The 141,127-nt window shown below is 42.8% G+C and overlaps 14 protein-coding genes across 25 annotated transcripts in view; 6 read left to right on the top strand and 8 right to left on the bottom strand.

The window, feature by feature from the left end:
* Positions 1-9,919, top strand: part of arhgef15b (Rho guanine nucleotide exchange factor 15b) — a 13,550-nt gene extending 3,631 nt beyond the window's left edge. Inside the window, exons 2-16 of the mRNA XM_083676183.1 lie at positions 532-1,081; positions 2,957-3,949; positions 4,027-4,081; positions 4,284-4,345; positions 4,754-5,010; positions 5,133-5,293; positions 5,504-5,656; positions 5,815-5,944; positions 6,213-6,287; positions 6,712-6,804; positions 6,940-7,094; positions 7,260-7,427; positions 7,560-7,645; positions 7,765-7,869; positions 8,194-9,919. Coding sequence (XP_083532309.1) covers positions 634-1,081; positions 2,957-3,949; positions 4,027-4,081; positions 4,284-4,345; positions 4,754-5,010; positions 5,133-5,293; positions 5,504-5,656; positions 5,815-5,944; positions 6,213-6,287; positions 6,712-6,804; positions 6,940-7,094; positions 7,260-7,427; positions 7,560-7,645; positions 7,765-7,869; positions 8,194-8,363 — 3,111 coding nt within the window. The 5' untranslated portion in view covers positions 532-633 and the 3' untranslated portion in view covers positions 8,364-9,919. The remainder of the gene's footprint in view (positions 1-531; positions 1,082-2,956; positions 3,950-4,026; positions 4,082-4,283; positions 4,346-4,753; positions 5,011-5,132; positions 5,294-5,503; positions 5,657-5,814; positions 5,945-6,212; positions 6,288-6,711; positions 6,805-6,939; positions 7,095-7,259; positions 7,428-7,559; positions 7,646-7,764; positions 7,870-8,193) is intronic.
* A 29,216-nt stretch (positions 9,920-39,135) lies between these two features.
* LOC310813830 (low density lipoprotein receptor adapter protein 1) lies at positions 39,136-44,367 on the bottom strand. Its single transcript, XM_083682964.1, has 3 exons — positions 43,948-44,367; positions 41,554-42,291; positions 39,136-41,246 (listed from the first exon to the last, which is right to left on the bottom strand). Exons 2-3 carry the CDS (start codon positions 42,149-42,151, stop codon positions 41,161-41,163), a joined length of 684 nt encoding a protein of 227 aa, XP_083539090.1. The 5' UTR covers positions 42,152-42,291; positions 43,948-44,367; the 3' UTR covers positions 39,136-41,160.
* A 5,705-nt stretch (positions 44,368-50,072) lies between these two features.
* Positions 50,073-53,507, top strand: sat2a.1 (spermidine/spermine N1-acetyltransferase family member 2a, tandem duplicate 1). The gene is made up of 6 exons (XM_083673053.1): positions 50,073-50,203; positions 50,571-50,622; positions 50,755-50,838; positions 51,414-51,515; positions 51,748-51,788; positions 52,067-53,507. The coding sequence occupies exons 1-6, from the start codon at positions 50,141-50,143 to the stop codon at positions 52,232-52,234; spliced, it is 510 nt and encodes a 169-aa protein (XP_083529179.1). The 5' UTR covers positions 50,073-50,140; the 3' UTR covers positions 52,235-53,507.
* A 589-nt stretch (positions 53,508-54,096) lies between these two features.
* Positions 54,097-59,339, top strand: tnfsf12 (TNF superfamily member 12). The gene is made up of 6 exons (XM_083682553.1): positions 54,097-54,653; positions 55,914-55,995; positions 57,384-57,440; positions 57,569-57,592; positions 57,755-57,882; positions 58,160-59,339. Exons 1-6 carry the CDS (start codon positions 54,468-54,470, stop codon positions 58,418-58,420), a joined length of 738 nt encoding a protein of 245 aa, XP_083538679.1. The 5' UTR covers positions 54,097-54,467; the 3' UTR covers positions 58,421-59,339.
* A 3,242-nt stretch (positions 59,340-62,581) lies between these two features.
* Positions 62,582-88,910, bottom strand: chd3 (chromodomain helicase DNA binding protein 3). Of its 12 annotated transcripts, none has more exons than XM_083682413.1 (40): positions 88,536-88,910; positions 86,329-86,456; positions 86,000-86,170; positions 85,787-85,911; positions 85,353-85,618; positions 85,032-85,165; positions 84,694-84,823; positions 84,137-84,312; positions 83,682-83,951; positions 83,337-83,540; positions 82,849-83,066; positions 82,508-82,639; positions 82,220-82,316; positions 81,691-81,882; positions 81,128-81,328; positions 80,814-80,951; positions 80,465-80,586; positions 80,090-80,263; positions 79,672-79,813; positions 78,780-78,911; positions 77,785-77,902; positions 77,533-77,657; positions 77,110-77,341; positions 76,717-76,886; positions 76,236-76,413; positions 75,795-75,881; positions 75,505-75,590; positions 75,215-75,348; positions 74,915-75,059; positions 74,467-74,629; positions 74,125-74,273; positions 73,610-73,823; positions 73,316-73,426; positions 72,932-73,063; positions 72,545-72,653; positions 72,047-72,179; positions 70,976-71,171; positions 69,987-70,150; positions 69,561-69,687; positions 62,582-62,822 (listed from the first exon to the last, which is right to left on the bottom strand). In XM_083682413.1, the coding sequence occupies exons 1-40, from the start codon at positions 88,696-88,698 to the stop codon at positions 62,719-62,721; spliced, it is 6,192 nt and encodes a 2,063-aa protein (XP_083538539.1). In that variant the 5' UTR covers positions 88,699-88,910; the 3' UTR covers positions 62,582-62,718. The 12 variants fall into 12 exon arrangements, with proteins under 12 accessions (XP_083538539.1, XP_083538547.1, XP_083538537.1 ...); XM_083682421.1 differs by having other exon boundaries at positions 84,694-84,826; positions 85,017-85,165; positions 85,787-85,914; positions 88,536-88,908; XM_083682411.1 differs by having other exon boundaries at positions 85,787-85,914; positions 88,536-88,908.
* Positions 88,911-90,144: 1,234 nt separating this feature from the next.
* On the bottom strand, positions 90,145-92,241 carry cyb5d1 (cytochrome b5 domain containing 1; the record flags this gene model as incomplete). The annotated part of the gene is made up of 4 exons (XM_083677130.1): positions 90,145-90,375; positions 91,633-91,851; positions 91,959-92,035; positions 92,121-92,241. 4 exons carry the CDS (start codon positions 92,239-92,241, stop codon positions 90,145-90,147), a joined length of 648 nt encoding a protein of 215 aa, XP_083533256.1.
* A 597-nt stretch (positions 92,242-92,838) lies between these two features.
* naa38 (N-alpha-acetyltransferase 38, NatC auxiliary subunit) lies at positions 92,839-94,167 on the top strand. Its single transcript, XM_083697374.1, has 3 exons — positions 92,839-92,920; positions 93,377-93,551; positions 93,708-94,167. The coding sequence occupies exons 1-3, from the start codon at positions 92,882-92,884 to the stop codon at positions 93,830-93,832; spliced, it is 339 nt and encodes a 112-aa protein (XP_083553500.1). The 5' UTR covers positions 92,839-92,881; the 3' UTR covers positions 93,833-94,167.
* Positions 94,168-95,038: 871 nt separating this feature from the next.
* On the bottom strand, positions 95,039-100,251 carry dnajc3b (DnaJ (Hsp40) homolog, subfamily C, member 3b). The gene is made up of 12 exons (XM_083681359.1): positions 99,752-100,251; positions 99,287-99,397; positions 98,914-99,038; positions 98,554-98,628; positions 98,187-98,330; positions 97,874-98,055; positions 97,573-97,692; positions 97,266-97,371; positions 96,932-97,052; positions 96,680-96,812; positions 96,429-96,577; positions 95,039-96,284 (listed from the first exon to the last, which is right to left on the bottom strand). Exons 1-12 carry the CDS (start codon positions 99,834-99,836, stop codon positions 96,133-96,135), a joined length of 1,503 nt encoding a protein of 500 aa, XP_083537485.1. The 5' UTR covers positions 99,837-100,251; the 3' UTR covers positions 95,039-96,132.
* Positions 100,252-101,433: 1,182 nt separating this feature from the next.
* cldn15a (claudin 15a) lies at positions 101,434-103,760 on the bottom strand (the record flags this gene model as incomplete). The annotated part of the gene is made up of 5 exons (XM_083673019.1): positions 101,434-101,918; positions 102,026-102,133; positions 102,490-102,571; positions 102,678-102,842; positions 103,544-103,760. The coding sequence occupies 5 exons, from the start codon at positions 103,758-103,760 to the stop codon at positions 101,822-101,824; spliced, it is 669 nt and encodes a 222-aa protein (XP_083529145.1). The 3' UTR covers positions 101,434-101,821.
* Positions 103,761-107,980: 4,220 nt separating this feature from the next.
* On the bottom strand, positions 107,981-110,450 carry fis1 (fission, mitochondrial 1). The gene is made up of 5 exons (XM_083673031.1): positions 110,400-110,450; positions 109,665-109,797; positions 109,346-109,422; positions 109,044-109,149; positions 107,981-108,561 (listed from the first exon to the last, which is right to left on the bottom strand). The coding sequence occupies exons 1-5, from the start codon at positions 110,442-110,444 to the stop codon at positions 108,461-108,463; spliced, it is 462 nt and encodes a 153-aa protein (XP_083529157.1). The 5' UTR covers positions 110,445-110,450; the 3' UTR covers positions 107,981-108,460.
* Positions 110,451-121,911: 11,461 nt separating this feature from the next.
* Positions 121,912-125,413, bottom strand: LOC310803786 (transmembrane protein 272-like). The gene is made up of 5 exons (XM_083668671.1): positions 125,232-125,413; positions 123,284-123,373; positions 122,997-123,047; positions 122,517-122,726; positions 121,912-122,335 (listed from the first exon to the last, which is right to left on the bottom strand). Exons 2-5 carry the CDS (start codon positions 123,345-123,347, stop codon positions 122,124-122,126), a joined length of 537 nt encoding a protein of 178 aa, XP_083524797.1. The 5' UTR covers positions 123,348-123,373; positions 125,232-125,413; the 3' UTR covers positions 121,912-122,123.
* Positions 125,414-125,868: 455 nt separating this feature from the next.
* Positions 125,869-132,942, bottom strand: LOC310824964 (calpain-5; the record flags this gene model as incomplete). Its single annotated transcript, XM_083697337.1, has 12 exons — positions 125,869-126,045; positions 126,184-126,320; positions 126,485-126,603; positions 126,829-127,025; positions 127,411-127,533; positions 128,869-129,328; positions 129,606-129,683; positions 129,904-130,094; positions 130,428-130,620; positions 130,813-131,024; positions 131,200-131,331; positions 132,778-132,942. 12 exons carry the CDS (start codon positions 132,940-132,942, stop codon positions 125,869-125,871), a joined length of 2,184 nt encoding a protein of 727 aa, XP_083553463.1.
* A 3,403-nt stretch (positions 132,943-136,345) lies between these two features.
* On the top strand, positions 136,346-138,652 carry cnpy4 (canopy FGF signaling regulator 4). The gene is made up of 6 exons (XM_083697301.1): positions 136,346-136,534; positions 136,893-137,019; positions 137,126-137,222; positions 137,396-137,518; positions 137,605-137,722; positions 137,858-138,652. The coding sequence occupies exons 1-6, from the start codon at positions 136,450-136,452 to the stop codon at positions 137,965-137,967; spliced, it is 660 nt and encodes a 219-aa protein (XP_083553427.1). The 5' UTR covers positions 136,346-136,449; the 3' UTR covers positions 137,968-138,652.
* Positions 138,653-139,056: 404 nt separating this feature from the next.
* The window catches only part of LOC310809813 (zona pellucida sperm-binding protein 3-like), a gene marked incomplete at both ends in the record, with an annotated part of 2,580 nt that continues 509 nt past the window's right edge, over positions 139,057-141,127 (top strand). The window contains 6 exons of the mRNA XM_083677306.1: positions 139,057-139,173; positions 139,722-139,837; positions 140,145-140,248; positions 140,363-140,540; positions 140,778-140,895; positions 141,056-141,127. The exon at positions 141,056-141,127 is cut by the window's right edge and continues 11 nt beyond it. Of these exons, the coding sequence (XP_083533432.1) occupies positions 139,057-139,173; positions 139,722-139,837; positions 140,145-140,248; positions 140,363-140,540; positions 140,778-140,895; positions 141,056-141,127 (705 nt within the window). The remainder of the gene's footprint in view (positions 139,174-139,721; positions 139,838-140,144; positions 140,249-140,362; positions 140,541-140,777; positions 140,896-141,055) is intronic.

Genomic DNA, 141,127 nt, shown 5'->3' with positions numbered 1-141,127 from the left:
CATTCACTCAGAGTAATGTGGATGATGGTCTATCCTGTTGTGTTGTGTGATATTGATGTCACTATTACCTGATCGCAAGGCATCTGTGGTTTGTCAGCTGGTTTCTCAGAATAGCTGTTAATGCTGTTATAACCAAGGGTTTCATCTTCAGGAATGTTTACAGTGTTTTCAGAAGGCGCCTCACTTCCCAGTCCAAAGTTCCAATTCCTTCTCTCCAGAACAAAGTTCCTGTTCCTTGGATCCTTTTCACTTAGGGATTTCTACTGCAGCAACAGTGGGAGGATCAGAACAGAATTTGATTAAGGAATGATGCTTCAGGTTTTATGATGTGTGTGTGTGTGTGTGTGTGTGTGTGTGTATGTGTGTGTATGAAAAGTGGGGAATGCTCATACTATCCTTGCCATGTTGAGTTATGTCAATGCTGAGAACGTTATTATACAATATAATTACACCAGTGATGCACTCTCCTCTTTTATAATGTCAAACTCTTCATATCCTAACTCTCTCTCTCTCTCTCCCTGTCCTCTGCAGGTGAAAATGACAATTCGTCATTGACCCTTTTTCTTAAAGCCTGACCTCTATTGGGTCAGAGCCTGGATTGTAACACCCACTAGAAAAATATCACCCTTGAACATGTCCCTCCTGGAGCCTCCCAAACAACCCACATCCCCCGTAACCCCCAAACCGGAGGCCAAAACCCGGCCCCCCATCCCAAGGAAACCATCCCCCCAAAGTGACTCCCCCCCACTGGGAGAGAGGTGCAGCACAGCCCGGACTTCTGTGGGGAAGGTGAAGAGGATTGTGGACAGGTTTAGCCAGCCAGAGGCTACCTTGTCTGGAGTGGAGCAAACTGCTAATGGTATAGCCAAACCTTCCCCAACCCAAAAGTCCAAAAGGGCCCCCACCGTCAAGCCCAAACCAGCCCGGGCCCCCCAGACACAGCCAGGGGGAGAGCAGGCCCCACCACTGCCCCTGAAGAAAAGCCGCATTCTGCGGCAGCAGAGCAATCAGGCGAAAAGGGAAACCCTTGGAGGAGGGGAGGGGAGTGGTATCCCAGTCACTGTGGAGGGAGGACGATCAGGTAGGCCACAATCAGTCAATTAATCACGATCAATTGCATAATGCCTCTCACAAAACAACCTATGAAAGGGACTGGTCATTTGCTAGCAAAGTGACTACATATCAATGAGACATACATTGATTTTGCAGGTGACCTGCAAAACAGATCAGCACATGGAACAGATAGTCAGACAGACTAGACAGTGTCATCCACAATAAGTGATCTCAACACATAACGTATTAGTTTCAAAGCCTTTACAAGCCTCAACAATGAGCCCCACCCTATAAGCAAGCCTTGGGTAACAGCCAAGTTAGGTAAAATTGTTGTACACCTGTACACTTTTGTTTGTCAGTTGTAATGGCCACTTCTGTGAATTTCACATATACTGATATGAGAGCTGACTCTGAGGTCTAGACACATATAGAGCTCACTGAAGAATACACAGGTGTGGAGCCATTTCACGTCAGCCATAAAACAGGTTCTGTCAGCGTGTGTGTGTGTGTGTGTGTGTGTGTGTGTGTGTGTGTGTGTGTGTGTGTGTGTGTGTGTGTGTGTGTGTGTGTGTGTGAGAGAGAGAGTGAAAGGGAGGAGGCAGAATGAGGGAGTGGTGTCAATAGCTGAGGAACTGAGATTGAAGACAAGGTGGTTTATTTAAATCTATTAATTGTTCATTCTTATAATCATCAGTCTATATAAGCACACATTTTCTCAAGGCAGTTTTGTCAACCTTTTGCCCTTTGAATACCCACTAAATGAATAGATACCCTGCTCTAAATGAGTGACATGGTTTTGCAACATCTTTTGTGAGAATTCATTCTTAACAGTAAATTAAATGCACAATGAAACCTTACCAGTTGTAACCACAATGGTCTACTGTAAATAAGCATCTTAAAGTTCTCTTTTCCAAATGACTTCCACTATAAATTGTTCCTATTCTCACAATTTCTTTGTCTCGTACACTTTATTCTCGAAATGTGGTCAAGCTGCTTTGCAAGAGATTTATTTTTGTTTATCTGTTTTGATATTTATTTGTTCCTTCCTCCAGTTGGAAATAATTCCAGTTTCTTGTTTTTCTTGTTTTCCAGCAACAGTAGAATAGTTAGAAACTCTGTAAGCCTTGAGCCTAAGCTGTACAGCTTTGGACAAGAAGCCTCTGGCTCTCTCCCAGGCTTCTCTCATTCCAATGGCTACTTTTTCTCTCTTTTGTACACACTCACACAATTCTAATTTCTTGTTGTCTTTTAACCCCTCTCTCACGTGAGTGCATGCAAGCCCACACACACACACACACACACACACACACACACACTCTCATGCACACACTCTCTCCCTCACAATACCTTGTGACATGATTCAAGTACATTTGCATCGAATCATCTCAACTCCTCATTATTGTGTTTAGGCATGCTCGTTAGACATGGTTCTACTCCTTGAAGAGTCCTTAGAGCTCTATTTGCAATTGAACTGACTGGACTGTCCAGTTTGCGTGATGCATTCAGGCTGTAAGGCCTACTGATATTTACCATACCATAAAATAACTGAGGAGATGGAAAGGGCTCTCAGTGAAAGTGAGATGCCCTATCACAGGATACATATGTAGCCAAACAGACTTAGTAGGAAACCCATTCACACTGATCAGATAACTGCAAGATTTTTAAGTGTGGGCATTCTATCTAAAATGAGTGATCTAATGTGATTTCATTTTGTACATGGACCAAATCTTTATATACTTTATTTTTCTTTAAAAACATCAATTTTCCATTCTCTTTTCAAAAGAGCTTGCATTGAAACATTATCCTAATTTCATCCTGTTACATCTTATTATTATTACTGTATTATATATTATTACAGTATATAACTCTGGCCTCTAACTCTGTGTATCTCCCTCTCACCCAGAACCAGATGGCAAGGAGGTGGAGCTTCAGCTGATTGGAGGGGTGGAGGCAGAAGCTGAGCAGGGTTCAGACACCCCACCAAGCCCACGCTGTGAGAGGGACTGCAGCTGTGTGTGCCACGTCCAGCGACCTGGCATGATACTGGTGTGGGTGCCTGTGAATGAGGAAGAGGAGAAGGAAGATGAAGAAGAGGAGGAGGGAGAGGCAGAGGAGCATGGATTTGGTGTGGAAGTGGAGGAGGAGCAAGGAGGGGAGGGGGAAAGTGAGGTCGGAGATGAAGAGGGGAGTGAATCTTCAGAGGGAGATGAGAGTGAAGAAAGGAGGGTGAAACCCACCAAGGCAAAGTTCCACCAGTTTCTGGATGTGATGATTGCAGAGGGTAACAGGAGACGGTCAGACCCAGGTCCTCTGGTGGTGTTGACCTCCTTCTCCACAAAACGTCCCCAGTCTCCCCCCATCCCCCCCAAACGAACACAATCCCCACCCACCCATGTCAGAGCCCCCTTAGATGAAGAGGAGGACTCTATATATGAAGCCACTCTACTAGTGGTCGAGCCTACACCCAGAAAGACCTGTCAGGAATTGAATATCAAGGTCCGGAAACCTGCCCGTCGCTTTAAACTGTCCTCCAGCCACTCGGACCCTTCTTCAGAGTTCCAGCCTGATCCAGATCCAGCTCAGAGTATGGAGGACAGCCCTCCTGCCATCCCACCTCGGATTCCCCTTGCCCAGGAGAAGCCCAAAAACACCCGCAACCTCACCCCTGTGCATCGAGGGGGCATACCCCTCCCCCAGCCCACCGCAGAGGAGTGGCGGTCCCTGCGCCCCTCCTCCCCCAACCCCTCCACCAGTCCGCTGGGCCCCCACAGAGCCGCCCCTCCACCCCCTTCCAGCCCCCTCCTGCGCCATAGAGCCCCCCATCAGCCTCCCAAGACAGGTCAAGATGCCAGGAGACTCAGCAACATCTCACTCCAGTCTCTCGCACAAGCAAAGGGTTAGTCAAGAAGTCAGTGCCAAGCATTGTTTTCAGTAGAAGGGAGGTGTTGCTTATGCTTTTGTTTCTCCCTTTAGAACAAGAGGAGGACAGGGGCCCTGAAGGAGAGAAGGAGGACACAGAGGAAGAGCAGTAAGCCACAATCGTATTCTTCGCTCATCTCTCTTTCACCTGGCAGATGCCATCTCCCTCTTCCCTCACTCTCACTTGTTGTTATAATCTTGCCTCATATTACCTCAATCTCTCCACATCATACCTCTAATCCTGTTCTCACCCACTCTCCCGAGTCAGCTAGTTCTGCCCAATAACCCTCTGTCCCTCCTTCCTCTCCTAGACCCCCAGCAGCCCCACCCAGGAGGACATCTTCCACAGACTGGGAGTCCAGGCTGCAGGATGGTAAGATTACACGCAAACCAAAACCGTAATAGCCACTGTTAAATCAGGTTACAGATATAGAACCCACTGTAACATTAGACCACAGGAACTAAGTCATGATACATCATCATTGTTTGAATGTTATTCATAGTAGGAATGTCCTCAAATTGCTGGTGCCCTCTATACCTGGAAAAGCCCATTTGTTGTCTTTCATATTGTAGGCTGTGCTAACACACTGTAAAGGTCTGAGACAAAATGTATATATAAAGAAAATTAAAGAGTTCATTTTACTTATACAGTGTCAATTTCTCTGATCAGATATCTCCATAAAGAGCTTTTATTTACTTTACTGATATCTGACTTTACAATATGAGACATTGAGATGTAAAGACAAACTGTTTGACCTTTTAACTTTCACCGCTCTCCCAGAGCCTCTTTACCAAACCTATCGGGCCACCGTCATTACTAAGGAGATCCGCCGCCAGACAGTGTGCCGCAACATCAGCAAGGCCAGCGCTGACTATCAGATGGATTGCGGTGGCACGGGGACAAGCACTGGGAACAGGGCACCCAGGGGCAGCCCTGTGCACATCCCTGGTCAGAGTACCCTGTGGCAGGACCTGCCGGCTGTAAGAGACAGTGGGTTGCTGGAAGATCTCAGCCCTGAACAGTGCAAGTATCAGGAGGTGAGGAGTTTTCCACCACTACATCCCCTGATCAACATGAAAACTTTATACACCACTTTTGCTAAGTCGAACGAATGGCTCAGAAGTTGACCAGCCCCGAATCTCTCTCTCTCTCCATTCAGAGTATGTTTGAGGTGTTGACATCGGAAGCGTCGTACCTGCGTTCCCTGCGCGTTCTCACCGAACACTTCCTGGATTCCCGGGACCTGGAGGAGTCCCTGATTATCAGGGACAGGAAGACCCTCTTCTCCAACATTCTGCGAGTGCGGGAGGTCAGTGAGAGGTAAGAGACGGGGAGACAGAGAAATGGATATGCCAGGGAGTACATGGCTGAAAAAGCATGTTGTTAGAGGAAGGAAACTAGGGATAGTTTATGACTTGCATGGTACGGCAAGGTTAGGGTTAGATCAGGAATGCCCAATCCTGGTCCTTAAAGGCAACAGTGTGTGAATGCTTTTATTCTGAACCTCTAACAAAGCCTTTCACCCCGCAGGTTTCTGAAGGACCTGGAGGATCGTATGGACCAGAGTCTGTTATTTTCCGACATCTGTGACATCATCCACTACCACGGCCAACACAACTTCCCAGCCTACATCGACTATGTCCGCAACCAGATCTACCAGGACAAGACCTACACTTCCCTCATGTACGCATGGGTCAATTGCATTCTCTTCACCTGACAACTATAACGATAGTTGCAATGTGATATTTCTCCTCTTATTGTGTGTGTGTGTGTGTGTGTGTGTGTGTGTGTGTGTGTGTGTGTGTGTGTGTGTGTGTGTGCACGCGCGCACACCCCCACAGGAAAAACAATGTGCAGTTTGCTACAGTCATCTCCCGTCTGCAGGAGTCTCCTCAGTGCCACCGTCTCCCGTTCATGTCCTTCCTGCTTCTTCCCTTCCAGCGAATCACACGCATTAAGATGCTCATAGAGGTAAGGCATGATGGGAACTGTAGTTAATGGGAACAGTGATGTTGCTGTTTAACTCTTTCTTTAGCACTTTTATCAAAAAAATATCATCAGGCTTGTTTGTCAATGTCAGCATTTTTTGCTGAATCCATCCGTACAAACCACTTTAACCAGTAACAACCTTATGATTCATTCAAGCAAACACTTTGACCATATTACCTTATTTGATGTGGTTGTTGCAAACTGATGAATCCAGCTCCTGAGGAGTTGACCTCTTGTTGTTGTTTATCAGAACATCCTCAGAAGAACAAAGGAGGGTACAAAAGAGGAGCAGACAGCCTCCAAAGCCTTGGACTCTGTTTCTAAGGTAACCCAATGATCTACAGTATATACCCAATGGTCTATAGATCAGTGGTAACACCCTTCCTCTCTCAACATTCTTGACCGCTTTCCATTCTGGTCTGGAACAGTGATGTCAGCTGCCTGCTCCATTGTTTGGCTCTAACTGAAGGATATCCTATTGATAGAGCAGAGGGACTCACTGTCATTGTAGACTTACTGGTTTAAGTGAGGGATCTTATGACATTTGGGAGAAGTCCTAAGGAAAGGAAGGAACTTTATACAGTCAAAGGGGGTTTTCATGAAATATGAGCATTAAAGTATGTGGATAGTTTCTTGTCTGAGTGAGAAGAAAAGTCAGAAAAGCCTGCCAAGCTGTGTCATGATCTTATGTTTTTCATTTTCTTTCTCACACACTTTCTCTCTCTCTCACTCACTCATGCACTTACCAGATCATAGAGGAGTGCAACACCCAGGTGGGGAAGATGAAGCAGGTGGAGGAACTTATCCACCTGTCCAAAACACTGGAGTTTGACAAACTCAAGGTGAGTACTCACACACTCAAATACATTTGAGGCCAACATTCATCTCTCCATGGTGTTTATATACCTCATACTCTCTATCCCCTCTTGCACTTCTTTTCCTCTCGTCCTCCCCCCTTCCTCTCCTTCTCTCTTCAGGCCATCCCAATTATTTCCCAAACCCGTTTCCTGGAGAAACGTGGTGAGTTGCAGGAGATGGCCAAAGGGGGTACTATCTTCAACCTGCGCTCCAAATTCACCCCTGTCTACCTCTTCCTCTTCAACGACCTGCTCATCATTGCCACAAAGAAGGGGTGAGTGTGTCCTCAACCCTGGAGTATTGGGCCCTTATTTGAATACTTCAAAATTGCATCCTCATCAGTAATCACTGATCCAAGAATAAAGCTATAATTCAATTGATTATTAAATGAATCCATAAATGAATCAACAAATGAATTAATCACATTTATCCTGTGTAGTTCGGAGCGTTATGTGGTGATGGACCATGCCCACCGGTCCCTGGTGCAGGTCCAGTCTGTAAGGGAGGACTCTGGTCCCAACCCCAACTTGGAACACTGCTTCTGTCTCACACTACTGGAGAACCACCAGGGACGCATGATGGAGAGGCTGCTCAAGGCCCCCTCACAGTGAGTGTCCTGTGCACGTGTGTGCGTGTGCGTGTGCGTGTGTGTGTGTGTGTGTGTGTGTGTGTGTTACACGTTATGGGCCCTATTGTCAGGTTCACAAGCCCTCTCTCTCTCTCTCTGTTTCCTTCACAGGTCTGACTTGCACAGATGGATGGCAGCGTTCCCTAACCCCAGTAATCCAGACGGAGATGAGGAGGAGATCATATATGAGGACTGGGGTAAGTACAACTGAATCAGGAGCCAAGTTCCTCACAAGTTCCTCATTCCTCACACACTCATTCCTCACATACTATTTGCCTTTTTCACTTGATATTTACTGTGTTTGTGTGTGTGTCAGACTGCCCTCAGGTGCAGTGTGTCGAACCGTACATTGCTCAGCAGGCTGATGAGCTCACCTTGGAGCCCACTGAGATCATCAACGTGGTGCGCAAGACCAATGAGGGTGAGGGAGAGGAGACTCACATACTGTCCATCAGTAGCATGTTAGAAAAATACATTAAGTGTTCCTAGGTTCAATTCTGGCTAAGATCCACAGTGACAAAATATTTCTGGATTGAAATGGTGGAAAGAAAATTGTGCCAGTTTTAAACATCTCTTACGCCCAACTCTGCCTCTGTATGTTTTTATCCCTTCAATCCTCTCAACCTTAGCAGTTTATTGAGATGTGATGATTAGTTTGCATGATTTATATAAAAACATCTCCCCTTTAATTTACCCTCCCCCTCCCCATTCTTTTCCTCCTCTCCAATTCCCCTCCTCTCTCCAGGCTTGTATGAGGGCATCCGTCTGTCCGATGGGCAGAAGGGCTGGTTCCCTGTAGGGAATGTTCTAGAGATCACTAATGAGCATGTGCGGCGGCGGAACCTTCGAGAGCGATACCGAGTCATCCAGGCTGCCAGCATTGTTACCAACAACAAGGTGCGGACAATGCCTTAGCAACACGAGAGCGTCACAGTGGAGCGTTAACAGAACTTTGATGTATCAGTTGGGGAAAGCTTGAGAATATTAAACTGGACAGGAGAAAGTGAATGAGTGGCCGCATACCATCAAGAACTCTATGGAAATGAAGAGACTTCTGAGGAGATCTCATATCTTCTGATATGATCTTTTTTTTTTTTTAAACAATTGACTTGTGGAGGTTATGGGAGAATATGTTGTTAGGAAACTTTTAAGGACCAGGAAATGAAACATTAATCTACTGGGAGGAGAATGATGTTGATATGACACTATAATACCACAGAGAGGCCTGGATTTCTGCTGGACTTCCTGTCTGTGTTAAAAGATGGAAGTGTGTGTGTACACTGGATTTCAAACCCTTGCTCTTGATTTTATGGGTCATTTAGGTCAGTTCAGCAAGTGAACTCCTGTCCTCTACCAAAATATGTGTGTGTGACCCTTGAAGTTAAGCCTACTCCATAATGTCATTGTTAGGAAATCTCCAGTTCAATGGCCCATTGTACCACAATGTCAGTGAGTCTGTCAGTCTCATATATACTGTAAGTACTACTACTACTGCCAAGTGAGAGGCTATTTTCACGTCCATGATGTAACACAGGCTCCCATTTTGTTGCCATAGGAATGCATTGACAACCCATAATGATCACAGTCACACACATGCCAGTTAAGCCTATCATTCCTGCCATACCATGCCGACAAGGTGAACCGGAATATCCTTAAAAATCACAACCACACCCACAAGCCGTAGGGAGAAACCAAACTTTAGAATCAAGATAAGGAGACTGTTGAATGAATCATAAAGGACTTTCGTCTGTCAGATAAACAAATCAATCTTGGAAGTGCCTTTCAATTAATTTCACTAGAAGCACACATCTCACTACTGTCACACTCATCTAAGGTTGATAGTGCCATTTTGGACAGAACTCTTCAAAACTAATTCCAGATAGTTCTTCTGGTTAAGAATATACTTTATAGCAAACACTTCACTTGTTTGTGCTCTAATCATAAACTGAAATGTTCATAGCCTGACCACAAAACCTGTATATATGTACATGTATAGAAGGTGTCTTGGTAAAATAGAGCTTAATCGTGTAGTTGAGGCTTCTCTTACTGTACCAACCCTGATAGACATGACTGTACTAGCTCTGATGACCAATTCCAGACCAACCTCCAGCCCCTACACCTAGACACTTCTAATATATCTGAAAAGGATTGGATTGGTATAAGCAACATGCTAATCCAATCCAATTTGCCTTCAGATTTTTTATATGATGCTTGCATCCATCCAATCATGTCAGATCCACACCAAGTGCCAAGAAGTACAGTAGAGGCCAGGGGTTGTTTTGGAATTTGTCATAATGTCTGTCTGTCCATTTCCTGGCATTATAGCACCCCCTGTGGCTGAGTATTAATTTTGGGATTCTGTTGCAGATGCACTGTAGTGTACAGTATGCTGTATATAGTGTGTGTTTGAGTGGGGTTTCTTGTTCAAAACAATAGTGTTCTTAATAAAACTTGTGTTGTTTCCTACAGGAGAGGTGGGCTTGTTTCTACTCAAGTCTAAAAATAAAGACCACAGGCTAAAATGAGAAAACATTTATTAAATATTGTCAGATAACAAAATTAAAAACGTACATAATGCAATACTCAAGAAACCGGTAGTGGTTGAATATAGTACCAACTTGTAAACATGTTGTTAAATTTGTTTGGTTTTCTCAAACTGAACCTGAGAAAGATAAAGGAATGTGTGACAATCACATTATGTATGATATGTACACTTTGAGGTAGATTTAACTGAATAAAGACTGGAAAACTGAAATGGCACACCAATCAAACATGCTCTTAGTATGAGCAAGCACAAACAAGGGCATACTAACCAACAGACAGATGAGAAAGGCATTAAGAACCTAAATTGAACAGGGCCTGAGAACTACTACAGGCTACTGCCACATCACCATGTACCCATCTCTGGTATAGCAGTTCCTTCTCTGAGGCTCACTACTTCACACAATCTGCTCTGCCCCTTCCCCTGTGGGACCAACATTGATAAGGATGATGATGGAGATGAGAGATCTAGCAGAGGAGGCTCTCACAAACCTGCCCACCTGGGCATCCACTATCTCAGAATCCACCAGGGGCCATCCCATTTCTCCCCACAAAGTTAGCATCACAGATATGCTTCAGGCCTTCCTGTCTCCAGTTCCACTGGTCAATGGCAAAGGCCTGCGGACTGGACAGGTTTCACTATTTTTGAATGGCAGTGAACTAGACTCCTAGTGAGCACTACTGGAGATTCTCAGGGCTTCTGTTTTGCAGACTGCCCCGGCTCTGGCTCCGTGATCCCTCCTCATCTATCAGTGTCCCACTAATCATCCAGAGTGAGTAAGGCGTTTGCTGCCTCCAGCTCTGCACTTGACCTCTGGCCTCTATGATATGGCCCTATCTGCTCAATTGGAGAGGGAACGGACTGAACCACTTGCGGCTGGTTGAGGGGTATGTGGTGGTCTGTGGCCATGTGATCCACAGGTGATGCCCCTCCTTCAGAAAGGTCCTTCTGGGTAAGGGTGACAGGGTCTTGGTAGTGGAGCTTCAGTAGGCTGGTAATAGCCTGATCCTCCTCCAGGGTCAGCTGGATCACTGCCCGACTATGCCCCCTCTTTCTGGGCTTGGGTCTAGGAGCAATGGGCTGGTAGAGGGGGTCCGTTCTCCAGGTCGAACAACCCAGGTCTCTGGTGGGGTGTGGTCCTACCGTGAAGGGGTCTGGTCTGATCGGGGGAGCAAGGCCAGCAGACATGATGGGGGGAGGGGTGTTGAGGTGGAGGCACTCAAAAACCTATAGGCAAAAGGGATAAAGGAAGATGGAGATAAGAAAGAGAAGCAAGTGTTGTGTCAAAAGATACTGGTGAGGATGTTTGCAGAATAAAACATGTTTATCTTTGACTTCTGCTGCTTGAACACAGCATGGCTGTATTCAGTGAGTGCAGGTTAATGGCTTTATTTTAGTGTAAAATTATAAGACAAAGTTGCTGATTCTATGTGTAAGATAGATACACACTGAAAGCTGTCAGTTGTATTGTAAACAAAGTACAGCTGTAAACTGAGTTTCATTTGGGAAATCATCTAATCACAGCTAGCACTGTCACTACAATCAGCCCAAATGATGTACAAGTGCAAAAAACAGAGGGTCTTGAAACACACAACCAATACCCCGATTCATACTGTAGCCCCCCACTTACTATATAGACACAAACAGTGATTTCTCAGTGCCCCTGCGGTCACAATTTCCTCCCTCCCTTCTTAGTTTTAGCTCAGTCTGAATAGAAGGGGCAATCTTATTAAACTCCCCAGTCTGTCTGATCCCCCTTAATCTCTGACCAATCCCCCAAGTGGGTTGTTGTCCCTCCCAAACCCAAGGCCATAGGGACAATGGCCCACCTCCCCCAATCCACTTAATTAAAATATTCTAATCTGTAGTAAAATAGATAACCTCTTCAAAATGGCATTAAATATGACATGCTTCATAATTTAAATCAATACTCAGGGGAAATACTCTCTCTCTTTCGTTGTTAACCCACCTGCTTGTTAGCTTCTCAGGATTTCATTGCACAGGGTTCAAAAGCCTCAGTAAATGGTTAGGGGTAAGCTGTTGTCTGGGTTATACAACCCTCTCCCCTCCATAACCCGCAATTAATCAGATACAACATGACAAAGGACACAAAATAATATAACAATACGAGGATGACAGGTCTGACACATTGATGAGTGTGTGTGTGTGTGTGTCTGACCAAAGTTCTCACCTGCATATCGCTCACAATATTGGCCATTCTTCTCCCCGGGTGCATGGTAGGATCAGAGTAGAAGAACTCAGTTGGGGTCATTACTGGAACTGAAGAGGAAACAAAATAATTAAGTACAAGGTATTTGGTCCAGCTGCTGCTTCACTGTATTGCACAATTATGAAATCGCTCTGTTCTGACCTAGACAAAATACTTAATGTCAAAGGTCATTGCAAAACAGGCAGTGCACACTGGCTGACCTTGCTGGTAATGAAGACCCCATGGGTAATGTACTGACCCCACTGCCATGTACAGGGGTAGGAAGGAGGGATGGTGAAGGGTGCGATTGGAGGAAGGAGGAAGACAACCATATTTGGCCTCTGTTTCTGGAGAGACTGCACAGGAATTGAAGACCACGCTGAGTGTATCATGTAGGCTATCAGCATAAACCAAACATGTCACACTATATCACCATTGAGAATGTATTGTTTATCCTCATCTATACATGTCATAACGTTGAGACGACTTGACATTCAACATTGTTGTACTACAATTGCAGATGTACGCCAGTCATGCCCATACAGTAAATTTGAGACGATGTAGAAACTCACAAACAAACTCACCATCGTCGTTCATGTCGTTGCAGTTTTAACTTTTATAACAGACACATCTGAATGGGCTATTAACTATACTTGCCGTGAAATAATACATAGACAACAGGTGAAGCAATAGTTTTACACATGTTTACAGTGCTATTATGTATGCGGCATCTGAACACGTTATTACATGTTCTCGTGCACTGAAGACTTTAGCGGAAGATGCGCATTGGCAAAGAAACATACCGCCCTCTATTGTCCAGTTTACAACAACGCCAGATTTGTAAACTACTATCTTATAACGTATTCATGTTGTTTCCAATTAGATAAACGTATCCAGGTGCTTCGTCGACCAGTGAAACTGCGCAGCATTAAATCATTGCCTAGGTGATTGTTGTCATTGTTACAGCTGTTTGCAATTACCTTATAGGAATGAAGAGGATAAAAACAACCAAAGTTTCCTTGCTGGAAATCTCCGGATTCTCCAAAATGGGCAGATTATTGGAAAACAAGCAGTTATGTGCATGCTGGTGAATTTGCATTTGCATATTTCTCGCTGCTAGAATTGCACTCTGTATTAAAAGGTCTGCAGCTTGATGAAAGGAATGGCCATTAGATTTTACTTAAGGTAATTGGCAGATTGGGAATTCTATAAAATGTTATGTTGTAGGCTAGTGCAGTAGTGGTGTTGTCTTTCCTCTATTGGCCAGGGAAAATTGAACATGGTTTACTCAAGTTCTGCTCTCACCCCTTCAAAGTTACCTTGCTGTTTGCAGTATACACAAGTGTTTGTTCTGTGGAGCCCCCAATAGGTAAGGATTCTCCTTGCTCATATGTAGAGAATGCAGTCTTTAGACCATAATAGTCCAATGTTAGCAATTAATATGCACCATTTCTCCTTCAGCAGCTGTTAAGGTTGAGTGGCAGGATGGATACCTCTTGGTGTCTGCAGACTTGGCATTTACTGGTTTTTCACCTTGTTTTGAAACTGTTGATGGTATATTTACCTATGTGACAATGTTCAGATTTAACCATAATTATGCATTTAAAACCTCATTTTTTTTGCATGTGGAATGGTTTGCTTTCTAGATAGTGGTGAAACTTGGTTACACTCATTAGAAGTTGTTGTTGTGGATAGATGCTACAGGTGTTCACCCCATCACTAAACAGTACTGGTCTGAGTGTGGCTACACCTTCAACATCATCCCTCTGCCTCCCCAGACTGAACTCGGAGCCTCCTACTTCTCTTGCCACACTGACAAGGTACATCTATGGACAACTTCTGCTCTATTCGCACTCACTTCTTCGCTAGTGACGGATATGTTTTTCCTAAAATGATGAGGTGTTCTCCTTCAACTTCAACCTCATCACAAATTACCACAATGGAGAGGAGACCACCTACAGCATCTCTGAAACCTGCTCTCCCTCTGCCATGGTCCCCTAGAGCAGCGTTTCCCAACCGCTGTGCCGCGGCACACTAGTGTGCCGTGAGAGATCGTTGGGTGTGCCGTGAGAAATTATCCAATTTCACTTTTTTTTTTTAAATTAACATTTATTAATTATTATCTGCAAATAAAATGCCATTGTCGAGTGTCTGTGCTGTAATATAGTGACTGGCAGAGTAATATAATATTCGTCCGGGTGGCTGCAGGTAGCTAATTGCCTCGTTCCTTCTTAGAGACAAGAGAATTAGTGACGCATGCGACAGGTCGTGGTGACAGTGATGGAGAAGTTTTTAAAAAGGAAAAATGTAAACTCCGAACTGGGCCCTGGACAAGATTCTGACCCAGGTGAAGGCCCTAGTATGAGTGGTGGTAAAAAGAAAGCAAAGACGGTGAGCTCGAGGCAATACAGCGAAAGCTATCTTCCAACAGCGCCATGGTGCCAAGCAAGCTTAAACGCCATCTCCAAACGAAACACCCGTCGCTTCAAAACAAGCCGATGGACTATTTTGTTCGCCTGCGTGAAAACACAGAGAAACAGGCAACTTTTATGAGAAAAACCACAAAGGTAAATGAGAAAGCCCTCAATGCTAGTTACCTAGTTGCTGAACTCGTAGCTAAATCAAAAAAGTCCCACTCTGTGGCAGAGACATTAATACTACCTGCCTGCAAAGCCATTGTCAACGAGATGCTCGGCCCTGACGCGGTTAAAGACATAGCTAAAGTCCCGCTCTCAGATAACACAATTGCCAGGCGTATTGATGACATGTCTACAGACATCGAAAGTCATGTTTTGGGAAAGATACGCATCAGTAGGAAATTTGCGTTGCAACTTGATGAGTCTACGGATATTAGTGGACATTCTCAGCTCTTGGCCAATGTGCGTTTTGTGGATGGAGATGCCATTAGAGAAAACTTCCTATTTTGCAAGGCACTGCCAGAAAAAACAACAGGAGAGGAAATTTATATAATATTGTAATTTTATATATACTGTATCAGGCTACAGAGTGTCATTTTGTAACATTTTTGGTTGGTGGTGTGCCGCAAGATTCTTCCAATGTAAAAAATGTGCCGTGGCTCAGAAAAGGTTGAAAAACACTGCCCTAGAGAACTCACCTGAGAGGAGAACTACATGGAGGTATGGTGGTCTTCTGTGGATGGGGCAGTTGTCTTGTACTGTATATGACCATAGTGATTGTACTCAGAATGACAATGTTTTTCTCTCTAGGTGTGAGGGGTGCAGGGTCCTGTCCAGCCACTGGTGGAGCAAACAAATGACTGGAATGTTGCCCTTGCTGTAAGCAATGTTCTTGTGGCTTATAGATAAGGCATCTACTGCTGCTTCCTTGATATGGCTCTACAGGGACAACTTGTGTATGCTGAGGCTATCCTGCCTTAAGCTCAGAACCTAGTTTCTATTGGAAGCTCTGTTTGAAGTCAATTGCTGTGAAGTGCTGTCAATCTCCAGTGGGAGGGCCTAACACTATCCTGCAAGGTATTTAACTCCTGCTCACCTTGGACCAGGACTAATACATTTGGGATTGAGTGAGTGGTGAAACGTGTCTGGTTGTTAACTGATTGTCAGATGGCAGGGGCTGCTACCCAGCTAGTCAGAAATCACAGAATCTGCATTTATATAGTAACTATTGCAGAGTGACAGACTCCTTCATCTTTGTCTCAGGAGGCCATCTGTGGAGTCCATTGAGGAAGGCCAAACTACTAAGTATTTTTATTCTACTACTTTGTTTTTTCACTACTGAGTGCTACCTACATCTTGTATTTCCCACAAACCCTCTCTCTATACCTGCAAATCACAATGTGCTTCCTCCCATTCCTGTTATTTCATCCATCAGGAGGACACATTGATGCTACACCCCCTCTCTTAACCCTTCCAATCTAATCTACCCACCATGCTCAACTGACCACGACCTCACTGTCGCAGGAGGACTTTGGAACTGCCAGTCAGCAGTCCAGAAAGCAGAGGCTATCTCAGCCTATGCCTGCTTCATGTCTCTCCATTTCCTTGCTCTCAGAGAGACATGGATGACACTGGATAACACAGCTACTCCGGCAGCCCTCTCTGATGCCTACTCCTTTTCTCATTCCCAGGACTCCTCATCTTGCCTAAGTGGTCACATAATGTCCTTCCCCTGTCACACCTGTCCATATCCACCTTCGAATTCCATGCTGTTTCTGTCACCTCCCCTGTCAAACTTCACATTATCTATTGTCCACCAGGTCAGCTTGGCCACTTCTTGGATGAGATGGATGCCCTTCTCGGCTTCTTCCCTGAGGATGGCACACCGCTCACACTACTAGGTGACTTCAACATCCAGTCGGAGAAGCTTCACTTGTCTGGAGCACTTGACCTTCTCTCCTCCTTCAGCCTTACCCTGTCCCACTCTCCTCCGACTCAAGGCTCGAACTTGTCTTCACCAGATCCTCCAACCTTACTGTTACCCCTCTTCCGGTTTCTGATCATTTTGTATCCTTCTCCCTTCCTCTCACATCCTCCCCCTCCAAGTCAGTCTCTACCCGCACTGTATCCTCTCGTTGCAACTTGCGCACCCTCACTCACCACTCTCTTCCTGTCTTATCCGCCCTACCCTCTGTTGAATCCTTCTCTCTTCTATCCACGGATGCAGCTTCCTCCACCCTCCTGTCCTCTCTTTCCTCATCCTTCGACTCTCTCTGTCCACAGATCTCAAGGCCGGCACGATCCATTCTACACGCTCTCTGGCTGTCTGAAACCCTGCAAGCTTGTAGAATAGGTCTCCGGGCAGCTGAGAGGAAATGGAGAAGGCGTCCATGATGACCTAGACCATTTTCTCCCTCTTCCTCAATTACACCTCATTGGCACCAGCTGCTAAAGCTTCTTACTACCATTCCAAAATTCAATCCTCTGACCCAAGGAAACTGTTCTCCACATTTCTCACTCAACCCACCTCCTCCCCCCTCCTCTCTGTCTGCGGATTACTTTGTCACCTACTTTGAAAAGAAGGTTGGTGACATTAGCAGCTCTTTCTCTCTACCTCTCTCCAACACTGCTACTCCTTTCCTCCCGAACCCACTGTGCTACACCTGGTCTCTGGTTTATCAGATTTTCTTTTCCCCCCTCTCCCCTGACGTTCTAAAACTGGTCACATCTAAGCGGGCAACCACCTGCCCCCTCGGTCCTAATCCATCTCCAAAGACCTCAAGTTCCTTACTACCTTAATCAATTCCTCTCTATCCACAGGATCTGTCCCAGCTGCCTTCAAGACAGCCAGAGTCAAGCCTCTTCTCAAGAAACCAACTCTTGACCCGTCTGCTGTCCATAACTACAGACCAGTATCCCTTCTCTCCTTATCTAAAACCCTTGAACGTGCTGTCTAACCAATTATCGAACAACCTCCTTGACCCTCACCAATCTGGCTTTAAGGCTGGGCACTCTACTGTGACTGCTGTCACAGAGGCCCTCCACTCTGCTCGCGCTTCCTCCCTCTCCTCTGTTCTCATTCTTCTGTACCTGTCCGCTGCATTCAACACAGTAAATCCTTCTTTCCACTCTCTCAGAATTGGGCATCTCTGGCTCTGCACTCTCCTGGTTTGCGTCCTACCTGGCTGATTGCTCCTACCAGGTGATGTGGGGAGGATTGCTGTCCTCTCCATGAGCCCTCACCACTAGGGTCCCCCAGGGCTCTGTCCTAGGGCCCTTACTGTTCTCTCTCTATACCAAATCTCTTGGCTTGGTAATTCTCACATGGTTTCTCCTACCACAGCTATGCAGATGACACTCAACTCTTTCTCTCTTTCCCCCCCCCCCTTCTGACTCACAGGGTTAGGGTTAGCAACATGTGTCTTGGCATGTCTTGCAGACATTTCTGCTTGGATGTCAGCCCACCACCTCAAGCTCAACCTTGACAAGACTGGGCTGCTCTTCCTCCCAGGGAAAGTCTGCCCTCTCCCAGACTTCCCCCATACAGCCAAGAACCTTGGTGATCCACTTATCCTGTGTGGCGAACATCACAGCAACAGCGCAGTCCTGTAGAGTCTTCCTCTACAACATCAGAAGGATACGTCCATTCCTCAGAAGCAGCACAACTTTTGGTCCGAACACTTGTGATCTCCCACCTTGACTACTGCAACACACTCTTGGCCGGGCTCCCCGCCTCCACCATCAGGCCTCTGCAGCTCATCCAGAATGCTGCTGCCTGTCTGGTGTTCATCTCCCCAAATTCTCCCATGTCACTCCCCTCCTGGAACCGCTGCCTCTACGTGGATGCAGCAGCTGCACTACTCGGTCACGGCTTTTCACTGTCCTGGCGCCCACTGCTGTCATGACTGTAGAGTCACTACCAATCTTCTGCTGTAGATTGAAAACCCATCTCTTCAGGCTACATTGTAACAATCCCTCCTAAAGACCTTCACCCCCCCCTATCCTACTCTCCTGTTAAAAAAATGCCATAAATGTAAATGCTGAGAAGCATACATGCAATAAATGATCTAAAGTTCATTTGGTGTGTTATCCATTTTTAATTCTGATATCCTGAGGATTCTGCACCTGACCACTAGTTCTGTATGTTTTTGGAGTGAGTAAATTTCTACAATTTATATATTGAGATTGGTAATCACTTAAACCCTCAACACTTTCTAGACCCCAACACTTGATAGACTTCCTATCTTATCAAATGCCCAGAGTTATTCTTGTGTCCTGTGCCCTCAGGCCCATGGTTCCACCACGTCTGACTGGCAGGTGGTGTTCCAGATGGAGGGGCAGCAGTTGACTCCCATGTTCCTCTCTGAGGCTCGGGGGCAGGGCTACGTGTTTGACATCACTGCAGGGAGGCTGGTGTTCTGCTCGCCCTACGGACAGCCACACTCTGCTGTCAACTTGGTGAGGATTTTGGATACATTTTGTCATCTGAATGATGTGAAAGTGTCTTAAATCTTGTATAAAGGGCCTTCAGTCCGAGGGCTTGGAAGTTCCATACAAATTGGTAGTGTTTCTTGTTGGTGACGATTGGACATTTTATGGCAGGGTGCTCACACGTTTCTCATGTTTGTCAGGTCCATGGTGTGTCTGTAGAGATGATTCACCAAATCATGTTGATCAGGAAGGGGTTGATGCTCCACATGGCTGACATGGTTGCTGCATGCACCCTGTGTAAGTGACTTAAGGTATTCTACATCATCCCTAACTTCACAATCTATTTCAGCATGTTTTTGGTCAAGTGACAGTTATTGTAATCTCTCCAGATGAGGGGTGGTATGATGGTGCCCAGCTGGTCTGGGAGACCCCTACTCTGCTGTCCCCTCTGGTATCTGACCTCTCTGGGTTTGAGAGTAGGCACATCAGCATGGGGGTGAACGGCCAGCTCCTGGATGAGCCAATCACAGTGGAGAGGGGCTACACCATGGGCATCACTAACACCACTGTCTGGATCAGCATCCCCTTCAACACAGAGGGAGGCCTGTCAATACAGGAATGTCAATGCAGATACTTTCCCTGTTAACATGCGCACATTGTATTTTCCTTGTAGACTAATGGCAGCAAGATGCAAATAATAGATGCATCATAATTGAGTGGCAGTTGTCTCTTCCCCTCTCCCAGAGCTTTGTGAAGGACAACATGTATCCTGAGTTCTCAGGTCCGTCTGTGCTATGAACACCTATTCATGGGTGATGGTGTTGAGACCAGACTCAGGCCCAGATTAAACTATCCATTCAGAAATGGCTCTCCTACTCTATGGAAAAATGCTTTTACTAACTGCCCTCCCCCCAGAAACAGTCCTTGAGGAGCATGTTTACTGTGTACCGGGGAACTATGATGTGGCCCTGGTTGCTGTGAAGCTTAATGGACAGGACTTTACCATACCAGAGGCTATTCTAAATGGCTACCATATGACAAGGATTACCCACAACAATGGAACAGATGCATGTCATTTGAAGACTTGCTTGTTCCCAGAACGGTATGTTAGAATACTAACCTCATAAAGTTTTGAAGGGAGGTTGGTTTTGCCTTCTAATGTGATTTCATGACTCTTCCTTAGTACTTCACTGAAGGGATCCTTCAATATTAGTTGGACATCAACTACATGTTGACCATCTTGTCTCAGGAAGAGACCTAGCATCTGTTGTGGCTCAGTTCAAAGATGTCGTCTAAGTTACCTTGATCAACTAAGACATTCTCAATCTGGAATGATTGCCGTGACAATTGTCCCAATCCTCTCCCAACAGTCCCTCCGGCCTTCAATCGCGTCTGCACAGAGGGTCCATCTTGAAGCTGATGCCCCCATCAGCCATTTGACTACCTGTGGGAGGTTGGCATCAGCCTGTACCCTCTGACCCCAGAGCTGGCAATCCAGCGGGGCTACAACACTGTCGGATACACCTACAAGGTAGGACCTTTGCATACTATTTCCCATTGATGGAATTTTATGTTACTATGCAAGTGTTCGTCACTCACTGCCATTTTTCTTACAGGATATTACCATAAGGCAGTTTTTTGGTATCTTAGAAATCTTATCCAGGGGTGGTAAGACACTGGAGATGCAGCACTCCTCAGCTGAGCGTTGCCTCTTTTAAAACTATAGAACTCATAGGTAAGGTTAAGTGGACTTGAGCATTAGCAGTGTTTAGGTTGTGTTCATCTAATTTCTGCCTCCTAATGTCTTCCACTGAAGGGAAGATGATGGTGGTGACATTAGGATTAGCTCCAGGGATGACCACTAGAACCTCACTCCTGGACAGAACCTGCAGCCCTGAAGAACCAGGGTTCTGTTTAACTTTGCGATGAACACTTGTGGAACCAGAGTTGAGGTAGGATTTCAGTCCACTTAGTCACAAGTTTGATGGATATTAATGTGGTAAAATGCCTTCAATCCTTTTTAACTGTTGAGTACATTTGATATTTGGATATCCTTGATGTTTTTAATTCTGATTCTTCTCTTCCAGGTTGATCAATTTGTGACCTATGAAAATGAGATTCAGTTCCACAGGCAGTTCTCATCCAGTAAGGGGCCAGTCATCACCAGGGACTCTGGATACAGGTACTATTCATCAATTCTACATTACTCATTTGTTGTTTCATTACTTTGAAAGCAGCTTTAATTCAACGTGTCAAGGGCTAAAATTACAACATGATCTATTTAATTTCTGCAATATTGTGACACTGCTAGTCTTTCTGTCCTTTTCTGTCAATCATCCTGCTTTCTCCATTTTACAGTTGGAAAGTAAAATGCATCTACTTAGTCCATGCTACCCATTGGCTTGTTGTGGATGGGATGATCCAATCTGAGACTCCTGGGTTTGGCTCTGTGACCCAGACCAAGAATCCCATCAAAAGCAAGTTGCTCCAGCAATATTCTGTGAATTTCCTATCAGCACCCCCAATGATATCTGAATACTGTCATGATTTTCTGTTTGATCCTTTTTAGATTTGCCCGAAGCGATAAAACCAGTGGTGCAGGTTGGGAAGCTCCAGATGCCAACAGAAACACTAACTCTTACCAGAAAGGCTCCTTTACGGAAGGCACAATTGGTTCACAAGCCTGCTAAATACATACGGGTCACCTACCAGTCCCCTACTAAATCTGTGAACTGCAGTAGCACTTTTGTATTTGAAATGTATCTTAGTTTTTGGTCTGTGCTCCTTACTTTTGTCCCATGAGGGAAGTTTGAGCTTGCCAACAGTGCCCTCCATAAGTATTGGAAAAGGGAAGCATTTTGTAGTCTTTTAGCACTACACTCCAACAGTGTGAATTTGAAATAAAACAATTACTATGGGGTCAGAGTACAGAGTCTAAGCTTTAATTCAATGTGTTTTTCTTTCAGATTGCTTTCACCTTTAAAAATGTACTCCCATTTCAGGTCTCCAAAGGTATTGGGAAAAAAATCATAATGTCCAAATTAAGCAGTCATGTTTAGTATTTAGTCAACAATCCTCTGCATGCAATGACTGCCTGAAATCTGTGACCCATTGACACCCCCCACCACCACCAGATAGATGCTAGGTATATTTTATAGTGATGCTCTGCCAGGCCTGTACTGCAGTCACCTTCAATTGTTTTGAGGTCCTGTTTGTCTTAAATTCCCTCTTCAGCAAATTAAATGCATGTTCGATTGGATTTAAATCTGACTTTGCCACTATAACGTTCCAATTTCTGGCCCTGAAAAACTCCCTAGTTGCTATGGCAGTATGTTGGGGGGGGGGGTCATTGTCTTGCAGTATGATGAAGCACTGTCCAGTGAGATTGGAAGCATTTGCTCATACTTCTTTCTGTACACTTCAGAATTCATTCTGCTACTGTCAGCAGTGGCATCAACAAAGGTAAGTGAACCAGTTTCAGTGGCAGCCATACACTCACCAAACACTTTATGAGGAACACTATATTAACACTGGGGTAGGGCCTCCCTTTACTCCCAAAACAGCCTCAGTTCTTCATGGCATTGATTCCACAAGATGTTGGAAACATTCCTTTGAGATTTTGGTCCATGATGACATAATTGCAGCACGCAATTCCTGCAGATTTTTCAGGTGCACTTTCAAGCTGTGAATCTCCTGTTCTACCACATCCCAAAGGTGTTCTCTCCAGTGACTGGGAAGGCCATTGAAGAACACTGAACTCATTGTCATGTTCATGAAACCGGTTTGAGACGACTTTTGCTTTGTGACATGGCTGGAAGTAGCCATTGGAAGATGGTTAAATTGCAGCCATGAAGGGATGCACATGGTCAGCAACAATACTCAAATAGGCTGTGGCATTCAAGCGATGATTGATTGGTATTAACGGGCCCAAAGTGTGCCAAGAAAACATTCCCCACACCATTACACCACCTCCACCATGAGAAGGTGTACAGGTGTTCCTAATAAAGTGTTTGGTGAGTGTACACATCCAAGCCATAACACCCCCTTCACCATATTTCACAGAAGAGGTGGCATGCTGGGGATTTTGGGCAGTTCCTTTCTTTTTTTTCACACTTTACACCACTCGAGTACATGTTCATATTTCTCATCTGTCCACAATATAAAAAAAAAATCCAGAACTCTGCAGGCTCTTTTATAAAAGGCTACTATAATACTAACTATGTATTGATAAGACACCTTTACTTCAAACACAAATTTCACCAATAGGCTAAGACAAAATATTTGCACAGCCAATATTTCTATCAGCCATGTGTCTTACAGCTTTGTGTTGATTTAAAAATATTATTCCCAAATTTGTTAGATAAGACCAAATATTTGCAGGCAAATATTTGGGTATAAATGCCCCAATGCGGCTATAAACCGAGGTTACACAACTATTTTTTTTTTATTGTACATTGACATTATTGCACTAGTACTATTGTCACTTTTTACTTATTGTTTGCTGTCCGCTGTTGTTGAGCGTGGAGCAAGATCCTGCATTTTGTGTAAAAAGAGAAATGACTAACTTTTGCTGGAAATGTTAGCATTGTGCTCATGCATGTTATTCTTGTGGGCATGTGAACTTCAGTTTCATACAAATGGTGAAAGCAATGGAGAACTAAACAAGACTACTGTAAAATGTTACCACAACAAATATCCAATTTCTCAATTAAGTTTGTGAACATTTCAGTAGAATAGGCTTTACACTTTTACTATATACTAGATATGCAAGAAACCTAATTTCTTACAACATTCACTTTCCTCAATTTTTCTCATTTTGAGGAGGACATGAGGGGAGTGAAAAAAGAGATGACCTTGAGTGAAGTATGACCAATCCTAGCATCCCTCCCCATTAAGACAAGGTACAGGTCATTAAGAAAACAATTATTTATTAATCTTCAACATTAAAAAAAGTCTGCAGTATTCACTCCATTAGGCTCAGTTTCCATTAGTTTCTGTGGGTAGAAAGAACACATCAGATCTCCTGATGGTGGAATTAGGAGGTAGAATGTACCATTTACTGCACCATACCATTTACTGAAGTGCCACCTCCGCCATTCTGCTGTGTTGGTTCTTAAAGACCCGGATGTATTTAGCAGAGGGATGAACAGCACGTATTCTAGTGGTGGTAGAAGTAGTAGTTCGTGGGGTAGTCATTCTCAGGGTAGTCGTTCTAACGGTGGGCTGAATTATGTGGGATGTACCTACAAAGGCAGCAAGCTATCATTTCTCAGGGAATGCCCATTTTACATGGAAGTATAGGTACTTTAGTAAGCAATGTTACACCAACAACTATGGCAATACTTGCCTTTTACTGGGACCTTGGTCTTTAATATGGTGCCCAGACCTGGAGCCTCAGCCTCGAACCTCCTCTCTGCAAACAGCTTGTGTAGTCCAGTCAGAGGGTATACACACTGCACAGTCAGCCTGCAGGACAGAAAACTGGAATCACATGATTGAGCCAATAATTGATGGGAGCATAATGAACTCTAATCACTAACAAGCAAATCTAGCTGGTAGATTAATACAAGGGTACATACTTGAAGGCATAATCTCTGGTGATGAGTGGCCTCTTCACAGAGGTGAACCCCTGCTCAAAGAATATCTCATTCTCATAGGTCACATACTGTTGGTCAACCTAGGAGAGTACAAGACAGTGTTCAGACAGCTTAACTACAGTTATTATGTCACTAGATACCATCTCATTCTGATCCATTTTCTCAAAACAAATGGATGAGGACAGGATATACACATACAGCTTCCATTATATTACCTTCACTCAAACACTTTGAGATCAGTGTTTGTGAATACCTTGACTCTGGTTCCACAGGTGTTCATCGCAAAGTTAAACAGAACCCTGGTGTCATCAGTCTCTTTGGGGCTGCAGGTTTTGTCCAGGAGTGAGGTTCTAGAAGGGATGGCTCCAGGGATGGCCAATGTCACATCAGTCACCACTGTCATATCCCCGTCAGTGGAACACACTAGAGTAAAGAACAAGGTATCAGACAAGTACCCAGGTCTAGCTGTCACACACCTACTGCACCTCTGGCTACAGTTACCTATGAGCTCAGTAGTTTGGAAGAGGCAACGCTTGACTGAGGAAGTTTTGATTTCCAAGGTCCTAGCAAGTCTGAAGAGGATCTCAAACGTGCCAAAAAACTGCTTCAACATAATGTCCTGGAAAACAAAGATGACCAATGTAGATCAATAGATTCTTACAAAGCTGAATTTTCCAATGACTAATTGGCCATCCCACCTCATAGGTGTATCCGATGGTGAAGAGAGGCACGTCCACGATCAGACTCTGGTTGTTGTTCTGGATGTTGTAGCCTCTCTGGGCTGCCAGCTCTGGGGTCAGAGGGTACATGCCGATGCCAACCTCCCACAGGTAGTCAAATGGCTGATGGTCCATCTTGAAGCTGATGCCCCCCTTTGTGCAGATGCCATTGAAGGCTGGAGGGACTGTTGGGAGGATTGGGACAATTGTCGTCAATCATTCCAGATTGAGAATGTCTTAAAGCTGATCAAGGCAACTTACAGACATCTTTGAACTGAGTCACAACTGATGCCAGGTGGTAGTAGGGCTCCACCTGAGGCAGGATGGTCAATGTGTAGTTGATGTCCAACAAGTACTGAAGGATCCCTTCAGTGGAGTACTACAGAAACAAACCAGAACATACTTTTGTCCTAACACAGTTTAAAGTAAAAAAGCCAGTACAGCATTGAACTGAGTGGGCAAAAGTCATACCAGCTTGGGAACAATTGGGTCTTCAAATGGCACTCTGAGGATATATGCATGAGTGTCATTGGGCAGAGAGACTTTCGCTATGGGATAACTACTATTAGCTTGAGGCACAGGGAACTCCTGTCCATTTAGCTTCACAGCAACCAGGTCCACATCATTGGGAACGTTTCCCAGGTACACAGTAAACACACGCTCCTCAAGGACTGTTTCTGTGGGTGGAAAAGAGGTATATTTCAGAGACCTGTAGACATCACCAGAGAGCCATCTTTGATTGGCGAGATTATACTGTCCAGAGCTCCTTACGGTCAGTGGTGAAGGGGAGCTGGGGCAGCAGGGGGGTGGCCATGGGCCTGAGTAGGCGGAGTCTGGTCTCAACACCACCCTCATCTTGGAACAATTGCTCACAGCACAGAAAGACCATGTAGAACTCATGGTACATGTTGTCCATAACAAAGCTCTGGGGAGGGAACAATGGACACACAATAGAACAAGAGCTGTTCCAAGATATGAGCTCAAGCAAAGTACTGTGTAGTCCCCCTCTAATTTAGACAATCGGCCCTCACCTGCCTGTATCCACCCTCAGCATTGAAGGGGATGCTGATCTGGACAGTGGTGTTAGTGATATCCACAGTGTAGCCCCTCTGCTCTGGGATTGGCTCATCCAGGAGCTGACTATTCACCCCCATGCTGACATCAACCCCAGAAAGGCTAGATACCAGAGTGGATGGCAGAGTAGGGGTCTCCCAGACCAGACGTGCACCGTCATACAACCCCTCATCTGTAACGAGGACACCCCCAGTTTCCACTGGCATTTACTCAATAGAACTTTAATAAATTGCCATAAGGCCAAGAGTAGGAGAGGAAGTAGGGACTTCTACATTATTTTGACTTACTCATGGTACAGGCAGCAACCAGATCCACCATCATGACCACCCATCTCTGTTTGGAGAACAGTGTTGGATGGACCACCTCCACAGACACCCCATTGACCTCAAAAGAGAATGGATTACTTTGACATCACAGGATGAAAATAGCCTGGTTCCCTCTTCATAGAAAAAGCTAATTTAGGTGAGGGCACTGAGAATTCTAATGTCCATATCAATGGACAAACACTGGGGTGGGGGGGGTCATTTTAGATTTCAGATGCATTCATGTTCATGTACCAACAATTCATTTTTAATCCTTACTGTAGTGACAGCAGAGTGTGGCTGTCCATAGGGCGAGCGGAACACCAGCCTCCCTGCAGTGATGTCAAACACGTAGCCCTGCCCCCGAGCCTCAGAGAGGGACATGGGAGTCAGCTGCTGCCCCTCCTTCTGGAACATCACCTGCCAGTCAGATGTGGATGAACCATGGGCCTGAGGGCACAGAACACATCTCCGGGCAATTAGGAGTTACCAACTGCTATTCTTGTTATATTGTCCATCTACAGTATGACAAGACAACAGCATCAAGTAAACCAATTCATTGCTATAGGAGACAGGTGAAGCGGGCCATCTTAATAGACGATCACTCAGGACAGCAATGTTCCGAATGAACGTGTAGCTTACTGCTGCAAGGGCTTCATTCCAGTCATTCTCTGTGGTCCCAGATGGACAGGACACATCACTCCTAACAGACACCTATAGAGAAATACAACTGTTATTTTCCTATAGTACCAGAGGCCACTCTTATCCCCATATAAAGAGACCACCATACCTCCATGTAGTTCTTCTCACAGGTGACTTCTCTAGGGGACCAGGGCAGAGGGAGAGAGCAAGTTTTGTTCACAACGTAGATGACCTCATCTCCACTGCCATTGGTTGTGATCAAGTTAAAATTGAAGGAGAATACCTCCTCATTCTAAAAACAGACAGACAAGTTAGTCATCCTGAAAAGCCTGGGTAACAGTGACTCGAGTCCAGATGTACCTTGTTGTCAGTGTGACAGGAGAAGTAGGAGGCTCTGAGTTCAGCCTGGCGAGGCAGAGGGACAATACTAAAGGTGTAGCCACACTCAGACCCATACTGTTTAGTGATGGGGTAAACACCTGTAGCATCTAGAAAAATAAATTGTCAACATAACAGCTTCTAATGTATAACCAAGTTTCACCATAACAAATCCAAAAGCCATCTTACCAACAGCTTCAAAGCGAGGTTCACTCCCAGCAAAGGAGAGGTTTATTAACACTACAAGGGATCTATCCTGGCACTCCACCTCAATGGCCCCTTATGGATCATGCAAATAATAATGAGAATATGCAGACAATGGATATACAGTGATGAATACACTAATCTCAAATCAATATTCAAACCCAACATAAACTATAGCAAATCCAGTTAGAGGGTTTCTTACCGCTTGCAATCTCAGCACATCTTGCACTTGGCCACACAGAAAGGAGCAGAAAAACTCTAAGGAAAAGGAGTAGACTTAATCCAGATATGGGTTAGCAAAGATCAGAGAAAATCTAAAAATACCCACTTAACTTACCTCAACCAAAAGCCAAAAGTCATTGCCACTGACGGTTGCAGTGTCTAAAGCTAGCCAGCTACTGCTAGTAAACTACACCTGCTAACTTACACAAGACAAGCTCAACAACTTGCTTGCACTATCCTGGCCAGAACACCTGTGGATGAGCGGCACCCACTCCGTCTGTGAATTTGAGCTGGTCCTGCTTTGATTGCCCAATCAGAAGCTTTCTGTTATAATAATGCACAGCCTTTGCTTGTTATGAATTAGACAATTACCTTGTAATAAGTATTCTGGTTTCAATTAATGAATTACCTAATTCGTCACAGGTTACACAACTGATCAGACCCAAGGGGCCGGTTCTAACAGTTTTGAAGTGCATCCTCCTTTCCTTGAGGTAATCACTGATTTGTGCTGTACTTGATAACTGAAAGCTTGGTCCGATAGCTTTCACCACCAATCCAACTTATAAGATAATGTATACTTTTGCAAGTAATCAATGAGGCTGAACAAATTAACTACCGGTCAGTTTTCAGCCCACCAGGTGTTTAAATGTGTTATTGTTCTGCATCAAGTAATTTATATATTTTGTATGCTGTGTTGTGTCTTTTGTGTCTGTGTAACTTTGTGTATGCTGCCTTCTTGGCCAAGGCTCACTTGTAAAATAGATGAGAGTCTCAATGTGATTTCTATGGTTAAATAATGGATACATTTAACATTTTGAAAAATGCTTATAGAAATGGAAAGTCAACTGATGATTCAGTAGCAGAGTGAACCATAACATCAGAAAACAAGAATAAAAAGGACATTCCTTATTTTGAGTTTATTGGTGAATTCATGTGTGTTTGTGCCAGTGGTGGTAAGCAGCCATCCACAGACAGGAGAACATCAGTACCCCCAGCACAGTGGCCACTGTCATCATCATCCATGCATGGAGTGCACCCACATCTGCTGAGGTAGGAAGATGAAATGTACAAGCAATTTACAGACTGTACAAAAAGTCAGTATCAGAGTAAACAAGAACATCTCTAACTCTACAACCTGCATACACAACATCCAGTAGCACAATTACAATAAGACTGCAGTAAGTAGCCTACCTGGGTCAGGTCTTATTCGTTCATCCAGAATGACTTTCTGTTTCCCATGATCTTATGATGGGTTATATATAAAATACATTTTTACGAACATCACTTGTAAATGTAAAAATGTAATATATAAAAGATGATGATGTCACTGAAATGTACTACTGTACTGTATATCAGTGGTCTGTGTTTAGGATCTAAACTGAAAATCATTCAGCCCCCCACCTGTGATGGAGGCCTCTCTGCGAGTGCGCTTGAGGGTCAGGGGTGAAAGGGCAAGAATTGAGTTCACAGGGTGTTCGAAAGAAAGGGTACCAGTCTCATTGGCAGGGTAGCGACACTGAATAGTCAGCCTAAAACAGACGCAAATAGGATAAAACTTGAGGTTGTTAATAAAATGAAAGTGTGCAGCAATACAACAGTACAGTATGCGCATGTGTGCGTGTGTGCGTGCACATGTCTTACCTATAGGGGGAGTCTCTGTGGATGACAGGGTCATCAGTAGGAAGGAGCTCTTGGGGGTACATCACCTGATTCTCATACACCAGGAAGTCCCCCTGTATCTGAAGAATAACCCATGCAGAGTATTACAATAATTTCGTAAAGCATTGAGAGAGGTACCTTCATTTTCTTTGTATAATGCATGAGGTATACGCGGAGTGCAGCATGTATTTCTGTATATTATGGTAAACGCCAAGCAAAGGTCTAACAACAGTATCTTAGTAGCCAAATGAACAAAGCTTGTGATTTCACTCCACAACAGCAGCTTGATGTGTGATAAAACACATTCTCACACTAGCAAGGGTACCACAAGAGTCCAGAGAGAAGCTGAAAAGGCTCCTGGTGCTGTCTGTCTCCATAGGGACACAGCTGGTGTCCAATAAGGTGGTGCGGTTTGGTTGGGTGGGCGGGATTGTGCGCGACGTGTCAACTGCTACCACCATTCTTCCCTCTGGTAAGCACACTGCAAGTCAAGACACAGGTCTGGAATCAAATCAAGCAGTGTGCATAGGAAACATAGGTAGTATGAGAGGGGTATAGATAAAATGAATGATATGAGCATTGTTTCTTTAGACAAGTAGCATACTATAGTAGTCATAGTAGTTTACCCAGAAGCTCTCTGACAGGGAAGGTGCAGCGGTGGATGAGGTGGTCCTCCACCCTTAGGGTGTCTATGTCCACCACACTCACCTCCACTCTGGCAACCAGACCCTGCAAATTCAGTTCCTACATGAGGGAGAAGGGGAGAAAGTTTTTTTTTTTTTTATCACCAAGGCATACATTGCATGGACATACTGTATTTTCTCAAACCTCTCTACTGTATGTGCAGTCTCTCAAAATACTGCAAATATTCCCATTGAAGACAGCCAGAGCCAAACTTCTGTGGTGAACATTTTAATCACAAGTATACAAAGAGTGCTCCTCTGTTGAAATATACACACAGGTGGCTCCTGTATCAGATCACTGGGGTTTAAAGGGGCAATCTGGGATTGATACAAATTGATACAAAAAAATAATTTAAAATGAATTATATATAGCCATTGATTATTCAAGTAACTTCATCTTAGTTAAACTGTTTTACCCCATTAGAACCCACAATATAAGCTTGTTTTACTCTGTTGTTTGTAAACAATCGCTCTACAGCTTCAAAACATGATTAAAACTATTTTTTTGATCTCATGGATGGTCAGTCCTTGCATCCATAGTGCCCTCAACGAATTTGAGAGTGGTTACTTTTCTTCAGCCCCCTCCCTCAGCTGCTTACCCGACAAAATGGTGGGGAGACCGCTTTGTTGTTGTTTGAATCCCAGATTGCCCCTTTAATGAGATTGAGATAAGGAATTACAGGTCTGAAGACCCAGAGAGCTGGTTATATCAACCAGTCTCCCAAGCTGACACATTATATACAATCCCAATAAAATGGGATTGAGGACCCTTTCATTGTGAGGTGAGGTTAAATGAGGTTAATGCAACTGTTAGATGCATAAGACATGGGGATGATATAGTTAGAAAAATAAACAGGGGTTGATGTTGAAGGATAGAACACAGAAATCTAAAATGCCCTTACGTATTAATTATATAGTTGAAGACCATCAGAAATCAGTCCTCACCTCGTAGGTCATGCCTGGGCTGTATAGGGGTATTTCCACGCTAAGGTAGTCTTCCTTGTTCTTCACACCAAAGCCCCCCATCTCCACCAGGTCCCAGTCTAGTCGGCGAGTCCCCAGGTAGAGCCCCAACTGCAGCTCCAGGGCCCCAAAGTGCAGCAGCACCAGGAAACCCCTCTCTGTGCACTTGCCCTCTAGCCTGGGAGGGTCTGGGGCTGAAGGGGGTGATGAGAGGAGCGAGGTGAGAGAAGGAATGAGGAATAAAAAAAACAGGAAGTTTTGACAAGGAGTTTTTAAGCTAGATTTAGTTTATATGTGCTTCTATTCTACAGTGTAAAGTCAGAAGAGTACTCATCCCAGTTATGAGGCCTGATGTGAAATGAAACTACATAAAATTCTGTACACCATTCGAAGATATAATCACCTGTCTGTTCTTCTACATCACTCACAATGGTGGCATGATGGTCAAAGACCTCTCCATGGGGTGAGAGGGTCAGGGCAAAAGTGAGAGGGAGAGTATACCTCCTATAGCCCCCACCTATATACTGACATACAAGAGAGTTAAGTGGAGGTAATTATGGTCACTTGTTTACATACATGAATAGGTCAATCATGTCAAATTTAAGGCATTTTATAAATGCTATTACTGTCACAGTATTCTACTACTTCTAATTCTATCTTCCTCTCGTGCTTGGTCTCACCTCCTGGAGGACGAGGGGGTGTGAGAAGGGGGCATGCAGCTGGTAGTAGTGTGTCCCGTTGGGGAGAGGGACGCGTGATACCCTCAGCCCCCCCTGCCTCTGACCCTCGGCCCAGGACACGGTCTCAGTCCCCACAGTGATGTTGCGGAGGGACACGTCAGGAGGGAACACACCCAGGGACACAGAGAAGACCTGCTGCGACACTACCGTGTCTGTGGAGAAAGGAGAGAGACCTCTTCAATACAAAGCAAGCTGAGGTTAATAGTTTCTGTTCACTGCAAGTTTAGGTTGGACACTGATGGATACTCACTGTTGGTGATGGTGGGGGCTCTGGGGACATAGGGTGTCTTGAGGAATCTGAAGGAGCGCTGCTGAGTGAGAGGCCAGTGTTCGTCCTCCCATTGGTGCATGTAGTATAGGTCTACAGACAGAGACTGGGAGTACTGCCCATCAACAACACTGCTCTGGGACGGGAGGAGGAAGCATGACAATATTGTACCACTACTCAGCACTCTTAATAAAGAGAGCTGGTGAAAAGAGTTCAGTGAATTTTAGGATTGTGTGTGTGCGTGTGTGTGTGTGTGTGTGTGTGTGTGTGTGTGTGTGTGTTGATGATGATGTGTGTTTATGTTTTTATGTGCGTGTACCTTGAGGTATCCCCCTTCTGCTCCAAATGGAATCCTGACCTCCACCATTCCGTCCCTCAGGCCTATCTTGTAGCCTCTCTCCTTGATCAGAGACTCACTGAGGGTGAGTGTCTCCACCCCTATCCTCATTCCCCTGTCCCTGAACCTCCCCTGCACCAGGGGGGGGGGGGCATGGGGGAAAGACCAGAGCAGGTGAGACCCATCCACAGAGGCCTCATCTAGGGGAGCAGAACAGGAGCAAGGGAAAAGAGAATGACTGATGAAGATGACGCACTTGACTCAATGTCTATATACTTATTGTACATCTTACTTATTTACTAGACATCTGTCAAAAAAGGTGTTCTCACATGATGGTGATGGATATACTAGAATAATATACTGTTTTTAAAAGGAAACATGGACTCACTCATCTTGCAGGCCACTGTGGCATCGATGGCAAGGACAGTCCCCTGGAGCAGGTATAGGATGTTGGCATTGACAACTTCTAAATCCACCCCTTTCACCTACATTTACATTTTTGACATTTAGCAGACGCCTTTATCCAAAGCGACTTACAACAAGAGATAACAGGTGGAGAAAACAATTTACATAATAATTTACATTAGCACAGAACATTTCATTCTGATTACCTATTCTATCCCTACACAGACAGGAAGTTCAGTAGATTCTGACCTTGACGGTATATGACAGGGGTGAGGAATAGGGGCAGCGGAGGAGGATGCGGGAGCCAGACTCAGAGATATGGTAGCCCAGGGTCCTGGCCTCTGTCATGGGCCTGGGCCTAGCCTCCTCTGGGGCTTGTCCTGGTCTGTGGAACATCACACCCCATCCTGCCACCTCCTCCTTCTGCTCAGAGCCCTGGAGAACAGGGAACAACATAGAATAACTCCAAACCACATATGAGGAAGTTGTTGGGATGGGGAGGGCAGGTTTGCTCATGAAAGATATAAAGGTTCTTTAGATCTAAGGGACTGTTACTCCCTCTTGGGGTCCAGTCAATGTCATGTAGTGAATAACACTTCATGTTGAAAAGATACTACCCACTAACCACAGGAGATAAGGGCTCCTTCGCTTGACTCACTTTTGAAGAGGTAACCAGGAGTGGCTTCTTCAGGGAAACCTTGAAAAATCATGTAAGGGATGCATTAACAAGAGCACAGCATCATCATCAGTCAATGACATTACATTATTTTCATTTGAATGTGACAGTAGAATAGCTGTAACCTCCATGTAGTTCTCCTCGCAGACGATCTCTCGCATGCCCCATGGCCACTGGAGGGAGCAGTGGAGCAGGAAGGGGTACGCTGCCTCCTTCCCACCCACCTGGATGTTCACCAACCACAACCTTAGGCGGAACTCAGAATCCCTCTGCAGCCACACAGGGAGAGGGGACTTGTTTATTGAAGTCAATTAGAAAAAACATAATAAAACAAAAGTTGCTGATTAATGCCAAGTAAAGTGCTTTGAGCTTTTGGAAAAGCACTCTATGCCTATTCATCTAATTCATTATCATATAACTTATAACTGAAATGGTTAGTAATATAGATGGATGTAGTGTTTCCTCTCCATGTCAGTCAAACTTACCTGGTTATCTACGTGGCAGGCCAGGAAAGAGGCTCGGAAGACCAGGTTGCCATGATGATTCAACAGCATAGTGTAGCCACAATCAGTGGCCTCCTGACTGGACAGGAAGTGGACTCCCCGGTGGTCTGTTGACATCAGCAGTTTACAGGAAGTAAACATCAATATTTATAGCACAGTTGTCTATGATTTCTTTCTCACATTCCATAGACCTTTTTCTCTGAAAATCACACGATTCTGGACACAAGTTATAGTTTTTGGAGATAAATACACAAGAGGATGCTGAATAGGAGGATGTCAGAATCCATCAGTAGTTCAACCAATCTCAGGCTTTCACCTTCAAAGTCGAATCGAATCATGGGGCCAAGGAAGCTGGACTTGACAAACAGCTGGAAGTGACGTTCATGACACTCAGTGTGAAATGTTCCTCAACACAAAACAGATGGAATCATTAACATAAACTCACTGACACAGCACATGTTTTCTATGACTCATGGATGGTCGGAGGCAGATGGCAATGTCATGTCATGAAACCCATTATGTTTTTGTGCATCCATCTGTCAATCACACAACAACAAAATGTGTGATAAGAAGAGATAAGGCTTCTGTAGGCCTATAGTTGCCTTGTTGCAGGGATGCTCTTATAACATGTTAGATTAGAACAAAGCCTGCCTGATGTCTGTAGATACCCAACTGCCATAGTTGGCCACCAGAGAGCGACACCCGTCAATGCGAGACATATAGTCGTATACATAGGCAGACAAATTAACTGGTCCATGCATGTGAACACCGGTGACTCAAACTTACCAACAGGTACAGGTGTGAGGATACACATGGGTATTACACAGAGCAACAGTATGCTGGAGGGAAGAATACATGAAAGTATGAAAATGTACTGACTGAATTATTCCATTAAAACAGTGGGTGAATTTTTATATCACAGATAATACCCTTTTTTTAAACTCACCCCAGCATGTTTTTGAGAAACTTGACATTCATTTTAAAGTGATTTGTGGTGTGAGTAAAGTATAACAACTTCTGTTTCCTTTTCTTTCGCTATTTGTTTGTTTTGCAATTCGTCAAACTCGTCAATTTGTGTTTACCTCCTTAATTGGCGTCATTTTGACTATCAATGACATTCACACCTGTTAGGAAGCTAATTGGTAGACAGCTAATTGCAATTTACATACTCAGCAAGACCAATACCGGACAATGCATAGGCGATTAATTAAACATTATTCATGAATATAACATGAATATAACATAGGTAAAAAAAATATAATAATTGTCTTAGGTATAGCCAAATCAATAAGTAATCCCCTTTTGCGCTTCTCTAGACAGCGGAACCATGCAGATGCTCCCTAACATTTTTGCGATAAGACAACACCCGTGAGCTCTAGGAACAAGGAACCTTGAGAGATCTGTATCAGCGCATCTAGTGCAATTAAACATCTATATGAAGAGGATGTAGGACAGATTGATTTTGTGGCACGAAAACGCATATGACATAACGAATGAATGGTATGAAAATGTGAAATGATGTGGTCATCAAGCTTTTGCAATTGCATTGACTGTGACAACGCAATAAGACACAGCAATGTGGTAAATACATTATCAATGGTAACACGGTTCTACAAAGATGAGCACCAGCAGTGTAAGTAACCTGCATTTTATCTAATATAAATGAAAAACATATATATTAGATACATATATATACAACATATATATATGTTTTTCATTTATATTAGAACCTCACACACATATATATATATATATATATATATATATATATATATATATATGTGTGTGTGTGTGTGTGTGTGTGTGTGTGTGTGTGTTTGTATTGCATGTATGTATACAATGTATTACAATCAAATGTTTGTTGTACCAGTCACATCATTGGAAATGTAATCGAAGAGTGAATTTTTAAAATATATCAGGCTAGAGCGTCACTTTCTTTAATTCATTAATCATTTGCAATTCATTTGTGATTAGCAAGTTGGAGTTATTGTGCAACCCTATATCACGCTCAGGTGCTGGGCGGTCGGCGTTGCTAGGAGACTGATCATATTTTATCAAGCAACCATGAGGTCCTTGTGGCCAGTTATTCTTTGTACATTTTTTTTATTATGTCACTCAAAACATGAATGAAATGCCAGATGTTTTGACAAGAAACATTGGTGTGTGTGTGTGTGTGTGTGTGTGTGTGTGTGTGTGTGTGTGTGTGTGTGTGTGTGTGTGTGTGTGTGTGTGTGTGTTGGGTTCAGAAGCGAGAGAGGGAGCAGAAGAGGAAACTGCAGCACTTTCTGACTGACCTGGCCTTGCTGGGATCCTTGCAGGTTAGTTCTAGAACCAGACAAATGGTGTGACAGGCCATAGAACATCACCAGAGCACATGATTTGTTACACCCACAGAAATGAATATTGAACCCCTATGGTTACACAGCCTCTCTCTTTGTCCCTCTGGTTAGGGTTTCCGGTATTTTCAGCCTTGGCTCAGGGGGAGAGAGGAGCTGCTGTTGACAGTAGTCAATGAAGACCTGGTAGGTGTCTAATTCTGCACTTCTTGTCCAACATCCTGGAATTGTAGATGAGACATTCCTCTAAGTGTTGGTTCCTCTGTTTGTCTTCCCTCAGGGTTGGCGCTCCCCTGGGTTTGCTGTGTCGGCAGCCTCCTCCTTCAGCAGCAGTGCCTCGTCCTACAGTAGCACCTACAGTCTGGCCAGTGATGCCAGCTCTCCCCTGCCTGGAGATTCCGGGTCACAGAGACGCCACACACAGGGGCCCCAGGCACAGGCCAACAGGTGAGGAGTCATGTATGTGTGTGAGCGTGTATGTTTATGTGTGAAAATGTAATTATGCACTCTCCCACAGGCATATTATGCAATGCAAACATGTTTAGATACATGAATGTAAGAGCAAACATATGTAAACTCAAACACATGTATACTTTACACACATACACCATTTGAACTACCTGTGTTTCCAGAGGCAGCAGTGAGGCCCATCTTCTCCCAGCCTCTCCCAGTGAGAGGGAGATTGCAGTTCCTGTGAGTACTGTCATTTCCATTTGAAGTCCCTGCCTCCAGTTTAATTCCCAATTCCAATGGACCCCTAGCCCCTTTATTAGGGAAGGGATCTATTTGGAGTTGATCATCATTTGCTTTTTTTTCTCTCACATCAGGAAGTGAACTGCACTCTTTTCCTGTTGGCTGGTTACGCCAAGTATGGCCGACCATATGCCTGGATACGATCCAATCATGAGCGTCTGGTCAACATCGGAGGCACTGATTCACTGGTCAAGGACACACCCATGAAACTCAAGTCCATCACAGACTGGGGAACACAAGGTATGGAAATATGAACTTTTCTGTCATTATTTCAAAGAGAGCTCATTGGTACATTTATTTGATGATGGAAAAGTACAATGGATCATGCATGTACGGTATATCATACACCCATTCAGCTGTATTCCTCCTTTCTCTCCCTGTTGTTTCCATCTAGGGATAAGGGTATGGGACGTAGTGAGTGAGTTGGTGTGCCTCTGCACCATTCCATCTCCCTCCAACCCCTTTGCCCTGGACATGCGCTACCTGAAAAGCCTTCCCCTCACTGAGCGCTTCCTGGTCTCTGGGGCCCTCCTCAACTTCCTGGAATCCTATGCTGTCCATGGCAACCGGGATGAACTGCATTATAACAAGGGTGAGTGTTGTGAAATAATCTCAAATGTAGGCTGCAAATGTATGCCTATTTTATTATACTAGAGGAACTCTGAACAAATAGGAATATTTAGACATCTAATTAGATTGGTTTGATCCTACATAGCCACGTGTGTATAACATTTAATGTAATATTACTGATTTTAATATTTAGAATAATGTACTGTACCTAATGGTGCTCTACAGTTGCCAGGTGGTGCTATTGTGCTATGAATCTCTGTGTGGTGTGTTAAATCTCTCTCTCTATCAGTCATAGAGGAGGTGAAGTGTCTGAGACGGCTCCATGTCCAGACTCTCTCTGAGGTCCAGAGACTACATGAGGTTGGCAGGGGGAGCACCAAGCCCAGTGCCAGCACCACTACAGAGGGTTCTTCAGAGGAGTGACCAGGATGCTCTGTGATGGTCAGAACCAGGACTGCAGGATTCAGGGCTGGGTGGTTTATAGTACACCTCTTTGTCTCTGCACAACAGCCATGAGCAAAATGTGTATTTTGTTTAGATCTACATGTAGCCTTATTAAATGACTCATTTTCAACATATCAAGATGTCAATGTTACTGAATAAATTGTGGACTTGACATTGTCTAAGAAACAGGCATCCATTGGATGTACACCACTCTAAAATAAGTACCTATTTGCATGTACAGAACTCTGTAAATGCACTGAAACTGTACCTCTGTCATGCACTACTGTATGGCAGATACCAATGTATGAGATTCTAAAGTACCCTGAGAAATTGGTCCCATGACCCCTGTGAACTTACCTGCCCTCTCACCCAATGATGGAATTCTGTTTTCTTTTAGCCAGATTTAAACCCTGTTAAAAATGGCTTTTGATTAGTTACTGCCTGCCTAGCCCCAGCTTGTCTCATACAGCCATTTGATATAGTACAAGCTGTAGCTTGAAGTTTTGTGACCGAAGTTAGAGGTTTTCATGTTGTGTCATCAGTTATACAGTAAGTGATAGCAAACCCTTGACATTTGTAAATACATACACACACACACACACACACACACAGGTATCATTGTATAAAAGTTTATTCCATAAAATACAAATATTTAAATAATGTACACAATGACAAAACAAGTACATCACTTATGAACATAAAAAACAAGACCTTAAAGCAGGCACTTGTAGACTCTTGAAATAGGGTTGTGCCATTTGTAGTTTGAGATACGTTTTAAAATAAATTCATCCATAAAACATCCATTCGCTGACATAACTTGCCAGTCAAGGACAACATAAAAATAGAGGCATGTTTACTGTAAAACATGCAGATATCCCTTGCTAACCTTTTGCCGTCCATTTGTTGTCCCTAAACGAGTAAATGTAATGGGTTGTGTTCTAAGTGTATAGGGGAGGGCCATTGGTAGTAAAATGTAGACTGCCCCCTGCCCCTCCTTCCATAACCAAGTGAGACTCTTTTATAAACTCAAGAAAGCATCTGCAATCATGAGACTGTATTATGAAATTCTGCTCATACTGTAGACTACAGTCACTTCAAAGAATGAGGCCAGTTGTTTAATCTCTAGTGTGACCTTAACAGTTGTCTGCATGATGTTGTTACAATCTGGAATGCACTGAAGTGGCATGTGAAAAGTGTATGAGGAGAAAGAGAGAGAGTGTGTGTGTGTGTGTGTGTGAGAGAGACAGGTATTTGGGCTTTGGGGCACATTAATGCTACAAATCATGCTGTCAGTTAAGAACAGAGGTGGAGGAAGGAGCTATGGAAGACTCAAGAATTCAAATGTCCCCCATCGGAATGCAGGTGCACGGCTGAACATTCCAAACTGGGGCTCCACATGGGAACACAGTGTTCTACAACACATGGGAATGGCAAGGAGGCATTTGCAGATCATGCCCGAGTGATTTTCCACATGAATGCAAATAATATCGCAATGGTGATCACTGACAAACCAGTTCTAGCAGGATGCTCCACAGTTTAAGGGAAGATTAAATTTGCCTTTTGTCAAGGTGTAGTGCTGTAAACACAGAGCCCCCAGGCCTGTCATTCAAGTCATGGCAATTAATGAACATGAAGAACATTAGAACAAATAAGGAATATGTAACTCAATTTAAGAGTCAATTGAACTAGATGAATGGTAATATATGAAATTAAAGATGGAACAGTGCAATACTTATTGGTTGTGTTTTATGGTGTGGTGCAGCCTAACCCATAGGAAGTGAAAGTGCTCTCGACATACTGTCAATGCATTTACTACATCACTATGCATTAAAAACCATGACAATGAATGCAGCCTAGAGGGTAGCTACTGTATGACAAAACCTGGTTCCTTGTTCTTAATGATTGACACTAATGCCCTATGTATCTTCACACAAACACGTGTGACCTCTCTCTCCCAAGACAAACACTGTTGTCATGTTTCAGGTTCTGAAAAAACAAACAAAAAAGGTTCTCAAAAAACAACTACGTAGAGTTTACTTAGCAGAAGAGGTGGAAGAGCCACATGGTAAAAATAACAGCTCAAGGCTAAAAACAAATGTCTCTGTGAAATAAATAGATAGTGAAATAAGCCAGTTTAGGCCATCCATGGCCCTTTCAAAGATGGATCGAGGGAGGTTGCGGTTTGGTGATATCATTGTCTGGTTCCAGTCACTCAAGTCCTTTTTGCTCCTTTCAGTGAAGTATAGCACTTTGTATAAAACAAGTCCATTGAAGAGGCTATGGAAATGAAGCAGTCCCATCTCCCAACATCTAAAGCCAGTCACAAGTCTCTTTCACTTGCCATGCCTTCACCCAAGCGCCTTATTATTCACCAGTCTTCCAGAGTCAGTGGTAAAGGTAGCTGGTTTCTAACTGCTACAGTCTCAACTGTTCATCACAGACATATAGCCAACTGTAGACTTACTGACTAAGGAAATGTCCCATCCAGAAGAGAGCTCTCACATGTCCAGTAAAGGCCACTTTCCCTCCCTCCCTCCCTCCCTCCCCCTCTCATCTCTTCCCTCCCCACCCTCAGTGCTGTGGTCCCTGGGGGTCTGGTCAGTTTATTTAAGGTGGTCCCGTGCTTGGGGGCTGGGTCTCAGTGCCAGCTGTCAGAGGCAGACCCTCTCCTTGTGATGGCCCTGAGGGGACTGCGAGACATAGAGTTCCTCTTCTTCCAGCGCACTGCAAACATACACAGAGAATAAAGAGTCAGATACACTGGCCTGTATCTAAACTGACTCTCTCTAAAATAGGGAGCACACCTGTGATCTTTGGGGGCTTCCTCTATTTCCTGTATCAGATAAAAGGGAGAGTAGAGGAAGCCTCTATAGACTATTGAGACATACCATAGTATACCATAAGACTATACCAAGTAGATAAAGGCTATCCATAGACAGGCACAGTCATATTCAAGCTTCAGTCTACTAATCCCCCTTGCCCTACCAAACCCAGACCCACTCCCCTTTCTCTTTCACCAACCCCCCCTCACCTTTTCCAAGGCTGACGGGTAGCGTGCAGCTCCTGGGTGTAGTTGGGGTTGATGGCATCTCCTCTCCCCCCTTCGCTCTCACTTCCCCTGGGGTAAGCGTGCCCGCCCCGTCCTGTTGCCAGTCGCTCAGCGCCTGTTGGAAGGAGTGTGCCAGGCAGGCCGTCATGTCCCTCGCCCGCTCTGCCCGGCTACACCAGAAAACCCGACACTGTAACTGCTGCCCGCGCTGCTTGCAGATGTACAGGAAAACGTTGGGCCGTGTGGTATCAGCAGCACAGTAGGCAATGTCCTGGAGGTAGGTTTTGGTGAGCTGGCGCCCCGTGCTGAGCTCCTTGACCTCCACGTAGCGGGGGCGCACCACTAGGGCATGGTCCTTGCTCAGCTTCTTTCCATTTGCTGCCCCTTCCAGCAGGCGGCCTATGGCCTCCTGGGCCTGCTCACGATCCAGGGAGAAGATTTTCTCCATGCCCAGGTAGTGGACCTTGAAGAGCGGGTCGCCGTGAGAGAGGGACTCTGTGCGGTCGCGGCGGAAGTGACGCCTCAGGGCGGCTGGGGAGTTCTTGAGGGTCTGCATGAGGTGGAAGGTACTGAGAGACATGGTGGACTTAGGGGTGGGTTTGGGGTCAGAGGTCAAGGTGGGGGTAAGTGGGTTGTGGACACAGGTGAAGTGTTCTTCAGTCCTCCCAGTTTTCCACTTTTCCTCTTTGAATCTGGTATGGTTGCATTCACTGTCCTGATCTGGAATAGAGAAAGGGGTATTGGAATTAAATTGTTGGCTACACAACACATTAAAACAGCAAACAGTAAAATTGGCAATGCTAACATAATCAACAAATAGCTTGACATACGGATTACATCTGACTAAACAAGGTGACAATAGACATCTCACTTCTAAGGTGAAAATAATATATGAAAATAACTGACATATCTGGATTTGGAAGCAAACTACCCCTTTTACTCATTTGAATTGCATGTTAAGTGAACATTGGGAGACTATGCACTTGGACATGTGTCAGTTCTAAAAGGGGACAGTCAGTACACATTGTACTGAAGTGTGGAAAAAGGGTGACCTTAGCGCCAGACAAGGATCAGTTGCATGTGTGACGCATTCAGAGAGAATATTCATTTACCAGTCACACTACCCATCAAATATTTACAGATAGGCTTGAGGCTTGTCCCTTGTCTTGAAGGGAATTAATTTCTCTCACATTCTCTCTCACACACACACGTCATCTGAGCTGATAAGCTGGAAAGACACCAAAACAGGTGACAGTCAGTTGTGACAAAGGTAAACATCCAGTGAGGTGTACTTTTCCACCTCTAAGTTTCAGACCAGAGACATGTCATTACCATTGGAGGTATCCAGAACCAGGTAAACCTCTGTCTATCTGGCCGTGAACAATAGCCCTCAAATATGCATTTGATTTCACACGATAAACTTTTAAAGTGTGTCATGTGAGAGGGGTAAAAGTGAAGTGTCCACTATATGGGTTAATGTGACCCAACTGAAGGAGGTTATGCAATAGCCGCAGCTGGCCTCCCATTGTCTTCAGAGCTACAAAAAAACACCACTCTCCAATGTGTTCTGAACGACCCGCCATTGTGTTGCATTTTATTTTTTCCCCTTTCTCTTTTCTTGGCCATTATTTCAACATCCTATAGCCCCCTCAGATGTTTCTCTGACCGAGGACCGCCAACTGCTCGGAGATGACCATTGTTAGACGAGCCCCCTTCTCAGGAAACAGCTTTGCTCTACCCCCAACCCCACCACCAACACCCACACCATCCTCCAAATATTTCTCCTTCTAAAAACAATGGTATGCTTTAGTGTGAGTGTCACCTAAGAGATGTAAACTGACCGAGACTCTTGCCTGACACACACACACAGTAATAGCAATCAATATTGACACCTGAAATATTTACAGGTAAAGGACACATGGCAAAGCATGACACACAATGATAAGAATGTAGTCCGAACGCAATTCTACCCTGTGGTTTATTTAGAAATGACACTGTAATTAAAGGAAAGTGTCAAATCCCACGACTGTATCTGATGTAATGTTCAAGACAGTTATGTGATCACTGGTGAATGCAATGGGAGTGGGAATGTCATTATGCTTAAGGACTTAAGCGGTTTTCTTTTCAGTATGCTTATATGGCGCCTAGGATGAACAAAAGGCAGCAGCATTTGAAAGTCTAACTTCACAATCTCACAGGTCTATTGCTATTGCAATTGAAACCAGGCAAAATCAAAATGAGTTAGGCAATTGCATGCAATTGAAAATGTGCCCTACATTTCTTTTTTTATTTAAAATAAAAATCAATAGTAGCATATTGGCACATAAATTGATTGGTCAGACTTTTACCTACAACAGTAGCGTGCCGTGCTCTTACCTGGCCACAGTTTCACGCAAACGATGTCCTCTCTGGCGCTTTAAAAATGTAGATGAACAGGTAGATTATGTTTTCTTATTTGCGTCAGAGAAGTAGGCGAAGTTGTTTCTTAGTCTTGTAGCAAATTAGAATGTTGATTAATAGAATACCAACCAAAAACCTTGTATCGGTTTCCGTACCAGCAACAAAACGTTGGTTCAAGACTCACTCGGTTGAAGCATTAAAATCCGTTCGACCTGAAACTTAGTTCAACATTGACTGCTTAAAGACTTGCAGAGGTAATTACGCTATCGCTTAGACTGAAAGAACGTTGAGTAAAGAATGGTACATCTACTTTGCCAGTTTGGAACGAAACTCAAATCATGCTCTCTTCTCGTCGGCGTGTATGAGACTCATCCGTTGAACTTGAATGACTCACGACTCCCTCTGGAAGAGCGCTTTTGAGCAGCGTAGGCGCGCCTCCAGGTCACGATGAAAGTGGACGAGCATCTGCGTCTGAGAGGGTGTGTGTAAGGTGAGGGGAAGAGCAAATCTATACTGTAGTCTGAGAATGCAGAATTCAAGGACATACACTGCTTAAGGGCAAAGAGCTTGTGGTAGCCCATGTAAATGCACACACAAGAGATTGATAGGACAAGGAAGCATGATAACCAGTGTCATAAACAAATAGAGTGACAATAAATACAGTTAAGATAGGATAGTATATAACATCCAGTAGGCACTTACAGTACTCTGTAAGCTGCATAAATACATCATAATGACACTTGGTATAGTTTTGTAAGCCATTATCATCTAAAAACCTCTTACCTCTTATCAGTACTGGACTGGGTCACAGCAAATTACACTACATTTTCTGTTCTTTTTCATGTATTTATTTTGGGGGCATTTGAACAGTGGTGAAAGAAACACTAAACGGTTGAATGTGTGTGTGTGTGTGTGTGTGTGTGTGTGTGTGTGTGTGTGTGTGTGTGTGTGTGTGTGTGCACGTGTGTGTTACAGGGTGAACAGAACGCCCCTGTTAAAATCTGGGTTTGGCCCAAGAACTGTTAAGGTCTGAACGTCACACCCACCCAAGTACCTTAAAGAACACAGTAGAGCTATTATTGGGCACATGGTGACGTTATGCACCTCATCATCCCTCTTAGGCATACAGTACCCACCCACTACCTCTTGCTTTTCAGTTCTACCAGTGAAAGAGAACAGAGTTGGCGACGGCAAGCATTGACATGACAATGTTTCCTTGCACCCTGTAGCTAGTCATATCAAAGGGGTCAGTGACCTCTGTTTTTGTTTCCATCTCTTATCAACTTCTTCCTGCATCTGTGGAGGAGCAGATAACAAGGTGGTAGGTGGTGTACCAAGAAATCACTGATGCTGGTTTTGCACTGCACTACATCCCATTCTTTAGATAAATGTAGACAGTACACCAGTGAAGGATCAGTGAACTCAACAACTCCATGTACTATTTAATGTTCCAATCTATGATGGGGACACCACTATGAAAATAACTTGCCAAGATTGTTGGCAGGAGCAAACAAAACTAACCCTATAAAGAGCCCATTGTGGATGTTCATCCTCCATGCCAATTTTTGAAGAAGACAATCTGAACAATATTCACTGAACTTACACTTCTTATCAAGTCAAACACTTGTCAAACAAATGGGAGATATACATTTTACACAGACTTCATGGCTCTAGTTTAGATGGTTCGGTAACTAAATCTGAGCTTCCTTCAGATAGCATTTAGTTATCCTAATTATGGTATTCATAATTACAATCTAATTAGAAATGTAGATTTGTAAATAAAGGTTAATATTGTAGATAATGAGATCAGGAATGACTTGATTAATTAAAAGGTGACACAGCCTCTTTACAGTGACCTTTGACACAACCATGGGGTAGTATTATACTGACTTTCAAATGAGGTGTGCTTTTTTCAGCAAAGTCATCTTGTCAACTGCATAACAACAAAGATCAGTCTAGAAGTGTCACATGTTTATGTGGTGGTTTAGTTGAATAACCTAACACAGTACTCCGGCCCACCTCCATATGTTTTCTAGAAAGTCTTCTTCCAACAGGAGTATACTTTTAATAGGCCTACCTAATCAAAGTGGTAAAGTCCCCTCAAAACCTCCGCCATTATGTTTTTTGCAAATTAGTTACAAAAAAAGGGAAATTGGATAAAGGCTTGGGATTAAAACATGAATGGCCACTATGATTTGTAGCTCACAACACACCATACAGCCTGCATGTTTACTACAAAGCAGATGAGGCTTTGCTGAATAACAAGAACCTGCCTATTCCTAGCATTCTTAATCATTCCTGACGAATTTCTTCTTTGCTTTTGAGGAATTGCCACAAAGAGGGTTTAAACAGTAATATTACATTTATTTTGTCTTATTTTCCCATTATTGGTCAAAAATCAAAATACCCCAAAACAACACTAGGCAATAACCACCAGACAGTGTTATATCACATTTAGCAGTGAAAGACTGTTATCTTTGTTATGGTGCCCAATCTCGCTCATACACACTCAAAACCCACTTAGTCACACACTGTCTCTGGCCCATGGCCAAGCTGTCCCCCTTTGAAGAGTCTTACTGTAAGCTCAATGAACATTCATGAACAACATGAAGGAACAATTTCCTCAGGATGTTGCTATGCTATTTGCACCCTAGGCCTACCCTACCTACAGCACATGCCTGTATCACAGATAGGCCCTTTGAAATGTTTACTTACGGGAATAGAGAGGGACCTCTGATGTTTTGTTTAATTACTGTAGTACTTAAACACTACTTTATGAAGCAGTGTGGAGTGATATATCGCACAGGGTTGTATATTGTTGACCTGTTGTAAACGCTGGTGGCTTTAAAAATTCAATGAGGACCTGGCAGCTATTGATAAATAATGACAGTCTTGTCATTACTTCACATTGAAGTTGTAATGTTGCAGCTGTCTCAGATACTCTTACTGCTGACTGAAACAATTAGATATGTTGTTATGTTGCATTCAGTAGCCTAAATAATTATTTATTATTTGTAAAAACGACTAATGTTAAGGCTACAGTAGCCTACTTGTAGTACAAAGGTGAGATCCCGCGCACTGTCTGGATTAGGGAGCTGAAGTGATAATGTGCACGTTCCCAAGGAGCATATTTGTTTCACCAGTTCAACGAATTGTTTGTCTTGTTTACAATAGCAACACATTCAGAATCATGTCTATGTTATCTGTAAACAAATGTATCAACAGCTGCCGGGTATAATGAAAGATGTGTACCCACATACACGGTTGTAGGAAAAGCCTGTATGAGATGGCCCGGGCTTTTGTCAATGGGTGCACATGGTTGTAATTCCTGGGAGTAGCCTTTTATTTGTATATGTTTATTTTTTTTACAATTGTATTTCACCTTTATTTATACAGGTCTTATTTACAATGACGACCTGTTTATAATAGACCTATCAATTATAGTCTAATCAATAACACGACATATTAGCCTATTCATTTAACTGGATTTGGAAAAATAATTTACTTTACCACTGGATTATTGTTAAGAAAACGGGCAATCAATGGATTATTGTTTAAACAATGTTCGGCGACCAGTACAGAGAGTGACCCAACCTTCCTGTGTCACACGACTAAACCTGTAGGAGTAGGGGTGCAGACGGGCTAAATAAACAACCGCCTGCTCGGCCATGTATCGCACTTGTACGGCAGTGACACACGACGACTGCACATATCCTAATATGGTTTACAGATGGCGTTTGGACTAGCTGTGGAGTAGAATGAGTGGGACTGTATCGGCGGTTTTCTTCTCTCTATCTTGCGGCATGGTTGCGTCAGCCTCATGATGAACTAATTTCCTCTTTCTTCCCAGAACAGTCATCAGACGCTGTGAATGTTTTCATAAACTGTTAGGTTAAGTTAGGAGTGTAGAAGAATAGGCTAGATTCAAACCTTTGATGAGTGGTTTCAGGGGAATTCCTTTACTTCTCACCATTTTCTTTCTCTCATAGTACTAGTACAGTACTACCTTATTTATTTTTACTCAATACTAGGCCAACTTAAAGTATTGTATCTCAGGTTCTGTCCTGATATGGCCTGCACAAGATATTAAGCAGAACACCCAAGTTTTAAGTAATATGTAATTAATAGGTAATTATGGTTATCATTTAAAAAAGGAAAATCGTTATTGAACCCTGCAATTCAGTGAAAAGGTGAGAGAGAGACCGAGAGGGAGGGAAGGAACTTTTTGTTTAGATTTAATTTTATGGTGCACCCCTTGATTTGCTTTAGTTATGTCATAGATTTGGTGATGATGGTGATGACTAAATTGCAATGAAAATTCTCTTTAGCTCAGAGACCAATCACATCACAGACTAAACAGGAAAAGGAGGCAGCTTCCTGTGCAGGCCAAGGGCTCCCAAATTATTTGTGAGTGCATCTATCACAACACCAGTCCCCCCCAAGTGGGCACATAGAATTTCCTACCCATTACAAAATATATCTGAGCTTGGAATAAAATTGTGAATGTAATTGACACATAGGTTACATACATTGCAATCAATATTATCGTAATATAGTTTATTTTATTTGAGAAATACGTAGTAGATAGTAGTCTACAGCAGTGGTGCCTAGATCTCGTGTGTACCTTGACAATGTGCAAATCAGAACAGTGGCTATAACGCCTTGAGTAGATTAAGGAAATCTGAAAGAAATAATACAACCTACTAACTTGGGTGAAACTGTTTCTCCAATTTGACATTCAGGAAGCCATTGAGATGCCTCTACTCAGAAATAATAATAATGAAAAAAAAAGGAAATCTCAGAGAAATTAATGGTGTGGGCACTTTAAATAATTTATTAAATTTTTATATAGGCCTTACATATAACATAACAAATATACATGTATTATACATTTACATTTGAAATAACGATATTGAATGGAAGGCAGTTTGCTGATTTTGTGGAATTGTGAAGACATATTTTCTAGTCATATCGTACTGTAGATATCAAGACATTTTCCTTTATGTTTCGTTTTTCTGCGTCCAACTGGAGCTGACCTATTACGCCAACTTGGTTATGAGTAACTTTGTATTCCACTGAAAGCGCCACTTTTCTCTCACTTACTCACTGTTCACACCCGTATTCTTTACAATGTTTCCATTTCTAAATGCTTTAGTTCTGAAATGCGTCTATACAGACCAGAACTGTCTCGCGCGCACGTCATCGCCAGGGCTGGAACCTGATGAAAAGGGTGGCAAGCTCCCATTTGCTTACGACGAATGAAAGAAACAACGGTAGTCAGTCCAGAGAGCCAAACCCCCTCCCAGGCTTAACGTGGGTGCTGTTTTTAGACACAAGTCGCCATTTTTAAGGGCAAAATCCTGCAATGACAGCTTCGAAATAAGCACTCCCCCGGCCCTCCAACCCATTTCCTCCCCACCCTGTAGCCTGGTCAATGCCCTGGACTGTGACCAATCTCACTCTTGTATTTTTAGCTCCAAGCGTCAACCCTTTCCTATTTTAGACTTTAAGACTGTTAGTCTATACTTTTTAAGCAGATGGCGATATGACAATCATAATTCATAGGGCTTTGTGTCATAGGTGACTAGACGAGCGACAATACACTAAAAACTATTTTTGTTTCAGTGTTGCAAAATGGACGTCTCAGCAGACAGAATTTCCCATAGGTTAAGATTTATGAGATCATTTTACGGGTTATTTCTGGCACCGTTATCTGTGCGTCATTACAGACTGCAAAAAAAATAATCTAAAGAGTGCCTGCCACTTTTGTAAAATTCAAGAGTTATAAATCGCCCTAATGATCATCTCATAAACACGCACACACACAAAGTGCAAAGTGCATGAACCACATTTTATTTCATAAAGGAGGCGTACTTAAATTGGAAATCACGGTACGTCGGCAACATGTTTCTTTTGATTACAAATGCCACATTTTTGTATAACAAATGTATATGATTTTGAGATCCTTTTTTTTTCTCTCTCTACGTGATTTGGACAACGATTTGGAGGGTCTTTGTTGGGAACTTCCCACGGTCACCACCTCGCGCACTGAGGGCGCTATAAGTTATTATTAACAGCCTCTTAGCCTACTTTATCTCCCCATCTTTCTAGTTACCGGATCATAGTTTGGAGTGAACATTTTCTACGTCGCGGCTGTATATGTGATTAAATGGATTTTAGTATTCGTGCTGCAACCGTCGAAGACTGCAAAGACATCGCGCGGATGATCTTGGTGAGCTGTCAGGTTACTGTAGCCTACCGCGTGTTTGGTGTTTTGAATTTGACGACAATTGAATGACACAGCAGCCAAGAAATTATATTTGCATAGACATATTGCGTCAGTTTTAAGACGTCGTCGTCATAAGAAATTGAATGATTCTTTTATGCTGACTGCTGTTACAATATATTATTTTTTACGTCTGGCAAATGTATCCTCCTGATGTTTGTTCAGTGAGGTGATGATTCGTCAAACGTGTCCAGGGTACTGGATGTTTGTTACAATAGTGCCAGTCCTAATCATAGTTGTTATTTATTAAATCCGTCATGCCGTTTGATATTAATAATTATTGTGCATTTTATGGCCCTATATGTGTCCCCAGGAATTGGCTGAATATGAGAAAGTGTCTGACCAAGTGAAAATTACTCAGAGAGGTAGGGTGCAGTTCCAGCTATGTTTTTGTTTTATTGATATCAAAGACTTGCTCTTTACTTAAGCCATAATGTGTATCACTGCACATTTGTATGACTTCATGAACTGTTCTGTCTATCAACTTCTCTGTCCAGATCTGGAGCAGGATGGGTTCTCCAAAAACCCGTTCTTCCATGGTATCATCGCTGAGGTACCCGAACAACACAGGACCAAAGAGGGTCAGAGTACAACTAATCCTGTTCACAGTTTCTGTGTGCTGACCAAATGAGTATATACCAAAACTAGTGGGAAACCTTCCCTGTTGTTCTCTATCACCAGGACCTGTGTCTTAATCAGTTCTTACTGTTACTTAACCACGCCCATTGCAGAGTTTGCCACTCTCATTTATCGCTGTTTACATAAGAGGCTGACATCTTTTTTATGAGACCACCAGAATGGGAAAATGTGCTTTCCAACTGCTGCCCAGACTCCATTTTCCTTCCATGACACATCTCATTTTCCACATTCAGAACCAGCCTGTCCACCTGGTTAATTTCTTTAACAGCAACTCAAGTCTGATCGTGTGTGTGTGTGTGTGTGTGTGTGTGTGTGTGTGTGTGTGTGTGTGTGTGTCTCTGTCTGTGTCTGTCTGTCTGTCTGTCTGTCATGCACACACATTGTGAGTATGTTTTAAATGTGTGTGTGTGGGGGCATTGTATGTGAGCATAATGAGCAACTTGTGAGTGTGTTTCTGCACCGTGTCTATGATGGAGTCCTGGCTTAGGCGTTAACCATAGTTCCCGTTTGTTTGCAGGCCATGCCAAGGTTGGGTATGCCCTGTACTTCTACACCTACAGCTCAATTAAAGGGCGGGCTGTGTACATGGAGGACTTATATGTGATGTCGGAGTTCAGAGGTCAGAAAGCTCCTTGTCTACTTCTGTTTCATCAAACTAGAGAAGAGAGAATACCTACATTGAGACTTTGTAGTTCCATTACCCTGTCATAAACCTCTTGAACATTTGTTAAAAACTGGCATTACAACTACTGCCAAATGTTATTTTGGTCCTCTACAATATATTTAAAAAGCTACCCAATTGCCATTGGCATTGATATGTCATTTACCATTTGTATTTCTTGGTGTTCCAGGTAAAGCAATTGGGAAGGCACTGATGAGCAAGGTGGCCCAGGTGAGTGAAGCTTTTGGCCATGTCTTTGTTATATAAAAAGGAACTAACTAACTAATTGTAACTAGTAATGATGTGGTGTGAGTGTGTGCGTTTGTGCGTGCACTTAAGTCTATGTGATTTGTTGTCTGTGACACATTTACTTTCATTGTGTGACAGCCTGTTACACACATGTTTGTTATGTATACAAATGATGTGTGCATGAAATAACCTATACTTGAAGCATTTCCTTTCCTCTCTTTGCCTGTTCCATGTTGCTGTGGCTCGGCCCTCTTCTCAAGTTGGGCCTAGCCGCCGGCTGCACTCAGCTCAACTTTACGGTGCTGGACTGGAACAAACCATCTCTGGACTTCTACCTCAGCCAGGGGTGCTGGGACGTAACTGCGGACATGGGCTACCACTGCATGCGCTGTGAGGGAGAAGCACTGGAACACCTGGCACAGCCCTAAAATCCCCCCGCTGGGATGACTTCTTGACCTTTGCAATAAAGAGGTCAACCTACACACATGCAGGGATAGAGAACCACTCAAAGGCCCTGTTCTAATACATTGAAAGTGCATCCTTCATTTCCTTCCTTGACATAATCATTGATCTGATTGAATAGGTGAAAGAGAGGGTTACATTACCTAGTTAAAACCTATTCAGTTATTGCCAGATCACTGATTAATTCATGGATGGGGAAAGAATGGATTTTATAGTATATTAGAACAGGCCTAACACAGTGCAAAGAGGTTCTACATGAACGGGGTATTAATTATCGTATAGTGTTTGGACTCTGTTATCTGTTGTGACCTATAGCACCTTCCCTGGACTTAGATAAGACACCTTTTGTATTATGAGAATTCTGGTAACAGGAACCAAAGAGACCTGTCCAACTCACTTCAAAAACTTTAAAAATATATAGATATCAGATGGTGAGCAATAACATTAATGAATGGTTATTCAAATGTTCATATAACATTAGCTCATATTTTCCATGAACAACACATCACAATTGCACTATAAACTAAGCAAAACTATTTCTTATCGTGACACTGCTACAGTAGATCATAGATCAACCATACCAGGTATTGTATGTTTGTGCCCACTGAAAATACACAGTGTTTCTGTCAATGTAAATCACTACCTACATAGCTGTTAATTGTAGAGTAATGATTCTGTGGATTGGGCTTGATGCCAGATGTAATAATAGTTCCTGTTAGTTCCGATAGTTCCATGGTATCAATCTTGCTGTGTGACTAGATAGATATGAGACAACTCAGACTGAAAACCTAATGTTGATGTTCATTTCATTGTTATATTTCAGTGTTAAGTATGTCTGTAAAACTGCTGTTTGTGTGTTTTCAGATGTTTTGTGCAGTCACACTCTTTGTGGAATATTTGACATTCCTTTATGGTTGGTGGATAACAACACACATATGTAACTCCTTAATAAAGTTATCACTTTGTGTTTTTTTGTCTGTCAGATGCAAATGTTGCCGTTGTTATACATAGAAATGTTATTTGAGGTGATGTCACTGGTACAGTGTTGCAAATTATTTAGAACAGAGTTCACTTACTCCTACCAACATTGCCATCCTGCTACAATGTAACTCAATTTGTTGCACTTTGAAACCCCGGTGTGAAAGTTATTTTTTGTGAAGGCCATCACACATCATGTCAGGTTGATCAAACAAAGCTTGACTGTCTGCATTGCACACTGTCAAATAAAGTGGTCTGCCATTATAATTGTTTGTTCTGTGTCATTTATTCCCATGACTCAACTGCAGCTGTTCAAAGGGGCAATGCATACTTGCTTTAGAGGTGTCTTATTAAGGGCATATTTTACATATTATTACATATAAAGTATTGTCAATATTTGTGAGAATAACCACCACGATGTCTCTGCTTACATTATGTCAGTTCTCTCACCCTACTTCCGTGGCCCTAGGAACAATTAATGTTTAGCCCTGACACATCATTGAAGGCTGTAAATGAATGATGCAGGTCAAGCGCTGCCTACGGATAGCACCTTATCTAACCCTATACACCAGTGCCACCTTGTGGCCACGTCTGGAACTAGTCAGTCCTTCGACATCGAGAGTGCAGTCCCATCTTTCAGTAAAAGTTTTCATGGAGCAAGTTTAGTGCGTCTCACGCTTTATTGCACATTGTTTTTTGTTTTAGCGTGCATGCAAATTGTGCGCTAGCTGAAGAATTGCGTGTCCCACATGAAAATTTCCAAAGGGCTGATGCGAGGGTTCATGATAATACGTGGTCTATTCCAGATATGACCCCCAGCAAGCTACAAAGCAAAAGACAAGGAAGTTGACTCAACGAATCAAGTGGAAGAAGGATGCAATCGTTGTTGCAAGCCTCATCTTTGCACCCTGCATATTTTTCAATTTTGCGCATTTGGATATGACCTGCAAACCCGACAGTCTAAAGAATGGAACTCTTTAATGCATTGTCATAGGCAAACATATTAGCTAATTAGTTGCTGTATTCAAGCTCGATAACCTTGAAAACCATGCTATTCTTTCTCCTAGCATATGAACTAAAGTTTTACAAATCAGGCTATTGATATCCACACTTGCGCGCCTGCAGAGAATAGGTGCATTTGGATAGAAATGTCCTGCAACATGAGTCGTTGGAATTAAATGAAAATGCGAATTTCGGTAAGTCTGCGATGGTAACCGGGCAATGTGCATGATCATGCATCGAATTCTGCAGAGGAGAAGAGTGCGCAAACTTCGATTTGTCTGGGCATCTATGGCCGTGGTAGCGCTATCGCTCGCCGCCTGCAGCGCGCTGTTTACGGCGTGGACTTGGCGACAAACACGGGACCTGTCCCAGTCCTTTAAAACTCTCCAAGAACGACTAGAGCAGGTGAGTAGTCGTTCTATGTAAATTATTTACCAGCGCACTTTCAATGCATGCATGAATATACCCGCTATTGTATTTTAACAATAACTATAATCTTTGAAGTGATCGAAGTGTGTTATGCAACTTTGTGTCTGTGGTAACGGGAATCCTCGTGGGGGACTATGGAGAAATGCAAAGCCGCATTCCCCTCTCTCACTCCACAGCCCTGTGGTTACATTGTACACAAATAGCGGCCGCCTCTCGGCTGGTGTTCTATGGTCTGCAGTTTTATTGCTTACCAATAAGTGCGCTCAAGCCAGAGAGTTATTGCTTATTTTGCGTCCTGTCTCCTGCCAAGTTTAATCGCTCTACTGCCAGTTGTGCTCCAATTTTAGCCCAATTTACTGGAAACCCTTGATTTCTTGGCTTGAGCGCACAGTATAGCCAACTGACTTTGTACTGAAGCATTGAGCTGCGTAAAACATTAGTCTAATTGTGGTTAAGCGATTTGCAACATGTATATTAGGCTATCAGACAGAAACAAATATGCATGACAAAGGAATTCTACGTAATGGTTTCAAATGGCATTGTAATAATGGACGCACCATGCCTTGGATTTAAAGTTGGTTTCATAATTCAAAATAAATCTGAGATGCAGACCATATGCATTATTATACACATAATTTGACACATAGAGCATTACGTGTGACAGTCCCAGCGGCTTGATTATGTCCTTTGCCAACATGGGCAGTCGATCCCACTAAATACAGTATAACTCTCAAACACAATTGCTCAGTCTATCAAACTAACCCTAACGTCTCTAACTTCACAGTAGCCATATGTTGAAAACTACCCCCCCCCCCCTCCCCCCATTTCAAACAATAGGCCCCCTTTGGCATATAGGTATAGTAGGCCCCAGCTGAAGGTGGAGAAAGTTTGCTGGCTTGACAGAATTCAACATTTCTTTCCTTCTCTGCTCTCAGCAGGGGAGTTAAGAAATTTCAGGAATGTGAGGCACTAAAAACATGCATTAGGTGTTGCAACCAGTTTAGGAGGAAGTGGTTGACCTATTATAAGCCTAACATTGCAGCAGGAGCCAGATACTGGAATGTTTGTTTATGTGGTTGGTTGAAATCTTCTGTCTGTAAATTTGCTACATAAGCCAATTAAAACACCATAATGAACTTTGCCACAATAAACTTGACTGTCTTCATTTGACAATATCATTCCCTCTCTTTCTCTCCTTCTTTCTATCTCTATCTCTCTCGCTTTCTCATGCCACAGGTGAATACTCAGCGGAAGGCCATCGTCCAACTCATTCTCGAGAAAAGAGAGTTGCTGGCGGGCCAAAGAGTGAAGAGAGATGGTACTGAGAGTGTATGTGTGTGTGTTCTTTTAGAGCAACATTTAACGTAAACAGGGGAATCTTGGCCCACATGGCAGGCTGGTTAGGTCCCGTGGACGTGGGCACCCGCTGCTAAAAGTTGACACAGGAAACAGTAGGCAGCTGGATGACTGATTCAGAAATTACAGGTCTGCACTGGACAGACTCGAACCCAGAAAACCCGCTGGCATGAGGAGTTAGCACAAATCGCACGCTTTAGGGACCAAAAGTGATTTTATTCTTGACAAGCCTAACACAGCTATGATTTGTTGTGAAGTGGTAGGGTCATTTTTGATTACTAGTCATTGGATTATAGGCTGTACACACGTCATTAGTGATTTATGCAACCTGTGACCAACAGTGAACTGGGTTCAAATGTAACTTTTTTACAAAGAGTAGGTTTGTCAAGAGTGGACAAGTGTCTGTTCAGAAGCTAGATGCATCACAAAGTATGCTCTGTCTGTCCAAGTATGAAGATGCACATACCTAATGAACCACATTATTCATTTTCTGAAACCCTAACCATAACCCTGAAATCCTAGTAGGTTATGAGATATCTTAGTTCAGTTTTGACTGACAGTCTCCTTAACAAAATGATACCCCTTTCCTGCTCTGAAGGCTGAAGGCTCACCCATAGCAAATCTTCACTCTATGGGGTCACCCACCTGCTAGTCATTTTAGCAGGGGCACAATTTTCCACTGAGGCCCCCCAGTGTGTGTTTCTCTATTCTGGAACATATCTGATCTCACAGTGCATATACAGACAGTATTGTGGCAGTATCAGGGTCTGCAATCATTCCCTCTTGGCTAGATACTGGAGCTAAAACAAACCACAGGAGAACAACGGGGCCACTCATTCTTCCTCCCCCATTTTTTTCGAGATGTATTTTATTTATCGTATTTATTTGAACGGTGGCCATGGTTGTTGCTCTTGACTGTCTTTACAACTCCTCTCTGTCGTTCGTCTCTGTCTCTCTCTCTTTCTCTCTCTCTCTCGCTCTCTCTTTCTCTCTCCCCCCACCTCTCTTCTCTCTCTCTCTCTCTCTCTCTCTCTCTCTCTCTCTCTCTCACTCATATTCAGTATTTTTTAGTTGACTGGAACCAGCTGGCACTGGAAATAAGGAGAACAGAAAAGTACACTCACTCACTGAAAACAAGAGTAAACGGAAAGATATTGTAGCACGAGAAAGGAAATCCTTCTCCATCTGTTATAACCATTAAAAAAGGTGGAGGCTAAACGACCACAAATTAATACACGATGGCTGCCGCGATACAGCTGTGACCAATGACATTATCTTCACTTGGATAGAAAGCCTCTGAATTTTTCTCTGTCACTTTAACTTGTATTCTCTCTTCCTTCCCTTTGCAAGGGGGAACTGGAAAAGGGAAGATTGGAAATGGAAAAAAAGTGGCTTCTCATTTTGAGAGTAAGTGAGTTGACAGATTCTCCTTGTGTTATAATGTAGCATCTGTTTAAGTGGTTTCAATCATGCACCCCCTATTAGATTGCAGTTATAAAATCTTAATTGTCCTTCTCCCTCTCTCTTTCCACTAGTAACCAAAGAAACGTATGAGAAAGGTGAGCCCTATGAAAATGGATGATGACGTTGACAATTTTGGATTTTGTGCTGGCTTTCAATGCTCCTCTCATGTTATTATATTGACTTGACCGTTTATATATGTGTGTAACAGTTGTGTGTGTGTGTGTGTGTGTGTGTGTGTGTGTGTGTGTGTCTTGCAGTGGGATTGGATGGTGTGATAAAGGGATGGAAAGAGGAGGTTTTGAATATGAGCAAGGCTGTGAGGTACAACACAGAGGCAGGCACATTCACAGTGGAGAAAGCCGGAGTCTACTTCCTGTACTGTCAGGTGAGCGTCTGGGAGTTGTAGTCATCAGCCTCCTTAAACAACAAAGACTAAGAGATTCCAGTTGCAACACTTGTTGAATAACAGACTGCTCCTTATACTGTATCTCTTTCGCTGTCTTTCTCTCTCTTTGCAATCCTTTTCCTACTCTGCCACTTTCATCATCCCTTCTTTCCTCCTTCCATTTTCTCTCTTCTTCCCTACCACCCTCTCTCTCTTTACCTTTCCATATTCTCTCTCTCTGTTTCTCTCTCTCTCTCTTTCTCTCCATCCGTGCCAGGTGTTGTTCAATGAGAACCAGTCTCCGTACGTGAAACTGGATGTAGCAGTGACGAAGAGCCAGCGTCAGCAGAGGCTGCAGTGCATGGAGGGCTACGGGACCACCCCGGCTGCAGGTCCCCACCTGTTCCACATCCAACCCTGCCAGGTGTCTGGCCTGCTGCGGCTTGACAAGGGGGCAGAGCTCCAGGCCATCACTGGCCCCGCTCACGGCCTCCACACTGCAGGCAAACACTACTTCAGCCTCTTCAAGGTCAACTGAGCTGGCGAGTGATGGAGATACAGTCGAGGGGGGGACCATTCAATGGAAGCATTTTGCCTTACTACAACCTATATCAATGAGATGCCTTAATGGCCTGATTTGTTTTTGTTGTGAAATATCTGGATCATCGTATGAATTACAGGATTAATAGTGGATTGTATTAGTGACAGATACAATATGTATTCTTTTTAAAGACAGACATTGTGAGGAAGACTTTAAATGGATACTACATGCACTTCTAGACTAGACAAAAAGCCCTACTTCTGTCATGGAAAATGTTTTTGGAATGTTCTCTAGAGTATATCCCTGGATCAGTTGATGAGTGCTCTGTTGGAAAGAACAGAATAAGCAGCGATACCTGACTTCTCAGTAAATGGGACTTGGCCAGAAGAGACCAGAGAACCGACCCATGGTGAATCCCTGAGGATAGATGGCAGACTACTTGTGGTAGATGAGCTCGATTTTCTGAAGTGCTATGAATGCTTTGTACATTACATAAGCCCTGAATCTTAAATTGTAATCCTTACGTATGTTTTAGCAGCCTAATAGTGGACTTGGATGTACAGCACCTTTTCTTCATAATGCTCCTCCATACCAACATAATTGTATAGTCTCTGCATCTCAACCTGTTTTGTCCAGTGAACACTAACATAGCCTGTAATATCAGTTTCAGACACAGGTATTCAGTACTACTGTAGTATCACATTGCAGTATGTTACATGATTTTCAGAACAATGATGTACAAAAGGTGAAAATAGAGATCTTGAGAAGAAATGGCATAGTTGAATGAAATTAATTTTATATTTTTTTAATTACAATACCCATTACTCATTCATTCCCAGCAACATGCCATAACAACCCTAATATGCAATTTTTCAGAAATATTTTTGAAAACTATACTAACAGATTATTTCTAGCAGGTGGTTTATCACTCCTACTCTTGTTTATACTCCTACTCTTGTTAGTCTGTGTGGGACCACATTGGTTTCTTTTCAGCACTTTACCACAGTAAATGTCGTGTTATCCTGGTTTTCAGCTCAAAACAACTCAAACTCAAATTCTTCGTCATGAGATCACGAAGGAAAATGTGGTATTGCAATGTAGACACACAGTTTTTCCTGTTTGATTTCCGAAACGTTCTCCACTTCCCCTTTGTATCTACCGCACTCCCCCCTTTGCACCTCATATTTCCCTTTCAGAAGGACCTCTCAATACACACACACACACACACACCAGACACAGCTCCCAACTCTCACTTCCTGAATCTGAACCCAAATAGCTGAAAATCTTTGAGGAAAAACACTCCCTTCTTGCAAACACCCCAGTTTTTTAAATGTCAAAGTTTACTGCCATCTTAAAAAAACATATTTTGCACAAAGTGGTCTTTCCCTAACAAAGCCAAACAAATATGGCAAAGTTGAAGGGAACTGAGGAGAAATTGTGTGTGTTTGCAAAATGATGTGTGTAATTCTTACTTCCCTATTCTAAACCATGTTTCCCTTGATCACATCACTGTATTGCTGAATAGAATGAGTTAACCAAGGTTCAGCAGCTCTTTAATCATCATGACTCACTCCATGTATTTGATTGTCGTCACCTGTGATTCATGGCACTGCGGGTATCCAAGGTCTGTGTGTAAGTGTGTAATGCAGGGAGGACTACAGGACACTACTGATGTGCGTCACCATCTCACAGTACTACCCCACACCGTTACCCACACACCTATACAGAGACAGGATGATGATCTCAATGCAGTCCCATGATCACTGAGTCAGTGAATGTATACATTTGGCTGATGATGCTGCAAGGGTTGACATCACCCATCTATGGACTTTGATTTGAATATTGTTCTGTTCTTATTCAAGTATCCACGCATTTGTGTTTTCATTTAACTTGATTTTATTACAAACAAAAACCAAGAATAAAAGAGACGAGATGTATCATTATTGACATGTTTCACTGCCACTCATCGCTTGATCACAACATACACAGTGACACAACATACAGAGAAATAAAAACAAACACAAAATCTAAAAAATAGAACAAAAGAAAAGAGAAGTGCTTCATTTGACAGAACATTTAGTTAAGGGGTTGCAAAATATGTCCTATGAAACGTTATCAGTGAAATGTATTCAGACTCTTCACTTGGAGCACCAGTGTAGAATATCCAGGGATTAGGGAAATAAATTAACTTTTCTACTCTAATTATTTGAAAGAAAGTCCAAGCCTAACTACAAGTGGACTATTTCAACTAGCATTTTCAGGGTTGACATCTGATTAATTCTGACTTATGACTTATCAGCTGTTTAAGGCGTACTTGTTCATACAGTATATAAAATGTACTCAATTCTACTAACAACCTCTGAGTTTCCAGAGAATAATGAATGTACTTTTACTGGTGTTAGATAATACATTTAGTCATCATTTAGTCTCTCTTAATGCATTTAGGGTTACATATGTGGTCTATAATATATGTATGTTATTTGCAAGCTCCAAATCTAGAATGTAAGCAAGAAAGATGTAGTATATGTTATTTCCGAAGTTAGCTCAACCTCTTCGTTTGCTTTCTCTTGTGATTATAAGAGGTCTTATATAGAGATGCATTGTGCACCGAACACACAAATATTCATTATCTCAATTTTTCATTTGGTAGAAGCTCTTTTCAATAGTAACAGCAAAGACAACAGCAACGCCAACGACAACAATAATGATCATAGTCGCAGTGACAAGAGTAAAAACACAAGAGTACACGAATGAGCTAAGTTTAAATATGCAAAGAATATCACAGAATTCATAGAAAGAAGTAGAAACTCGAAAAAATTAAACAGGGTAAAGGACTGATTGAGAGGAGGAGAAGAGCAGGAAGGGAGAGCCATACAGAAGGGGGTAGAGGGGGGCAGGAGACAGGAGGGTGGGTCAGAGTAGTCCAGGTGTATTTATAACACTATGAGTTGCTTATGAAAGGTTATGAACATTCATAGGGGTACTAAAATTAACCATCTCATCATTTTCAGGCCTTGTCTGAACCAGCACTGGACTTCCCATCCCGTTCCAAAACCACAAAGCTTTGCACTGTGCCCTGTGACCGATGAAAACATACACTGGGATACCTGCCACCTCATTCAGACCAACAAATGTGATGTTATTCTTACTTGAACAATCAGGTCAACTTAAAGGGGAAATGAGACTAGAGCTTCTGCCACATTCAGAACCTCCACAGTCCTATAATACCTGACATGCTCGAATGGGGTGAATGGTTCAACGAGCCCCATAGAGAAAACAGCACTGAAAATACTGTAGGCACAGCTTGATAACACAAGATCTTTCCTTCCACGAGACAGCATATCGTGATAAGCATGCTTCAAAGGATGGATTGCAGGTGTAGCGTGAAGGGAGAAATGGTTCACATGTTAAATCATGCAGCTTCCTGTCACTGGAGTTATTAAGAGAGTTTCTGTAGAAGTTGTGGGTTCTACTGTAGGTGTCTGGGCTGAGGTTCTGTGAGTGGTAGGTATGAGGATAGAGAGGTTCTAGATTTCAGAACTTCACTAAGAGCGGAGACTTTTATGAGCAGGCTGCTTGTGAGGAGTATTGGTTTGAGGCAGACACGAAGAGACTGAGTAGGAGAAGGTATGTGACAGCATGGACCACTTGTGATTGTGTGTGTGTGTGTGTGTGTGTGTGCATATTCACAGGGAGTGTATCTGAGAGGACAGTTTGTGGATACTGTGGTGTGTATGTGTGTGTTATAATGTGTGTGTCTGCTGCATCTACAATAAGTATTGTAGACCCTTTGCCAGAAAGACATTAGTAAATGTTAATTCAGTGTGCCTGTTAGTTGGGGTTTTAACACAATATTCATGGTTTGTTGGTGAAGTACATGTGTGTTTGCATTTGTATTTGCATCCAGTATTATTTCCAAAGCGGAAGTTTGCAGATACTGTGTACCCTACTGTCACAGAGATATTTTAATATTTCTCATGGAATTTTTCATTTGAATTGAAAATCAGTTCCCAATTTATTTAACTTCTTCTTTACTGACATATCTAACTAGAAAGCTACATAAAGGAGCTTCAGGATCAATTCCCTATAATCTTTCTGTCTTAGTAATAATAATATGTAACTGGCCCTTATAAACATAGACAGTATGCATGTGGGGGTGCGTGTGTGTGTGTGTGCGTGTGGGGGTGAGTGTGTGTGTGTGTGTGTGTGTGTGTGTGTGTGTGTGGTTCTCTGGGTGTGAGAGTGTGTGTGTACAGGATGTGTATGTGTGTGGGAGAGGTTTGGGAGAGGGTAGTTCAGTCGTCAATACAGATGACCTCTCCGCTGCACTGCTCCCTCCTGCTCAGGAGAAGCTCTGCCTCCCTCTCCTTCTTCACTGACATGGGAGGCCCGTTCAGCACTGCAGAGGGGGAGAACACAAACATGAGCACACACACACCAGAGCACAGACACACAGAAACAAAGAAACATACACCAGGTGAAAAGATATACAGTACCCTGATGGGAATAGTGATACTGGTTAATAAATTATATGATGCATTAGTATTACAGTTGTCAGATCAGTTATGAGCCGCTCGATCAGGCCCTCGTCTCTATGTCCACAGAAGGATTTGTTTTGTCTTAGGCCAAGCTGCTGGTGCCATTCCCATACTCATGCATGGTAAACACCTTAACCTTGGGGTAGGTACCTGCTGCCCATATGATAAGACAGAGAGCAAGATGGGGGCCTGACTAAGGTCATTAGATTTGCTGCCTCTGGAACTTTTCCACTGCTTGTAGTTTAGCTTAATACTGAGGAACTGCCTTTGGCTCCTCAGGGATCCATCCGACTTTGCTGTATGCTGTATCTCTCGCATTGTATTAAATTATTGGAAGACATTGGTAGTCCAGTCTCATCTCCTGACTCCACACATCACACCTGAATCCAAGAATTCCCAACAGACTTTGAATTCCTAACAACACACACCCTGCATACAGTACATACAAAGAAACATTCAGACCCACACATACTCTGAAACCCAGATTTCGTTGCAAGTCCTCTCGTTGACTTCAAACTTCTACATTCCATGTTTAACAGAGGTTAAAGGTATCTTGTCCTGAATCCAGCACTCTCCTCCGCAAAAGTGATTGCAATTTCACACTCTATTACTCTTAGAATCATTAGCCTGAACTGTAAGCAACAGGTACTGTATGTGAGAAAGTGGGAAAAGAGACAGGACAATGTTCACATACTGCACTTGAATAAGCAATCCAATAAACCATTGGCTACCAAGCATTCTGACAACCTCTTTATTGAGTGCATATACATTCAACAATTCAGAATCTCATGTACTATCATGTTAACAATAATACTAATAATAGTACTGTCATGTTAACAATAATAATAATAATAATAATAATAATAATAATAATAATAATAATGATAATACAAAACCTATAATGCCTTAATGTCTTTTATATGTTTAACAGGGGTCCACTTGAGGATGGGCGGCTGGCATACAGGGTTCGCAAACTGACACACACGTACAGTACATGCACACACACACATGCACGCACGCACGCATACACACACACACACACACACACACACACACACACACACACACACACACACACACACACACACAGACGAATGGTACAAAGTGTACATCTTGCCAAGTAGATCATTACAGATAAGTCATTAAGTCTACAGTAGAGAAATCCCAACAGTAAACTGCTGTAGTAAATGTACTGTAGGAACACATTAACATCTGTAAACTGAGGTATACACAGCACGCTGCTGTATCTATTGCTGCTACTATAATCTCTCCTCAACCACACCTTACAGTAGTGAGAAGACTACAGTAACTACACACTGCTATCCATTGGTCTGCATAGGAGGGATGTATTTTCCGTAAGGTTTTAATGTTATCATTCTTAACTAACAGCAGTCCAACATAGCTCCCTGCTCACAGCCAAATGGAATCAGGAGGTGGTGTTCTATCACAGGCAGATCCTGTCTGCTAGAGTAGCGAGGCCTCTAGCCCTGGGGAGGCACCACAGTCTAGATCAAAGCCCCAATAGGGTAGTGTATAAAGTGTGTGTGTGTGTGTGTGTGTGTGTGTGTGTGTGTGTGTGTGTGTGTGTGTGTGTGTGTGATGGTGATTACTGCTGTAGCAGCAGCTGTATGTACAGCCAAGCAGCGGAGACCGTTATGGCACCTCGCCAGTGGAGGCCACTACAGGGGAGGGAGAGAGCCTACTTATTGAATATGTGTGTGAGACCAAATCTGATAACAAGCTACACAAATAAAGCTCAAAAGCTGGAGAAAGAGAGAAAGAGAAAGGGGAGAAGAAAAAGAGAGAATGAGAGGCAGAAAGAGAGATAAGAAGAGAGGGGTATATAAGAGAGAGTGAGAGAGAGAAGGAGAGAAAGATAACAGACTGTAATTTAATGGGCCACTTGTGTTACAACAAGGTAACAGCTCACCTCCTTTGATGTCTCGTTATCACATATTTCACTCTCCAAACCCATCCATGCATATCTCACCATGACTCCACAATAACCTTGTGCATTCATCCAGCACTTTCACCTCTTCACTCCTCCTCCTCCCTCTCTCCCCCCCTTTCCCTCTCATTCCTCTCTCCTAATCCCTTGTTCCTTCTCCTCTACCTGTGTAAGCAGCAGTGTTTCAGCAGCTGTTCTAGGCCAGGCGAGAATGCTCTGTGGCTGTGCCGGCAGTTACAGTGTGCTTCTGTGAGCCTGCTTGTCTAAACAGCCACTGCTCTGGTGTAATCTATCATTTCCTCAGAGAGGAATGAGCACGACGAGGAGACGAGCTGACCTGGCAGCAACATAGAGCTTGGAGTTAGCCAGGAGGTATCCATTTAGTTCAAGAGCTGCACTTCAGGAAGACACATAACTAAGTACTTCTAAGCCATCATCCTGTCACAGATGTGCGTGATGGTGTTTTTGTGTGTGTATCATGTGCATGCAGTGTGTGCGTATGTGTGTGTGTGTGTGTATGTGTGTGTTGTGTATGTGTGTGTGTGTGTGTGTGTGTGTACTGTGCATATTATGTGTGTTTGCCCGTGCGCACATATATGTGTGAGCAGTATGTGTGTATGCCAAAGCATTTGTGTGTGTGTGTGTGTGTGTGTGTGTGTGTGTGTGTGTGTGTGTATGTTTTGTGCAGGCATGTCCTGTACTGTCTCACTTTCCCTTTACCAGATCCAGTCTGATCTGTTTGTGCTGCCACTCCATTGTGGAATTTCAGCCGACAAGTCAAGCCTCGCTTTGTAATTTGAGGAACAGGAAATGCCATCTAATTCATTCACACACTACATAATACAACACTTCATCCTCATTGCAGACCCCCTATTGCCTCACTTTCCTTCTTACATCCATTAGGTTAAAGTGACCCCACAGAAAGGTGCTACAGTAAGTATGTTTTAAAAATACAGTACACAGTACATGTCTCTACACCAGCTTTTCTCATTGGTCTTTATCTTCTCAGCGCTTATGTTGATTGGTACATTATGACAACTACAACATAAAAAAAAACAGGATGCAGTTTCTGTCTCTACATCTGTGTTCCTTTACGCTTGGTTGGGTTTTGGAATGCCAGGGGTGAGAGTCCAGGAAAAAGAGTATGTTATACATAGAAATCTCTTTTTTTCCTTTTTGATTGAATTGAGAAAATCCAGGAGTGTCCACTTCGGCTTGCATTTGGATCTGGGCTTCTTGTATTGAACAGAGGGGGTAGAGAGAACAGTCTTAACAGGTTAGTCTACAGTATGTGTATGAGGTCGGGAGTGCTGTTGAGAGTGTGCATGAGAGTAGAGGGGGATGAGGAGTGGGGGACTGGAAGGATTGTGGAGGAATGAAGGAGTAGGGGGTCGGAGCGTGGGGACAGGCTAGTTCACTCAGCGGACAGATAAAAAATTATTCCGGTGGGAAATCTCTTGGAGCAGAATGGGAGAAGGGAGAAAAAATGGTCAGAGAATCATTTGACGAGGTGAAGGAGGGAGTAAAAGGACAAATTCCACCCTTTCTTTGCATTTTTATTTCTTCAGCCTTCTTCATACCTACATTTTTGAATCCCTTCACCTTTGATTAGATTAACATACTCTCTCTCTCTCAGTCCCTTTTTTGCCCAGCCAAAGTTTCTCCCTTAGAAGTCAGGTTTTGGCCTCTTTCAGTAGTCCTCTCTGTCTACCTCCCTCTGTGCTCAAAAGTGTTTTGTTTTTTAGGCCAGACAGGTCATCTCGCTCTCTCCCAGTCTCTCAATATCCATTGTTAACATTTAATTTCAGAGGAAAGCTTCCTCCTCTCTCCTCCCTTTGGGTTCCATCTCTCTACCTCCCTCTCTCTTACTATCCATTTGTCCATGTTTTACTTCAAAGTGCCGCCTCCTCTATCCTCCTTTAAGGCTCCATATATCTCCCTCTCCCCCTCTCTCTCTTTCTCTCCTCAGGGCTTCTTGGGTCGTCCATTTCGGGGCAGGTTCTCCACTGTGTTGCTGAGGCGGTACTTGACGATGATGCTGTGCACGGTGGACTTAGGCATCCTCAGCTCCTGCCCGATGGACCCCTCCGACTTTCCATCCTTCCAGAGGTCCACCACACGTTGCCGCTGCATGATGTCGTGCTCCTTGGTCTTCAGGCAGGTGCCGGCTTCTGTGGGGGCAGACAAGCGGCAGACTGTAGTGGAGACTGGGGGAGGGAGAGGGGCGCGCCACAGTCACGTGCGCAGTAGCAGAGACAACACTCTGGCCCTCAACACTCCATCTAGTTATTCTTCTAGGGTGCTCTAGTGAGGGCAAGCTTCCTTGAGGTGTCATGAAAATAATGATAACTGCTGCAAAACCGTTACACTTCGCAGAGGGCAAGCATTTGGGACTTTGGCAGTCTGTTGTTTTATTTTCACAATTTCATGATTTCAGGGATGTGATCTCAACATTTTGCTTGAAGTTTGTCAAATTCAGTTAAATGGTGAAAAAGACAGAGAAACAGGGTAGACACAAGTCTTAGTGGAGATTATTTTGAGCTGGCTGTGTGTACTCAGAGCTGGGGTGAGATGACCAGACTGCCTCAGGGGAGCACAGTAGAGGTTATGAGGTCACAAAATCTGAGTATTTTGCTGTTTTCATTTACAGTGCTGCTCTCTCTCTCTCTCTCTCTCTCTCTCTCTCTCTCTCTCTCTCTCTTGACTCACTCTAAAAAGGGGTCACCACCACAGTAACCCCAATCAAGACCACAAACGGGGCCCCATTTACATTTATAGTCTGCCAGAGTTCAGCGCGTCCAGACTATGTTCAGACTGCGTTGAGCTCTGCACTGTACAGTCAGACCCTACACCCACAGGGAACAGGAGCCGTGAAGGACTATATCTGAACACCAGCAGCAGAAGGACTCAGCTAGTTCACAAGTCAAGACAAGAAGTTTACACAAGCAAGTTCTGTGTGGTTTTGCCCTCTTAAAATACCTTCGTACAATGTCCCTGGGCTGAATCAAAGTGCATCTTGGCATTGCGAGGTACGAATGCACTGTAATGACATTTTCAGAAAAAGCACATCTCCCAAAATACTATGTCTTTGACAGATGTTTCAGTGTACAATTACATAAATCAAGTTGTACAAAGCTGAGGGCAGGCAACAGACTGCACATGGGGTTTGTAATACCAGTAGGGAATATTGAGTTTTACGAGATCTCTCTGTTATCAAAACATCTCGGAAGACAAACACACACACTCTGAGTCAATGTGTAGCTGGTGAACATCTGCTCTTACCAAACTAATTAAGAGAAAATAAATCTACAAACTGGCAGTGTGCTACCAAATACTGCAGACCAGAGAGGTCACACACCCAGCCAAAAACATTTGTCGAGAGTAGAAATATTTTAATTAAAAACCCTACGTTAATGAGTTAAGAATGCTGCAATAAACGTTAAAAAGGCTAAATAAACAACTGAAAATATTTTTCCAAGCTTTTTGGTACTTTTCCAGAATACATACAGACACTGCAATAATACAGACACTTTATTTTTTCTAACCATGCAGTATTCTGGCAGACTTTGTTAGAATTGGCGGAGAGCAGTTTGTAGGTTCTTAGTGTAGAGATAAAACAACTAAATATAGTCTTAAAGCAGACTCTCCGACTAGCTGTGAACTCGTTTATTTCAGGTGGCAATCTGTCATCAACAACAGCAACAACAACAAAAACAACAACAACAACAACAACAGAAACTTTGATAAAGACGATCTCTCTGATCTAAACTCCTCCAGGATCAAACCATGATAGATGAGGGTGGAACATAACTTTTCTTAAAAAATCTCTTGAGGTTGTCAGAAAGCAAATGATTCATTTCTTAGAGGCAACATTATTTATTTTTCACATTATATAACTCACACAATATTGCCACAGCTGCACATTGTATTTCCTTACTACAAATGACCATATAAAGACGCTACATATCTTCGAATACAAACAAAAAATGAGATTGTTTGACCCACCAGTCCATGCTGCCAAAGCCTGAAGTCAGTTCTCTTGATTCTTAATAGTGCCTTATAAGGTGTATAGAACAACACAAATATCTTACAGTCATACTCTCGATACGGTACATACAGGCATTCCAGCTTTAACTGTCTATTTGCCAACTGCTATTTCAGATTGTCGTGACCAGAATTCACAACTCACACATACACAAACCTATTTCCAAAGCTGCACTGGTGAAGGATTACTAGTGATTAGATGACTATATGCAGTGACAAAAATGTAATAAAAAAAGAAGGTCTACAATAGTTACACAGCATCCTAACATTCAACTTGACAATCTGGTATAGTGACCTCACTGTACCAGAGCAAGAGCAAGCTGGCCAGAACCGTCAACACAACCAACAAGATCATACTGTTTGTTGTGTATGGTGACAAATGATGATGATGATGTGTATGTTTTATGTGACTGTTTTATGTGGCTGGTGATGACAAAGAGAAATGTCCATCCACAATGAAGTTGTATCTAATCTAATCTAATCTAAACTAATAATAGATCATATTGTGTCTGACAAAAGCCACTGAGGTTGATATGGACAGTGAATCCTTCATCAGTTGTTTTGGAAAGCCCTTCTGTGTGAACAGGCGTCAAGTCTGACCACTGACCTGATATGAAGGATCCAGGAGGCATCTGGCTATAGTTGGCCACTCCCAGGGGCAAGGCTCCCAGGGGAGTGGGGGTGAATGGGGAACCAAAGTTCTGAGGCGTGGCGTAGGGTCCCGGTGGGATAGGCTGCAGGGAGAGAAGGGACTCTAAGAATTTGCAGACTATGATTATAAATGACTGGAGAGTGAGCTGTTGATGTTTGAGTTGAGAGTGACTTTTAGTAATTAATTTTGTGTGTGTGTGTGTGTGTGTGTGTGTGTGTGTATAGGGTGTGTGTGGGTGTATGTGTATGTGTTGCAGATGTGATTTGTAATGAGGTAGCCCTGCACCAGTGACACATGCATGTGAGTACTATGTGTGTGTGTGTGTGTGTGTGTGTGTGTGTGTGTGTGTGTGTGTGTGTGTGTGTGTGTGTGTGTACTCACTGGGGGTGTGTGCATCTCAGTGCCCTTGCTGGCCAACCTGCTGAGGATGCTCCTCTCTGACATCTGCAGGCGGGCGGCGATGGGCGGGACCCGGGACAGCGTGGCGGGGAGCCGCGTCACATCAGCCTTCATGTCGCTCAGCAGCTCCTCCAGCTGGTTCAGCACTGCAATTACAACCAGCTGTCAGTCATTATAGTCTTGCTCACCAGATTCATAAACCTACTGTGGGAAAAAGACTAGTAACCATTACCAAAATCCCTGCTATCGGTTGTGACTGAAAAGTGGACTTGCTTTCTTTCTCTGTTTACAGTGGCATTCAAAAGAAGAGATGCATCTCTTCAGACTCCATGCTAATGTTCCTAATGTGTTTTATGCAGTGACACTGGGGTGACAGGTCTTTGAAGAGGGAAGAATGGAGAGGAGCATCTCAACTTTAAATGGGATCAGTTCCTTGTGAGCATGACATAATAGGGTTTCAACATTCAGAATATTTTAATAATGCACTGAAATACAAGAACCAGATAAACCTAAAAAGTACAAATGTTGTTGTCTTTTCAAATGAACACAAACATACTCCACAGCCATCGGGGGACGAAAATATTTTGAACTAACAAACAAGTTTGTTAACTGGGGTTGTAACTGCATCTTGATGATATTGTGAAATATTAAGTTCTGGCAGAGCCTCTGTGAGGCCTGCTGGACAGACTCAGTTCAAAGAATGTTTAAAAGAAGAATAGCAGTGCCTCTCTCTTTCTCCCCCTCTCTCTTTCCTTCATTCATGTTCTCTTTGATACACAAGCAAAGACACACACACACACACACACACACACACACACACACACACACACACACACACACACACACACACACACACACACACACGCACACACACACACACACACACACACACACACACAGACACACACACACACACACACACACACACACACACACACACACACACACAAACACACTTAACTCCTCCTCACCCTTGTGCAGTACTGCATTGGCAGGTTTGTTTCCAGCTAGTGACTCCTTGCTGAGGTGTTGGTGTGACTCAGCCAGACACTCCACCTCAGCGAAGCGGGCGTTGAGGGCCATAGCAGGGTGAGAGGGGTCCTGGGTCATATTCAGGTACGCCGCCCTCCGCAACTGCTCCTCTATGACCAGAGCCTGCTCCAACAACTGAGAGAGAGAGCAGAGAGACAGACACAAATAGTTCATTCATCTATCATATTCTAGCACTCCTCTTCTTGGCAATATGTACTGTATCTATATCTTGGCAATACCCCTTCTTGACAATATCAATACATGTATTTAATGCCAATACAAGCTATACAAGCCTCATTCATTGTTATTGAGAGGGAGTGGGGTGGAGATTAGATGTAGTTTAGGGAGGGATCGTAGTTGAGAACGAGATGGAGAGAGACTGAAAATGGGAGAGGTAGCTAGGTGATAGGTGAGAATGAGGTGAGGAGAGAGAGGGAGAGGGAGGGAGGAATGTGGTGGGAACAGAAAGGGGATGCAATGGCCTCTGGACAAATAACATGTTTGGGGAGATTTGAGGGAAAATATTTACAGAATGTTGCTTTGGCCAGCAATGATCAGAGCTACAGTTAAATTATACTCAAGAGAAAGAGGGAGAGAGAATGAGGATGTTGAGGTCAGGGTATGAAACATGTGAGGCTTTCAAAAACAGGATGAGCAGAATTTCACAAAAGCACCGGTCAGCAATACCAACCTGGATCTGTAAACCCAATATCTGGGTTTCATCGGGTCTTATGACCACTTTCATATAACCTTCTAAGCCTATATATTTCAATGCCTTACAGTATATTGTACGATGTTTGTGCTGTGTTATTTTTTAATGTTTTTTTAATGTTGTTATGTTTCAATGTTACATGTGTTTTCATGACCTTGTACTAAAGCATGTTATAATATTGTGTTGTACTGTAAATCAATACTATGATGATTTGACATGATGTTATAAAATATCAAATTCTATAATTCAATATCATGTTGCATTATGTTATGCCATGTTCTGTCATGTGTTGTTACACCTTGAAGCGTCGGGCGAGGAACTTGTTCTTCATCTCCAGGAAGTTGCCCTTGTTGGCCTGAGACTTGAACGGCTCGTTGACGATGGCAAACTGAGGGTCATTCTGGATGTCCTGCCACCGTGCGTACCCATGACTGACAGGGGTCAAGGGTCAAACAACTCTTCATGTAGTAGTCTCTGTAGATCTAACATCAGGTTACTCTGCCCCAAATCCTAACTTGAATCACTACAGGGACTTAAAACTATCTGACTCTGTATCAGTGGTTAGGGGCAACCTACTCCGCTCAACACACTTTCAGTTACAACAATAGAAATAGAACAAATAAAATGTCTTATATTACATGCTGTGTACTCAATGTGAGATTTCTACAGATACAGTCTAGCAGTGCTATACCAAGGCCCTTTGGCCGATTTGTTGACTTATCACATGAAACTGCTGCAGCAGATAGATAAATAAACATAGTAAGACTGTCTCCGTGGCAACCGGTGTCAAGGATACAGCACGATTCCCGCCAGCAGCCAGAAGTCGTGCCGCCGATGCCAGATCTCATTCATCTTCCCCGAGGAGATGGCTGCTCTCTCTTCATTTTGCCACAGCGTGTGCAGCTCTGTAGGCAACATCATAACAATGTAGTGTTAACGCTAAAACTACCCTTGATTCTGAGTATGCATTCACGGCTACTGGGTATTTAAAGTGTATTTTGTTACAGTGTGTGTAAGAGACCAAGGAGGGAAGGGGAGAAGGCTAAAAGATGAGGTTTTGGTGAGAGAAAGGTTTCAGACAAACTACTGTATGTGTGGAAGATGAGGTGGTAGAAGTGGTAATATAAATATAGAAACCTAACGAAGAGGGACAGAATGCACAGGGATCATGTGAACAAGGTACCTGTGAAGCCCCCGTCAGCAATGTTGAACATGAAGCGTGGGCGCTCGGTGGGGGGTTTGCTGTTGCCCTTGGCAACGTCCTCCTTCGGCCATTTAGAATCTTTTCCAGCGTCCTTTTCACCTTTGACTTCCTCTGTGACCAAGAAAGACAAAAGCCCCTTCAGATCAGCTGATGCCATGGAAGATTACTGTTATGACTGCTTCTCTATGGGTAAATCACTGTGTGACAGATGCAGTAGAGATCTGGAAATCAGGTCAGTCCTGCTGACTTCCTTTAATTCACCATTGATTGTTCAGAGTGCATAAGACCAATGCAAAGACAAAACCCAGAATACACTGCAACCCCTGAGGACCAGAATTGTAGGATGATGTCATGACAACCCACCTTTCTTCATGTCAGAGGGTTGGCTCTCTGTCTTTTCCTTGCGGTCTGTGGTTTCCGTGGGGGCTGGGGCTTCCTCGCTCTTCTCCTTCTCCTCCTTCACCTTCTCCCCCTCTGCAAAGAAAGGCACAGCAATCAATTGCTTTGAGTGATAGGGGTAGGGCTCCAATCAGATTCCTCCTTGGGTTCTCCTGACATCCTCCTCATCTCTACTTCACCTGTACTGATGTGTTAGAGCTGGACAGGTGAGGAAGCCACCGTAGACTATTGAGATGCATCCCCAGGTGTGACTGTTACCTGCTTTCTCATCTTTAACCTCTGACCCTTGTTTTATCATTTCTCCAGGGGTCTTCTCCTCTGTTCTCTCCTCCTCTACTTTCTTCTCCACCGCTGGGGCTGGTTGGGTGTCTGGCGTTTCTTTCTTTTCCGTCTCTTCCTTTCCGCTCTCTTCATTGTCTTCCTTTTTACTGGGAGACACATCTTTCGTTACTTCTTTTGCAGTGGCTGGAGGCTGGGGACAAAGAGCACAAAACTTGGGGTCCAGCGATGGTAAATATGACAACAGCAGGTATTATCCAGAGTTATGAATATACCGTTTTTGGCATATTACTATTTGAGATCTAGAATTTGAATGGGCACCATATTGTCAGATAAAGTTCCAAGACTATTATTTTCATCTATACATCCATGGTACTGTTCTGTTTCAGTATTTATTATGCATGTCAATGTTGAGGACACATGCAGGATGTGCATGCATGATTCAATTAATCTGGGAAATATATGTCATGCATCACTCTCATTAATTCTCTCACCTCATCGGGGTCTACACTCTTGCTGCTTTCTACCTCCTTCCCATCATCCTTCTCCTTCTCTCTCTCTTTCTCCTGCTCAGATGGGGTCTCTACCTCCTTCTCACCATCTTTTCCATTCTTTTCCAGTTTGTCAGAGGGAGTAGGGGTGGCTACACATGAAGATAGATACGAGGTTGAGTGGTTATTTATCTAGTAACACACACACACACACACACACACACACACACACACACACACACACACACACACACACACACACACTACTAGATACTCAGTCAGACTTGGACTGCCCTCTGCTGGATACAGTAAGTTGTGAGCATCTGTGTTCCCATATGGGCCCACCTGGTTTGGAAGTGCAGGGTGTGGTGTTGCAGCTGGGCTCAGGGGTGGGTGTAGCTGTCTTGATGGCAGGGGAGGAGGCTTGAGAGGACTTGGAGTCAACACTGACCTCAGGCTTCAGCTCAGGCAGACTCCAGCGCCCGTTGATGTGCTCAAACTCCTGGATCTGAGAACATGGTGGAACATTAAACAAGTGTTTCTCTACATGGGTCAAAACGGGCCCACACTTTAGTGTCCCAACACCATTCATGTAGACTGAGTACATGACTGTATCTGCAATCAACAACACTACATTGTTGCCTGGCCAATAATACTTCTTGCAGGACATCCACAAGTTGGTGAAAACAGAAAGACACAGGTAACCAGGCTGTATTGATGAAAATTGCTGGTTGGGCTTTTGGCCATATTTCTTTCAACCATTGCATCATTCTATTCTATTCTATCTTCTGACCTTTTTCTTGACCAGGGACATGACCCCGATGCGGGTGAGGACAGGCTGCCGGCACAGGCCCTCCCTCGGCACGCCGTCAGCGAACGTCTCTGCGCCGTCGGCCACAGGCTCACACAGATGGCGCATGAACAGAGACACATATGCCCTGAAGTGGAGGAGGGGAAAGGGGAAAAGAGAGGGATGGAGAGAGAGAAGGTGTGTTGAGTGTGAGAGAGAAAGTGGGAAAGTGGGAGTATATAGTCTTGAATACTTGAGTGTGTATTCTGCCCATTCTAATAAGCGGCTGTGGGCCTGACTTACTTGAACTCCTTCTCACTCTTGCCCCTCAGGTCTCTGACAAGCCATTGGCAGGAGAAGGCATCCTGGGCGGGCATGCCCCACCTCATCACTGCATTCAGGAAGGCCTTCCTCTGACGTGTATTAAAGCCCAGCACCTACACAAGGTCCCGAAAGATGAGCAAGATGGAAATGTTCACATTGAATGGATGCTGTACTGGGATCTTATTAGACTATTCCACTATGCTTCATTTGTGTGTTTTAAACCACAACAGCTATTTCAACTACAAGAGGAGAACATGGGAAGTTCAAACCTCAATGTTTCCTCCCACTCTGGCCAACAGGGGGGGCAGTGGCTTGTCCTTCTCATTCCTCATCTGACGGCGGGACTGTCTACGTCCTGGTGGGAGGAGGAGAAGGAAAGACAGATAAAGATATATAACTGTATGTCATGTGAGCAGCAAACTAAGTCTATGCTATACATGAAGCAGACATAGTTCAGTAGCCTGTCCTTCATGTCAATTGAGAGTTAATTTGAATAGAAAACCAAAACCAGTCTATTCTTATACTGTATATTTTGATAATGTATTTATTCACCGCCTACCTTCTGGCCGCTCGTCAAAGTCCTCATCCTCCTCCTCGGAGCCCACTGAATACTCGGATTGGTTATCTGAAATATCAGCATGCCACTCTGAAACAGGCAGCACATGGTGTACCGTCAATAGGCTAGGCCACTCTGCTACACTGTTCTACTGCTGTAGCTAAGTTAGCTATGCCTGAAACATACCACACGTTTTATCTCTTTACTATCTAATATACTACAGTATGCAGGAGAACATTGTCAAGAAGCAACACATCAGCTGATTAAGCTATATAGGGCCGATTGAGTCGATTGAGTAGCAGAATAATGATATTGTAACAGTGAAAAAGAAACTATATCCACAGTACACTGAAGTGACGCATGTCAAATATGACAAATATCCATCCGTCAACGCACAATTGGTGTTAAGCCTGTTCTATATGAAGCTTTCTATACTGTACGTACCTTGATCCTCCTGTGCTGCATCGTTGTAGTTTACAGGTTTGCGGTTCCTCTTGCCTTTGCCCAGTTTGCTGGCCAGATCCTCCTGTTGCTGCTCGTAGTGATGTCTCAACAGCTTCTCCCAATACTCTGGGTCCACATTCTCCTCCTGCTTAATAATCTCACGTTCTATCTCCTCAATCTGCCCAGACACATAGGTACATACAGTAGATGTATCATATCATTCACTCACAGAAATAGATACAATTCCATTTTACACTGAATGGACAATAAAGCTTTTAAACTTGTTCATGCATAAAACATTTTGGGTAGACATGTACTATCATTTTTCACAGTTTCTCTACCCATTCTTCTTTTTCTCTCTCTGCCATTGTCCTGTCCTCTCTTTCATCATTATATCCTTCTCCTTTACTCCCTCCCTCCCTCCCTCCCTCCCTCCCTCCCTCCCTCCATCTCTCTCTCTCTGTCTCTCTCTCTCTCTCACCTTGTCCTCCTCCCGAACCATGTAGCGGGCTACTTTAAAGGAGCTGAGGTACTCGTTCATGTTCTGCATGTCAGAGTCATCTGTGGCGTCCTGGCTTCTGTCCAGCAGCCTCTCGATGGCCACACTGTCATAGTGGATCACACTGCCCTCATCGTCCCTGTTGTCCCCAGCTGGACACCGTAGAGGAGAGGGGACAGAGAGGACACATGGTGAGAGAGGACATTGCAAAGTAAGCCTAGGGCAATGATTATAGTACCTAAACTGTCAAAATAGCTAATTCTTCAACTAAAACCCCCCCAAAAACCACAGCATTTCCAGTTTTATCCCATTAACCTCTCTTAACCCTACCCCTAAATGTAACCCTAACCCATAACCCCAACCCCTCTGCCTCACATTCCATCTCATCCTTGAACAGTTCCTCTGTGCCAAACTTGAGGATGTCGTCCAGCTCCTGTTTGGACATGGAGCCGGCTTTGGAGCCCAGACCAGGCCGCACCACCAGATGGGTCAGCATCATCTTCCTCTTGGCCACCTGGGTGATCCGCTCCTCCACGGACGCTCGGGTCACGAAGCGGTAGATCATCACCTTGTTGGCCTGTCCTATACGGTGGGCACGACTGAACGCCTGGAGGGGGAGGGGGGAGACAGAATTAAAGACTTTGAGGGACAGACAGGTGAGACAGAGAGACAATAAAATATGAGATACAGAGGGGACAGAGTGGGAGAGAGAAGACGAAGCAGTTTGACTGAAGGAGTGTTCTGAAACTGTGGGCTACAGAATGAGGAGCACCCAGGTGCACAGACAGTCTACATTACCTGAATGTCATTGTGGGGGTTCCAGTCAGAGTCGAAAATAATGACAGTGTCTGCTGTGGCCAGGTTTATACCCAAACCCCCTGCCCTGGTAGACAGCAGGAAACAGAACTGGCACGCACCAGGGGCTAAGAGAGAGAGAGAGAGAGAGAGAGAGAGAGGGAGGGGGGATTTAATTCATCAATGCTTTTAGCAGAAGGCAGCAGGGTAACAGATTAAATACAGATATTAACCCACAGTATATGAGTGTCTCACCATTGAATCTGTCAATGGCCTCCTGTCTCAGAGCTCCTGTGATGCCTCCATCTATCCTCTCATACTTATAACCCTCAAAATCCAGGAAGTCCTCCAGCAGGTCCAACATCTTAGTCATCTACAGCCAGAGATAGAGGTAGAGAGACCATTGTGGAAGGGATAAAAAAGAAGAGTATATGGGATTCTGTGTGTGTGTGTGTGTTTATGTTTAACAGGGTAGTGCAAACCTGTGGGTTCACCTTTTTACATAGATGTGCAACGATCTCACCTTCATGGGATTGCAGTAAATGAATTATACACAGGTGTGGTTTTGGCACCTAATGCTTGCAGTGTTTGGGCACAACACATAGAGTGCATAGCGCACTTTGGCTGAGTGATAATTACAATTACGCACATGTATGTACGGTGGTAGTTAATCTTTCCGGCTCTCCTTCTCTCCCTTTAATCCATATATATACCCCTCACATGCAATGTGAATTGCTGTCTGTTACGGGTGTCTCTGCTTAAGTCTGAGACCCTGAGCCAAGCCGTGAGTCCGATTTCCTGTGTCTGCTGATATTCCCTCAAGCTGCACCACTGCTGCGTTGACTGGGAATGCTGTCATGAGTTGCATCTGAGAATTGACGCATGGTTTACGATCCCGATAACGAGACTACTGACTAGACTGACAGGAACAGACAACGGTGGGCTTTGACTTCCACCCAAACAGCACTGGATTTATAGATTTGACCTTTTAACTTAAGAGACTCTTTTTAATTCCCCTCCCCTTTTCTGCTAGCATAATAAATTGTCTATGATTGAAGTCCCGTGTCTTGGTTTCTTTTGTCCAAGTTTTATTCTGGTGTCAACGCTCCAACCTGCATTTGGTCATTTCATTGGTTCTGAAAGTAATTCTTTCAGTGGTGTAGTCTACTACCTAGTCGTATACCCCCACTTTTGGTGTGTGTGTGTGTGTGTGTGTGTGTGTGTGTGTGTGTGTGTGTGTGTTTGTGTACCTGTGAGAAGACCAGTACACGGTGGCCCTGGTCTTTCAGTTTCCTCAGCATCTTCTGCATCAGAAACAGTTTTCCAGAAGCCTTAGTGAGGCCCACCCCCTCGTACGCACCACTGCTTGTCTTGGGAGCCTCCTGCATCACATTGTAAACAAAGTACAGGGCTAGTGGTCAAGTTTGACAAACACATTACAGTGATATAGTGCTTCAACAACTATTCAACCCTCCACTCAAATGTTAACATGATGTTGGACATTTTTTTGTTTGTATGTTTTTTTAAGGAATATCAACACAACAATTGTTTCTCACAAAATAATATTTTACACTATGCTAAAATGCAACAATATATGTATCTACTCCCTGAGCTCCCCAGGAGATGTCATTATACGCCCATCCAGGGGTGATTCAAGGAGAGGTCATTACATAGAAACATTAGAAAATTAGATATCATTTTCAATTACCATTGCCTTTGATATCACTGACCCATAATAACCTTGTCCCCAGACTACTGCGCACAGTGCATAAGCCTAGAATAACCAATGGTTCAAAAGCGTGGTTACGAATCAGAAACATGTTGTGTGCAAGCACTGGGGGAAGTGCTGTGGGAGATGATTGATGCGAATTAAAGCCAATGGCTATGCGTTCCTGATCTTTGTATTGGGTAAACAATGGCCAAGTTTGATGCGTTGGTCCACCAGACATTCTGAACATTATTTGGTGGAAAAGTCTGGGAACGAGATTAGATACATTATTACATTTGATATTCCCCCTCATCAGTCTCATCACCCTATTGTATTTATTGTTTATATTGTTTGTATTGTTCATGTTGTAAAGCACTTTGTAAAAAGTGCTATACAAATACATTTCATTGCTTGATTGATTGATTGAGTCTTACCATGGAGGCCACAGGGAAGAGGTAGGGGTGGTTGCAGCACTTCTTCAGGTCCATCATGATATTCAGCAGGGACACCTGGTTTCCACCTCCTTTGGTGTTCAGAGCCTCAAAGTTCCGCGTCAGAATCAGCTTGTAGTATTTCCTGCTCAAACACACAGATGGAGAATTAAATGATGTTAGTGGGATTTCTATTGGGACTCCTTGGAGCCTGCCCACAGTGGGTTACATGGAATACTTTAGAGATTTGATTACTGTTATTGCATCTACTCTCTTTCTCCAACTAACTTCTCATCTCGTCTCTCTATCATCTATCCTCTATTCCCTCTGACCCAATGAACCATTTTTTCATCCCCTCTACCACCTCTCCTCTCCTCCTCCACCCCATCTCCCTGCCTATCCTACTATAGTATATCCGTACTTCTGCATGGGGCTGAGCTCCACTCGCACGATCAGCTCTGTCTTAGACGGCATGTTCTTAAAGACGTCAGCCTTGAGCCTCCTCAGCATGTGTGGTCCCAGCAAATCATGGAGCTTCTTGATCTGGTCCTCTTTAGAGATGTCTGCAAACTCCTCCAGAAACCCCTCCAGATTACTGGGTAGAAGAGGGGGAGGGAGGGAGGGAGGGAGGGAGGGAGGGAGGGGGAGGCAGGGAGGTAAAGATGGGGGAAAGCAGTATAAGAGAGGACAGCAGGTACAGTACAGGTACAGTGTGTGTGTGTGTGTGTGTGTGTGTGTGTGTGTGTGTGTGTGTGTGTGTGTGTGTGTGTGTGTGTGTGTGTGGTGTTGCCCCTACTTGAAGCGGTTGGGAGTGAGGAAGTTGAGCAGGTGAAACAGCTCCTCCAGGTTGTTTTGTAGGGGCGTCCCTGTAAGCAGCAGCTTGTGGTCGATCTTATAGTCATTCAGACGTCTGAAGAACTGAAATTGGAGAGAAAACAGGCTTTAAATGTACATTCTCTCTCCCACACCTCTTCTTTCACTCTCATACTCTCTCTTTCTCTCTCTCACACACACACACAAACACACAAACGCACGCACGCACGCACGCACACGCACACGCACACACACACACACACACACACACACACACACACACACACACACACATTAACAGTCAGAGCTAGAGTCAGTCAGAGCTAGCCTACCTTGGACTGGTTGTTCTTGAGACGATGGGCCTCGTCCACCACAAGGCAGGCCCAATCTATAGACTTGAGGGAAGTCTGGTCAATGGTGACCAACTCATAAGAGGTCAGCAGAACATGGAACTTTATAGTTGCTTCTCTCTGAATGTTAGAAAAAGAGAAAAAGGGGGGGGGGGTGAGAAAGATAGATTATTTCCTAATAATCATAATAGCAACATGACCTCCTCCCCTCTCCTTTCCTCATCCTCCTTCCCTTTTTTCTCCTCCCTCCGATCCCCTTCCCTTCCTCTTCTCCCTCTCTTTCTTCTACTCCTCACCCGGAGTTTGAAGGTCTTCTTTCCTCCTTTAATGGCGGTGTCATCGAAGGTGAACTCGTTCTCTCTGATAGTGGCCCTGCTGTCCTTGTCCCCAGTGTAGGTGATCACGTAGAAGTCCGGTGCCCACATCTCAAACTCCCTCTCCCAGTTGATGATGGTGGAGAGAGGGGCACTGACTAGGAATGGACCTCTGGTGTGGCCCTGCAGGGAGAGGAAAGACCAAAGGAGCAGAGCATCATAAGTTACACGTAGTCCAAGTACAATATATAAGGACAATTTGAGAGCCCCTACGTCATTCCAGAAGTCATCGTAGTCATCCTAGACTCTATTCCACACATTCTTGATATTACTGACATCTGAAAATGTTTACCATCTTAATAAACTTTCACAAATCATGTACATATCTTTTGAATACAACTCTGTCAGATAGACTACACACACTATGCCCCTTTCTTTGAACACCAACAGGATTTAAATACCTCGGTATTAAGGTGACCTCGTCGATCCAAAATCTTTTTAATGACAATTATACTCCATTTATAGATATAGTCCCTGAGCCCTACCTCTTTGAAGAGGGAGTAGAGGAAGACAATGGTCTGGATGGTCTTGCCCAGGCCCATCTCATCTGCCAGGATAGTGTCTGTACCCTGTGCCCAGGAGAAACGCAGCCAGTTGAGCCCCTCCAGCTGGTAGAGGTGCAGCGTGCCGCCCGTCACAGTCACAAACTCTGGTTGCTCTTCATACTTTATTGTTGGCTGCATGGGGAAATGTGGAAAAAAAAAGGAGGAGCCGTTGTGGTGTGAGGAAGAAGAGAGAGAGAAAGAGCGGGCAGACAATAGTGAGTTGAATGACAGGGACTGGTACCATTAAGAGCAGAGACACTGATGTAGACCTATTGAATACTGACCATGACGTTACAGACCAATGATGAACTCTGTCGCCCATAGAAAATTCCAGTTGAGATATAACTGTTGCAAAAACTACCAAGGCATTCTTTAAGTTACTTTTTCAAAGCCTTAATTTAAATAGACTTTTCGTATTGGAATAAAAGAAAAAATAACAGCATGACAGAGTGAGTCAATGAGAACTCACATCGTTGACAGGAGAGCAGGGGCTCTCGTCACTCTCTTCTTTCCTCACGCTCCTCATCCTCCTCGGCTTGTCTTGATCCTCCTTCATCACCTCATCCCTGTAAAACAATCAAGCCATCAATGAAAGGAAATTAAAGATACAGCCAACTGCTGATAAATTCAACGGCTTAGGACTGCCATGACAGCGTGCACTACACCGAAACATGCAATTATCTAATGCAATTAAAAAGAGAATATTGAACTGGAAAACTATATTGCACTGAAACAGAGTTTGCACTTCTATCAGTACCTGTGTCTCCAGTAGCTGGCCTTGTGATTGCCAAACTCTGGGACCTCCAGGTCATCTCTCTCCCAAGTGCACTGGTCATAGGTCAAGTCCCTCCACTTGACCAGGTAGTGGTAATTCCCCTTCTTATCCATACTGGGAAACACACAGACGAACATGTGAATACACACACAACACAAACATATGCACTCACACTGATGTGCACGCATGAATGCGCACACACAAACACACACACACACACACACACACACACACACACACACACACACAACACACACACACACACACATACATACATACACACACACACACACACACACACACACACACACACAAAGACACACCTGTGGTTGATGATGCGATGGACCATCATCCACTCAGGCTTGATGCCGTAGCGGTAGAATTTCTCCTCCAAGACAGCGAACTGGGGGTCTTTCATCCTTCGTTTCTCACTCTTCGTACTCTCCTCCTCTCCCCCCGAACCATAATCCAGACTGGGGGGCTCGTCCATGTCAGTCTTCCTCTGGTAGTTACGGAACATCACTGAGTGGAAAATCTCCAACTGGCAGGATGGAGAGAAGAGGATGGAGTGGAGAGAAAGAAAGATGAAGGAAAGAGTGTTTTGTAGTAAGTGTTCAATGCATTCTGAGACTCTAAACCGAATATTACGTACAGCAGTTTGTAATGTATTACATAGTTGGAAACAGTTGTTATCTTCTCTCTCTTTTTCATCTCCTTCCTTCTCCCTCGTTCTTCCACACTCCCATCCCCTCTTATACTCTCTCGCTTTCCTCCTTTTCTATTCCTCTCTCCTTCCTCCTCCCTCTCTCACCTGTAGTTCAGTGATCCAGGTGCAGTGCCAGTAGGACTGTCCTGCCAGCTTGGCAAAGAACTCCCTCTCTGCCCGTCCTTTCATGGGTGGCGGCAGTGGGGCATCTGGGCGGGCATCAGGGGCAGGGGGCACAGGAACAGGAGACGGGGGTTCGCCCCATTGCCAGTGGAGGATCCTTTGTACCCTCCCTTTGATTGGAGGACACTGAGAAGAGATGATGAAAGAAATGTGTCTAAAGCAAGTATGAGCTTGGTTTTATCAGAATAGAATAGATTATTGCCAATATGCCGATCAAATACTTTAGTTTAGAGTGTCAAGACAGGAACCAAAAGGTTGATAACTTACAGTGCAGCGTGGACACAGCCACTCTCCATTGGGTATCTCTGGGAGGGGTGGGTTGAGGCAGTGGATGTGGTAGGAGGACGTGCAGGTGTCGCAGCATAACAGTTCCCCCCCATCCTTACACACCCTGCAGAACTCCATGTGGTCGTCCTCCTCTTCCTCAACCCATGCCGCACCCCCAACCCCAGCCTCTACCCCTCCTCCATCATCACACTCCTCGTCAAACTCCTCAAAGTCCTCATCCTTCGCTTCCCACTGGATCCCCTCTTTCTCCTGGAAACAATAGTTGTTTTTAAAATTTGCTGAAAAAAGTGTTGTGGCATGTGCAATTGCCAATTAATGTCTGAAACAGACATTGTCTATGGATAGCCAATCGAACATCAGGTCATAGAGGCAAGTGTAAGTTCTAACCCAGTATCCACCATTACAATCCTAGCTTTGAGGATTACTGTACTCACGCAGTGGGGGCAGCTCCATTTTCCCTCGGGGGCCTTCTCCAGCTCAGGCTCCAGGCAGACCAGGTGGTAGGCCCGAGGACAGGTGTCACACAGAATGATCTCCCCACCCTGTTGGCACACCTCACAGTAGTCCTGGTGGTCCGTCTCATAACCATCCCCCTCCTCCTCCCCCAGCACTGAGAGAGACAAAGCCAGAGACAGAGGCAGAGAGAGAGAGGGAGAGAGAGAGGGGGGTGGGGGTCAAGAAAAGACATTGTGGCAATGCAAAGGAGAGCTGACATAGTCCCAAACAGATGGTTTGTAACCCTAACTGTCAACAACATTTCAACTAACCCTAGCCCTAACCCTAACCTTAACCCTTATCCTAACCCTAAACTTAACCTGAAACCTCACTCTTTAGCCCCAACCCTTACCTTAACCCCTACAGTATGCTAACCCTCACTCTTAACCTAAACCTAACCCTAATCGTAACCCTAGCAAGTTAAACAGAGTAGCAGTTCATAGTTTGTTGATAGTTCTCTCGAAAATATACACTGTGTTAGGGGCATTGCCTTTACTTTTCTTCTTCTTCTTGGTTGGGCGTCCTCTCTTGTTCTTCTTAACCCGTCCAGAGCTGTCTGAGCGGACAGAGGAGCTATGGACACTGGAGTCCTCCTGCTCTGAGTCCTCCTCATCCACATCCTCACTCTGCTTGGGAGCGAGAGGGAGAGAGAGCGAAGAGGGAGAGAGGGAGAGAGAAATGAGAGAGAATGGGAGAGTGAGAGGGGAGAGAATAAGAGAGTTATAAATGGGACAGACTGACAGATAGACATCTCTCCCCTCTAAAATATACCTGCATACTACCACATACATACAAAGCACACCCTTTCCATATACACACCATCATGATACTCACTGAGCTGCTCTTCTTCCTCTTGTTGCCTATGGCCCCCAGTTTGATGCGTATGGGGGCCATCTTCTTAGCCTTTACAGAAGTTTTCTTCTTCTCTGGCACACGAGGACTCTTACTACGCTTCTTGTACCCAGGACCTGGGGGAACCGAGAGAAGGAGGAATGATCCTAGTCAAGTGCCCATATCAAGATAGGATTCAGGCAATAATGATGACACTTCTGAGTTTGGGCCAATTCCATTTTAATTCAATCAACTCAGGAATTGACCTAGATCTTACTGCTACACTACATGATGCACATCACTGCACCCTCCTCCTCCACTGACCTTTGCCCTCTTTGGTCTTGGCTTTCCGGAGTGGTGGTGGCTGTGGGGGTGGCTCTGGGGAGGCGGATGCCACGGATGCCGTGGATGCCGCGGATGCCGCGGAGACCTGCTCGGCGACGGCTATGGCTGCTGCAGCGGCAGCTGCTGCTACGGCGGCCGCGCAACCTTTGAATGGGTTGTTGGAGCTGAACTCCCTCCACTTGGCTCCCAGGATGGTCATCATCTTAGACATGGGGATCTTGGGGTTCATCTTGGCGATCATGGGTCTGACAGGAGGAAGAGGACAGGAAGTTACTCAATACTAATATGTGTACTGAGCTATCAAACAACATACAGTATGTCCTAGCAGTAGCTCATCCTAGGAGTCAACCCTGAGAGCAGGACTCAGTAAGCTGCATGTCACTTTATACAGTCTGCCATTGCCCACATCTGACCTCATGAACTGGCTAAAGGCTTTGTAGTTGGTGAGTGTGCGGTAGTCCTCGTCAGTGAAAGTATGATCCACATCCTCCAGACCCCAGTCCTGGGCCAGCTGGGCCGACGTCTTCTGCTCTATTGGCTGCTGGAAAGGAATGACCAATTAGAGAGCAAGAACAAGGACCAATCAGAGTGGGTGGCCAATAATGTTTTAATTGTTTAATTGTTACCTTTGTTGTTTCCTCCTGGGTGCTGTCCCCATCTTCTTTTTTCTTTCTCTTGGTTTTCTTCTCTTTCTTTTCCTTGTGTTTCTTCTTCTTCTTTTTCTCACCGAGGTCGCTGGCTGCACTGTCTGAGTTCTCGCCATAGTCTCTCTCTGAGTCCCTCTCTACATCACTGTCCTGAGAAGGAGAGAGGAGAAGGGGGGGGGGCAGAAAAGAAAGGGAGAAGACAAGAATTGCAGAAACAATGCAAAATTTCACAGGCATCAAGATGAAAGAATGAAAAGAGTCTACAAATGTTTCAAGTAAAATATTGTTTTGGTGTGTGACAAGCTTACAATCTTTTTGCGCTTTTTTGCTTTGGTGGGCTTTCCCTCCTTTTCCTTCTTCTTTGTCTCCTTCTTCTTCTTGGGGCCTCGTTTCTTCCTCCCTAAACTGTCTCTCTCCGATGCCTCCCCCTCTTCATCTGTGAGGAGTGGGGGGTGAGAGAAAACAGAGTTGTGACTAAATCATATTGACAATAATCCCTTTGAAGGCTTTGAATTATTCATCTAATCTCATCAGAATACAATTAAGCAGAACAAAAGCCTCACACCAATGTGCTGTGATGTGCTTGTTGATGCCATATGTGTCATATTGTTGGGAATAATGTCTTACACGACCTTTGCCCTTGGATGAATTGTGACACATGCTGAATTAGTTCCAGCCACTGCTCAAAGTGGATTTGACAGATAATGTTAATGGTTTAATGAAAAGCAAAAACAACTGGTCTATGAATATAATGCTATCCAGTAAGTGCCACAAGAGAATATCATTCAGTGAACCGAAACGATATGGCTTAAAGTGAACATTTAGGAGATACATTTAATGATCTATGAGGCAAATTGTAGGCTACAGTCTACATGTTGTGGCAGTGACAATATAGCCTATATTTCAACAACTGATTTTAGGGCTTTTAAAGCTTTGACCCCCATATATTTTCATTCAATACCATGCACAAATGGTAAATGCAACCAGCTTGGTCAAAAAACAATAACAATGAAACAAGTGACAAATGCATTTCAATGCGACGGCATTTTCTATATTTACTCTGTTCAATCAAATTTTACTTCACCGGGCAAATAAACATTGTCTAGAAAATAGGCTAGAGACACCAGAGAAATGTCAGCCTTGGGGCAGGGAAATAGAAACAAAATAAAATAAAAAAGGATGGCCTTCGCACGCCATTGCAGCCTGCTTGATAATAAATTAGATCGATTGTATTGTCTGTCTTTGTTGGTTAACAGGCAGCGCGCGCCCAGAAAAACGTCTCCGCATATATTTTTCAATTCTGCTGCAGAGTGCAGCCAGAGGCGGCAGCAATACGCACTAGGGGCTCGGTGATTCTGAGGCCGCAAGCGAGTCGACGTAACAACTGAAACGACTCCCTCCCACCGTTAATTCCCACACCTGGGTCCCGACCACCAGAGCAACTGCTGACGGGGGTCGCTCGGGTTAGGGGGCATAGCGGGAGTCAGGCTAATTGAATTGTGCGCGTGTCTGTTGAGACAGATGACATACTGCCTGGAGTGTTCAATACCACTCTGCTGTAGCCTACTTCTGCGACGCTAAAAATCATGGTATGACAATTAAACATCTTCATGTTAAATGTCTTTCATCACAGTTATACAATAGCTGAGGCTATATGATAACTTGTGTGTAAAATATATTATTATTTCATCGTGTCAACAATTTGGCATAACTTTATACCCTCAAAAATAAACTTTGGATTGAAAAATTGACCATTGTTGTGGGCAACCTATTTATTTAATTTTGTTCCAATTAAAATGTGTGGCCATCGAACCCTTGTAGACGCGAGCTCATCGGAAACTCCATATCAATAGTCAACAGAGCCTCTCCATGTTTATTGTGTAATTACATGTAAATGAATAGGCTACGGTATGACAACGGAAAGTGAGAACATAAACCCCTGCAGCCACACACGTTCTATTCTGAAATTGAAGTCCCAGCGCTGGATGAGTGATCCTATCCTGAATCGTCCCTGTCAGTGCGACAGTGGGTAGGGTCAAGTTTATTTACCGTCTGTCACTCTATCATCCGGATTTCTGACGCTCACGCCTCAGCAGCGCAATGAGCGCATCATTGTATTCTAAAGGTATTATCAAGATATAGTCCATGTTTTATGCCAGTGATGTCGTGAGCTTTACCCTTCAATGCGACCAATATTGAGATCAATCATTTACATCTTTTAACATGGCTTACATTGGCTACAAATGAAAAGAAACTTCAAGACAAAAATCAACTCTGAGGATGGTATGCGGGATAGAATGAAAAGAGTGGACTAAGTTGGTATAAAGTTGGAATTCGAAGTCAGCTACGTTATCCTATGGAGCAACGGGAGCGCAACTAATTATATTTGCTGCAACAGTTCAGATGTGTGGTAGCCTCCACGGTGTTCTTGTAAATGTATTTGCTGTAATGTGGCTATATGTTTTTATTTTGTATGCGCGCTCCCGTGTCTATCGCAGTCTGTACTGTAGCCTACCTGGCGCGGCTAGTGTTGCAGTTTCTCTAAGCGCCGCCGGCGAGTTTATGTCGCTTGCGTTCTCGTCTAGATCTCCGTCGTCCTCTTCTTCATCAAAATCTCCTCCCTCGGAATTAACCACCATGCCCTCGTCTACCTCACAGGACCGGAGAGGAGAGGACATTATATTCCTGTCATCGGCTCCGTCTTCGAAATCAGAAAGTGTATTCCGCCCGAATTATGATAGGCCTATTTATTTAATATTCAAATCGACACAGAAAAAAGTGGGGGGCGTTTTGGAATATTTTACACTACAAGGCAGAGAAACAAAGATGGCCGCCCTTATATTTATTTTTTAACAACCCCCCCAATAAGAAAAATCCCCTTACATAAAAAAAATGGCTGACTATATTATTTCAGAACGCCCCCCCTCCTCCTCCTTTTTTTCTCTCTCTCTATCTCTCTCTCACTCTCTCTCTCACTCTCTCTCTCTCTCCTCGCTCCCCTCCCTCCCTAAAAACGCTCACATTGTTACAAGAAAAAGGGGTGTATGACTGCGTGTAAGTTGTTACTTTGTTTTTTTCCTTCGATCAGTCACGAAGCAGACTTGCCTAGTAACTGTTTCTTTCAAGAATACACGCAACAAAGCAGTGCAAAATCAGTGCCGAGGGCGACACAAATCTATCAAATATGGCCACCTTAATATTCTTAAAGGCCCCCACCGCAGTATGAAATTATTTTAGAGCAGGAGGGTTGTGTGTGTTGGGGAGGGAGCTTGAGAGGGGGGTTGGGAAAATCTGCCGCAGCCATGCCCAGACTTACATCAGATTGTATTGCTTAAAAATTAACCACTTGTGGTTGGGATCAAAAACAATGCAATATGCAAACTGTAATATATTTCAACTTGAGCTTTTTTGTCATAACAATAGAGATTGAATAATGGTTTTCAACATGGGCAACATTGTCAAAGATGACAGAATTTGATACAAATATTTATTAGTGTCTTCCACACTTTCATGAATGAATCCTCGATCACACAGCTCAACTGGTTGGTTTCTCTTCAAGACAGTTTTGTCAAAAGGGTTTAGGGTTACACCTTAACACATTGTACCAAATAGCCAATGTGAGTGTGAATCATATTGTGAATCATGAGATAGAAATAGATTTCTGCTATATGGGTAACATAGCATTTCACAACCACTAGTTGTGTGCTAGTGTTACTGTACATTTGGTTTCCTGCAGAGGAAACACACCACAGACTCACAAAGGGGCTGTTAAGAGGAAGTCCTATCACATCTATCACATCAACAACTACCATGGCAACCACATAATTTTATGTCCTATATGTCAGACTGTTATTAATTTATTAAATGATGTATTCATTGTAAAGATGCAAGAAGCTTTTGATGGGATGAAAAAAAGGAATCAGTTTGAGAGAGATTGATCATACGTTTGCACTTTCGAGTTCCACTCTGGCAACCCCCCAGATTTTCTGCAATACAATAGTAATAACAATATCATTAGCCTACATGACAAATGCATACACCACAATGGGCAAATATTTTCAACATCAACATTTTAATACATTCTCTGCTCATATGGATCATTTGTCTATTACATTAACATGGGGTCAAAGTTCAGTGAGGTCATCATTGAAATAGAGGCAAATAGACTGGGAGAAGAGATCACGGTCCATGCGACCGCTGTAGAAGTCCTCATCCTCGTCAGGAATGCCATTCTCACTCAGGGTCTTACTCATGTTCAGGTTGACACAGCTGTGTTTCCAGGTGTAGCTAGCTGCATGGGAGTTGTAGTGGAGGTAGCGCTGTAGAATCTCATTCAAGGTCTCCTCAGAACACACCTGGACAAAGGGAGGAGGGGGAGAACAGTACTTACTGATGTAGGCTATAGAATTCCTCAGCAGTTTTAGAACAATAAACTGTAGCTACTAATAAGTGTATCTACAGTGCATTGACTCCTCCCCCACATTCTGTGGGTGTGGACTATGAACAACTTTGGCAACATGTGGGTGGGTTAGGGTTAACCACTCTCGCTGGGCTTCCTGGATGCAGGGGGGCAGGGGGGGGAAGGAAGGAGGAGATATATTGTGTATGAAGGAGTGAGTGAGAGGGAGAGAGAGAAAGTGTGCGTATGTGTCTAACTGAGAGTAGCACCCACTAAGCCTTTGGCCATGGGGAGGCTGCTGGTGCCAGATGGGACGGTTGGCGGGAGAGACTGATCTCCCACTGTGCTGCAGAGAAAAGAGAGTGTATGTGTGTGTGGGTGTGTGCATGTCTGGGCTTCAGGGAGAAGGAGTTTAACCAGCAGCCAGGGTTCTCTCATATGCCATAGGGCTTGACACACTGCACTACTGTACTACTCACTTCCCCTTGTGTCCCTTTGGGAGGGATTCATGTACAGGATGAAAGGGGGGAAAGCCTCCCTAGAGTGCAGAGCGGTAACCCATATGTTATGCAGTGACACTGACAGAGACACAGCACCTGCGCTTAACTCAGTGATGTGCTGTTTGAGAAGCTGAGCCAGTTCAATGGATACACACATTATAAACTGCACAGATAAGGCTCTCTAATAAAGAATCCAGAAAATAAGATGTTGGATGTAGTATAAACATTATAGCCTGTACTAAAAGATAGGAAAATGTATGATGGTGGGTACGTAATGATGTATGCAATCAGGACTGCAGAGTCACTACCGATTTTCCGCCATAGATTGAAAACCCATCGCTTCAGGCTACATCTTAACAGTCCCTCCTAAAGACCTCTTCACCCTCACTACCCCCCTATACAAGTTCTCTTCTGTTAATAAAAAAGAAAAGAAAAGAAAAAAGGCTTCTGGCATTATGACTGCCAATGGCCCCTGGTGTGAGCATTGATTACTTTGTCTTATGATGACTGTTGGATAGATGATTCACTTACTTAAACAAATGTATTTGTTCTAAGTCGCTTTGGATAAAGGCGTCTGCTAAATGCCATAAATGTAAATGTAAATCCATGTGCAGAATAATGCATAATTTTTGCAATTCATATCTGTATATCATTATAATGATGTGTCTGTATGATATGCATTCAAAAAAATAATCTTATCAGTATGGAATTACCTCCAGCCCTTGCTCCTGAGAAGTGAGTGTGTTGATGATGCGAATCCACCTAGTCTTGGCAGACAGCAGTCCGACCTCATAGCGTGTATCCCTCCACCAGGGTCGCCCAAAGTCATTGGCCCAGTCAGTGCGAGGGCAGGGAGGGGGCACATGCACAAAACGCCCCCTAGGGGTGTAGTACTTCACACAGCCAGATAATGGGTCGATATGGGTCAAGATCTGAAAATGTGAATGGGGGAATCCTCAACAATATCTAACATAGAATAACATTGGAGTTGCACTTTTGTTGAATGTTTCCATTGTCGTTGAATTCACTTCTCACTCACATCTTTGGTCTTTGGGTCAAACCAGTGGGTTATATCCTTTCCTGCACACTCAATAATGGGTTTCAGAAGTACATCCCCTGGAAAAAAAAAGAGAGGACACACTTTTCAGCTAATCAACTCCAGTGGATTGTCTTGGCTATTTAAATGAACATGTCTACTTACCTTTAAATTCATTAAGCAATGGTGTTAAGTCGTATACCTTGCCCAGGTATGACACCCACAAGTCGCCAAGTGTGTTGTGGAAAGACACCTCGTTTGGCGTGAAATACTTTGGTCGACGCATTTCGATTACTTAGGCAAGTATATTACACTTATTTTGAATAACACAATGTAACAACCGTTCAACCGTAAGAGATATAAAAAGTAACGTATCGTATTCACTCTGCAAGTTCACTTGCTACATTGTATCAACAGTCGAGCGCCCCCAGTGTACACAAACAGCTGGAGCTCCGTTACTGTGGTAACCAAGGAGTCGTCTAGACAGCTGCATCACTAGCCATCAGTGGGCGCTGCAGTCCACACAACTAAAAAGCTCATAACACCATCACCCACCCCAAATATCTCTGTATTAAATTTCTGAAATTCTGAATCATATCAGAGGATTCGATCAGCTCTGATACATATGGAACCTAAACAAAATGAAAACAAAATGTAAACTGAACAAAAGACACCTTTTTGGCACCACGTTTTCATAAAGATTTAATTTAATATATCTATATATATTATTTATTATATCTTTTTTACTAAAATACTTCTACTGTCTCTAATCTACTGTCTCTAAGAGAGTACCTAGGATTTGCACTATGCTTTTGATACTACAATACAATATCCATAATGCAACGTGTTCCCCAATACATTTCCGGCAGGACCGTCGGTGTCACGGTGAAATAGTTCCGTAAGAAAACAAATCAAGAGAGGGTGGAATGGCAACAATGATTGAGGAAAATGGTCCAGCAACGCATGTATGGGTGATATATTATATTTCAAGACTGTAATGCATATTCTACGTTGTGAAGCTGGTAAATAAAAACCCTTTGTGGCATGTGTAGCTACGTTTCTTGGGCAGAAACTCAAGGATCAGCACCTCTGGCTAGCTATCTTAGCTAGCTCAACCTCCGATCAGTGAATAAGTAGCAATACGGTGTGTTCAAACCCATTCATCTGTGAAAATAAGGAATGAATATCATCGTGTGTGACATTGATACGCAATGTCATTGTTTCTGGGCTAGAGGGGGTGCATCACTCAACACTAAGGGACTTCCTTTCGTAACCCTCCAAGTCACAGGACATTGACAGAGGGGAACTATGAAGGAGAGGAGGCCACCTGAGACTGTTGTGATGCACCTAGGATTACAATGATGGTCCCTCATCTTTTGCGATGACAATATTACTTATCCTTCCTCTCCCCAAATTCTTAGGGGCAGGGCGACCTGCCGTCCTCCTCCCGAGCGCGACAGAAGTTGGAGAGCCTGCTGAACAAGAACATGAAGATCAGGATGACCGATGGACGGACACTGGTGGGACTGTTCCTATGCACAGACAGAGACTGCAATGTCATCCTCGGGTCTGCTCAGGAGTTCCTTAAATCCACAGGTAACTACAGTTACACAATGCTAACATGTTGTCTGTCTTATGGTGTTGATTATACTGCACAAACTACACTCTCCACTACAGCCTCCACATGTCTATTCTGTTATGTGTCACAGTATTTACACTGTCCTTATCGATTTTCTTTTCTGTCTGCATCAGACTCATTCTCTCAGGGGGAGCCCAGAGTGCTGGGGTTGGCCATGATTCCTGGTCATCACGTGGTCTCCATCGAAGTGGAGTCAGACAGCCTGGCAGATGCACAGGGTTTTGGGGCGAGCCACTGAACAACCTAACCAAGCTGGAAACACTAGCATAGTGGCTAGTCTGGCCAGTGGTTCAACCCAGAGGTGACTACAAACTTGTGGTGGACCCAGCCACTTTAACTCAAGATGATGCAGCTCTTTGGTGCCATGGATTTACCTGTCAGCCATGTTGTGAGGACTGATCAGGCACACCCAGTAACCACGGGACATTACAGTGTGTGTGTTTGAAGTTGATATACCGATTATAAAAGATGTTTGTGTAAGGCAGGGCATTGACTCAACTAGATACAACTGTATACGTGTATAATGTGAAATCACTGTTTTTTTAAATGCAGAGTACTGATTAAAAGTTTTAAATTTGAGTGTCTGTCTGTCAATAACGAGGAATGTAAAATAGGGTGGGGCGATATCCAAATGTTCTTATTCATGACATTAGTTTAGAAAATGTCACGATATACGATAATATCATTCATGGCTACAGTATGTGGAGGTACGCCAGGGTGGCAAAAATGACTGAACTGCAGTGCATAGAGTGTATGATGGCTGGTGTTGTAAATAGTCTGATTTGGTGAAACAGAAATACATGTTTTCACCGCTAGATGTGCTTTGCCTGGCAAATATACTCCACTTATGTAGTTATGCATATATCTGGAGTTTAAAGCACGTTTACAGACTACAGTAAGAGCGATATCACGATATTCAATAATATCTAATATTGGCCCAACCCTAATGTAAAGTGATGTTAACGGTTGTGATAACAGTAGCCTACTGGTTATGCAAGGCGCTGCAACATCCATATTTCAAGAACACTTGGAAACCAGCTAGGAGGGAATACACAGACTTCCTCGAGGATTACCAAATTCTCATATTTGCTCATTAAAAAAGACAATTAGTGGGGATCTGCCATTACTATTGTACTAACAAATATATAGTTGAAAGAAAGTATACACACACAGATTAGGGTTGTTTGTTTTTATATTTAATACAGTTTTTTAGCATTTCAGATAGCAACTAAAAACAGGAGAAAATACCAGAGAAAAGCCCATCCCAGGCAATTAATTTAATACATGGATGTCATTTTAAAAATGATCACAGATGAACAGTCAGTGACATTCAAAACTTTAAGTTACAGCTATACTGTAGTCATAATTCAATTCAGCATGAGACTAAATGTTCATTGTATTATGTCAATAATCACCTCTAAGTATAAAGGATGATACTGACAACTTGTCAAAAATGTTGTTTTATAGTTTATGGTTCATCTTAGTGGTAGTGGTAGATAACATCCACTAATTTGACTCAAATCATCCTCCTTTAGGGATTTGCCTAGCTCTGCAGGGGGCACACATTTTCAGTAACACATCAGGAGTGAACAACATTTGGAGTGGTTGTTAAAAGAGAAACAGGGACAAAAAGTGCAAGTTTTTAAAAACATGTTTTAAAATGAATAGAAAAAAAAGGAAAATCATCCACAATGCAGATTCCCTCAGAAATGTAGACACGCTTCACGCTAACCCATTTGATTGTGTACCCACCTAGTTGTGCACTAAGGTGTGAATCATCAAAAGTTGAGGAGTGTTTGATTCTGTAGGAAGCAACGTTCAGAACTTTGCAGATAGAAATATAATGAGTACATACAGTAGTAATACATATACACACACACACACACACACATTATATTTCTCAGAAACTAAAAGCGCTGAACGTTGTACCATACTGAATATAATCAGAGTAGCCTAGATGTTAGTCTGTTTCTGATTATAGCCAACAAATAGTTGTCTTAGTGCTGCTGAATGCAGAAACAGTCGAGCACCTGAGTTACAATCATAACAGAACAAAATGCAGACAAGTGCGTAGTAAGGAAAAGGAGCCCTACTCAGCAGAGGGGAAGGAAATGGCACAAACAATAAGCAAAAGTAAGAGCAGACATCACAAAGAAGAGAGCATGGGTACTGGAGGCTGCAATGACAGCTTCAACACAGCCATCGCAACAATGCAGGACTTCATTCTTGCGTCTTCGACCATGTGGATGTTTCAAATCAACAGCCAGCATTGTCATTTAATTCCATGTAGAATCTGTGGTAAGAAGAAGGGTTTTTTTCTCTGTACAACTCAACCCCTCATGGTGCAGTAGTTCCACACCTTTGAGTGTCCCCCTCCCCCATAGTTTCACGAAAAGGACCGCAAGGTCCCCCACATCCAAGCTGAAGTACAACCCCTGGGTGCATCCAGAGTTCCTCCATTGGTATCATAGACCCCCCAAGTCTTCCAACATTAAGTCCTGTCCTGCACCATCCCCCTTGTTTCTTGTCTGATCCTCACTAGTTGTAGTGGAACTTGAAGTGGTAGTTGCCGCCAGATTCAAAGGGGTTGAAGTGGAAGGGCCACCCCTGGCCCCCCTGGCCTCCTCCTCCACCCTGCTGGCTCTCAGGGTCTAGGGGGTCCTCACCCGCATCAAACTTCTGACGCATTTCTGTAAGGGGGTGTGAGAGGGAATTAACCACAAGACAGTTATCAATATAGTATTAAGTATTACAAAAAAATATAAATTTCTTCCACCATGTGAAAGGGATTAAAATAATAGTTATGTTTATCAGATGCATACAGTATACAGTACCTGGGTCAATGAGAACCTCTTTAGCAGAGGCAATATCTATAAACTTCTTCTCCGCTTCCTTCTTGTCTGCCTCTGACTGGAAGTTGTCAGGGTGCCACTGTTGAGCCAGCTTCCTGTAGGCCTTGGTGATCTCCTGTTTGTTGGCACTCCTGGGGAAAAATATATTTTGTGAGTTAAAGCCTTGTTTAAACACTAGACAGTCTTATGTTGAGTCATCGAAATACGTCCTCCAACCCTCTTGATGGCTGTACCTATTTACACCCAGGATCTTGTAGTAGTCTCTCTTCCGTGAGAGTTTAAGCATTTTCTGGGCCCGCTCCAGACCTTCCCTGATCTCATTGTTCTCCCCATCAAACTCCCTAGCCTCCTGGTAGTCCTCCACCGCTGCCAAGAGTAAATAGAGAGATGTACAGAAAGAGATCAAAATGGATTTATGACAATACTAGTTGCTACAATGATCACTTTGAGGGATATTGCAGTAGTAACACCATAACGGGGAATACCTTTTTCATAGTCCTGATTGAGGATGTAAGCCTCAGCCCTGTCTCTGAGGATGTTGATGTTGCGGGGGTCTCTCTGGTGGGCCTCGGAGCACACGTCCACTGCCTCCTGGGCCATTTTGTTCTGGGGGGAGAGTACAATTGATTAGTCTCAATATGGGTCATTCTGTGTGGAAATGGAGCAGTGTAGTTCCTTTTTCTACAGCACATAGAAATAATCTCTGAATAAAGGATTTGGGATGCATATATTTAGCATTTGTATCTCAAATGCTAACAAATAAATGCTAAGCAAGCCAAGATTCATTGACAGACAAGTCCATCATGTAATAGAACCCACCTTGACCATGCAAAAGCAAATTCTCTCCTTTGCTTTGTTGGTGTAGAAGGGAACCTTAGATTCTGTCCTCATCACTGACTCATACTTGTCAATGGCTTCCTGATACCTGAGACATTGATCATCAACATAGTTAGTACACGGCTAGCTCAACAAGATCTTACATCTTGGGGATAGACCAGAGTGCATATATTATACGGCCACAGTGCTAGTAGAGTATATACAAAAACTGTACCTGAGATACCCACCTAACAGTATAACACACAAGGACTAAAAACAAACAGCGTCTGAAATGTAAACACACACACACCTCTCCTCTTGAATGAGCTCCTCGGCCGAGTCAAGCTGTTTGCTGAGCTTTTTCACCTGCTTGTAGTGGGAGAAACACTCCTTGTCATCCTGGTCTAGCTTCAGACACTCACGGACATGACTGGAGAAGGAAGCGATAGAAGGATATGGAGAGAAACAGAGGGAACAAACATGTCAACCACCTTTTTGCTTTGAGGCTCTCAACTTCTTAATTTACATACATTTGTCAGGTAAATATGGGTTTGTTTGTTTATTTAACCTTCACTTCTCTTGTCCATGGCAAGCCTACATAAGTTCAGTACCTGAGTGACTCTTGGTGTTCCCCTAGACTATAGTGCAGGGTGCTGAGTTTTAAGAAAGCTGCACGGTTGTCATTCCGCAGTCGAGTGGTGGGCGTCAGGTCCTGGATGGCCTTCCGTGGATCGCCCAGACGGATGTAGCATTCCGCACGGAGCTCCCGTGACTCAGGGTCCCAGGGAGAGAGCTAGAGAGAGAACGGTAGTGGTCGATTATGTGCATTCTCCTCTGTGTGTTGAAAACTGATATTTCAGTATTACAGGTTCAGTATCCCATCATATTTTTAAGACAAAGCCCTGTGGCGGAGCTAGTCCTTACCTCTATGACCCGTTCCAGCACAGTGATAGTGTTGCTGTAGTCCCCTCTATGGTGGGCTGCGTGGGCCTCCTCCTGAAGCTCCTCCAGCTCGTTGGCTCTCATGAGCTGGTCCCGAGCCTCCTCCTGGTCAGGTGAGCGCTGCAGCTAAAAATGAGAAACAGCAACTAGAGAGGTAAAGTTTCCGGAGAAACTTTGTGGCACACCATAGAAATCATGACATGCTTGAACATACACATAATACATCATCCCTTTACACATTACAGCAGCAAAAGAATGATGGAGACAAGAAGAATGTGGCAGGGCATCGGAAGATTCTATAGTAACCATTTCATTGACAGCTGTATATTAGCTGTGCATCTGGACTTACCACTGCCAGGAAGTCCTCACGGGCCTCCAGGGTGTTGCCCTGCTTCAGGAGAATATTCCCCCTTTGCAGTCTGGCCTGGAAACAGAAGGGATAGACAGGGGAGGCAGGAGTGTTGGTGAAGGAGAGATAAAGAAGGAGGGAAGAGATAGAAATAGAGGAAGAAAATAGAGTTGGACAGTTGGAGAGAGAGCCATAGAGAAAGAGAGAATGGAAGAAGAGAGGGGCAAGAGATTGAGGTGTTGTGGAGAGAGAGCGAAAGACTAGTTCAACATGTGACATTACCACATGACATTGTCAGTCATGCCTATCATTTTAATAGGAGCTGAAATTATGCTATTGAAGATGGTGGTGTCCACTCACAGCCAGGAAGTCTGGTTTGAGCTGGATGGCTTTGGTCAGGTCTGGCAAGGCTGATTTGGACTTCCCCATAGCCAGGAACACAGCTGCACGCTTGTAGTAGGTCAGGTAGTTTTTGGAGTCCCCCTCTGAGACAAGTCATAGGGTACAAAGGGTGAGTACACACTTGATTTTGACTTCCACTTGACCACATGCATTCATGATCATTCATGATGTCTATTTGAGAGACTAAAGGATAATTGCCAGGGGAAATGGAGAGAAAAAATAGACAGATCCACACACACACACACACACAATCACAGACGGACACACAAGCAGAGAGACAGATCTAGGCCTAAAGATGTCAAGCGGTGGTATCTGAGCCTGGTAACCTTACCCACTGCAGAGTGGTAGTGGGACAGGGCCTCCGCCAGCTGACCGGCAGCCAACAGTTTGCGACCCATCTCCAAATGCTGCTCAATCTCCACATGAGTGGCCCCCAAGACACCTGAAACATAACACTGTGTGAACGGACTTAAATGAAGGAAGCAGGACATGCTATTAAATGATGGGTCTATTTTCAATTCACCCCAAATGTAAGAATCCCATATATTTCATGGGTTATTTGGACGCCAAAGCAAATATCTGCAGTATGCAGCTAACAGCTAACGTCACTCAACTCAGCAACCTATGATGATTCCGCACCTGGTTGAGACCTCGTCTGACAGTTACTTTTACCGGCTGACGTCTAGGAATTGCCAAAGACCAACTCATTTCTGGTTTCATTTACATATTTCATTTTCAAAGATATTCATTAGCACATTGCTAAAAAAAAACTAAAAACTACACAGGCTTGTCTTACCGTCCAGCTGAAGGTCCAGAATAACACAGAGCAGTGACAAGGAAGACAGAACACTGCTGAGACCTTTCCGCCGGCCCGACTCCATATTAGAAAAACTCACACCTCTGACCTGTATGTATATATTTCACGTCGCTGCTATGATTGTAGCGCAAATCCCGAATGATATCATTTAAACGACAATTTTCTTTATAACGTCTTCATCGTTTTCTCTAAATCTTCGAGGCTGCGGGTAGTGTATTTATAGTCCGGTGTAGAAATAATTCCGAGTGAAAATGTGGAACTTCGCTATAAGGTTCCTATAATTTCCTGGCGAGGTAGCCAGGAGCCAGATCAGCCAGTAGTGAATAAAAATCCCATAGATCTAAAATATTTTTATCGTTTTCTGTACGTGGCATGACATTGAATAACTTCGACAGCTGTCAACTTTGGGCTTTCTAAACTGAAACTTCACCCTATCCCGTGTTGGGCCCCTCCTTCAGGCAGTTCAATCATGCCCTACATTTCTGTGCGTTGAATGGCTGGGATCCCTTATTTTCACGCCATTCCGCCCGGTGGGCGGTGCTATACGTCACAGCGGGCGTGGATAATTGTGCACAACGACCAAGGACTGAGTTCGATGCACGTCGAAGTTCAACCGAGAACTCGGGCTGGGACGTTTGCTTATGTATTCTTTTTGGAGAGATGCAGCACGTTACGATTGCTAGCAAAGTTAGTATTATTAGATCGTAACGTTGCTGCCTGTCTCCAAAAATGACAAATATGTTCAGTTCAGCAATGTTTACATTCTGCAGTTGAAGGCGTATGGACTCGACATGGAACTAGTTGGTCCAGAACTTTTGTAGGCCTTCTATGTGGCTATGCAGGGCAACCAACAAAGCCTATACAGCAACAACACAACACAGAGTGGCTAGTTAGCTAAAGCCTAGTAGACTGACAATTTCTTCCATGGTGTCTACACGATTTCGAAATGAGTTGCACACACATTATATGGGGAAGTCATACATTTGGTCTACGTTAACTACAGTACAGAAGTTGTGGCTTTTCACATTTGCCGTCTGTTGCATTCATTCCGGCGACCCTGCCTTCAGCGAGTTGTTGGGCTCGTTCTCAACAGTGCGTGCACGCCCGTACGCAGATAGATAATTCGACGCCCACTGTGACGTATAGGAACGCCCACCGGCCGAAATGGCGTGAAAAGAGAGAGTCCCTTGAATGGCTGGTCCAAGCAGCACATCCGTGTTAGCCTACAAACGTGGTGCGCTCTCATTGGATGAACTTTTTTTAGCTCGTGGACGACACTCCCATGTCCTTGCGTGCAGCAGCACAGATGCCATCACTGAAGATCTGCAGTGAGAGTAGATGAGTGACATCAATAATATCAATCTACGAATAATAATTACAAAAAAGATGAATTGGGGTATTTGGCAATGAAGCATTTTATTGTGTGAAATTTTAAAACAAGCAAACAAACAATAAGCATTCATAATGCACCCTATGTTAGTAGCATAGCACACACTTCTCGGCTATTTATAAAACTGTACAAATACAAAACATTTCAATAACACAAACATGCCAAAACTTGAGAATCAACACAGTCTGAATCTGCTGCTTTTGACCTTCCCCTAAACATCTAGAAGTTTGTATATCAACAGATCATCAAATTATCAAATGATTTGGTTTAAAGAAACTGATTATGTTATTCTGTACAAGCCTGGAAGTAGATGTATAATTCAAGTACAATGCATTTATCAATCATAAGGTATTTGTTTACTGTACATTCACTGATAGGCAATGTGCGAAAAGATAATTCAGAGTAGCCTATACTAACTGAAGTGTAAATGAATAAACTCATAGGCACAATGCACCTAAACCTCGTCAATTAATGAACTAACTAATTGACATACAATTTTCAAATATCAAAGACACATGATTTTATATACAGTAGCTCCTAAATTCCCTCAGTTCTGGAGACAGTATGTATGTTTCCACATCATCAATAACCATGAGTCTGGTAACCTTTGTGACATGGTAGATGACGGTGACCCGTGTGGTTAAGTGGTGTCCCTTCTCTTAGACGTAGGCATTTCGGCCATATACACTGGCAGCCTGACTCCTTGATGGGGCAGCTCCAGAATACACTGTGCCTCTGGGCTGGTAGGGGTAGGGACTGAGATAGAGGAAGAATAGAAGAAGAATGAGTGAGGATACACAAGTTTAATAACAACAATCACCATACAAGTTACACACATACACACACAGTGTCCATGAACTCACACTTTCTCTTTTGTGCCTAGTTTACAGGAACATGTCAAACATGATCCTCCAATGATAGCAAGCACAGCCGAGCACCAGCCAATGTAGAGACCCTCCCCAATCTCAAACCTGCAACACACAAGGCAGTCAATCATATAACAAATAAATCATTGGACTCTTCAGCACACCAAAACACATTTGGCAAATGTGCCAGAACACAAACTCAGTCAGAACACGGAATACCTTTCCCTCAAATTTAAACTGAATAGCCAAACCAGCAATTTTAACATTTTAAACACTCTTGGTAACTGGGTTGTTCAGCTCATGTATCAATGGTTCAGCTCAATGAAGTTCATAGTTCGTGGGGAGGCGAGACTGCTTTTCTATCTAAAATACAGCAGATGGCAGTAGCTCACTACTGTAATTACTATATCTTTACCAGTTATACTACAATGATGAACTATAATCTTTCTTTTCTCACTTACTTTGTCCCAGGATAGAATGGATCAAAGAAGTCCTGGGTGATGTTGAAGGCATACCAAGACACGGAAATCATTGTACATAGGCCTTTTTCGGGGTGAGAGAGGAACATAATTGTACACAACAAATGACATAAAAAACACATTATGAAATAGCCTACATATTATGAAATAGCTTAGTTATGTTATGTTACCTTGAAGCAAGAAAAGGACGCCACCCGTACCAGCGAGTCTACCCTTCAGAACGTAGTTTTCTCCACCAGCTTTAGAACACTGCATTCCAATCAAAGTCACGAGGAGTCCAAAAGTACCGAAAGCAATCGCGGCGATCATCAGTGCGCGAGACGCCTGAACGTAACCTGTACAGAATATAGAATTAACACAAATTGACACCTACTGTCTCAATTAATGTCATGTGTATTTACAAGGAATAAGGTACAATGAATAAGCTATACATTAAATTAAGTTTCACGTTGTCAATTTGTTTTGCACAAAACTGCATGTGAAATAATCCACAGCGAGTAAGAACCACACGTTACTTAGACAATAAAATGCCTTGTATGGAGGTAATAAAACCGATATATTTATTTAGATGATGTACTGTAACTGTTTGAGTGTAACTGTTTTGTTTCTCTTGTGTACTAAGAAATCGGAACAATAAAATTCCTCCGAATTTCGTAGTGATAGGCCAATACAATTATTCAAATTAGGCTTTTATATATATATATATATATATACAGAGAGAGAGAGAGAGAGAGAGAGGCTTATATCTATATAAGTGTGTATACACACACACATATATGTGTGTGTGTTCATACAGAGGTGATTTATGGAACCAACCCTATAGACACAAACAAAAAAACACAGAAATGTGTTTTCCATTTGCTATTGCAGTTACCTATATTTTATTATTCCAATCAAACATCATCAGCCTAATAAAATTAAGCACAATTGTTTACCTAATTATTGTTCACAGCACAGGCCTGTCATTTAAATCCTAATCATAGACCTAATACATGTAATTTAGTCCGATTTTGTTTTAAGATTTCCATCCTCATACCGTTAAGTGCGAGCATAGATGGGAACTCGCGACAGTTGTGGACACCTGTGGAATCCGAGGCGCAGGACATCCATAGGTTTTCGTAGATGGTGGAAGTAGTAATGACGCTCCCGTCAATGGTCGAAGTCTTCCAGAAACGGTTTGCTATAGATAACCCTACCATCACCCAGCCCAAGAATCCAAGCAGCAAAGCAACGACCTCTATAATAGGATCCATCCTCCTTCTTTGAAGTCTTTTAGGATTCAATTCAATCAATTGTAGACTATATCCCTCCTTCTGGTTGTATCCTCCTCGATTTATATTCGATTACTGTGTATTATTCAATATTGTTGTAAGTGCTTCATAAATTAAAATTTAAAATAGCATTTCTTATTCGATATCTGTGTCGTTGCCGGGTCACGATTGTGTCAGTCTGCCAATGAGATGCTGTGTTAAGTTAACAGATATGCTAAATGATTGATCATAAGTGTGTTCTCTCCACCCCCTCTTGCTCTCTGTCTCTCCCTATCTCCTTTTGCATTTTACACCCCTGAAACTCAACAGGTGTTTATCGGTAGAATGAGAGTCCAATGTTCGCTCTATGCCCTTGATCGTTCATAGTGTGTTTATGTCTGTGTTACTTGGATAGTTGGACGGATTTCATCTTTAAATCTGTTATTCATATGGACGTGTAAGAATACTTCTTCTAAGAAGAATACTTCTTACACGTTATTCTTTAAATCTTGAGAGACAAATTCATTTAATACATGTTTGTTTCTACGGTAGGCCTATATAACATTTCAATTGCATACTGACCTATGCTAGCTAAAGAGCATATGCAACGTGATCTTGATACCAGCACAGACTCCAAACAGTTACAATTACTACGTGGTTAAAGTAGATATTCTCTGCTTTTATTTGATGGTATTTGTGTACATATTGGTTTCACCATTTAGAAATGACAACACTTTTTATACACAGTCCCCCTATTTCAGGGCACCAAAAGTAATGGGACAACTATGGAGTTTTTCAGGTTTTTCAGATTTAAATCCAAATGAACATGTGTTTCATTTGCAAATTATATGTTTTTAGGCAAAAAGACCTCAAAACAAACAACAACTTGCTGCAGTACAGGCCTGGCAGAGCATCACCAGAGACGATACCCAGCATCTGGTGGGGTCAATGGGTCAGTTATTGCATGCAAAGGATTGTCGACCAAAAACTAAACATGAATGCTTCATTTGGACATTATATTAATCTGTCCCTTACTTTTGGTGCCCTGAAATAGGGGCATTATGTATAAAAAGTGTTGTCATTTCAAAATGGTGAAATCAATATGTATATTAATACCATAAAATAAAAGCTGATAAACTCTACTTTAACATCATAGTAATTGGAGTAGTGCTTTTGGAGCCAAAAGAAGAAACTAAAAAAAAATGTTTTAAAGCAAGGCTAAAAAGGTATGTTTTAAGAAATATTTTTAAATGTCCACAGTTTCGGCACCTCTCAGATCCTGTGACAGGCTGCATACTGTAACAACTAAAAAGCTGCCTCTCCATGCCTCTTGGTCCTAGGCTTTGGAATAATTAAAAGGCCTGTGCCAGGACTAAAGGGACCTACTGGTACATACAGTATCTTAAAAGCATGTGATTTAAAAACCAATAAAATAATCTTAAAATCAATTCTAAAACTAACAGGCAACCAATACAGAGACCAGTGTAATGTATGCTCTCCATCTGGTCTTGGTTAGTACTCATGCTGCTGCATTCTGTATGTTTTGCAGTTGACCAATGGCTTAGTAGTCAAGCCTGCTAGAAAATAAAAGCGTGGATTAGTCTCGTAGTGTCAGCCTGAGAGAGAAACAGCTGTACCCTAGCAATGTTCCTGATGTCATGATCAAACATCAATGTTTCAAGGCCTACTTTCTTGGGCTGTAAAACTGCCCAAGAAAGGCCCAAGAAACACAGTTTCACCTCTTCCTGGACCCATACTGTATGTCACCCTGACTCAGACCTAGAGAACCACTAAAATGACCCTTTAAAATAAAGGATTAATGCCCAACCTGATTTAGTGACAGGGCTTAGAAGTATTGGGGTTAGGAGATTTAAAAATAAGCAAAAATGTTTCTCTAAAGGTCTAGAGGAGGGCTGTAAACTTGATCCAGCGCACACAAGGGGCTAATAAACCTGACGCAAGCCAGAGGTGCCGCACCTTCTCATCCGATTTTAATGAAGGTGTTTTTTTTCCTTTCAAGAAGTTGCAGAAGTTGTTGTATAGACATCAGGTGCTGGTATGAAAAGAAGAAGCTGATGAAAGTGATATTGTCTGTATATACTATAAAACCTCCTGTGCCTGTCCAGTATCTCTATATGTAAATGTCTCTACAGACCGTGGTGTACCTTACCCCAGTATATGTAGCTACCAAAGCTTGACTTCACCTACTTCCTGAAAATGAGGGATAGATGAAAGATGGATTCTGCCCCGTCATAAACATCAAATTTTACGGCTGACCTATTTACCAAAGCCCAGTTTTACAGCTCTCTCTGCAACAACATGGTATGTGAGCTGTTGCTGCACCAGAAGTACTTTGAATCATTGTGACTTTTATACAACAAACTTTTAAATTAAAAATTACTTAAAACATTTTTTTATGGGACTTTTGTGGATCTCTTTCCACTGGTATCTCTTTGAAAACAAGAGTACTATGCATGTACACTGGCTAAAGCTGTAAGCTAAGGATCGAATGGGCTGGGTGTAGATGTAGGTTAGAGTTAACCTTAGTTTAGACTAGAATAGTGTTTATTAAATTGATCCTGTGGATCCTCTGTATGCTGGACTTCAGCTGAGCATCAATTAGACACTAAGTATAGGTCTTTCTGGCTGAGAAACTGTAATTGAGAAAAGCATTTCAGAAATATCACTCATTTATTTTATTCATTAATTAATAAAAACAGATTACGCAGACATGTGCAGATGAGGTGAGAAACCCAAGGGCTTATGTATAAAAAAAACATGTGATCAAAACAAACAAAAATAAGAGAAAGAAAAGAAAAAGAAACATATACAAATTGTTGCAATTCAATATTGTGAATGGGAAAATTGGTTGAAAACCTGCATACTATTAGGTCCCTTGGACGGGGGTGAAATAGAGTGATTATTCAGAACCTTAACATGTTGACAGTGAGTTTATGAAAGCTTCCAAGAAACAACACCCTGTTTTGTGACCTGTCATCAAACCATGACAGCTTTGTACTTTCCTGTATGCCCCCCCATCTCCCCATCACAAATGAAAATTGTTGTGTCAAATGCTTCATCACTGTGAGTTTCAGTTGCATCAGATAGTTAATGAGTAACAGTCAACTGATAACACCACATAACTAATAGCAACCACAATCTTTTCCTATTGTAAAACAATCCCAGTGACTCAACCTGTACTGGAGTCAGTGATACTGACTGAACTAAGGCAGGCACGTTTTGTCTCAAACACTATATGACCCCATCATAAGGACAGATAAGGACTCAAACATAAACTCTGAGAAAACATGAACATAAAGAGGGAAAGAGTGTTTGGCATACAACTGACATACATGCAATAAAGTCTAACACGTCTTTTCAAGTGGAAGATAATTTCAGACATATGACAATGGCCAGGTTGGGAAAGATGAGCACTGCAAACTGGACTTTGTACGATCAATGGAGGATCTTTTAGAAAATTATTTTGATAGATGCGCTCATGGCTCTGTTCCTATTGTGAACTAACTGGAAGCAGGAGTCCCATGACATGGAAAATCACCCAAGGGGTACTATACCCTTTAATTGCCACTCAGTCATATGATAATACTCTAACCAGTGTGGCTCTTACACTGAATATGATGACAGATGGATTTTATGTTCAATATAAAATATATTATAGTTATATAGCCTACATCAAACACAGTACACACTGTCAATTCAAAATCATTTTTTATTTACAATCAAAACTGAAAAGAGAGCTGAAAGGTCTTGTTACTTAATCTGATGTATTACACCAGATATAATTCAATAATAGTTATTCAATTATTTGAGACTTCTCATAAGTTAAGAGATAATATGTTCTTACCTAATTCATCTACATCCAAAACTAAGAAAGATGGACAAAAGTGGTGATATTGTCCAAACCTCTGCATATTATTCTAAATCTAAGGTTGTAGTTCCTCTGTTCTTTCTAGCATGACCATCTAGTGTTTACCATTTCCAAAAGCTGCCTTTTTACTTTCATGCAGTGCATGAGGGTATCCCTCTTTATCCTCTACCTGTACCCTGGGATGCAATACGCCCTGTGGACAACTTTGCTGAGCTACAATTACAGCTGCCTACTGTAGCTTGAAACTACACCCCATACAACAACCCTTACCTTTCAACCTGAGACACTTTTCAGTGTAAAGATGAAAAAAAGCAGACAATGACAATAACAGAAATACCATTACACTTTTATAAAGAAATAAAAATACAATTGCCACATGCTTCGATGCTAACTTGGAAAGAGTGGATGCTCAGGTGCATGCTAACATACTGATGCCAGCAAGTGACCAAAATGCCAATCAACTGAGCTACAGGTTCAATCTCCAACATAATTTACACTGCATAATATGGAAGAGAAAGTGGCATGTTATACTTATGTATGAATATACAAAGAAGAAAAGTCAAATCCACTGAAATTAGAACTTGTTTTAAAATATGAAGACAAAGTACATTTAAGGCCATTCAGAGCAAAACTGCAAATATCATTCCATTGACAATATAAGTTTAACATCAACAAAATTCCTTAGGTGATCTTCTCTTCAGAAAAGGAAGCCAGTTCAAATCTTAGTTTTAATTTGTTAAGAGGGGGAGTTGACAGTGTGTCAGTCTTTCTTGGAGGGATGTGTTAGCAATGCTCAGACCCTCCCGACTCCTTATTATGATTTTGGACTCTTTGATACAGCCAATCCGATGAGGCCTGCTAATCCAGCCACACCCAGACCGATTCCTCCTACGATCGCCATGCCGACCAGGCCATCTGTATGAGGACAGTTGACCTTCAGTACTTTCCATTGCATTGACTAATATAGACAGACTCCACCACTGGTCCAAGGATCACTGCTCTGCACTCATGGTGATGGTCTAAATTGATTTGGATTAAGTAAGTGTATATTGGACAATGCATTACTACTAGTCCAGCACAAGGTCGAAAGGCTTGAGCCAGGTATCCAAAGGTGTTGGGGATGGGGGGACATGTCTGTATCCTTTTTTCAAAAGTCACTATAAATTAGCACTTCAAAGCTGTTTTTTAAAAAAAAAATCTTCCCTACATGCCCTTGTATGTATCAATACTCTTAAACATCCTACTTACCTCATCTCCTTTCTTTAATCATCACTGATGATGAAATGACTGGATATGTTTCCATTATTTCACCTAGGACCCACTTGCTCTTGATTAAGTAGTGATTAAAGGATTAAGCAGTGATTAAGGAGGACAGAAGACAAGGAAATACCTCTCACCTTTCTTAAGAGCCTTGTCTATTAGCTTCTCCAGCTCCAAGGCCTGGTTGTTCCCAGGTTCATTCTTCAGGAGAGTGCGGATGTACTTCAGGGCCCTCTCATACTCCTGAGATGGACAAAAAGTTGGATGGAGTGAGAAAAAAAGGGGAGAGAAATACAATGATTGAGTAAAAGTTGCTAATAGGTCTTCTTTTATCAACTTAGACTACACAGATGTAGGTAGCCTAGTTCTGTGTCAATGCAACTAAATTAGACAACACCTTCAAACCGCCAAGAGGTATTAGTAGCACAATGAACATCACCTTCAGTCTGTAGTTGGCCACAGCCAGGTAGAACAGAAAATCTCTGGTGTCATCCTTTGATCCCTTGTTAACCAGCTCTATAAAACAAATTGAGCAACTGTCACAGTAGTATACTGTCAGGTATAGTGACACCTGCCTATACTACATTACTACACTGCAGACATTAAATTCTGCTATACAACTCTGAATGTATTATGTAAGTTGAATACATACAGTGCATAATCAATCACATTTCATCACTCATAACTATTGTTGTGCATGATTGAGACATTTGTAAAGATTTTACCTTTTTTTTGTTGTTCAGTGCTCAATAACTCACCTTCCAACAGTACAATTCCTTTCTTGATGTCATTAGAATACTTGCTCCGAATCAAGCACCATGAATATTCAAACTTGGTCTCTTTGGACACAGCACCCTTCACCAATTCAGAATTGTACTTCTTCTCAAATTTCTGAAACCCAAAACAATAGTCGTTTCAGACACAATGGCAATAGCTATCTACATCACAGAAGTTTGAGTTTGATTTCGTGAAAACAAAAATGGAAATTCTTAGTAAACATCATGTCATTATTTTTAAAAGTATTTTAGGTAGCACACACGAGTATGTAAGATAATGTAGCCTGAGGCTCATAGAATGATGTCAGGGTCACTCGAGTTGAGCAATAACTCACTCCGGGGACAGAAGCAAACAAACAGGTCCAACAGCCAACTACATACATGTGGCAGTCTGCTAAAAGAAATTGGCTTTTCAACATTTCGTGGAATCCATCACGGTTCATACACATCCTGCGTAGCTAGCTTAGTAAAACCAGAGATGTTCTACATGTGCTTTGATAAAACGTCAAGGCAGCTGATTATGTCGACTCCTGTGTGTGTGTGTGTGTGTACGTGTGGGTGGGTGGGTGGGTGGAGAGACACTTCGACACACAGCTAGCTACGCATTTAATCACATTTTAACCAGTGCAGCTATGTGATAACAGCATCATCGTATTGCCCTAACGAAATACATTGCTATTTTGTAAGTCAATAGGATAACAAGGAACGTAAACATACCAAAAGGTCTTCGGGGGCTACCAGATCACTCACAACAGCCTCCATTTTCCCGGAAATAATATGTATATCCGCCCACCTTTACCATGTGACAGCAAAATACATAAACAGAAACGCTTGAAACGAAAATGACATTGATATCAACCTCGATGCTATCAACATCAATGATTATGTTTGTTTAATCAAAGTTTACATAATACATAAATAAAAAATATTTAAATAAATACATACAAATTATGTACATATGTGTATAGTTTAATTCACAGAGCCATGCAGGTGTGACTGATTGTCTCAAGTGTGTATATATTTATGTTGAACAGAATGTTTTTCAATGTGTTGATAAAGGTCATAGACTGAAACATTGACACAATAAATAAGCAAAGGTAAAGCGTGTGTGCGGGAGTATTTCTTTTTAATGTAATCAAATAAGGTCAATGGTTTAGTGCTGAACAGCCTTGTTGGCTACACCATGTCAATATAATAATGTAACTGACAAAGCAGTCTTTATATGAGATAAAATGTGACCATGTCCTAAATATTGAAGCCCTGTACAAGATATATCCCACTATTCAGTTATCAGTAATGTATTAATAAGAATGTTTTCTGTGGGTATGTTTAAATGGGCAATATGGATGTGGTTTTGAGACAAGCAGCATGACACATCCAATGCATTAATAGCAATGTTATTTTAGTTATTTCCAAGGTGGGCAGGGGAAAAAGCAAGAGGCAGCAATTCTTTGAGACTTGTTTCTTTATATGATCCATCTGGCTTCGTCAAATAGACAACCCAGTCTGATCCAAACTGGAGAGAGAGAAAGAGAGAGAGAGAGAGAGAGAGAGAGAGAGAGAGAGAGAGAGAGAAAGAGAGAGAGAGAGAGAGAGAGATTTATAGTTGACAATTACACATTACAATGTAAATTGCAGGCAGTAACATTTTGTCCACAATTACATTTTACAAGACAATATAACACTAGAAGGAAGAGGAACATTGTGTACAGACATAATCCTTGCTGTCTGCTGCTCTCCTTATACAGTGCAGCTATTTCATTGTGTTTTGAAGTGTCAATGATGATCTCACCTCCATCAACACTTGTCGACAAGCTCCACAAGGCCCCACAAAACTGTCTTTGATATCACTACAAAATAACACACACCCATGTACGCGCGCGCGCGCACACACACACACACACAAAAGGGTTAGCAGAGCAGAGATACAGACAAGAATAAATCCATATCTCTCATTTAATTACTTATTGGTAGATCATCTAGATCAGTGATCACCAGATCACCAGTCCGAATATGTAAGTAGTATTGCACCTTGGTGTATCTTACCATGTTACAGCGATGGCAGTGAATTGTCTGTAGCCCTCAACAACTGCTCTCTGTATTGCTGTTCGTTCAGCACACACTGTGAGCCCATAAGAGGCATTTTCCACATTGCAACCTGTTACACGGACAGGCACAGATATTGTTAAATTGCATATGAAAAACTGCATTTTTTTATGTATTCATATTTTTTTCCAAATATAATGTGAGGACAGGTCACCCAGTTGGGAACAGCTGTTGTATCACCTGTGATTATGGTGCCATCTGCTGTTAATATCGCGGCGCCGACAGGGAACCGACTGTAGGGGCAATACGCCATGTCCCGTGCCTGCAGGCACTTTAAAACGAGCTCCTTGACTTTTGCGCTGTCTAAGAACGGGGATGTGAATAGGTCACGTGCAAAAGGACATTAGTAAAACAACAGACGTTTAGTAGTGTGTTATACATTATTTATATATTGAATTACATTTAAGTTTGTTTTAGGAGAACTGTATTGTGGTGGACTTGCCTGCCATGTCAGATGAGACCCTCCGATTCACTTGTAGCCTGTTTTGAACTGGTAACTGCAGTTTATAGACTGAAACGAGAAATGAAAAGTATTATCTCTAAAAGCAAACATTCACGCGTGGTGATCACAGGGTCCAAATTACAATTTCCATTATGTGACATCTTTGGTGGGGTGCCGCTTGTCCAATGTTGACATCTCCGCCATTGGCTGATTTAACGAACGCGTCATTTTTATCAGGGATCTGCCGAGTGCCACCGAGCTGCCAGGCATATTGTAGCCTACATGCAGTAGATGGCCCATACAACATGTACAACAGCAAACCTTTTGATTGTGAATAAGGCATGACTAGGTTCATACTTTTACATTATGATCGTTTTATTTTCAAGATGAACCTTGCAAACAAACTGAAACAACATTTCTATTCCAGTAGTGTCTGTACAATACATTATTTCATATGGAAGAGATGAAAAACAACAATAACAGTTTTGCATTAGTCGAAAAATGAACATTGAGAAAGGAATGGGCCTACTGTTATGAGTGACCTCATTGTTAACTTCTATAAAGACACGTTCAAGCGTACCACAGTTCAGAACCAACCAAACTCCACAACCTTCATTGTGAAAATAAACATAAACCGTTTTCTTAAAGTGCCTATCTCATGCAGCATATATATTTAAATACGAATGCTGTGGTGCTGCTAGTCAGTGCTAGCTAGCGCGATGACGCGGGAAAGAGAGAAACGTCTAAGCAATTTAATCACTAGTAGTGATGGTGATCGGTAAGTTAACATAACGTAAATGGTAACATAACACAAGTTAGCAGTTAACATGACCACCTTGCAATTCGTTAGCTAACGTTAGCTAGTTCGCTAACATTTGTATTAGCTAGCTCACCATCAACTTGATATGTGCAGCTAAGTTAGCTAACATTACCTAACGTTACTTGCCTTGCATATTATGAATGGATTTTAGCAAGCTTTAGTTGCAAGATTTTTCAACATTGCAATCTGTACGACCAACCATCAACAGGGCCAGTTACTAAATTGACTTTGGAAAAATATTCAAGTTATACTTAAAATGGTGACATTTTGGAACGACTTTTATTATACTAAGTTGTACTTGATCACTAACAATACCTGTATTAAGTATACTTAAGGTATTTTAGGTATACTTCTTTATATGCTTGATATATAAAGTATACTGACAGTTTAAAAGCAGATTTAAAGTGGTATAAATGATACATTATTAGTGTTTAAGAAGAACATGATAAAAGTCGCCCCATTTATTATAGAATCTTTAAATTGTTTTTGTTACATAAATGGTGGTTTATAATAATGGTTAAATAATGGTTTAATCAAATAAATGAACAATGGTTTTAAAAGATGTTTTTCAAATGTTTTTAAAAGTTAGTACATTATTCACAACCTTTCTGTGTTGTTTGCAAATAAAAACTATTTTGCACAATTTGCTTTTTTGGCTTTAATATAATATATTATATATAAATCAATTCATTCAAATCAATGGTCATAGTTATTCTTTGAAATGTTGGGTTTTACATTATGAAGGATGAGATGGAACCTTATAATTCTGAACAGGATCTCAGCTCTCAGAATTATAAGGGTTCCATCTCCGTTTGGCCCATCTCAAAAAATCCCATTTCCAAATGTCCCAGGATTTTCATATTCTATACTCTAAGTACCTGGAGGGTGATGGTCTTGTTGAGCTATAAAAGTAGAGTATACTACATAACAGTTTTGCCAGCTAGGATGTGAAAACTTTGATGCTCAATATCTCTGAACTACACTAAACAGAGATGGAACCTTATAATTCTAAGCTCACGATTGGTAGTTTTTTTTAATCAGCTTTTTACAGATGGCAAGAGCAGAAAGACTAGAGCAGTCCTCCCTCAGACATCCATGTGAAACCTTCTGTCATTACACATTACTCATTTTTACCAGTACATAAACATGATAAAACTTGTCACAGCGTGAGGCATCCCATTCCTTTATAGTTATTGGTATTCAAAGTCACTAACAATAGGACATACACTCACAAAACACTTTATTAGGAACACCTTCGCATTTATGCAATGGTGTAATTGTGTGGGGAATGTTTTCTTGGCACACTTTGGGCCTGTTAATACCAATCAATCATTGCTTGAATGCCACAGCCTATTTGAGTATTGTTGCTGACCATGTGCATCCCTTCATGGCCACAATTTACCCATCTTCTAATGGCTACTTCCAGCATGATAATGCACCATGTCACAAAGCAAAAGTTGTCTCAAACTGGTTTCATGAACATGTCAATGAGTTCAGTGTTCTTCAGTGGCCTTCCCAGTCACCAGATCTGAATCCAATAGAACACCTTTGGGATGTGGTAGAACGGGAGATTCACAGCTTGAAAATGCACCTGAAAAATCTGCAGGTATTGCGTGATGCAATCATGTCATCATGGACCAGAATCTCAGAAGAATGTTTCCAACATCTTGTGGAATCAATGCCATGAAGAATTGAGGCTGTTTTGAGAGCAAAGGGAGACCCTACCCAGTATTAGTATAGTGTTCCTAATAAAGTGTTTGGTGAGTGTATTTCAATCACCTGACAAAATACAAACATTCCACATTCAACATTTACACTGAGGAGCTTCAAGAAGCATCAAGAAGCAGTGCCTACTGCCTGTCATGACATTTCCACACATATTGTAGTAGGAAGTACCCTCACAAATGAACAAAGGTTAAGACATGTGAGTTCCAAACAGTGCCATAGGGTTCTCAGGCGTCTGATCTATTTGATGAATTGGGTAAATTGGTTCACTTAAATGCCAGTTTCACAAACGCTATGGAGATGAAGCACCCCCAACAGATGAACAGTAAAGACAAGCAGGCATAGCAAATGTTGTTGAACCAGAAAGCATAGTGGTACACAGTTTTCTGACAGTACTGGTCTCCACTGGTTGCATTATAGTTGGGGGGATATATTGAGTACACCCACACACTGCCTGGAAATACAGATAGATAGGACATGTTGTTAGAATACTCACATCAGTATGCAATGCATATTGTGTAACAGCTGTACTTTGTGACATATATTTGCAATGACTAAGTGGAGTGGTGGTCCAGCTTGTTTTTTAACTTCCTTTGTTCTGTCCCACAGATTGTACCTCATCTGTTGCATCATTTCCTGTTTCTCTGAGATTACCAAACATACAGTATTTTCTATGGGAACATGAACTGTCACAACTTGACGCTCTCTCCTCTCTTCTCTCTAGTGTTCCTTAACAGCCACCAGGCACCTTATTCCCCTGCTGGTTTTCCCAGTTATTCTATATTTCACTCTTCTTTCAAAACACATTGACATCTTCTTGTCTCCCCCTTGCTCCCCCTCTCCACTTCCCTCTCTCCTGTCTGCCTTCTCACCTGTGATGAACCAGCAGGTATTGAAGATGTGGACGAGTGTGACGAAGATTGAATGCACAAGGCCGAGGACTCCAACCCCCACTGAGTTCTGCAGGTAGGCCAGCAGCATAGAGACTAGACTGGACACCCCGATCACCACCAGGTAGATGGGCACGTAGGGTTGCAACGGGCAGCTGTTGATGTGCATCGCTCCTAGGAGACAGAGAAGAGAGTTATATACATTCAATTGTAGATGTTTTCATTTCAGGCATGCACTCGTGTACAGTATGGCAGCGTTAAAGATACTTAGATAGTTGGTAATAAACTGCAATGCTGTTGTGGATCAGCAGAACATACTTTTGTATTGCATTTAAGGTAATAGATATACATTTTGTCCACCACTATTCATCACTTGTTACAGTATGGAGGGGGGAATTAATTATCCCAAGGTACTTACCAATACCAATAGCTGATATCAGAAACATCCAAATGATGATGTTCAACACAACTGTAAAGAGAGAGATCAACCGTGTACTCAACAATTAGACAAGATTGCCTTTTCATATTGTGAACCAGGGGCATGTAAAGTCTGCAAGGAGTTTAAACCTCTGATGCAAAACTCTGGTCAGGAGGAGTGTAAATGTTTTCTGTAGGCTGGACCATGTTGTTGTGCTAATTGTTTTGTATGTTTTAAATGTTGTAATGTTGTATTGACTGCTGCTTTCTTGGCCAGATCTCCCTTGCAAAAGAGTGTCTCAATGGGCTTTTCCTGGTTAAACAAAGGTTAAAAAACAACTAAAAAACAATGTAGCAAGTACTTAGCACTGCACATTGGTATTTTGTAATAGCTACTTAGCTACCTTGTATTGAGATCCCTACTGCAGATTGTGCAAATTGTGCCTCCCTCGGTGTGCCTTGCATCTTTCGTGTGATTGGCTAAAGCTTTGGGTAAAGGAAAAGATGTATAGGGTTGTTTTTTAACCAAAATGTCACTTTATCCATTCTCATTTACAATTGAAATCACAAGTGAATGGTTTTCCAATTGCAAAATATATTGAAATCTCAAAGCTGTTATTAGAAGTTCCAAATTCACAACATCTGTTATACTCATTTTGTGTGTCTCTTACCTGTCTTTCTGCTGTAATGAGTGATTCTTTCAAGATGTGAGATTATTTTATGGGTGAGTGAGTGAGTGAGTGAGTGTGTGTGTGTGTGTGTGTGTGTGTGTGTGTGTGTGTGTGTGTGTGTGTGTGTGTGTGTGTGTGTGTGTGTGTGTGGCTACCCACCTTGCTTGCGTTATTATTCGTTAACTTTGAGACATCTTCCGTTGATGGTAGGATGTTATGAAACGACCCCTAGGGTAAAGCTACATCATTACAACACTCAAACTAAAGATAATAGAATCCATGACACAAACATTTTATAGGATTTACAGGAGTTATAGGAAACTCAATTTCTTTCCTCATCTCATACATTGAGACACATATTGAAGTCAACTAAACGTAGGCTTGTTTATTACACAATTACACAAGTAGGCCTATGTCTTCTACTGTAATTGTATCTGACTCTCTTTAAATGAACCAGATTACAGATTGACATATTTATGATTTTGAAAATGAGGTATACAGCAGCATAAGGAAAGACAGCCACATAAGAATTACCCTTTTAGCTGAGGAGGCTATAATTTATTCAAGCAGACACAAAGACATTTCTTAGAACTATTGTAAATGCATATAATGGATGTAGAACATGTTGGTACCACATTGAGAACCTGCTTACAAACTGATTCAAAACACACTATAATATGTTATATTATCTGTCATTTTGTCTTGAAGCCAAGTTTCATACATCCTTATCTGTTAGAAACAGTTAGGTCTGTTAGATACAGTTAGGTCTGTTAGAAACAGGTCTTGGGAAAACGTACACATGTCTTTTCAGCTGCCACCCTCATCAGTAGCGTTCAAGACAGATAACAAATGTTAGTAGCTATTTAGGACAGGATGTAAATATACGCTTCTACTTCTATTAGTTCCCAGGTCGTAAATATACTCTCCTAAATCTGTTAATTCCATTATCTCTACTCAAGTTATAAGCAAGTCACAAACAAGGGATGACCCACAGGTCAGAGCAAAGTGTGACCTGCAGGTCGGAGCAAAGGGTGACTGGCAGGACACCAGTTATTATAGACAATCATTACATGTTTATATACATGTTTATATTACATGTTTAATGCTTTCATAATAAAATGCTGAAATGATTAAATGCTTAAATGATTGGTATTATCCACATTATTATCGCTTACTAGCATTTAGTATTACAGATACTGATTTAACCATTACAAAACAAAGCCACAGAGGTGTTCCAGGGTTTGCAGAAGTAGGAGATGCCAGTCTGGCCTGGCCCCTCTGGTTCTCTGACCCAGGGCAGGAAGGACTGCAGCATCAGGAGCAGTGTCAGAGCCCCCAACACCACCCAGCACTCATTCAAATGTACTACTCCTATGCACATGAAATTGTGTATTAGTACTGTCATTTTGGCCATACCATTTGGAATGTTTGATGGTTATTACAGTACATCACCTCCGAGAAGCATTGTGAATATGACCTATGAAAAATGTTATAATACAGTAGTTCTGTTCCACACATTCTGTTTACCACACTTAAAAGACTACAACATCATGAAAATCAATATGGTAGACTAGAGGGGGTAAAGAAACCAAAGAGGACACTTCATTCATATATCTTTGCATTGAAAGTAAGTGTTTACATTTTGCTCTGTTGTTTTATTAATGTCATGTTATTCATGTTGGCATAAGTACATACCCAGGATAGACATGCTGATGTGATAAAAGCAACGCATCCCCCGTGGCCTGAGAGTGTCTGCCATTCTGATTGACGCACATTGATCTGCTGTAGGAGTAAAATGGTCTTGAAAAAAACTGGTGGTACTGGTCAATTCAAAATATTCTACAGGAAAGTCATCCTAATCACCAAACACTATTTCAAGTGAGACATAATGTCTTACCACAATATAGCTTTACTTACTTGTATCTTACTTAACAGACATTGAACCTTTATGCTATAATTGTATCCACAGGTAACCATCAACCATTGACATACTAGAACATTGTGATATAGAGAGCAGAGTGTCTTTTGTGCCTGCTGTGCCTTTTGTGTTCTCATATGATCAGCGATTTGACACTGCTAAAGCAAACATCCTTTTAGAGTTTCGAGAGCTACATTATCAAATGAACACAAGCTTTGGTTAATCAGAGGGGAAGTTTGAAATGGCCTCATTGAGGTACGTTTGGAGATACTCCCCAAAGGGATGGTTAAATCATTACAGCACTCCAAGTTAGGGTTTCCCAGTTATCATTCATGTCAGTTCATTACTATAATATTGCCAATCAAGAGCCCTTCAGTCAAAAACATGACCCTATTGATGATGGCCCAAAGGCCCCTAAAGGTCTCTCATCTGACTTGCTTCAACCATTTCTAATTTTGAAATCTCACAAGTTCAAGGAGGGACTTTTGATAGCCAACATACTGTATTTATGAACATGAATTGGGAACATGAATAAATTAGTATTTGTATTTATTTAACCTTTATTCATCCATGTTAGTCTCACTGAGATAAAACGTATCTTTCAAGAGAGTACTATAATAGTGAAGAGTTCATTTCTACGAATAAGCAATGAGTTATATTATTTGATGTAAACCCAGATTCATGGACATTTACTGTATATTTCCCACAGACGTCCCACAGTTTAGTAGTCTTTATGGCAACATGATTGCTTCATCTCAGGCTGCTTCAACAGCAGCCTGTTCAAAATAGCCAGTGTGTTTTTAAATAATTTGTTTTATAGCCAGTATATTTATTAGTGTTAGAGGTGCCTTAGTTGAGAGGGTAGTCAGAGTGCAACCATTTTTCAGACGCTTTCTTTACCATTAAATTGGCTGTATACAGGCATTAGGTGTGTTATCAATCCAGATACCACTGTCCAGCTATAGCACTTGTGCTGACTCATTACAGTATGTCAATCCATCCTGGTTTGGTAGGTCAGCGATTTGCCATGAATGCTGCAGTGATGAGGTATACTTTTATCAGAAGGAAAAAGTTCCATATGGTGTTGGTAGCAAATGCAAACATGTAGAGGGATTGGCTGCAGTATGCTTGATCTGTAAGGGTCTGGTCATAAACTGGCTCAGCAATCTGGTAGATCCACATGTTGCCTATAGGGACACAGTGGTTGGAGTTGAAGTTAATACCTGGTTAATATAACGATTTTACTGTATGTGGAGTAAAAAAATAAAATAGTTTTATGTATTATGATATCACAAGGAGCATATGTATTTGTATTGGAAATCAAGTTGAATTGAACCCTGAGGACGGGGGAAAATATCTTCAGAATATCTCTTACCAAAGAAAAATACCCAACAGAGCAGGAAGCACACCAGGGTGGATTGTAGGACGGAGCACTCAATATTTTGGAAGGCAGACAGCCACAGCCAGATGAAGGCAGCAGAGCCTGCCACTATCACATAGATGGGGATCTTGGGCTGTGCAGGGCAGTCATCCAGGTATAAGGCACCTTATACAGTAGATGGGTATAGGAGAGTTCGTGTAGCACATCACAAAGTTAATAACATTATTCATGAAGTATTACTGATTACTGGACTAAATAAAGACATTTGACCTCATCTCTCTCTCTCTCTCTCTCTCTCTCTCTCTCTCTCTCTCTCTCTCTCTCTCTCTCTCTCTCTCTCTCTCTCTCTCTCTCTCTCATGCAGTCTACTGGGTGACTTCAACTAACCTATGAAGATGTAAGCGATGCTTAGTGGCAAGCCGACAAGGTGAATCACCACTATGGGGGAACAAAGCACAATACTTGAATTAGTACAATCCACAGTAACATAACAGCATGATAATTGTTAGCTACTATACATACGTTTGGTAGGGGGGGACAAAACATCAATGTCATCCTCTCTGGTAGGTTCAGCTTCCTCATCTACTGACACTGACCAAGAGTTGCTGTCATTCATAGTGACTAACACTGGTACTCCTGAAATATAGATATCAGGGTTCAGGTCACTACCGTTTCAATTCAGTCAATTCAGGGACAAATTGGAATTCAATTCATGAATTGAGAATTTTTTTAAATTTCATGAATTGAATATTTTCCCTGTGAACTTTGAAACTCAAGTTCAATTGGAATTGGAATGGATTGACCCTAACCCTGATAGGAAAGGAACTACTTATATGCAGATCACGTCAGTAAGTAAAAATAAATGAACTGTAATACTCACAGAATATCAGCTATATTGAAATAATACGTGCAACATTCACTACTATCATGAAATATATAAAATATATTGGGAAGAATTACTGATTTGATTGATTGTTTGTCAATGTGTTTTCAAAAATTATCTGACCGTATCTTGCTTATCTGTGCAATGCTGAACAAGATAATCATGAAGCTCAAAGGTACGAGGAGAGTCTATTCGGAATAAAGTTGATGAGTGAGGACAGCTAACTAAAGTGTGGAGATTGTCTCTCTTACCTGCTGGACTTTTCACCCACAATGGTTAATCTTCAAAGTTGAACATTCAGTCTAAATTAATGGAATTAAATACTACCAATATGTCAACAAGCCTTTCTGTATGATATAGTGTGGTTATTCTCTGCTTTATTGCTGGGCGTAGTCTAAAAAGGGGTCGATAGCACTGTTATCAAGATAAGACAGTTTTGGCTCTGCGATACAGAAACACAACATATTCCCATTAAAAAGCTATGTAGAAGAACAGAAGGAACTGAGCTGAAACAACAAGGTTGACGCATATTGTCAGCTTTAGTTTCAGTTTAAGGGCTGTAGTCAGAGAGAGGAAAATACACTACGATCATTCCAGGGGGTGTAAATCTCTTATTCTGGTCTGACATGGGACATCAACTTAATGAATATGTAAAATAATAATAAACCTTTAGTTAATGATTAGCTAAACAAACACACTGACTCTCATTCAAATTCCAATGTGCCTTTTAACGACAATTGGAATTTCAAAAGTAAAATGGACCATCGTATTTTTCTTGTCAAAATGAATGACTTGAGGGAGATACATGGGTAACATTGCATTGGTAAGGAAATGCAACTGACCTCCATTAGGAAGGAGAGAGCCCATCAGAATGTATAAAAAACTCTAGAACCTTTTAGTCCTGCAGATTACACAACATAATACATCCAGGTCATGCAAAGTTACTAGAGGGGCAAAATCACAGACATATTATTCACAGTTAGAATTGATCTCATAAAATAAATTTAATCATGTATAAATAGTCAATGTTGAACCACATACAAAACTGAAGAGAACAACTTTACTGATATGCATAGTTTAGACCTAAAAAGTGATTTATATGATCAGTAATGAGATATACTGTATAATTGTGTGATTTCATGGAGATATTTACAGTACACCCTTTCCTTTCCTCCATTCCTCACTCTTTCAGACACCCCTATGGTCATCAGGGTCACTCTTCCCACACATGCAGAGACAGGTGAGGACACAGCAGTCCCCCAGCAGCAGCAGACCCAGGACTACATAGAGCAGCGTGGTGGTCCAGAAGGCAAACAGGTACAGGGTCTTGTTACAGTATGGATCCTCTGTCATTGTCTGGTTATAGTTGGGCTGATATATGGAGTAGATCCACACATTACCTGCAGAAGACAGTGGGGAATTTGGTGCAAAATAAACATGAAGCAGCTGTCTTTACCCACTGATCTACTGTATAGTGTATGAACATTGTATACGTATTGTGTGTGCATATCTCTCTCTCTCTCTCTCTCTCTCTCTCTCTCTCTCTCTCTCTCTCTCTCTCTCTCTCTCTTAGACTCTCACCGCTGATGAACCAGCAGAAGAGAAAAAGGGAGGCAAGGGTGTTCCAGACGGTGCATATTCTGCTGAAAGGGTTGTGTTGGGTCCCTTCCTCAGGCTCCTGGGCACAGGGCAGACAGGAGAGCAGGGACAGGGCCAGACCAAAGACCCCCATCACCACCAGGTAGATGGGGATGTAATGCTGCCGAGGACAGTCGTTCAGATACACCACACCTACAGTACACATACAGCATATGGGGAGAGAAGTTAAAAACAGGAGAGGGTTGAAGAGTGTATTACAAGGCACTTATTTCAAAACATATGCTTGCAATGCTTAAGAATCTTTGCCATGTCATTTTGAACTTCTCTAAAGTATAGGTTAGGGTTATGGGCAGGTCATGTCAATGTAGCGATTACAATTTTAACATTTGTATCTTTCTTAATTACTATGAAACTAAATTCCAACAGGGTCTATTACAGAGATGTTTTTATTCAGCTTCTTACCTATGGCAATCTTAGCGATGGGTAGGACACACATAAGTATTTTGGATAACACTGAGAGGAGAGAGGACAGAGGTAATCTTTACATCATAGCTACATTATTTTAATGAATCCATGCATCTAAATTCAGAATATATTTAGTTTTTTTTTTTTTCACCTGAACTACCTCTATATTAAGATCAGAACTCTTTACTGTGTTAGTTTGTCATGTCTAATATTTGATCTGATGGTACTGAACACTCTATTGTAATAAACTTTGCTCAGGTTATGCTTATAGGGTCATATCACACCTAGCGTTGGCACAGTTGGTTTAGGGTTACGTATGCGTTGAAGAAAGTCCCTTCTCTCCGCCATTCTGACTGATAATGACAGAGACAGACCTGCAGAGGGAGATAGAGAGCCATGACAAAGATATCATGGTCCTGTGGCGTTATCGTAACAGAGGGTAGCCCTTGTTATCAGGGACATACTATAGCTAGTCAATGTTATATTGCTACACAGATACAAATTGAATATACAGGTGACATGATTCTCTATTCTTAACATTCACAACATTCTCTGCTGTTATTTCATCCCTAGTTTCAATATTTTACATGTAAACAACTATAAAATATACATTAAAAAATATACGAAAATATAAGAAAATAAACATATACCTGTTCTCCAGTATCTACTGATTAAAATGATATGCAACATGACTCCTCATATGATGTTAGTGTTAAAAAATATGACAAGAAATCTGCCCTGTACATTTCACTCATATGGGAAATCCCATAGGAATGATTTTTGTCCAGTGGATAGATATAAATCCAATTTTAGTAGTGTCTTAATGATGAGAGTATAAAACCTTATTTGGATAGAGAGGGACCTAAAATATGACATTGGATATGGGACCATCACATCTACAGATGCCCCCATCTTAGGCATAAGTCTAATTAACCAAACTTACAGAATATAGAATACAACTTAAAGGGCTTAAGCAGCACAGAAGAATAGAGTAGTAATCTTGGCAGCGTAAAGAGTAATGTCTTGGCAGCCAAGCATTGCTATGGGGTTAATACCACTCCCTTTTTAAATGGCCATAACTGAATGAATTATTGGTGCAGTAAGCCCAATGAACGACTAAAATCGTATTTATATATGGGAAAATCATTCCTATGGGATTTCCCATAGAGTGAAATGCACAGGGCAGATTTCTTGTCATATTTCTCAACATCATCTGAGAAGTCATGTTGTATATCATTTTAATCAGTAGACACTATAGAATAGCCAGTTCAGTTTGTGAGGAGTATAGCAGCATAAGGATGACAAAAACAACCATGTATGATCCATTACTGTCAGAATCCTCCATTGGTCTAGCAACATTTTCATTATTGAAAAACATGTTTTAAAAAAGCCACAATATTCTGAAGTGTAAGTGACAAGGTAGCCATGCTGATATAGGAAAGGCTGGAATGCTTCTCAACCAATCACAATGCTTGTTTTGATCAATGTATAAGTATATTTATAATATATCTATTTAAATTGAAGATATATTATTATGGATGTGATTACTACTCTATTCTTCTGTGCTGCTTAAGCCCTTTAAGTTGTATTCTATATTCTGTAAGTTTGGTTAATTAGACTTATGCCTAAGTTATTTGACAACAGGTGTTACCATTGGGCATGGCCTTTCAATACCTATGTTAATGTGTGTGCAGGAGCTTAGCTTTTGCATCCATCATGGGGTGGCTGTGGAGCCTAGTACCCTCAGGGTTAGCAGCAGTCCAGTTAAAGTGTTTTCTTTGATTGATTCTATTAATTGTTTTATTTGTTTTACTTTATTTACTTAATGTTGATAATAAATTACAACCATTAGTTTGAACCTCCCACTCTACCTCCTGCTATTGCCCTTAAGACAGACCCGACACGCACACCTTGTTCAAAAGAACATACTTCTCGACCCTATTAAAAAGAAAAGTTCTAGTTAGTACCAAAATAGGGTTCTTCATTTGTCCCTATAGGAGCACCCTTTCAAGAACCCATTTGGGTTCCATGTTGAACCCTTTTGGATTCTGTGTTGAACCCTTTCTATAGAGGGTTAAATGGAACCCAAAAGGGTTCTAAGAGTGTAATGCATGCTCCTAAATAGATACCTGGTCACAAAAGACTTACAATAAGAAACATATTTGTGCATTATTCAGGTTTCACTCACAGAATGAGTATAGATCTTGATAGACTTCGATGTTTTCTACTTACCTTGGATGTTCAAAAAGCTGTTTCAGTGCACTATCACGCAACTGCTGTACCTACATACACATTACCACACCTCACTGGCCACACCTCACAGTAAGACTGACGGAAACCGCTTTCATGTATGCGTGCTGTGTCGGATGTGTTGAAAAGAGCAATCAAGGAACAAGAAACCATTTTTTATCAATTATATTAGCATCATCATTTTCGGTCAAACTATATGTAATCAGAGTATGTGAAATAAACACTTAGGATTATCATTTACTGTGAAAGAAAACACATTTTAATCTTAAAATGTTTTCCAAAGACAAATACACATTTCAAAAAGAGAAACATAAACACAGACAGCTCTAGATAACCTTGGCAGCAGGTGTATCATTCAGAACCAAATGACAGTTTAAATTGGGAAAGCAAAGCTCCAATACATAATGCTGATGCCCTTACATGACCTGACCAGCAGAAATGTAATACTAGGGCATGCATTGTGGTTCACAATAAAATGGAACTGTGATTCTCTGTTACCAATGATGTAGCCTACTCTTCTTGGCATCCTAATTGTCCAATAATTAAATGAGGTAAGGTCTGTCTTCATCAGTAGTTGCCATGGCTGCTCATAGTGGAAGGGACCAGAAACAGCTGTCAATCACAAGTCTGTCAGGCACTCACTGGAGGAAGTTTCCACATAAATGCAACCTCGGGATCCTGAATGCGATTGGCTGCCCTGCAGGTCAATCACACGGCTCCGCCCTCTCTCACAATCACTGGTCTGGAGGCGAGCCCCTCCAAGGAAAGAGTCCAACAGCAGACCACTACTCCACAACTTCACACACACACACACACACACACACACACACACACACACACACACACACACAAATCGATGACTTCTTCGTTCTTGTCTTGCTCGTCACCCAAAGCATTGTAGCAACCCAATAACCCAGATGTGTGTGTTTCTAACCTCAATGCAGATGTGTGCGTCAGGGTATCTCCTATAGAAAATGGCCCTCAAGTTGAACTCTGGGTTTCCATCCTCCTTGAACACACGGGTCCTTATGGTGTCCTCCTCGCATCGGATGATGGCATACACATCTGGTGCTATAGAACAGACAGACACAGTATGAGAGAGTTATCAGCGCTGCAACTACAGGTATAGCCAGATATGCAAGTCATACCAATCAGCTGATGTTGTGGCGCTTGGTTATATAGCTATAATGATAATTAACAAAGTGATGATAGACGTTGTAATGATGTAATTGTACCTGTCTGTTTGGGTTGGCTGAGTCCGGAGGCTCTGCGCAGGTGGACGGTGGTCACTACACTGTGCTGGGGCAGACAACACTGCAGTGCAGAGGGAGCAGGTAACTCGTCCTTCAACTCCCTGAGAGAAAAAGAGAAAGAAAGACAGATGATGATGATGATGGTAGAGAGAGAGTGGCACAAGTGAATAAATTGGAAAAGTAGGAAAAAGTACAATATGAAGTGGGAAAATTAGTTGGCCTACTATTATGTAATACATGGTTCTCACATGACACATTCAAAGGGAAACTCTCTCTCTTACACACACACACACACACACACACACACACACACACACTGTCGTCACCTGAGTCTGACATGGGAATGAGAGAAGAGGCGTAGGAGGAAGTGTCCAGTGGCGCCTGGCTGGAAGGTGGTGGGCAGCAGGGCGTAGCGGCCTGGGCCCAGGGTCACACGCAGGGCCACACTACGGGAGTCCATGTACACAGAGCTGGCCGCCTGTTCCACCACACACTGTACACGGCTGCAGCGGTTCATCTCCACCTGGGTGGGTACATGGTACAGTACACACACACACACACACACACACACACACACACACACACACACACATATAACGCACACAGTGTAACACACAAACACACATATGCAATAAACACACACAGGTGCACATACAGTGCACATTACACACACAAAAACTGTGCAGTCCGTACACATTCAGTGCGTCTATGCATACACACATTGTCAGTATACATCCATATAGTACACAAACAAACTCATCATTCATTCATACTGCTTACTCGACTAACATTCAATAACAACATTTCTTGACTGTCTTACCAATTCAATGGATAAAGGAGTAGATTTTCAAACACCAGTACTGTGGCCCTCAGTCCCATAGACAAGGCGCTCCATCTCTATAACTCACCCTGAGCACCTCAAAACCAATGGGCAGATTCTCTCCTCCTCCATCTTTCCTTCGTATCCTCCTGTCTTCCTGCTGCAGGCAGATCAGCACTTCATCCCCCTCTCCCTGCACCTCAAACATGAACTAAGAGAGAGAGAGAGAGATCGGTAACACTTTACATTAAGGTCACAGTTGTAAAGGGTTTATAAATGGTTTATAATTAGCTAATAAATCACTTATAATCAGTTTATTATTCAATTATAAACCATTTACAAACAGTTATGGGCCAAATAGGGAGCTTGCAATCAGGAGCTAGTTATTAATGCTTTATAAATGCACTTCGAAAACTAACCCTGATGTGAAATAATGCAATATTATTTGCAACTGTTAGTTACTGCATAGTGGTTGCACAGTTGGGAAATTGTATTTGCTAGTTATTAGACCGGATGTGTGTAATTATGGGTGTAATTACTCTTAATCAATGTACCTTATCTATCTATGCCTCTATCCTACAGTTACTACCATGACTACCCTCATCAAATATAGTTGAAACTGAGACCCTCCACTTATTGATTAATTTCTGGTATAGCAAGACCTCATTGGACAACAGCAATAGCAGACCGGTTCTCCAAGGCTCTCTGGGTACACTTTTGTAATAATTTAAAACATTTAGAAAATTTATAAATTAACATATCATGATAATTGTCTAATACTGTAATAATGTATATAAAATAAATATATAAAATAAAATATATAATAACTCTATAAAATGTCTCTATAGTCCAATGAGTACCTTATGTTGTCTGAATGGTACAATTCAGCATGATTAGTATTTAAACCATTTATAGGGCAGTACTCTTATTTTGGAGAAAAAAATAACTACTATTTGGAAGGACTTAAAAAAAACATCACAAATGCGGAACTGGGTTTGACAGCTCTCTCATGTTGCTATCTTTACTCAGTATTTGGTCAACACTATCAAATGATATAACATTTACAAACAATCGGTAGGCCATGGCCAGCTGCTGCCTCAAAGAAAAAGAGAAAGGTGATGCTACTAACTAGCTGAGATGAGAATTTCCAAAATATTCATCCGGAGACCAGAGGTTTGCCATTCTTCCACTCAAAGTCAGTGGGGGGAAAAGGATAACAATTGTTGGCGTGTCTATCAAGAACAGAATAAGCAACAACCATGTCTTTACACTCACTCCAAAAGCATGGTTGTTGCTTATTGTGTTCTTGATAGACACACTTACAATTGTTCTCCTTTTCCCCCACTGACTTTGAATGGAAGAATAACAAACCTCTGGTCTCCGGATGAATAAGTTTCAAATTTCACAGTGAATATGTGCATTATTGACTTTAGAGAGAGGAGAAGGATATATTCTTTATGCCAAACCAAGTTCAAGCAATATCTAAGGCAGTGCCATTGGCCAGTAGTTATGGGCATTCACCTATGTGTTGTGTTAATAGACTCACCTGGGGGTTGTGTAGAAAAGTATCTCTGTGATTTATACAGCCTCCACATCTACTCCTCTTATCCATCTGTTTATCCCATTCTCCATCTGCTTCTCCCTCTCTTCCTGTGTTCACTTCCTCCTCCTTCCTCTTTGTCTTCTTCTCCCTTTCCTTCACGGGAATAGCTTTGTCCCTCCCTCCTCCTCTATCTCTGTCCCTCTGTCTCTCTCCCAGTCTCTCCTCCTTGCGATCCCCTCGCAGGTGGGTGCCCCCAGGCTTGGCAGTGTTCTTCCCCAGGTTCGGTGCCTTGCGGCTGGGGAGATGGGTGGATGGGGAGGCCCAGGGGGTGTTGGGGGCTGGAGCCCACTCCCCAGAGCAGCGTACCTCTCTCCAGTGGGTGCTGGGCCACAGCAGGGCCTGCTCCACCAGACGACACACCACTACGTCAGTGAAGTAGCGGCAGAAGTCCTCAAATTCTATCCTGAAGGGAAGTATGTGTGCAACATGAACATAGAATATCATAGTAGCGTACAGATGGACATGTCCATTAGGCCTTCTTCTTAGGCCCACCAAACTGGTTTTCTTGTGTACACACATAAACCACAACACACAGGCTCACATACAGTACAATCCACATTCACTCACACAAAAACAGTACACAGGGAACACAAAGAGGTACAAAGGAGACATTCCCAATAATACAAGATTTTTTGAGCATACTGTGTTTGTACAGTATGTGGTGCTTTGTGTTGACTAACCAGAACTCTCCAACATCTCTGACTATGAGGCCCATCTTCTCCCTGTCTCCACGGCCCACATTCTGCCACTGCTGAGTACTGCAGGGGGCACAACAGAGCTCTATTGTCAGCGGTTTCCAAACCTTTATGTGCTGTGAGACACACCTAAGCCATTCTAATGTACCACCACAAAGGCTGTCTAACCACAATCCAGACTTTGGTCTTGACCACAACTTAACACAACCAACAAGTGGATGTAGAACACAATAATCATGGCCTGTTTAACAGTTGTTGAACAGACAGCACATTCACCCCTCACCCCTGACTCCAGGCCCCCGTCCAGTCTGCGGTACCCCAAGGGTTCCTCATGCGCACCATGTAGAGGCGGGACGTCCCATTCAGGCCCAGCTTCTCCCCCACACGCACCTTCCTCACCGCAGTGATACCATAGGCATGGCCCCGCACCAGCCCGCAGTCTAGCACTGACTCCACTGTCTCTCCCTCCGCAGGCTGACACAGAGACAGAGGGAGGGAGGGAGAGAGAGATAGAGAGAGATGCACACACAATATTTATACAATGTCATTGTTATTGCTGGATATGCTCCACACAGCCACCTGTCCCTTCTAACCCACTACAGTACAGTATGAAGAGGTGACCTTGAGAACCATCATAAAAGCTCTCTGGCCTGATCCCAAACCATTCACTAACTCCCCATTACTCTTTATCATACCATACTGGGCAGGAGTGTAAGACCTCAAGGGCTACCATGCTCTGTAGTGTGCAAGTACATCAACACTGACAGACCTTTAGAGATGGAACCAATCTGATGATCCTGTACTGACCCGTATGGAGCAGGTGATAAGAGCGCTACGCCCGTGGGCCTTGGCCAGTGTCTGGAACAGCACCCTCCTCTGGTCAGAGTGCTGTGTCAGCGCCTCCCTGTCCAGACTGAGGGGCTCTGACACCCCACCTGTGAAGTCTATGAGGGCCTCTGCCGTGTTGCCCCCCTCCAGAGCTTCATAGCAGCCATTCAACCTGGGGGGGGGGGGGGGGGGTACAGTAATAGTCGTCAAAGACCAATTGGATTAATTGAATTGTTTGACGTACCACGTAGTTTCCTTCATTGAGTTAATCACAGATCTAACAAGGTTGGATGGCTGAAAACAAAGATACTGTAACCTTACTGTATCCAACACATAAAGATCAGAGGTCTGTATAAATTTTCACTTGGCATAGGCCTTCTCCAGCAGTGCGCTCCAGAACTCTCGGGGAGTGGCTGAACGGCAGAACAGCAGCGCTCCGTCCTCGCTGACCGGCAGACGGTCGTCCACCACCACGTCTGTCCAGTGGCCCAGCCGCCAGAAGCGGAAGTGGAAGATTCCAGCGTAGAGATGCGGACGCTTCGGATTCCACTCCTGCTCTACATGGTCAGGAATCACCTGATGGTTTGAGGGGTTTGAGAGGGTGGGGTGTTTCACTGAATCTGTTTGTTTTGTCCAAAAGTAAAGCAGTGAAAATTTGTGCAATATCAACTGTTCTGTAAAATGGCATCAATTACCAGGACATAGAGTAGTGAGGTGACCTAGAGTTTTCCCTTTCCCCTTTGCCCCTCACCTTCTTCCATAGCGATGGCTCTGAAGCCAGACAAGACGTAGCTGCCACCATCCAACAGTTACCCAGACTGCCCTGGTGCAAGTCCCGCGTGCTGATCCCGTCCACAAAGAGCCGAGGGTCCTTACACACCTCCTGAGAGAGAAGGGAGAGAGATAGAGAGAGATAGAGAGAGAGAGAGAGAGAGAGAGAGAGAGAGAAGAGAGACATCACATAGAGAGTTATATACTGTAACATGTTTTGGAATAAACATTACATAACAAATAGGGTGCAACATGAAGTAAACTATGACAGTAATTAGTTTTGCTTGACATGCCGGCACATTTGTCAAGCCTCAGGGGTGGATTCGGACAGTGTTCCTTTCACTTTAATGTCTGGGCAGTGTAGAAGAGACAGATCCTGTCCACTTGGAGTTGTTGATCTTAGTTTTGACAGTATCAGGTAACAGCAGAGCCAAGAGATCACTCATACACACACACGTGCACACACACACACACACACACACACACACACACACACACACACACACACACACACACACACACACACACACTCACACACACACACACACACACACAAACACACACACACACACACACATGCCCAGGTCATAACATGTACAAATGTAACTTTAGAAAAGTTATGAACCTTAGATGACATCATGTTTATATTTAGTGCAATATAAAATATGAAGTTGACAGGTTTTTGTAACGGTTATGATAGCTGTAGAGGGGAAGTTAGGGTTAGGGTTAGTGTCCAAATACTCCTGTGTGTATGTGTGGTTGTGTGTGTGTGTGTGTGTGTGTGTGTGTGTGTGTGTGTGTGTGTGTGTGTGTGTGTGTGTGCGTGTCTGTGTGCAGAGAGAGGTGACAGATGTCATCCTATCATTCGACTCCTGGGGATGCATGCTTGAAATACCTGAGCAGATCATTAGGAACACAATACCATTAACCCTTTGTAGTAATTTCATAGTGCAGTAAGCAGTGAGCTTGAAAATACAACTAATAGCTAATGCACAATAAATGCTACACTCAGCATTGCCTTGACTCCCCACGCTCCATCGTAAACATATGCTATTTAAGTCAGGTGTTGCTTTTATATATCCCAGTCCAAATCTGCAACACGCGCCATACACACTCTCTGCAGGGTAGGATTACACTGCCCTGACGCCTCTCCACATTAGAAAGGGCTTTAATTAAACAGAACTGGAATATAACTTGCTGAGTGGACGACTGGAATTAGACTGGCAGAGCTGGGTGCCCCTCACACTGAGAAAAGGGCATGTGTGTGTGTGTGTGTGTGTGTGTGTGTGTGTGTGTGTGTGTGTGTGTGTGTGTGTGTGTGTGAGTGTGTGTGTGTGTGTGTGTGTGTGTGTGTGTGTGTGTGTGTGTAGACAGAGAGCAAGTGATGGATTGATTTGATGACAAAGTCAGCTCTATCCATTTCTATCCATCCATGGTCTGTTTATCCCTCTACTGCTTCTCTGTCTCTCTCCTGCTGTCAGTCCAGCTGTTACCCTCATGTCAATCTTGTGTCTCATCTCACGTCCATCTCTCCCCCCCATCCCCCCATTCCTCTCACCCTGGGTCTCTTCCATGTGAGTCCTGGAGGGGGGGCTCGTTTGTAGAAGAGTGACTGGGCGGAGGCGGGGAAGAAGGGGTCCTGGAAGAGCATGCCACGCCTCAGACATGCCTGCTTCAGCTTGTGGTAGCTCTGCCCCTGAAATGCACTCACTCTCCTTGGCATACTGAGGAACCCATAGGGAAACAAGAGAGGAGGAGAGAGGAAACAAGGAACAACAGGAGAGAGATGAGGGGGAATGAGAGGGGAGAGTCAATTCATTTCACAAATATAGATATGATATTATCTATTGGTATGAACAAATTACATCTTCATATGTCACAATTTCTAGAATAAAATGAAGGGTCTAATGTCAATAATGGGTCACATTTTTTCTCAGTGAAATCTAGGGTCCCCAGTATTATAGAAAGGAAGATGAGGGAGGGGTTTATTGTGCTGGACTGGAGAGGGTTAACAGATCCCTCATTAACTGAGGGAGCTGGGGGTCAGGGAGCATCAGGAGGAGGGGGTACAGTATGAGGTGAGGCCACCATTTTAGTCATTAGAGCAAGCTTCTGCCAAGGGGTCCTGAGGCCAGTGAGCAGAGTATCTGCGTCAGTGTATGTGAGCCTGTACGATTCTGTGTCAGCTTGTATGCCAGGAGCTGCTGTGTGTGCCATGAAGATTTCTAGCAGTGCAGGGTACAAAATATACACAAACACACGCATGTGCTTGGGTGTGCAGGTGCCATACTGGCTAATGTTAGGACAGAACAATCTCACTTTTACACATCAACAGTTCCTAAAGATGACATATCGATAGCAAGTTACACGTCAAAAGCAGAATAAATCTGATATTCTGCAGGGCCGAATACATTTCTGTCTATAAGAGCTATAAGACCAAATAATTAAAATAAATCAATATGAAAATGCATTATATTTGCTTGCATTTAATTTAAAAACTATGTGAAGGAAAGTTATTCAGTAAATAATGATCTTACTGTAGTTCTCATCATACAATAATATCTAGTACAAGTGCAAGACAAAGTTTAAGACAATGTAAATAACTTCTGTCATCATGTTCTGATGCCATGCTCTGAGCATGTAAACATAGAAACACATTCCCCAATGGAACAAATAGTATAGAACAAAGCAGGTACCTGTTCTAGATGACTTGTCGCTTCTACGCTTCGTTTCCCAGCAGGAGAGATTTCCTGGAACTCAGGTACGTCCCGTCAAAAAGGCCCCTTTTAGTCATCAATGCAGTTCCATCTGCTTGGTCCAGTTAATGAGGAAGTCTCTTTTGATAGCTTGTTGTCAGGAAATCCTCTTAGAGGTGACATCCATAGCCTCCATAGGATGTATTAGAGAGAGACGGTGTGGAGCAACAGGTATACTGTATCTCTTCTGTTGTTCCTGTCTGTATTCTCTGTCTCTCAGGCAACCACTCTTGGCACGCTGACCAGCTGTAAGTTCTCTAATGAATTATATACCCCCTATTCCAATGTTTTATAGTGGCAGCCCCCTTCTGGTCAAGTCTTGATCTTCTGGAAAAGATGCCGTTTTCTTCATCTTCTGGTTCAAACGAAGGTTCAGTTAAAAACATACAGATGCACTTTTTTCAGTTATTAAATATTTGTAATTACACCTTTTAATATATGTGCTTGTCTGTTGTCATTTTCTATAGCTTTAATATTCTGTGCCTGCATGTGTGTGTGAGTGTGTATCTTTCTCTGACCGCTATGTGTGTTGTCCTGACATGAGTGATGTCTCTTATGACTTTTTAAAGTGTCTAAGTGTGTTTCATACGTAACAGCATCTGGTGTGTGACCGCATGTGCCTTTCCCATGTGACTCCATACAGTATGATGTGCTGCATGTGTGTGTGTGCATTAGTGTGTACGTAACCATGACTGGCCAGAGTAACATCAATAGACCTGTGTAGGCTGTGTGCAGCTGTAACCCTATCCTCCAGACAGATAATAGATGGACTTCCGCCATGCTCTGTGACTTAACACACAATTAGCAACACTACTGTAGCCTCACACTGGGCAAAACCACACGATTTCTTCAGACATGCTAATGTTTCAGCCATTAAGGAACACAATTTGTCCTCTATCCTACATGTTTGAAAGCCCAATATCCCAGAACTACACAGGGGAAGCAGACACAAACCAACCAAAGATGTGTGTTTCCACATCAAATTCAGCACTTGAAAGCATCAAGTTTGAGTAATCCATGCAAGGAGACACAAAGCACACATACAGGAGTCACTCGCTCAGTGTATATGTGTGTGAGTGTGTGTGTGTGTGTGTGTGTGTGTGTGTGTGCATGTGTGCGTGTGTGCGTGTGTGCGTGTGTGTGTGTGTGTTACTGGACGTCTCTCTTACTGCTGGGTCTGCTCCTCTCTTCAGTGGCTGTGCATAGTGTGCTGTCCTCTCCCTGAACTCTCTCCTCCCAGCAACTGGCTGAAGTTGCTCTTTCTATCTGGCCAAGACCCTTGTCTCGCTCTCTCTCTCTCTCCTTCCCTCTCTCACTTTTTTTTTTACCTCTCATACAAGCCCTTACTGCCTTCATTCACACTTTACCTCTCGTCCCCTCCCTCTTTTTGGTCTTTGCTTCTTTCCACCTCTCTCCCTCTCAGTGTTGTCATTAAGCGCGTGTCCCCTGACACCTGAGTCCCCAGAACCCCTCCTCCCCACCTCCCCTGCCTTAACCCCTTCACAACAAAACACAAAACTAAAGATCTAACGATTATTACATTGTAATACCTATTGCAGGACAACATTATATTATTGAGGGACAAGGTTATATTACCTGAATATAACCATAGGCCAGTAACCTAACACACAATATCAAAATAGTTTTCTGATGATATGCTAGTAAGAGACAAGACTTATGTCTCCCACAAATTATGCTTCTTGATTATCCAGGTAATTTTGTGTCAAGGTCAGACATCCATTTTAGGACAGAGTCCGAGTTGGAGGGCATGGAAGCATTAGGTGAAATATGTTTGCACAGTACAATCAGCAAGACACAATTCACTACTGTACCTCTGTCATTTATTTTTTATAAGCCCCACCTTTGCTTATCAATCTATTAATTCCAAAATACCTTCACTCTACCTGAACTCTGTTCCTCTCTCATATCATACTGTCAAAAAGAATGTATGCCACCAGTATGATAGGGACTGGGATACCCATGTGCCATCATTAATCATATCATCTGTTGTATAAATAGTAGCTCTAAATCATAACAGGGCGGTACTGACAAACAAATAATAGGTCAAGGGCCCAAACCATTGAGCCCCATCTCACCGTCACCAATTTAAAAAGTCCCAAAAGTGAAAATTCAAATACAAATAAAAAATAAAAGAAAACTACAGATGAGTGAGTGAGAATGATGATAAAGCTTATTGACACATTTATATTTATTCAACGGACAATGGCTATGCCTATGTATATTTCTGAATATACTGTAGCTTACTTTAACTGGAAATTATTGATGTTACTTCTATCGATTAGATGTCCTTAATCGATTCACCACGATCTCCTTCTGCTCCCTTTTGGGAAGCATCGACAACCCCAATGCGCATGCGTGTTTCCATTGACATGCAGTTTTCCAAAAATGTCGATGTGGCTGTTGTAATCGTTTAGTTAGTGCACAAGTTGGCGAAAAGTGGGGAAAGAGTTGTCATGGAGGTTTTCCTGGTGAGTTTCCTTTGTTTCTGCAGCTTCGCTTTCGCAGACCAGGACGAGAGGCTGCCAAATAAATGCGAAGGTACGAGATTTATCTGTCATGTAATGGGATTGCCTTGCTATTTGGGCAACTATTGTTTATATTTGTGTCTCTCTGTCTGTCTGCGGGTGTCTTGAAGTCTTGAAACGTTGCATGCATGACACGAACGTGTGTGTGTGTGTGTGTGTGTGTGTGTGTGTGTGTGTGTGTGTGTGTGTGTGTGTGTGTGTGTGTGTGTGTGTGTGTCTGTGTCTGTGTCTGTGTCTGTGTCTGTGTGTCTGTGTCTCCCTTTCTTTGCAGTTCAATTATGTGTTCTCCACACCACGTTGATTGATGAGTTATGGTCAAGTTCTCTGATTTTGAGTGGCATGTGTTGTTGTGTGTGTTTGAACTCCCTCAGTGTGTAAGTTCCTGACCGTGGAGCTGCAGGCAGCCCTGGAAAATACAGCCCGCTCGAAGGAGGTCCTAGAGCTGGGGGAAGTGCTGGACACAGGAAAACGCAGGCGCAAGATAAAATACAACACCTCGTAAGTGACCTCTTGTCAGGATCAGGGTGGATGACTGACTGACCACTGATACTGTATACTGGGGGGTGATGCTTCAGGTCAAAGACTTTTGTAAAAATGTCTGTAGGGAAACACGTCTGACGGAGGCAGTGGATAACATCTGTGAGGGGATCCTGCAGTACAGCGTCCACGCGGAGCGACCTGGTAGTCTACGATATGCCAAGGTGCTTATACCTCTGCTTACCTCGAGTCATGTTTCTTCTTAGATTACCTTAGATCTTCCCAATGGGTAATGTGTAGCAGCTCTAAAGACATTTTGTTCCAATAAGGGCATATTTGCCTCTAAGGAATAACTTTCTCTAAGAGGTTTAGACAATAAGACGTGTCTGTGTTGCAGGGCACCAGTCAGACCATGGCAACTCTGAAGAACCTGGTGAACAAGGGGGTGAAGGTGGAGCTGGGTCTGCCCTATGAACTGTGGGATGAGCCCTCTGTGGAGGTGTCTGATATGAAGAAACAGGTACATAAACCCAATAAAGTATCTATTTTTAGTGTGTGTATGCACACATGTACGTGCTTGATGTTAGATGTTGTTGGTTGTTGCAGTGTGAGACGATGCTGGAGCTGTATGAGGAGGTGGTGGAGGACTGGTACTTCCACCATCAGGAGGAGAGGCTAGAGCGATTCCTGTGTGAGACCCACGTCCTGAACAGCTCAGAACAGGGTGAGAGACATATAAATACACACTCACAATTTAAACTGGCATTCAAACCTACACAGACACCCACACACAGTGCAGTGTACATGTGTCCACTGAGAGTTGATTACTGACCCGGTGTTTATTCTCTTTCTCCCTCAGAATGTCTAAAGGAGGTGTGGAAGGCGGACATGGGGACAAAGGGATCTGAGGCGGAGGCACCAAGCCAAGGAGAGGGAGAAGGGAAGACGCACGACGCTGGAGAACTTTGAATGACTAACTGTCAGTCTCCCTGACCAAACTGATTTACATTCCCCCTCTTCAGTAAAGAGACCTTTGGAGTGGAGTACAGTTACAATGTACAGCTATAATACTCTACATAGCAACTGAACACTCGCTATATATAATATTTGCCATTTAGCTGACACTTTCCTCCAAAGCGACTTATTGAGTGCATACATTTTTCAGTATATATGGTCCCAGCGTGAATCAAACCCACAACCTAATCGTGGTTAGCGCCATGCTCTACCAACTGAGCCACAGAGGACCACTATCTCTCTCCATGAACTCTCACCCTCTGTCCTACCCCACTGAAATCTATTCCACTGTGCCAGTCAAGTCTTCCAGAACACACTCAACTCAACAAATCAACACAATGCAACCATGCCCAATATGCTAAATGTGCCATGGTTGACAATATTTATCACACACACCTCTAATGTCACCATGAATATGCCTTGTCAATATGTGGGTTGACATTCTACTTTAGTGAGAAGGCTCTTTGAATTTTCTGAGGGAAAATGTGAAATACATATCAGTGTTACTGACTATTGTGTAGGCTGTTGACCGCAGTATGTTGTGTGCATACAGTTTATACAATGCTTGTATTGTGCAAATCTTTTTTATGCTCCTTGATGTATGATACATTTTAATTGCTCTCTTCATGTTTTCAAAAAGAATTATGTACAGTTTTCAATGTTGAATAAACATTTTGTTATGACACAGTGAGTTTTGTTGTTTGTCTGAATCTTCCTTTGCCTTCCACAGGCTTTTAATGGAGGCATAACATGTGGGATAGATCATTCACTTTTAATGACGAGTACTGTTACTGGGGTGTATGTACAGTATATTGGTTAAAACTTCCAGAATATCTTACTCTCCTAAATCTGTACATGTCTTTGTTCAAATGTCTTTGTGCTCCTTCCTGGGTTCTGTGGGAGTGTACCCTATTAATTAAGTAAAATGAGCCCCAGGTGAGTTTGTGACACCATGAATCTTATTGGTCCTAATTCTTGATTGGACACCTTTCCCTTTGTCAAACTCAGGAGTCACTGACAGTGGTAGAAGTTATCAACACCATCATGGAATATATTGCACAATTGCTTAGCTTGTACCTATCACTATTATCAGGGGTTATTGAGTGCTACACCTATCAGTCCAAACCGATCTTTGTGTCGTTCTCTGACTTAGCAGCCCTAGTTGGCAACCCAATAGATCATACATATGAACCACCCACTCATCAAACAAATGACCTCAATGCTCACTATGACCCTACTGGAAAACCATCTGTTGGAAAGCATCCAGTCAAAGCAGTGTCAGTGAAGTGTCATGAGGATGCTATCGAAGTTGTGATCAGAGCCGATCTCTTTGAATCTAGTATGCTTGTGGATCCGAAATACCTGAAGCTAGGATCAAACACTACTTTGGAAGATTCCTGTAATGCTAAAATGTCTGGAATTGCAGAATATACCATCAGAGCTCCACTGACTGAATGTGGGACCAAATTCATGGTTAGTCACTCTCTTAACAATTATTTTAGATTGTTTCTCTATCACTTGACAATGATAAACATCCTTGCACTTTCCATGAGCAAATTCTAAATGGTAATGGGTTGTTTTTTATCATAGCAACATAGCAGAATAGAATATTGCATTTATTTGGATACAACTCTGTAAAATTGTGCTATAGTGCCACTCTGTGGTAGTCTATGAGAATGCTTGTATGTCTTTGTCTCTTCTCCTGGCAGTTAACAGAAGATGCTGTGATATACAGTAACCTGCTCCTGTTCTCTCCCCCACCGTCACCTGGTGGCATCTCTCGAATGGAGGCCACTGACATTCCAATCCACTGCTACTATGGAAGGTGGGCTTGCTTGGGCATCATGGTGCCTAATTATCTTCTTATCTTCTAATTATCAGTATTATTATTAACAGCAAAGGGTAATAGGGCAACCATTCTCTTAAGAAGTTACCTATTTTACTAGTCTTTGTGTCAGCTAGGAGACACTAAGCCATTTGATCAAGGCCATGATCATTATGGCAATGATCATTGATTCCATAAAAGTGGTGCATTATCTATAGTAGAGCTCTTGGGGAGCAGGGTTGCCAGATTGAGATTCCTTGGTTGCCAAATTGTGTTAAGGTTGCCAGATTCTGTTGCTCTTCCACAGGAGGTATGGAGTGAGTAGCAGTGCCCTGAAGCCCACCTGGATCCCCTTAATCACCACCCAGTCCGCAGACCTCACCCTGGACTTCTCACTCAGGTTCATGACCAGTAGGTGATTGAAGTTGGGCTAGAAAGCGAGTAGACATGCATAAGACACTATGTTATTGAAATGATGTTCTACACCACATAGACCTGTTGGTGTTTCTGAATCTCTCATCCCAGGTGATTGGCGTCATGAACGTTCCTCCTCTGTTTACTTCCTGGGTGACATGGTAAATATGGAGGCCTCTGTAGATGTAGCCGATCACCTTCCTCTCCATCTGTATGTGGACACCTGTGTGGCCACCCTGGCCCCAGATGTGGACTCTGACCCCAGATATGCTTTCATAGAGAACCAGGGGTGAGTATAACTCTCTATAATTGTGACAATGGATGGGAAGAGAGAGCGAAAATAAGGAATACCATCACGCTGTTATCCAAATCCTCTGTATCCTGGTCTCATAGCCTATATGCTACTCCACTATCCATGTTTGTAGTGTGACCTCCAATTGATTGTAATAACATTTCATGCAAACTTTTGAATAAAGATTATCTGACTCCTTCTATTTTTATTTTCTGTTTGATTTCCCTCCCTCAGGTGTTTTACAGATGCTAAGCTGACTGGTTCCCGCTCCCGTTTTCTGCCGAGAGTTCAGGACGAAGTCCTTCAGTTTAATCTAGAACCCTTCCTCTTCCACCAGGACAACAGACACTCAGTCAGCAACATAGAGATCCTTATCTATTCTAGATGTGTTTTGTTTCGTCCTATTTTGTATTCAATTGTAGGATAAGAGAAAAGTTCACTTTCACAATTTATTTTTAGTTGTATTGTTGGTAATATGGTCATTTTATCTGATCCATTGCCCTGTCCTCTAGTTCTATATCACATGTTACCTGGAGGCAGTGCCCACTGCAGAGAAGGACCCTGTGAAAAAGGCTTGTTCTTTC

This window comes from Argentina silus, assembly GCF_951799395.1.
Source record: "Argentina silus genome assembly, chromosome: 1".
Lineage (NCBI taxonomy): Eukaryota > Metazoa > Chordata > Actinopteri > Argentiniformes > Argentinidae > Argentina > Argentina silus.
This window is presented reverse-complemented; position numbering and strand designations above follow the sequence as displayed.

Excerpts from the sequence above, each read along its gene's own strand:
- LOC310803786 (XM_083668671.1), bottom strand. The coding sequence starts at position 123,347 with ATGGCGGAGAGAAGGGACTTTCTTCAACGCATACGTAACCCTAAACCA. Across the intron at positions 122,727-122,996 it reads CATCGCTAAGATTGCCATAG|GTGTGGTGTATCTGAACGAC; the intron begins GTAAGAAGCTGA and ends TGTGTACTGTAG. Across the intron at positions 122,336-122,516 it reads CTTCTGCTGGTTCATCAGCG|GTAATGTGTGGATCTACTCC; the intron begins GTGAGAGTCTAA and ends TGTCTTCTGCAG.
- fis1 (XM_083673031.1), bottom strand. The coding sequence starts at position 110,444 with ATGGAGGCTGTTGTGAGTGATCTGGTAGCCCCCGAAGACCTTTTG. Across the intron at positions 109,798-110,399 it reads TAGCCCCCGAAGACCTTTTG|AAATTTGAGAAGAAGTACAA; the intron begins GTATGTTTACGT and ends TTTGGGTTTCAG. Across the intron at positions 108,562-109,043 it reads AGACAAGGCTCTTAAGAAAG|ATGGCCTGGTCGGCATGGCG; the intron begins GTGAGAGGTATT and ends GTCCTCATACAG.
- chd3 (XM_083682410.1), bottom strand. The coding sequence starts at position 88,698 with ATGTCCTCTCCTCTCCGGTCCTGTGAGGTAGACGAGGGCATGGTGGTT. Across the intron at positions 84,313-84,693 it reads AACCAAGAAGAAGAAGAAAA|TGCTGGGGGAGGAGGAGGGG; the intron begins GTAAAGGCAATG and ends TGTCTCTCTCAG. Across the intron at positions 73,064-73,315 it reads ACCCTCTGACATGAAGAAAG|AGGAAGTCAAAGGTGAAAAG; the intron begins GTGGGTTGTCAT and ends TCTTGGTCACAG.
- naa38 (XM_083697374.1), top strand. The coding sequence starts at position 92,882 with ATGGCAACAATGATTGAGGAAAATGGTCCAGCAACGCAT. Across the intron at positions 92,921-93,376 it reads AAAATGGTCCAGCAACGCAT|GGGCAGGGCGACCTGCCGTC; the intron begins GTATGGGTGATA and ends CCAAATTCTTAG. Across the intron at positions 93,552-93,707 it reads GGAGTTCCTTAAATCCACAG|ACTCATTCTCTCAGGGGGAG; the intron begins GTAACTACAGTT and ends TGTCTGCATCAG.
- cnpy4 (XM_083697301.1), top strand. The coding sequence starts at position 136,450 with ATGGAGGTTTTCCTGGTGAGTTTCCTTTGTTTCTGCAGCTTCGCTTTC. Across the intron at positions 136,535-136,892 it reads GCTGCCAAATAAATGCGAAG|TGTGTAAGTTCCTGACCGTG; the intron begins GTACGAGATTTA and ends GAACTCCCTCAG. Across the intron at positions 137,223-137,395 it reads GTAGTCTACGATATGCCAAG|GGCACCAGTCAGACCATGGC; the intron begins GTGCTTATACCT and ends TCTGTGTTGCAG.
- LOC310813830 (XM_083682964.1), bottom strand. The coding sequence starts at position 42,151 with ATGTCTCTCAGTACCTTCCACCTCATGCAGACCCTCAAGAACTCCCCA. Across the intron at positions 41,247-41,553 it reads ACCCGTCAGCCTTGGAAAAG|TGCGCTGGAAGAAGAGGAAC; the intron begins GTGAGGGGGGGT and ends GTATGTTTGCAG.
- dnajc3b (XM_083681359.1), bottom strand. The coding sequence starts at position 99,836 with ATGGAGTCGGGCCGGCGGAAAGGTCTCAGCAGTGTTCTGTCTTCCTTG. Across the intron at positions 99,398-99,751 it reads TCTGGACCTTCAGCTGGACG|GTGTCTTGGGGGCCACTCAT; the intron begins GTAAGACAAGCC and ends GTTATGTTTCAG. Across the intron at positions 97,693-97,873 it reads GAACACCAAGAGTCACTCAG|TCATGTCCGTGAGTGTCTGA; the intron begins GTACTGAACTTA and ends TTCCTTCTCCAG.
- sat2a.1 (XM_083673053.1), top strand. The coding sequence starts at position 50,141 with ATGGATTTTAGTATTCGTGCTGCAACCGTCGAAGACTGCAAAGACATC. Across the intron at positions 50,623-50,754 it reads AGTGAAAATTACTCAGAGAG|ATCTGGAGCAGGATGGGTTC; the intron begins GTAGGGTGCAGT and ends TTCTCTGTCCAG. Across the intron at positions 50,839-51,413 it reads ACAACACAGGACCAAAGAGG|GCCATGCCAAGGTTGGGTAT; the intron begins GTCAGAGTACAA and ends GTTTGTTTGCAG.
- tnfsf12 (XM_083682553.1), top strand. The coding sequence starts at position 54,468 with ATGTGCATGATCATGCATCGAATTCTGCAGAGGAGAAGAGTGCGCAAA. Across the intron at positions 54,654-55,913 it reads TCCAAGAACGACTAGAGCAG|GTGAATACTCAGCGGAAGGC; the intron begins GTGAGTAGTCGT and ends CTCATGCCACAG. Across the intron at positions 55,996-57,383 it reads CCAAAGAGTGAAGAGAGATG|GGGGAACTGGAAAAGGGAAG; the intron begins GTACTGAGAGTG and ends TCCCTTTGCAAG.